The sequence below is a fragment of the Podarcis bocagei genome, assembly GCF_964188305.1.
Source record: "Podarcis bocagei genome assembly, chromosome: 7".
NCBI classification, from domain to species: Eukaryota; Metazoa; Chordata; class Lepidosauria; order Squamata; family Lacertidae; genus Podarcis; species Podarcis bocagei.
Window position 1 is genome coordinate 37,686,244 of NC_138132.1, and position 140,436 is coordinate 37,826,679.

Consider the following 140,436-nt stretch of genomic DNA (forward strand, 5'->3'; position numbering starts at 1 on the left):
AAAATAGGTTTGCCCCTACGAAGCAGCTGTCTTGTGTGAATGTGGCTACAGAAGACAGCAGCATTCTGCTGGAACCTGGCTTCCCAATTCACATTCAAAGGCCCGTCTGGTCAGGCAGAATTAAAAACTCAAAACAAGTAGAAGAATCCCTTTTAATTGCACCTTTTGAAATTATAGACTTCATCCTCTCTCTCTCTCTCTCTCTCTCTCTCTCTCTCTCTCTCTCTCTCTCTCTTTCTCTAAGAAAATGCATTCTTGCCTGATTCCCAAGCTCAGTGCAAGCATCTCCTTTGTGAATTTAGGATCAAAGTATCTCGTGGGTTAAAAGCTGGACCGTTCCAATTTTTTTTTCTCAATTGACTGCACAAGCCACCTTGGATTCTCCTGAATGGTTTAGCCGAGGTGGGGGGGGGAGGAGGGGAGAGGACAGGAAAGAGGGAGGGGGGAAGCGGAGCAAGAGAAAGATGTCACAATCTCTAATCTATCTGTCATTTTTATTTTTCAGCAGCCGGAGAGGAGCTCCCGACTAGAACAATGCTGGAGAGGAAGGGAGGGGAGAGGGCCGGAGTGGCAGCCCAAGTCTGAAAACAGGTGAACAGCAGTGGCAGCAGCAGCAGCAGCGGAGGAAGAGTGGAGGGGAAGGAAGAGATTTGTCACCGCTGCTGCGGGGGAGGCGAGCCAGCCCCACCGGGAAGAGCCTCCTCCTCCTCTCGGCTGCGCGGAGGTGGATCCTGGCTGGGCAGCAGCTGAGCCATGGCTACGAATTTCAACGACATTGTCAAACAGGGATACGTGAAAATGAAGAGCAGGAAATTGGGGGTAAGTGCCGGCAGATGCCGCCTTGTGTTTCCGAGTGGGCTCTGTCTGGCTGGCGTCCTTTGTAGGCATGCGGGCAGGTGCAAATTGCGCAAAAAAACCCCGGTGCTTTTGTGTGGAAGAATTCTGGCTAGAGCAGCATAGCTCTCTCTCTCTCTCTCTCTCTGCCTCTCCTCTAGGCATCCCTCCTGCATGGACCTTCCTCCCCACAGGCTCTGCCTGAGTCCTGGTAACAGAGGTGTCAGTTGCTGGTCATTTCTGGCGTTGCCTTGGTGGACGTGGCGTCCCCAGAGTTGATGGATTGGGTGGGTTTTGCAAGGGCTTGGTGGTGGTCTGTATTTTGTGCCATGGGGATTTCCTTGACAGCTGGTTGCAGATCTTGAAGCCGATAAAAGAAACAGCAACTCTTTGCCTTTGTGTGCGTGTGAATATAGTACGGATTGACTCTGCCTGGCTACAGTGGACAGGTTGTGTTCTCCTGTTTCAGATGCTTCTGTGGCACTCCCTTCCCCAGAGACTCCTCTGAGCCTGTGGCTGAGCAGCTTATGCAAGTGCAGTTAGAATTCTTTTTCTCTCAGCTGGGTTTTGGTCGCTGGGCAAAATCAGCACAATCAGCAGCAGGGCTTCATTATTTATTTTTTGCTTTGATTGTTTTTGGTGTTTGGTGTTTTTTTTAAAAAAGCTGTGTGATTTTAGCTGACATTTTTAACCATTTTGCTCCTGCCTTTGGAAAGAGGAGGGCTAGGATTCAGCAGGGGTGGGGAGAGGGAAATTGTTGGAAAGAGGCACTGAGATTTTCCTCATTCCATCTGGACTGCTTAGCTGCAGAGTCATGTTGTGGATACTTTCTCCGTGAGCACCTCTGGCCCATATGAGGAGGACCAACTCGGATACTGGGTCTGGCTCTTCCTTTGAGCACAGCCACCCCCAGCAAGATTTCTCTCCCCTTCACTCCTGGGTTCTTGATGTAGACCCTTGCTCCAGGCACAGTTGCATCTATGGATCTTGGCTTCTAGGGTGTGTCTTTCCTGGGCCTCTGAGATATCCCTGCTTGCAACAGGGGCATCTCGAACACGGAACAAGCATTGATCGCCCCTTTCTCTTTTCCAGCCGTCTTCTATCGGCAGGGTGACTAAACTCCACGCTAGAGATTTCTGGATTGCACATAAAAGAAATCCACATTTCCTCCTTGGAATGAATATTTTCTGAAGGGGCATTGAACTGATCCTCTGTATGCAACATGAAGGGATTTCTTTACTTGGATTTTGAAATATGGTTATGAGAAGGATTCTTTTGAAGCACCTTTCTTCAGCCTTGGGTCCCCAGATGTTGTGCGCATCCTCTCATCCCTGACCGCTGGCATGATGGGAGTTGGTACCCAACAACATCTGTAGAGACCAAGGCTGGGGAGAAGACTGCAAGGATGCAGAAAGCCTGGGAGTGGATTTCCAAAGGACGGAAGTTGTCGGACAGGAGGCACCTGGGTTTGGTGGCCTTGGGCAAGCCTCTCTGTTTCAAGTTTTCCATCTCTCATTTTGGCAGCCTGCAACTGAAGGTTATTGTGAGGGTTAATAGTAGCTGTTGCCTGCTGTGAGCCTGGGAGGATAATGATCCACTTATGGGTGTGTTTCTGTTTAATGACAGGATTGCTGTGTGGGCCTCCACTGGGTGTCCTGGCCAGTCCCAGCTATTGCATCACAATCTCTCCCAGGGAGCATCTTGGGGCTGAACCTGCGAAACTTTGATGTGCATGTGTGTGTGTAAATGTTTTGCTTCCACAAAGCTTTTAAAACAAGTGGGGTTGGCATGTACCTTCAGATGTTGTAGAACTTGCATCATCGCTAACCCTTGTCCATGCTCACCATGAGAGCCAGTGTGGCGTAGTGGTGCTGGACTATGACCCAGGAGACTGGGGTTCAAATTCTCACTCACCCATGAAGCTCCCCAGCTGTGATCGTGGGCCGGTCATGATCTCCTAGCCTAACCTACCTCACAGGACTGTTGTGAAGATACCACAGTGGTGGTGGAGAACTGTGCATGCCACCTTGAGCTCCTTAGAGGAACGTTGGGATAGAAATGTAAAAATAAATAAAACATGGCTGATGGGAATTGGGAGTCCCTCAGACCTGCTTCTCCATCCTTGCTTTAAAACATGCTGTTGTCATCTCACTGATACCCTCCTCCTCTTCTTCATTTGCCATTATTCTGCATACTGTTGTGGTAAAAGCACCAGGATGGGTGTGTATCCTGAGTCTTATGACTCTGTTCCATTGGAGTAACTGATTCTTGGAATGGACCGGGTCCCTTAAAATAAAGAAGCACCTTTCAGTAAAGGCAGAAAGAACAGATTTGAGACTGAGCTGCTGCTCCATATAGAAGACTCTGCCTAAGGCTAATCATTGCAGAAGCAAAATGAGAGCTCTGTTCTTTTGTAGCACCCTTGGAGAGCCTTGCCCTGAATAAGGTCAGCACTTGCATCATAAGGACACAAGACAAGTCTGCTGGATCAGGCCCATCTCTTCCAGCATCCTCTTCTCACAATGGCCAACCAGATGCCTGTGGGAAGCCTGCAGGCCGGACATGAGCACAACGGTACTCTGCCCTCCTGCAATTCCCAGCGACTGGTATTCACAGGCACAGTGCCTCCAACAGTGGAGGTTGAACATAGACATTGTGGCTCATAGCCATCGATAGCCTTCTCCTACATGTATCTGCCCAATCCTCTTTTAAAGCCATCTAAGTTTGTGGCCATCATTGCTTCTCATGGGGGTGAATTCCATGGTTTAGCTCTGCGCTGTGTGAAGGACTTTCTTTTATGTGCCCTGAATCTTCCAGCATTCAGCTTCATTGGATATCTATCAACGCTAACCTCCCCTGTATTGAGTGGGGAAGGTCTGTTTTGGGCTTTCCTTGAGTTTGCTTGAATGCAAGTAGAACCCTCCATCAGATGGGAGATCCATGATAAAGCTGGGCTGCCAGTCCCATGGCGGAGTCTGCTTGCATTCAGCCACAGTGAGTAAAATGTCCTCTGCAGACCTTCCCTGTGCAACACATGGAAAAGTCTATGACTGATGGGGGGCTGAGGGTGTGAGGGCTGTGCATGTGTCCCTGCCCCTCTCCACACTTGGAACATTTTCATGCATTGCAGGAGAGCTGTGTTTAGAAATTATTTGTTGCCATGTAGGTGCAAGGAGAGCGGGGAAGGTGTTGTGCAAACTGGGCACCAGACTCAAGGAGGCCAACAAAGCCTTCATGTACATTCCCATCTTGGCTTAAGCCCATGTGTGATTCCACACTCAACCCCTTCCCAAATTTAAGATATATTCATAGAATTGTGGAGTTGGAAGGGACCACGAGTGTCATCTAGCCCAACCTCCTGCAAGGCAACCTTCTTTTGTCCAACATGGGGCTCAAACCCACGACCCTGTTTTAAGAGTCTCAAGCTTTACTGACTGAGCTATTCTATATTGCTGCCTCCTGTGTTCTTACTGGCTTTAAAAGAGCCTTAGAAAAAATTGTGACTGCCTGCCATGGTGGCTGCGTTCTAGCTCTGCTGTCAGGGGCAGGATGCTGGGAACAGCAAGTGGGTCCTCAGGGTCTGCTTGTGAGCTTTCCATAAGCATCCGGTTGGCTACTGTGATTATGCTGGTCCAGATAAGCCTTTGGCCAAATCCAACAGGACTCTTCTTGTGTTCTCAGATGGCCCGATAACAGTGGTGGCGAAACTATGGCATGCGTGCCAGAGGGGACACTCAGAGCCCTCTCTGTGGGCTCATGTGCCGTTGCCCCAGCTCAGAGCCAGCAGAAGGCGAGGGCGGCGTGTCGGGTTCTCAGCTTAACTTGGGCAGCCGGAGAGCCATGTGAGTGGCAGGTCGGTGCAGGAAACTGTGAGGCGGGAGCAGGATGCAAGGTTGAGGCTCTACACACCCTCCGGCCAGGGCCAATGAAAGGTGCCAGGCAGGGGAGCATGGCATCGTTGGTTCCAGCGCCAGGTAGCCAGACAGAGCTGCCTCCGCCCCATCCTCGTTGCCCCTCATCCGGCACTGGGGCTCCGGACCCCACCAGCCCCACCGCGCCATGGTCGTCTCCCACTTGCTGAAGTATTTCTTCACCGAACTCAACCACAGCCAAGTGCAGTGGTACACCCTGTGCTAGCACGTGGGGCAGCCCCCAGGGCCTTTTCAGGGGATGGCACGATGGGAGGGGGGGTGCCTCTCTGCATGCGCTCACAGGGCCATGCCAAGAACACTTGCTTGCCCAGGCTGGAGTTTAAAAGCAGGGAATTCCTGTTGACGTGAAGATCTTGTGAAAATCAAAATGAAATCCTTAAAGTGTGGAATTCCTTGCCAAATAATTTTAAAGCAGTGAAAGTGCTTGGGATTGTTTCATTGTATCATTGAAAGCTCTGTTATTCTGTTTTTCTTTTAAGACAAAAGATGTTAATGTATGAGTTGTTTTTTCTAAACTAAAACCTCAGTATTCAGGTTAAATTGCTGTGTTGGCTCTTTGGGTTTGGACACTCGGTCTCTAAAAGGTTCTCCATCACTGCCCTATAAGGACCTTCTCAGTGGCTGCTCCTAGATTATGGAGCAACTTGCCTCGTGTTCTCTTCCCCTCCCTCCCAAGTTTTTTGCTGGCCACAAAGGACACTTTTATTCTGGTAGATTTTTGTAGCATGTCGCACATCAGGTTTTTATGTTCAGGTCCTGATACTGCCTACTTGGCTGCTTTGTTTTATATCAGTGGTAGTGGTGTGTTTGTATGTTTTAATAAAACTGCAACTCAACTGTTGCAAGCTGCCCTGAGTGGTGGCTTTGCCATGAGGAGAGCAGGACAGAAATGTTTTAAGGAAGAAATATAGTAAAATAGCCAGCTCAGTGGAGGGGGGAAGATCTGCTGATGGTTGTATTCAACCTCCAGGTTCAGAAGCCTCTTAGTACCAGCTGCCGTGAACCAGCAAAAGGAGAAGGATGTTTCCTTCAGACCTTGTGTGGGGGCTTCCTGGAGGTGTCTGGCTGGCCACTCTAGGGGAGACTGGCCCATTAGAACACCCCACCAACCACAGCTAGCTCCCACCTGCTTCCTGTCTCATTTTCAACCAGTTTGAGAGGTGGCAGTGCCTGCCAACTTCTTCCTTCTCTTCTGTCTCCATGTTAAACCTTGTTGAACTCAGCAGGAAGGTGAGAAAACTAGAATCAGTTGCCTCCGGCACCACCTACTTTTGGCCTCCCTGCCTTCTGCCCTACCAGACCCACCAATGGACTTAGATGGACCTTTGGGTCTGGTTCCACATGGCTCCTCTTGCCTCCATCTGTTTTCCTGCTTTGGCGAGGCTTTCTGGAGAGCACCTGCTCTGGAAGAGCATTTGCGGACCAGTGTACTGTGCTTGGACATCCCTCCTCTCCCCACCCTTGCTTGAAGGATGCCAAGTTGGCCAGGACTCTGTTTGCCTACCAGCTGGAAGTGGCTATGCTAGGCTCACTTGGCATCGGAGCGCAGCGTTTTCCATCACAGCCCAGCTCCGGTTTGTGCAGCTCCTCTCCGGGGAGCCCGTTGAGCGCGGTGGCATGGCCCAGGGCCCTGTTGCCAAAGCAGCACCCTCCCTCCTCCCTGACTCTTGCATGACTTCTCCGAAAGCCCCGCTCTGCTCCAGCAGCCTCCGTGCCCCCGAGGGCTCTGCTCCAATTTGAGGACATTTAAATTGGAGCTCTGGCTTCAGGCAGAGGACGTGGAAGTTTGTTGGCTGCACAGAGAGGGGAGGAGGTTTCTTTGCCTCTACTTCTGCTGCTGTAGCGGCTTCTTTTTCCTTATTAAGTAGGGAGGTGGGGGCTGTAGGAGAGTTCATAGCCTAGAATTAATGAGTGGGTCAGTGGGGGAATTTCGAATAATGATTGGGTATTGTTGTAGGTCTAGAGTAGCTATCTTTGTCTTGAAGGTGACTAGGAGAAGCCACGGAGACCACATAACACTGGTTCTGAAAGACCTACATTGGCTCCTGGTATGTTTCTGAGCACGATTCAAAGTATTGGTGCTGACCTTGAAAGCCCTAAATGGCTTCAGCCTAGTGTATCTGAAGGAACGTCTCCACCCCCATCGTTCAGCCCGGACACTGAGGTCCAGCACTGTGGGCCTTCTGACGGTTCCCTCACTGTGAGAAGTGAGGTTACAAGCAACCAGGCAGAGGGCCTTATTGGGAGTGGCTCCCTCCCTGCAGAACGCCCTCCCATCAGATGTGAAGGAAATAAACAACTATCTGACTTTTAGAAGACATCTGAAGGCAGCCCTGTTTAGGGAAGCTTTTAGTGTCTAATGTTTTACCACTTTATTGTTATTATTATCATTAATTCTGTTGCGAGCCGCCCAGAGTGGCTGGGTACAGGTAAAGGTAAAGGGACCCCTGATCATTAGGTCCAGTCGTGACTGACTCTGGGGTTGCGGCGCTCATCTCGTTTTATTGGCCGAGGGAGCCGGCGTACAGCTGGTCATGTGGCCAGCATGATTAAGCCGCTTCTGGCGAACCAGAGCAGCACACGGAAACGCTGTTTACCTGGAGCGGTACCTATTTATCTACTTGCACTTTGACATGCTTTTGAACTGCTAGGTTGGCAGGAGTAGGGACTGAGCAACGGGAGCTCACCCCGTCGTGGGGATTTGAACTGCCAACCTTCTGATCGGCAAGTCCTAGCCTCTGTGGTTTAACCCACAGCACCACCGGCATCCATTATTATTATTATTATTATTATTATTATTATTATTATTATTATTATTATTATTATTATTTAAGGCCCTCTGTGTTCATCCCTCTGAGAGCTGCATGCTGCCAGTCTCTCTCTCACACACACATGTACAGTACCCACTTTCCACACATGTAGACAACACACATGTATGCAGGCACACATCAAACAGGCTCTCTCTCCTTCTCAATCTCACCCCACCATCATCATTTGTATGCCGCTTTCCAACGAATTAATAAAGAGCTGTAAATCATATATATAATCAATCCATACAACAGCTGCAGCAAAACATGTCTCTCCCGCATCGGTCTCTACAAGCCACAGCAGGCCATGCACAGCCTTATAACCGCTTGACCTCACCCCCAAAGGCGCACTCCTCTATCATCTCCCGAGACAAGACAGATGCCAACCAACCAACCTAACAACATTGTGTAAAGCCGTACCAAAAAGCTAACCTAATTTATAAGCTTAAAATTAAATAGGAGAGAGAATAATGTCCAACAAAGAAATAAAATGATATTAAAATCACTGTTCATAAATAATCCACATAATCTCACAGCAGTTAGCTTGCACGCATTGCATGGTAGCCACGCACCTTACTGGTGGCAGCCTTCCCGGCACACTTGGCACACACAGAATCATTGAATCGTGGAGTTGGAAGGATCCCAAGGAGTCATCTAGTCCAGTCCTCTGCAGTGCAGGAGTCACAACTAAAGATTCCTTGACAGGAAGCCTTCCAACCTCTTTTTTTTAAAAAAAACCTCCAGTAAAGGAGATTCCACCACCTTCCGAGAGAGCCTGTTCCACTGTCAGTTTATTCTGTCAGAAAGTTATTCTATACAACATGCACACCGGCTACGCATGCAAACCATGTGCACAGGCACACAGCACACACTCACTCATAAATAACACACCCTACACACAGGCATGCGCCACCTCTCCTCTCAGTGCTGTGAAGTGGTGCTTGGCTGTGTGGAGAGGTTTAAATCTTTGCTTTCAGGCCTCCATGATGAGGAGACTCTAGTCTAGTGTAATGGATAGCCTTGCTGGAGCTTCACACACATCCAACAGTATCTGTTGTTGTTGTTGTTGTTGTCTGAGAGTGGAGCCTCTGAAACACACAGAAAAATATATATTAAAACTAAAATAAGTATTTAATAAATTCCTTAAATATTCACCTGTGATGTTACAAGTGCTGACTAGGTGGCCTGACTTCCAACATTGCATTTCTCAGTAACAGTAAAGAGAGAGAGAAATGATTTTCTTAGGAAAAACATTTATATTGGCTGCCAGAACTAAATAAGAATGATGCATTCACTGCATGATAAAAAGATTGTCTGGAAGTCTTCCACTTTGTTGATCACTGAAAAGTTCTTCAGAAACGATGCATGAAAATGTCAAGGCCTGAAACTCACAGCCATATTAGTTCAGGGCTTTCCTTCTTCTCCTCTGCAGACCTGTGAGTTGGCCTGACTTGCCCAAGGCAACCTTCATGGATGAGCAAGTATTTGACCCTGGTGTGCTGATGGGAATTGTAGTTTCAAATAACTAATGGGACCAGGTTGGTGAAGGCTGCACTAGCCCTTAAGATCCACTGCAATATTTACTTTATTTCTTATTACAGCCTTTTGGTTTACCTGACAGAGCCCTGGTGGGTGGAATCCTTGTTGAGGAGCAAATCCAGATGGAAAATGGTGGCTTATGACTTGGAGCCAAATACTTAAGCGCACCTCTTGAACTATACCTTCATATACAAGTACACATCCATATCTGAGTCACTGCAGATCAGGGTTTCTAACATAGAGAGCCAAAACTGGCTAGGTTTGGCCAGAAAGCTGGTCAGCAGCTTCCATTTAACGTTCATGTGAGGAACCCGGGAGACCAAGAGGAAAGCCATTCGTACAAAGCTGGCCATAGCAGAGAATTTATTTTTGTTGCTCTGCTGTTGTCGTCTCTTTTTTCTTGCCATGGCAACTCTAGAGGAAGTTACCACCCCCAGCCCCAACCCCCACATACATACATTAAAAACAAGTGGGGGGAAATATATCAAAAACATACCACCCATTCTAAAAGCCCAATTTTATCCACTAATTTCAAAACTGCACTGGTTTTGGGGGTGGGGGCGTTCTGGGAATCCCTGAGCAACGCCAGCTATGAAGCTGCTAAGGTAGCTCATAAGTTCATTGGTAAAAATGAATGGATACCAGCTGGAAATAGGGTAACAGGCAAACTTTGCAGTCTCAAAGCTTTTAGCTGTGTTTACTAAATACAAGTAAAGCAAAGCAAGCTAAATTAGATTGCTGTCAAGGGCTTCAGAAAGTTTCCCAGCGTAGATTGAAAATTTTCCAATCAGATTGTCATATAAAAATTTCTCAAATTCGCATAGGGAAATTCAATCCCCCCCCCTTAAAAAATCTGCATTACTGCCTTTGAGGGAATGTATGGGGACAGTTGTGCAAATATCTACATAATGTCTTTTGTTGGGGGTTTGAAATCTGGCATCTCCCCCCCAATTCCTCTGTGCAACTTTTTGTCAGGCTGTGGAAAGAAGGCTGGGATTCATTAAAAGAAAATGTGTGCATGTACATAGGGATGGGGTGGGGGGATGGAACAGGCATGCATGGACAGCAAGATAGGAACGGAGGCCCTCGCCATGCCTGCTCTTCATTCTGGTTATTGCAATCCATATCTGTGTAGGCCATAGCTGGCCCCGGGCATTTTTCTGCCTGAGACAAAGGGCATGATGCCTCTCTGCCCCACTTTCCACATACAGAAGCCCACTGGACAGGCTGTTAAATCTTATTTATTTCAATTAAGTTTGTATTAGTTTTCAAAAAGTTCAGTTGCAGCATATTATCAAACAAACAAGCAAACGGTAATAATAAATAATAACCAGATCAGATACTCTGTATCGTGCCAAGGGAAATTTATCACAGCATTCAGCTTACATTCCATCTCTAAATGTATTAGCCACATTTGTTCATAAACAGGAGGAGATTCTTGACCGTATTGCTCCTTACCTGAGAAAGAGATATTAAAAGTCGGACCAAAACCATCTTTCTTACTTAGGCCCTCCTGGTGATTCACATCTCTGGTGGGGGATGTGCTGAAGCACAATTTTGGCCTGTAGATTTTAGGGAACTACAGTGGTACCTCGGGTTACGTACTTAATTCGTTCCGGAGGTCCGTTCTTAACCTGAAACTGTTCTTAACCTGAAGCACTACTTTAGCTAATGGGGCCTCCTGCTGCCGCCGCGCCGCCAGAGCACGATTTCTGTTCTCATCCTGAAGCAAAGTTCTTAACCTGAAGCACTATTTCTGGGTTAGCGGAGTCTATAACCTGAAGCGTATGTAACCTGAAGCATATGTAACCTGAAGCATATGTAACCTGAGGTACCACTGTAAAACAAAATCTTAATGTTGTTCCAACCTCCCAGTTGGCACTTTTTTGATGGAGGCTAACCTAAACTTGATTATACCATTATTATTGATGGCAGCTAGAATGACTTGTGCACTTTAAAATTTAATTCCAGCACTAGTGAAGGGACTTGGATGGTCACACTTAGCAAACATAATTGCACCTGTATGCCTCACTTGTGCATTGGCCAAAAAAGAGGAAATAATTCTCTGCAAAAGAGGGCATAATGGGAATCAGATTTACATAACATTTGCATATGTTGACTTGTATGCACAGATTAATAGCGAATGGCGGATGGTGTGGAGGGGCAGCTTGACCTCGCTTGACCTCTGGGTGGTTGTGTCGCTGCTGCTTCCTGGGAGGTAGAAGGGGGAGGCAAGCGCTACCCTTCCTCTACCTCCTCTCAAGCAGCCGCAACATGGCCACCCAGAGGTCAGGTGACATAGATACACATTTAGGAATAATGTCTACAATTTAAATAGTAATGCAGTACATCTCACTGTAGTGTGGAAGACACTGACTCGGTGACCAATGTGTCTAATGTCCAGGGAATGATTGTATAGTAGGACACATGGCCACCCTCAAAGGGACGGATTCCTCCACTGTACAGGGGGCAGCAGATACAGTGGTCCCTCTGGTTAAGAACTTAATTTGTTCTGGAGGTCCATTCTTAACCTCAAACTGTTCTTAACCTGAGGTACCACTTTAGCTTATGGGGCCTGCTGCGCCACCACTGCACAATTTCTGTTCTCATCCTGAAGCAAAGTTCCTAACCCGAGGTACTATTTCTGGGTTAGCGGAGTCTGTAACCTGAAGCGTATGTAACCTGAAGCGTCTGTAACCCGAGGTACCACTGTATAGCTTAGGAGATACAGTAGGGCAGGCTACGTTGTGCACACAGTTGCGCCCTCCAGGAGAGGAGAACAACAAGGGGGCTCAGGAGGAATGGCCAGTAAGTGGTCGCTCTTCCCCCTGACCCCCTAGCATTGGCTGTCTGAAGTTACCACAGCCGGTGTGGTGTAGTGGTTAAGAGCGGTAGACTTGTAATCTGGGGAACGGGGTTCGCGTCCCCGCTCCTCCACATGCAGCTGCTGGGTGACCTTGGGCTAGTCACACTTCTCTGAAGTCTCTCAGCCCCACACACCTCACAGAGTGTTTGTTGTGGGGGAGGAAGGGAAAGGAGAATGTTAGCCGCTTTGAGACTCCTGAAGGGGAGTGAAAGGCGGGATATCAAATCCAAACTCTTCTTCTTATTATTCTTACCAATGGTAGGGCTGGCCCTGATCTTTCACAAATGAATTCATCAGTGTTTTCTTTTTGTAAGGCATCATTTGGCAGAGATAGCTATTTGCATCCAGCTCTTTTTTTTCCAGGGGGAGGAAACCTAACATGGGGCTCCAGCCCCAAATCATCTTCTTCTGCCCACCTAGCAGACAAGAAAATAGCCCTTGGTCTTCCAAACTTTATCTCTTGCTGCAACCCTCAAAAACTGTATTTCTTTATGAATAGCAGTCCAATCAAGTATTTTTTAAAAAATATTTAATCTCATTGGTTTCAACAAGACAGAGAGCTAAGCATGTGCTGTTTTACAGGAGGGATTCAGCTGCATAATGGGAATTTAGGTTTGCACAATTAAAGGGGATTAAAGCTTCCTGATGGAACAAATCCACTTAAGAAGAAGAAGAAAATGGGCAGGGGAAAACACTAAAAAAAAGCTGCAGGGGGAGATAATTATGGACATGGGAAGACGTCTGATGTCCCTGCAAACAAATCAGAACAAATGCTCCAGAAAGAGTGGGCATCATATTAATAATAATAATAATAATAATAATAATAATAATAATAATAATAATAAATTAAATTTATATACCGCTGTATACCCGCAGGTCTCAGGGCGGTTCACAGGATAAGGATGGTTTTATAATAGTAGGGAAGAGAGAGAGCAGAGTCTGATTGTGGACCACCCTCCGCTTTAGCTTTATTTAGATAACAGGTGAAAAGGAACCACTAGCACCGTGAACACCTCCCTCGTTCTCTTAGAATGGCAAATAGCGCCCACCTGAGAGGTGACGGAACTGAGTTTCCAGTGAGTTCTGGCTGAAAAAAAGCCCTGCTTGCAACATTGTGGTGGGGATTAAGTGAGGAGCAGGGAGAACCGTGTATGCCACCTCGAGTTTCTTGCAGGAAAAGGTGGGTCGGGAATGCGATAAATAAATACTAAATAAATAAATATCAAACTGCGAAAGTCTTGCATTCTGAGGCGAGAAAGACCAGGAAATAGCCAGAGCTGCTCAGCTTCCTGCATGGCCCTGTCCACATCATGCTCCTTTGTGGTGATGACATGTGGGGGGGTAGGGACTTTGCCTGTAGCCCCACCAAGCCTCACAGGTGGCAGGTGCTATAGGCTTTGAAGCCCCTGTCTGGGCCTGCCTCCCTTAGGCCGCTCCGTGGTGGAGACGCTTCCTTTGAAGAGCAGGCCCTCCTTTGAAAGCGCCAGGGATGTGCTGGAGGTGGGCCGCGTGGAACGTGCGTTCAGGAAGCCACGCTGCGTGCCAAGCAGGCGCTGGGCTCCCAGGGGGCTCGTTAGGTATCTGCCAGAACAGCAGAGGAACATTGCTCTCCCCTCTTCAAGGCAGCCCAGCAAATGCAGCCATTTTGCACAGGGCTTCCTCCCTGTGGAAGACAGCGTTGGCTGACATCCGCCATGGTTGCCCCTGCTCCGGAATGTTTTGCATGAGGAACAACGACCCTTGTGTGCTGGGCTAGCTGGTCAGCCAAAATGTCTAGAGCTTCACAGCGGAGAGTAGTTGGGGCGGAGGCATTTTCCTCGTTAAGAATCCAGGCCAGCCAATGTGAGGTGGTGCATAATTAATGTATGGAATTAATTGCCTCAAGTAGTAGCCTCTGCCTGAGGGCCAGTCCAAGCATTGTGAGGCTCCCTCATCTGTACTGCAGAAAGGTAGTTGTCAGGGTACTGCCATCGGAACAGGGTAGGGAAGCAGAGGGGCAGTTGGGTTACAGGGAACCTCCGAAAATTTTGCGAAGCAGTTCCTCTTCCTGTGGTGAGGAAAGCCACACCTCCAGTGGGGAAGAGGGGAAAGGACCAGAGGATGTGCTGGGAAGCACGCCCCTTCCGTCGGCCACCCTGCGCAGAGGTGTAAAACGCAAAGAAGGAAGGGAAAGGCTGGGGGTGACGAAGCTCTTACGTTGGGGGAGGTCCCTGGAAACAACCACTCCCGGATTCTGCTAGCAATTGAGGCAGACTTGAACTTGTGGCTCTGCACTGTAAATAGTTTTGCACCAAAATAAAACCTGTAAAAGACAGGTCGGAGTCCTGACTGGTTACTCATGAGCAACCACCATTGCCATCTGACAGTGTTAATGTTACTTTTCTGGGAGAAAATGCTTCTTCATGAGGCGCATCATTAAACTACGGAACTCCCTCCCGCAGGAGGCAGTGATTGGAGCCAGCCTAGATGGCTTTGAGGATCAGAAGAATTCATGGAGGAGAGGGCTATCGATAGCTACTAGCCACAATGGCTGTGCTCTGCCTCCACAGTCAGAGACGGCAGTGCTTCTGAATGCCAGTTGCTGGAAGCTGCAGGCAGGGGGAGGGCTCTTGTCCTCAGGTCCTGCTTGCAGGTTTCCCACAGGCATCTGTTTGGCCACTGTGAGAGCAGGATGCTGGACTTTGTGGGCCATTGGTCTGATCCAGCAGGCTCTTCTTATGTTCTCAGTGTAGATATCGCCGAGCCTAATGCATTTGCTTGGTATAAAGCAGGGTACGAGCTTCATTCCTGTTCCTCCCCCTCCACCCCCTTTTGCCTGGCGCTGCAGTTGCTGGAGGAGACAGATCCCCATTAGCCTGCCTCTTAAACTGCAGGAGAGCTGGGGCTGTGCACTGTATAAATTCATGCTTATAACACAAGAGAAGGAAGATGGGAGGTGGGAGAAAAGAGGCCAGCACGGAGCAAGGAGGTGGCCAAGGCCAGACTGCCTTTCCCACCCTGCAAATCGTGTGGTGAGCTGAGTCTGGGCAGGATCAGGTGTGCAGCAAAGGGCCCTGGAACCACCCAGGGCAGGTGACCCACTGGATAGAAATGGGAAAGGGGGTGGGTGAGGCCCTCTGAGGTGCCCACACCACTGCTGCAGCCCACCACTGCTCCTTCTGCTGGTAATTAAGTGGCGGCGCTGTAATTAACACTGGCGTTGTGACAGGTAGGGGAGTCCCAAGGGAGGCAGGAGGGCAGGAAGGGAGCTGTTAGGCAGGAGCTGTTTTTCCTTCTCTGCTCCCCCCGCCCCAGCTGCTGGGAAGGACTTGCTCATTTGGAGGCAGCCCCTTCCTCTCTCTCTCTCCCAGAAGAGCAGCAGCATTGCTGTGCTGGTGCAGAGAGAAAATGGGATTCGTCGGTGGCACAGCAGCGATTTCCCCAGATATGCCACTGCAGAGATGGAAAGGGCTTCTTGCTCTGGTTGCATCCCTGGCTCCCATTAGCTGATGGGGATGATGGTGCTGGAGGCCAATTTGGGGGACCTCACCTGCTTGTAGGGCCTCTCAAACATGCTGGATCGTTGGCCGGCCACTCTCCTTCCCTGGCTGCATTCTCTGGGCCACATCACTGCTCTGTGGAATGATATCTGAGGTGTAAAATGCAGTAGAGCCCACAAACGCTCTGCCCAGGAATACTCAGAGTCAGAACAGAAATTTAAAAAGCAGGCAACACACCTTTGAGAGCCTTTCTCTTAACCTTGAGCAACTGTAACCAACCCCACAGCCCCAGGGCTCTGGTTGTTGGTTCACTGGGCAGATGGGCCCCTGGCATCCCTTGTTAGAAATTGACCACTGATCATACTGCTCTCTCCATGGTGTGGACTGGTGAGCAGGCAAAGGCCCTGTCCAGGGCAGAGTTGCTAGTACAGGCTGACATCCTTCCCCTGGAGGGCAGCCATTTACCCAAAGATGGCATCATTTGCTGTTCAGCGTGACTGTGGTCATGCAGGTTAACTTGCTTGACTTCGTGGTGTCGGTTCCAGAAAAATTCATGTGTGAGTAGAGGCCATACAGTGATTCTTGAGCTGCTCCAGAGTCTCTGCCCAGGGCTGTAGGTTTACCTTAGCTTGGCAAAATTGCACATAATAAATGCAGAATGGGATGTTGGCCACTGAATTCCACTATCCAATAATTTCAAGCCACCTCCCACCATTGGAAGTTATTTTGACATTAATTAATTAATGGAGTTATTTTGACATTAATTAATTAATTCTAATAATTACTACCATTATTTAGTCAGTGAGGCAGAGCATTGTACAGAGCAGTGATGTCATGGCATGCTTTTCCCAACCTCAATGCTTCCAGATGTTGTTCTAATACAGGTCCCATCAGCCGCAGCCAGCATCTGAAGGCCACCAGGCTGGGAGAGGCTGAATTAGATGGTCCAAGGAAGACACTGAGGGGAGGAAAGACAGCACTGGGAGGTCTGAACATCTGGTGATGTCTACATCCACACTTAACCAGGAGTCTGATCTTAGAGGGACATTTTTAGTGAATGCTAAGACATGCACTTTACATGGGAGCTGCCTTTGAAGAAAGTGGAAACATATTTGGGAGCAAAGTGTGGCTGCCAGAGGTGCTGGCTATAGCAAGTTGATCGAATCACATTATGATTCCAGTCTTAGTCCTGACCAGCTACATTAAATTGAGCCTGGGAAACAAATTAATAACCAATGTGTTCTTGTTGTTTTGAAAATGCTTTCCCATTTAAAACAAAAAACACACTGAAACACCCCAGGTTGCTTACATCCTATAGGCTTGGCCTTTATTGTATCTCTCCCTCCATGCAAAGTCCACTTCAGGGGCCCCTTTCTAAGTCCCCATCAGATGTGACTTGGGTCTTTCACAGTGGTGGTGTTCATAGTTTGAACAGCTTTCATAGGGTTAGGGTTAGGTGACTCTGTTGTGGCTTTTTGCATTTTGAGAGCAAGCAAATATTATCTGATTTCAGCCTCTGCTGGGCACTGCTTCTGCTTTGTTTAATTTTACAATTTTACTGAATATTCATTTATTGCATGTTTCAAAGGTGACCCTGACTCCGTATTTAAAAGAAGTATAAATGCTATGACTAAATTCACAAAGTCTGCAGCAGTCACCTCAGTGTATCTCTGAGAGGAATCTTTGCAGACGCACACAGTTTTGGTAGGACAGCTCTCCAGAGCTGTGCCTCTCAGTCTTCTCTCTGCTGAGTCCAGCTCCTTGCTGTTGTCTCGTGTGTGGGATGACTGTTCCCTTTATTCCTTCCTCCGGCTCCTAGGCCCCAGTCTAATTAGTCTGCATCTGCCATCTGCTGACTTGGAGACCTGAACCACTGGCAATCTGTATCCAGCCATCATTCACCGGGGTTGTCCTTTGTTGTGAGCTCTGCCTCAGGGTCTGCTGTCCCCCAGGACAAACCTTCAGATCCCCTTCCTGTTGGGAATGAGGCTTCTCCTGGGCTCATGACTTCCTCCAGATCCTTTGTTGTCTTCCCTCTTCTTCCACGCTGGCTGGCCTTCGTCCTTATCTCCACACTCGCCCAGCCTGAGCGTCACCTCTTCCTCCCTCACGCATCAGAGGCTTAGGCCGCATATGCACCAATTAGGTAAAGCACTATGATACCACTTTAAACCATCATCACTCCCCCCCCCCAAAGAATTCTGGGAAGTGTAGTTTGTTAAGCAGCTGAGAGTTCTTGGGAGATCCTTATTCCTCTTCTAGAGCAACAATTCCTAGAGATCCCTGGTAAGAAGACGTATTGATTATTATTGATTATTAAACCATTCTGAGTACTGTAGCTCTGTGGAAAGGAATAGGGGTCTCCTAAGGATTCTTGGAGCTGTCATTTGTTAAGGGTGCTGAAAATTGTTGGGAAACCTTTGTTTCCCTCCCAAAGTTACAATTCTCAAAGTTTCCTAGGAAAACTGTTAAAGCACTCTGAACATTATTTTCAGGAGAGGTTAAATTCCAGAGTCCACTAGAGGATGGTGCAGTGCACTGTGTTATTTTGTTTTTATGGCAGGGTGTATGGAAGATTTGGTGGTATTCATTCTCTGTGCATTGTTACTTCATATATTTGACAGGTTTTGGAAATATTTGACTGATCAGTGAACTAGTTTTAATCTAACAAATGCCAGCACTGATTTTGGGTGCCTTCGGGCTGTCACAATGCCTTCAACAATAAACCAGCTCTGTTCTTTACAGGAACAATCTGCAGCAGAGAGGTGGTCGTTCATAATGTATCACCTGTATCTTCTGCAGTCTGTGACTAGTTCCTCATTATGGAGTTAACTAGTACTAGATGCAATTGCAACAATATTCACTTTATTGGGTATCAATGGATTGCATGGGACCCCCAAAAGCACCTTTTTATTGCACATTCATGATGATTTGTGCTCATGATGCTATCAGGGCAGTCACACGTGACCCCACTTTCAATACTGTTTGCTCCAGCAAATGTTTTGGGGCAAAGATCCTGCTTCATTTAAGTGTGGAGCCAGTGTGGTGTAGTGGTTAAGAGCGGTCGTCTCATAATCTGGGGAACCGGGTTCGCGTCTCCGCTCCTTCACATGCAGCTGTTGGGTGACCTTGGGCCAGTCACACTTCTTTGAAGTCTCTCAGCCTCACTCACCTCACAGAGTGTTTGTTGTGGGGGAGGAAGGGAAAGGAGAATGTTAGCCGCTTTGAGACTCCTGAAGGGGAGTGAAAGGCGGGATATCAAATCCAAACTCTTCTTCTTCTTCTTCATTTCCAATCGGAGCGTATGCTGTATTTTCCTGCTGAAATCCCATAATCGTTTGGACCAGAGAGGTTCTCGGTTTGGGGGTGGGGGTTGTCCTGCTTTTGTTCTGCTGTAGCCCCTCAAGGTGGCAATAATGCAGTGGCAGTGGGAAAGTATTGCAGAACGTCTACAGAGGAGAATAAATGCACCGCATGCCCTATTATTGCGTTGATAATATGTTGCCAAACACAACCACAATAAAACTCTAACGATCCTTTAGAGGTAAAATGGAGGGGAGGCTGATGCATATGCCCTCCCTCCCTATTTTATCCTCACCACAACCCTGTGAGGTAGGTTAGCTTAGGGCTCAGAGTCTGTCATTGGCCCAAGGTCACCCAGTGAGCTTCCTGACCAAGTTGACAACACAGGGAGGGTCGGGCTGATTCACTTATGTTCATGTAGGTGGGTGTTTTATCCTTTGGATGAGCAGGCCCCCTTCCCCTGGTGTTTACTTTCCTTCCTTCCTTCTCCCTCCCAGATTTACCGGCGTTGTTGGCTCGTCTTCCGCAAATCTTCCAGCAAAGGCCCTCAGCGGCTGGAGAAATATCCGGACGAGAAGTCAGTGTGTTTGCGAGGATGTCCAAAGGTTAGCCCCAGTTTCTGATGTGATGGTGCTGTTGCTGCTCCATGGGGGGAAAGGGGCTGGATAGAGCCTTGTGGGCAGAGGGATAGCTAATACCACAGAAGATAGAATCAGGATTCAGGATGGCCTTAATGGATTGAAGAATTGGCCCAAACTAATTTCAATAGGGCAAATGTAAGGTTTTACACTTAGGCAGAAATAATCAGATGCACAAATACAAGATGTGGGACACCTGCTTGCCAGTAGTACATGTGAAAAGGAGCTAGGGGTCTTAGTAGAGCACAAGCTTAACATCAGTCAACAGTATGATGCAGCAGCAAAAAAAAGCTATTCTAGACTGCATCAAGTCTAGTAAGAGTACTGCTCTAGTCTGCCTTGGTTAGACCCCACCTGAAGTTCTGTGTCCAGTTTTGGGCACCACAATTTAAGAAGGATATTGGCAAACTAGAACATGTGCAGAAGAAGGCGACCAGGAGGCTCAAGGGTCTGGAAATCAAGCCTTAGGAGGAGCCTTTGAGGGAGCTGGGGATGTTTAGCCTGCAGAAGTGGAGACTGAGAGATGATAGGATACCCATCACCAAGCATCTAAAGGTCTGTCACATGGAAGATGGAGCAAGCTTGCTTTCTGCTACTCCAGAGGGTAGAACCCAAACCAATGGATTCAAATGACAAGAAAATGAGGTTCTGATTATGCTTTAGGAATAACTTTTTGATGGTAAGAGCTGTTTGACAGTGGGATTGACTGCTTTGGAAGGTGGTGGACTCTCTTTCATTGGAAGTTTGTAAGCAGGGTTTAGGTGGCCTGACAGGGATTCTTGAGCTGTGCTTTCTGCATTGCAGGGAGTTGGACTGGATGACCTTTGGGCTCCCTTCCAACTCTACAATTCTGATTCTTGGTCAGCATCTCGTACTTTCCTCCTTCCCCTTTGGGGAGGCTGGGGGGTGGGCAACCTCCTACGCAGAGCCAGCTTGCAGTTTGCCTGCTCTAGTGATGAAGATTGGCCACCGTTTCCTAGTTCGGCGACATTCTCATTATCCTTAAATGCTTCCCCAGGGCACTCTTGTGGTCTGTGTGACATTGCGTGCTGGAAAAAAACGTCCCTGCCCAAGGGAGTCATTGTGGCAAAAATAAACCTGTTTATGTTCTAGAAGCAGAACACAGTCCTCCTGCTTGAGTTCTCTCGCTGGCCATCCTTTCCACTCTTTCACCCAACCTCCTGGGCCTTCCTCTCCTCACCACCTTAGGCACCCAGTGCAAGACCCAGTTCCACCACTCATACGCCCTGCTGCCCATCTCAATGCTCTAAGGCTCCTGGAAAATGGAGGTGAACAGCCAGGGCACCTGCACAGCTCTCTGGACCAATGAATGCCCCTCCCCTCAACAATGACATCCTTCTCTCTTTACGCAGGGTACCCAAGGAGGTCGAGGCTGCTTGAGACACTTCTGAGTTGCCATATCCCACCTCTTTAAGGGGGATTGCTGTCTCAGAGTCCTCTGTCCAGAGAATCTCTTTCCCATCCACCAGCATAAATGAGTAACTTCTGGAATTGCTGGTGAACGAAGCCACCCTCCCCATTGGCTTCTCCCTACAAAACAGCTTTTGCTCTCCCATCTAAGCTGCTGCACAACTCCCTGTACAGGAGTTGGGAAGTATTCTTTTGAACATCAGGGGTGGGCAACATTTTTCAGGCCAAAGGCAAGCTTTCGGGGTCCCCAAGTCAGTGGTGGGGCCAGAGATTAAAAAAAAAGAGGATGGAGCAAAACTTGCAGTGCTGGGGAAATGCATTGAAAAGTGCACCACGCATTCCAGCATTGCGTTAAGTCAGAGGTCTATATGTGCTTGCACACACCCTCCAGCTAGCTAAGCAAGAGGCATTATCACAGCTCAAGAACAAATTCCCAGCCAAGCGAAATCACTCTAGGAGAGTGTGAAGCAGGAGCAGGGGGCTAGGGAGACTCCTGAAGGCTTTATAAAGAGTCCTGGATGGCCGCATTGAGACCTGGGGCCCAAGTTTCCCCCCTCCTGCTCAGCATGGAGCTGCCCCGGTGTTCTTGGGTAGAGAGCCAGGGATCCCTTTCCTCTTCTCTGCAGACAAAGGTGGGCTGTAGGGAGGTGCTCCCCTTAAGGCGTGTGGCTCTCCTGCAGGTCACTGAGATAAGCAATGTGAAATGCATCACGAGGCTACCAAAGGAGACTAAGCGGCAGGCCGTGGCCATCATCTTCACCGACGACTCGGCTCGGACGTTCACCTGTGAATCTGGTAGGAGCCCCGCTGTGGGATTTATGGGGGTGTTTGTGAGCAGCAGCGTGCGGGCACATTCTACGAGGCTGCAATCCACTGGCAAGTGTATGTGTGTTGTGTTGAACTAAATGGCAATGGGGCTGAATGCTGGACACTAACTGAGGGCGCTTCCCATCTTGCAGAGCTGGAGGCTGAGGAGTGGTACAAAACTCTGTCCATCGAGTGCCTGGGGGCACGGCTCAACGACATCAGCCTGGGAGAGCCAGATCTGCTGGCACCTGGAGTGCAGTGTGAGCAGACAGGTAAGGGGGCAGGCTGTCCTGAATCTGCTATGGTGGTGGGGTGGCCGGGGAATGAGGGTGGTGGAAGGACTGACTGGAGAAACAAATGGCCTGTTATTGATCTTATTAGCCGTTCTTTTTCTCTCTCTCTTTTTCCCCCTCCCAAAAGTAACTTGAAGCAATAAAGACATAACCCATACTTTGAAACCAGCCCAAAATGAAACACAGGAAGATCTAAAACTCATCCACATTTTTTTAAAGGCAGGACTGAAAAATCTCACCTGTCGTAGGAGGCCCCAGATAACCGAAAGCCTGGGGGAAAGTCTGGGGGAAAAGAAATGTATTTACCTAGTGCCTAAAGATATGCAATGGTGCCACCAGGTGAGCCCCTCTAGGGGAGAGCATTCCACAAGCAGGGAGCCAGGCATGGCAGTGCAGAGAGCAGCTTCTTGAGATGGGCATTGCAGGCACTGCTGCCCAGGGCAAGAGCAGCGATACCTGGAGGAAGCCCTGGGCACTGAGCCAGGCCATGGGGATGCAGCAAACAGCAGCCCTGTCGAAGTGTGGGACCTCTGTGCGGTGTTGGGGTTTAAGCTGCAGATTGTGGCCAGGGCGAGGCTACATTTAGGCTTAGGAGGCAGCTAATTGGAGCCACAAACATCGAGCCCAAGAGGTGGCAGACTGGTGAGTTTTGCTGTTGCTCAAGCAAAATCTTGGGAAGGAGACAGATTGGAGGGTGGCAAAGGGGTGGTGTGAAGCAGAGAAGGTGCCAGCAAGCCTGGCTCAGCAGCGCCCCTTTCTCCCCCGCAGATCGCTTCAACGTCTTCCTCCTGCCCTGCCCCAACCTGGACATCTACGGCGAGTGCAAGTTGCAGATCACACACGAGAACATTTATCTCTGGGACATGCACAACCCCCGCGTCAAGCTCGTCTCCTGGCCCCTGTGCTCGCTGCGACGCTACGGGCGAGATGCCACGCGGTTCACCTTTGAGGCTGGCCGGTATGCATGCAGGGACGTGTGACCCAGAGGGCTTGCAGCGCCGTGCTGGTTGTGGGAGTGTGTCTGTTCTGAAACTTGGAAATAATTTAAAGTATCAGTCCAGCTCTGCACAGTGGCCATCACCACTGAGAATTGGCGCTGTGAAGCACATCACATTAGATGACTTAGGGCCATCCACAGTATTTCAGCTTAACCTACCTGTAAGGAAAGATCTCGAGATTATTGTGAAAGAGGCGGGATTTCTTATTTATTTGTTTCTTTTCAAGGTTTGTACCCCATGCTTTAGCAAAAAGAGGCTCCCAGAATTGCTTGCAGATCAACAAAATGGAAGGCTTTTGCAATCTGAAAGGCAGGATACAAAAGGAAAGAGGCCGGGGAGGGAGAAGGGGAAAAGAAAATCCAGGCACCACTCCTTACAAAGTTCTTATAATGACCTGCTGAGACTGAAACCAGTCAGAAATGGATATAAGGTGGTAGCAGTCATAAAAATGAGGCAGACAGCGGATTGTTACTACATGTAGTTCTCTGGAGCTGCTAAGGGCATGCTTATTTCAGTTAGGGTTGTTGCTGGGCTTTGCAACTGGGTGGGAGTGATGAGGCAGATGAGAGATGCAGTCCAAAACATCTGGATTGGGGAAGGCTGCTTTGGGGCCTAAGAAAAACCCAAAGAGCAGTCCTCTTTCCCTTCAAATTGCCTCCACCCACTAGGCCACAGCCACTGGAAAGGGAAGGGAACTGGCCACAGGGAAGGCTGGAGGGCACTGAGGGGCTGGTTGGGCAGCATTGGGAGTGGGCCAGGCCTTCCCATGATTTCAGCTTTCCCCAAGGATTTTCTGAGAGGGAAATCCCCAAAACACTGAATCTATTCCAAAGCCATTTTCCAAGCTGATGTTTTCCACGTGGATATTTTACTGGTATATAATCAAGATCTCCATAAAGCCTCAGGAGAGGCTGGCAGGACTTACTGTACTAAAAGGAAAGCAGGGAAAAAGGGGAAAAGTCAAGTCTGTGTGGATTCCCCCACCCCAAAGTGCACAGTGGAGGCTGGTCCATTTGGATGAATGGGGCATTGCCTCAGCAACCTCCATCTCCCTTCAGCCAGCCCCCACCTGCCTGCCTCCTTACCTACACAGAGCTACAATATCCAGAGTTCCCTGGGAAGAGGGGTTGACCATTAATCCATTCTGAGAACTGTAGCTCTGTGAGGGGAATAGAGGTCCCCTAAAGGATGGACAGATGGACAGCATGTGCACCAGCTCTGTGACCCTGTGTGTGCTGGGCATACCCACTGCAACCATCCACCCTGGACTTCCCACGATGAACAGGAAGATCTGAAGAGAAGTTCTCTGTGGTCTTGGATGAACACACTGAAGTCTGAACCACAACCAGGAAGCCCACCTTGAAAAGCCTTCTAAGCACATTCATCCAAACACACATAGCCCCTTCAGAACTTCCTGATGCTTCAGCTCAGAGGTGCAGTGGGCACATTCCATTCCCCACATTGTGCCTCCCACATGCTTTCTGAATGCATGTAGAGAGGGCTTGTTCTTCCACATCCCCTCTACTCCCTTAGCCATGCCAATTGACTGGATGGTGTGGCAGAAGATCCAGGTTTAAGCCCTGGCTTCTCTAAGTGGGATGGGAAAGATCTGAAACACAAGAGAGTTGTTGCCAGTAAGTGCCAGCAATACTGATCTAGACAGGGCCAATGTGTAAAGCAGATTCCTATGTCCCCAAAGCCCCATATGGACTTTGCTTCCCAGAAGTGCTCTGTGTGCAGCCAGACAGGAATCCATATGGATGGATTTTCGTATGCAGTGATTGTTGGTGGGTGGGGCAGGGGGAACAGCCCTGCAGTCCCCACTACAGCCATTCAATGAAGCCCAGTAATTTGCTCATCTCACTCCATGGCAGGATTTTAAACCCCAAAAAGCCTTTTCCCAGAAACTCTCGGACTTTTCCCTACCTTGTGAACTTTGCAAATTGATTTAGACCATCCCAGTCTGCACCTCTTAGCGACTCCAGCTAATTACCATCTACAAAGGAAAGAAATTTGATCTTTCCCTTTTATCCCAGACCTTCACTGACTCATTATGCCTGGCTTTTATAGAGAGATTAGAGGAACTCTTCCAACGAGCCCCGTCCCACCCTGCTCTGAGGCTGTGGAACAGCCTGTTCTGACAATAAAGCTGTTTGTTTCTTTGGCAGGGTAGTGGGGGAGAAGGGGAATAACCCACCCACTATACTATAAGGATGAAAAACTCCCAAGCCAGGCAGAGGTCCCATTCACCTCTTTCTTTCCCAGTGTGGGAGGATCTCAGATCTTTGCCATAGAGGGATAATTCACAACCCATTCAAAAGATTTATCCAGGTGCAATACTATTGCATCAGAGTGCCTCCAGACTCTTGGGACTTTGCAGCAGAGGCATAGCGTGGGTGGGGGCTGCAGCCCCAGGCACAATTTTTTTTGGGGGGGGCACAAACAGGCTCCCCCACAGCAGGCTCCTTCATTGGAGCCTGGCTCAGAGTGATTCATCAAGAATCACAAAACAGAGAAACCAGTAGGAGAACACTTCAATCTCCCAGGACATTCTATACAAGATCTCAAAGTAGCTGTTTTATACAAAGGAATTTCAGAAATAGACTGGAAAGAGAAGCTGCTGAATTGCAACTCATTACCAAACTTAAAACCATGGAGAGACCTGGTCTGAACAAAGACATTGGATTCTTATCTCATTATACATGACTAAGCCATTTCTCACCTTCTCACCCCTTGCCTTTTCCTGTAAGACCTATTACAGTCGTTAAGAGTTGTCAACAGGCTCATCTCAGCTATCTGCCAATCTCCCATTCCCACCACCCTTCTGAGTAATACCCCTCCCTACCGTCTCACTATATAGAAGGGTCTGGCAACTTCTGTTTCAGTGTATCTGAAGAAGTGTGCATGCACACGAAAGCTCATACCAAGAACTAACTTAGTTGGTCTTTAAGGTGCTACTGGAAGGAATTTTTTTATTTAGGTTTGCATGTTTAAAATAGATTAAAGTGTTCCGTCACCCTAGCACAATAAATCCACTAAAAAAGTGGGGGTGGGGCGAAGAAAATCAATGTAGCCTGCAGGATCAGGCCATTGGCCCATCTAGTCCAGCATCCTGTTCCCACAGTGGCCAACCAGATGCCTGTGAGAAATCCACAAGCAGGATTTGTGTACAAGAGCCCTCTTCCCTCCTAAGTTTCCAGCAGCTGGTATCAGACATGCAGCCATTAACAGTGGAGGAAGTCCACCATTGTGGCTAGTAGCCACTGATAGCCTTTTCCTCCGTGAATTTGTCCAATCCTCTTTTAAAGCCACCCAAATTGGTGGCCATTACTGCCTCCTGCAGGAGTGAGTTCCATAGTTTAACAATGTGCTGCATGAAGACGTAGTTCGTCTTATCTGCTGTGAATCTGGATGTCCACGAATTCTAGTGTTATGAGACAGGAAGGAAAACTTTTCTCTACCCGCTTTCTCCATGCCATACATAATTTTATAAACGTCTGTCTGGTCAAAAACAGTCTTTGCGCTGTTTGGAAAGTGATGGGGAAGTGCCTTGAATGGTGTGGGGAGAGAGGATGACTACTGGAAAGGCGTGTAAAAACCCCACAAGCAAATCAGAATGAATATTCATTTTCATATAACCTCGCCGCAAACAAATCAGAAGGAAAGCTCAAAAAAGGTTCAATATAATCTAATCTCTAAATAAGCTTTGTGCAAGCAAATCGGGATGAGTGCTCAATAAAGAGGTTGTCTGGAGAGGCCTTCAGACTCCCTGGGCACCTTTGGGCAAATGCTAGGCTGCAGTTCTTTGCACATACAGCTCAGTGGAACTGTTTGCCTCAGAGCAAGCCATACTCTGTGCCGATGTCAATGCTAATCATGCTTAGCCCAAGCCACACAGTTTGCAAATCTGCTTCTAATCATATTTGCAAATGGTTGTTTGATGCTGATTATGGTTAGGGAAGATGCTGGGGCAGATGTAGTGCTAACTATAGTTAGCTCCAAAACAGAAGAGGAGCAATGCTTTCACAAGAGGGGGCAGGGTCAAAGGAGCAACTGAGCGAGCCTGCAAGATGCTCCCAGTCTCCCAGCCTTGGTGGAAACAGCACCAGGCTCGAAAAGAGGATGGACTCTGCTATCACCAGTCTATATAAACAATCCCAAATCAACTTCATAAAATAATTTCAGCTGTCCTTGGTTCTTCAAATAGCCTGTGGCCCATTTTGCATGAAACACCAAGTCATGGTTTAGTATGGATGAGCAAAGGTGTGGACTTCTTCAAAGGAGATTGCAGCCAGATTGTTGGTTCCTCCCTGGCCATGTTTGCTGCTGCTGCATTGCACCAAACCATTGTTGGATTAGCCTGAGTTCAAGCTTGTGTTGTCTGAACACACACTTGTGGTTTAGCTCTCTCTGGCCAAACTATGAGCTGTAACCAAAGTGTGTCGTGTGGTTTACAGCTCGTTTGTCAGGGAGAACTGGACCTGAGCCCAGATTCAAACAATATGCTAAGCTAAACCTTGGTTTAGCTTAGTTTAGCTTGGCAGCAGAATGACCAAGGAGGAGCTGAGTAGGTTCAATTTCCTAGCTGAGAGCCTGCCCATTTGTGCAATCTATCGTCTGGCTTCTAAGTCCGAGTTCTAAGAAGTAACAACAAATGAATTGTTTTAGTTACAGTTTCAGAAAGCACTGAGCAGTGTTTGCTATGGGATTGTGTTTGGATTACAGTGGATATAGGGTGGCCTTGTGTCCTAGTTTAGAGGACAGTCCTCTATTTGGAGGCATCCTCTACTTGCATGACTACCTGGTCCAAGTCCAGTTTTATGATGAGAGAACCAGAGAGACCAGTAACCCCCTGGTCTGCAGACTAAGCAGATCACCAGGTCACTGTCTTCCACAGTAGGGTGAGATGAAATGTATTTCTGCTTAATTCTACCTTTGCATGTAAAAGTCAGTATGTGCCATTCCTGTGGCCTCTTTTCTGGGGGTGCATTAGTGGGCACCTTCATTGCAGCCTGTGTGTGTTACACAGGGTCACAACTCCATGCTCCACACACGTCATATGGGTAAGGAATGGATTGTAGCTCTGTCAGAGTTGATGAGCTGGTGGAAGCAGGCAGGCGTGGACCAGTTGCTTGGGCTCAGAAGGCACTTTGTAGGAAGGACCTTTTGGTTGCAGGCACCGAACTTCAGCAGAGCACAGGATAGCTCTGGCAAACTACCACAGTCTCACAAGCCCTTAAAGCGCATCCCTTTGGCTCCTTCCATACTTGAAATCTTTCCATTCCGCCTGGTCATTACAAGAACTCTGTAACTAAGAAATAGCTCCTATGTGTTTTTCCTCCTCCCTCCCAATCCCTCTTCCTTTTGTGCCATGTCTTTTTGATTGCGAGCCTGAAAACAGATCGTCTCTTAGCATTGGAATTTGTAAGCAGCTCCGCAATCCTTTTCCATCTGAAGAGTGGGATTAAAAAAAACATGTAAGCAAACACAAAAACAAAACAAAAAGCAAAATGTATTTGGGGTTTTTTTGTTTTTTTTATATATATATTTTATTCAGGATTTTCTTGTTTTACAGAAGTGTAGTGCCTCGTATTTTTTTTTTCCATGTAACATTTTTACAAATCCATTTCATTTGTTGAGGCATTGGGGGAGAAGAAAAGAAAAAAGAAAAGGGGGGTGGAGAGAGGGAAGATGGATAGGGGTGGGGTCGGGTGGCGGTGTTTCTATTATGTTTAATGTATGTAGAGTTTGGTGTCAGCGTTGCTTGTGTTGTTCACTTGTGTTCCGCAAAATGTATTTGTGAAGCTCTTGTACTGGATTTTCAAGTGGGGCAGAGAGAAAGGGATGTAAGCATACATGTTTGTGAAGTCCATGCAGGAGTGAAGTGTAAACGGCGCAAGGGTGAGTTTGGGAGACGGGAAAACTACAGTATGAACAGCACCAATGGGGTGGAAGCAGCCGGTATGAGGTTTTTGCACCCCTTCACTGGGGTTCCGCTTTTGACCTCTTGCTCTCTGTCGCCGCCCTTTTGCTTAGCAGGATGTGTGATGCCGGTGAAGGCCTGTATACCTTTCAGACCCAGGAGGGTGAGCAGATCTACCAGAGGGTCCACAGCGCCACCTTAGCCATTGCTGAACAGCACAAGCGCGTCCTTCTGGAGATGGAGAAGAATGTGAGGGTGAGCTCATGGCTGGAGGGGAGGTGGATGTGGGATGTCGGGGGCTTTCATCGCCTCTAGCCATCCCTTGGCACTGGGGATATGGAAGCGGGTGTCTCCAAAACAGCTGGTGCTTTGCAAGAACAGACCTGTACACATTCAGCATGCTCCAGCACAGAGGCAAGTGTGAAAGGGAGGTTGGCTGGTTTGTTTATTTTATTTTGGAGCATTTGTGCTTGCCCCTCAGCCACAAAGGCTCCCAGAGCAGTTTCTGTACAATCCCTACCCGTGTGCTTAACAAGCTAAAAGAATGAAGGGAAAGGAAGAGGAAGAGGAAAATCCAAATCAAAACTCAGGCACCAATTTCTAAACAGTTCCAGGAATTGGATGAAAGCTGATGGAACAAGCTGCCTTCTTCCCATCTCTCCCCACTGAGGCAGCTTGGTGGAATGGCTGCCCCCTGGTGACCGTTGAAGGGAGAGGAGGTCTGGTGGGGCTAGCTGCTTCCCAGCTCTCCACTGCAGGAATGGTTGCCCCCAGGTGGCAGTTGAGGGGATGCCTGGAGAGATTCCTTGACTCTTGTGACGCCTTTAAAACACTTAAGTTCACCCACACACTTACGTTCAGTTAGTCCACATTCACCCCATGCATTAAAGCAGTATCCTGCCTCTCTAAACAGCTGCCGTTTGTTGAGGGTGCTGAGAATGGTTAGGAGACCCTTATTCCCCTCTCAGAGCTACAATTCCCAGACAGTTCCTTTGAACAGGGATTGATTGTTAAGCTACTCTGATAATTATAGCTCTGGGAGGGGATCAAGGGTGTCCTAGCAACTCTCTTCTCTTTTTACAAACTACAGCTCTCAGAATTCTGTTTAAAGCTGTCCCGTAGTGCCTTAAATGTACGGTGACTTTGCCAGCCTGATGCCCTCCAGATGTAAAAGGTAAAGGGACCCCTGGACTACAAATCCCATGAGTTGGTGCAAATTGAAGTCCAAAACAACTGGAGGGGCCAGCTTGGCAAGACTGTGCCCCCACCCCTGGGGTCTTGTGAGGCTTTGACAGGGGCGGCACCTTTCCATTTTGCCTCAGGCAGCGAAACGGGATGGGCTGTCCCTGCATAAAACATATGCAAGATAATTGGGTTCTGGACCACCTTCCAGACTCCAGAAATTTGTACCAGCTTCCACCCTCTGCCAGTGTTGGCCCTATTGTTATCTCAACTCTTCCCAGACTGCAGCATTCCTTACCTGCCATTCTATCTCTCCCCTGTTCACAACTCTGATTCCTAAAATCTACAGTCCCCCTCCTCTTTTCCAGCTGTTGAACAAGGGCACAGAACATTACTCCTACCCCTGCACACCAACCACCATGTTGCCACGCAGTGCCTACTGGCACCACATCACCGGCTCACAGAACATCGCCGAATCCTCAAACTACAGTGGTGAGTTTCTGCTCTGCAAGGGGGGTGGAGCGGATCTGAGCTTCCCCCAGAATTCAATTGTCCTGTTGTCTCCCACCCACACCTCCAAAATCTGTAGGCACTTTGTGTTTCTGGCTTTGGGGTGGGGGTGCAGGGAGTCAGCCACTTCTCCTTATCTCTCCCCCATCCATCCCCAAAAGAAAATCTCCCCAAATCCAGCTCCTACATTGGCTCCATCAAGCACCTCGTTGCATTACGTCTCTGTTCTAAAGATTTCCAGGGTGTGCTAACAGAGCTGCAGCTGGTGTTCAGGGTTTGCGATTCAAATTTGGTACAGTTGCTGCTAGGTGGGTGGGTGGGTGGGTGTGTAGAAGAAAATGGATTTGCAGGCCAAATCTAGCCTTTCAGCTGCCAACTGGCGATCCCTGGATTAAAGCTGCCCCTTTAAAAAAAGTTAAGATCTTGTTTTCCTGAAATCTTACAAAATCGCTGGTGGTTGGAGTTTCACTTTTTTGAAAAGGGCTCTGCATGTGTCATGTTGAATCAGAGCCTGCTTCCCTTGCTTTCAAGGAACTTAACTTCTTTCCTCCAGGGCTCTTCATCAGGCAAAACAGCACAATAATTTTGCTTCTGGTGGTGATCTGGAGTAGATCCTGAAATCTGTAACGCTGAGCTTAGACCTTTTTGTAAATAGGTTTTCACGGAAAGGCAGCTTTGCTTTAATCATCCTGCACCTTTTAAAACTTTTAAGGTATTAACTGGTGCCATTTTTAAAATTAGCTCTGATTAACATTTTTAATTTTATATGGGTTATTTTATGTTAATCACTCTGGGCTCTGTTTCGGTGGAAGGGCAGGATATGAAGCTAAGAAAGCAGAGATGTAAAATAAGGCTGCAATCTTGGTTGACCTGTGGCTTTCCAGATGTTCCCAGGATACAACACACATCATCCCTAACTATTGGCCATGGTGGCTTTGGGGGCTGATGGGAGTTCAGCAACCCCAAAAAAGACACAGGCTGGCTACCCACGCCACGCAGGTGTACCTGGGAATAAGTCCTGCCAGACTCTGAGTGGCTCACCTCAGTGGAGACGTGTAGGATTGCACACTAAGCCATGTTTCTTATTTAAGTCATTTATAGCCTGCTTAGTATCGATAGATATGAAAGCAGTTCCAAGTATAAGTATGCCGCAGACACAATTTCAACAATTTAGGAAAAAATGATAACTGAAGAGCATAGATAAATGATACAGCATAGTATCCATTCATTGATCCATTTCATTTGTAGCTCACCACCTTCTCCGAGTTTCTCAAGCTTGGCATACATGGTTCTCTGCCTCCTCATTTCATCTCCCAACAGGTCAGGCTGAGGGAAGACAGTGGCTGGCTCAAGGTCACGTTCATGGTCAAATGAGTGACGTTCATGGTCAAATGAGTTTTTTGTGGATTTAGGATGCCTCTACATATCAGAAAGCTGACAGGGCAACCCTCATTTAATGTCATGTTTTGATGCTGCTCTGCAGTCAATTACGTTAGATATTGTATTGGCATCTTAAAACACCATGGCCACAATCCAAAGAAAGTTAAGCACTTTTAAGCCCTATTGATTTGCACAGGGGGCCTTGAGCTCATCTCTAAATCTCTCTCTTGAAATCAATGGGACTGAAAAAAAGTGCTTCAACTTTGGCAAGATTGTGCCCAGTGGATTTGTGTCTTTATTTGGGATGTTTCTGTGCCGTCCTTCAGCCAAAACGGTGCTCTATCTTGTGGGTCGATTCATCTATGACATAGTGCTTCTCTAGCCCACAATTCCCTGGACAGTTTTACAAGTGTACACCATAATTCTTTTAGAATATCAGAATACACCAACAAAAAGGAATCAAAGATGGCCTGTGTTTAAACCAGGCTTTGCCAACCTGGCTGCCTCCAGCTGCTTTCATAGAATCATAGAGTTGGAAGAGACCACAAGGGCCATCGAGTCCAACCCCCTGCCAAGCAGGAAACACCATCAGAGCACTCCTGACATATGGTTGTCAAGACATATGGTTGCTTTGGACTGCAACTCCCATCAGCCCCACATAGCATGGCTGAAACAGTCGGAGGGCACCAGGTTGACTAAGGCTGGTTAAAATGACAATATAATGAATAATCATAAAAATTGAAAGTTATGTAGCGCATGAAGAAGCATTCTGAATGCCTCAGATCCACTGAAATGAATGAACCTAAGTTAGTCACCCCTGCTAATTTGACTGGGTCTCCTCTGAATAGGACTAACATTATCTGCATCTCAGATACTTTTGCAATGAGCCTGTAAGATAAGTCAATATTCATGGCAGAGCTGAGATTCAAGCCAGGGGTTCTGGGGTCACAGCTTACGCTATGTCAAATAGCCTGACCTGTCAGTCAAATTGAAACCCCTGTGTCAGAACATACATGGGTTTGTTGATCAGATTCACTTCCACCATCATTTGCTGTACAAATCTAGGGCACAACTTGGGCTTGGAATGCTTTGTGCGGGTCTGGTAGCCTCATCTGAAAGAGGATGTTGCAGAGTTTTAGAAAATGAATAGAAAAAGAAGGGCAACTAACATTATGAAGGGAATGGAATGGAGCAACTCATCTATGAGGAAAGTTGACAATATTTGGGGCTTTTTTAGTAAAGACAAAAGATGAGTAGCGAAGGGAGCATGAAAGGAGTGTGTGAAAAAGTGGACAAAGGGAAACTGAATGTTGAGGGGGGGGAATCAGGACATGCAGAAGAAAGAACTTCTTCAAATAGCTCATAGTTAACCTATGGAACTCACTCCCACAGGAGGCAGTGATGGCCACCAACTTAGATGGCTTTAAAGGAGCATTGGGCACATTCATGGAGGAGGAGGCTACTGATGGTACTAGTTGTGATAGCTATGCTCTGCCTCCACAGTCTGAGGCAGCGATGATTCTGCATCCCAGTTGCTGGAAGCCACAGGAGAGGAAAGTGCTCCTGCTTGCTGGCTTCACACAGATCAGCCGCTGTGAGGACAGGATGCTGGACTAGATGGGCCGTGGGCCTGATCCAGCAGGCTCTTCTTGTGTCCTTCTTCTTAACGCCAATGCATTTCTCCAAACAGAGACGAGGTCTGCTCTCTGCCCACAGGTGACTCGTACTCGGGGCCCCAGGCCAGCTCAGAGACTGACCTATTGAACCGTTTCATCTTGTTGAAGCCAAATGCTCCCAAAAGCGGGAAGAACGACAGCAAAGACTCCAGCTCGGCTTCACAGTGATGCAGCCCTGGATGGAGGGAGAGACCCGGGCAGAGGGCCAGCTCAGCCCACAAGTGCTGTTGCTCAGCACCGAAGATTTTGTGGTCCAGTGCCTGCTCCCGCCTTTCCGGAAAGGGTTTGGGGACAGCTTTTCAGCTACGGGGGGAGAGTCCGACGTTTGCACAGAGGCTGCCCCCATGGAGGATGTTCATAGCAGAGGATCTGAGCCCTGTCAGCCTGGAAGGAACTTCAGCCAAGCAGGCAAACTCCTACCAGGCTTGGGATGGAAGGAAGAGCCTGGATGTGAGGGAGAGGACTAGCTATATATTGTTAAAACTATTTTAAATATATAATATTGCTTGTGCATATTCTATATATCAAGAGATTCCCCCACCCCCCACAGGAATGCACATTTCTTCGCCATCCTGGCGAGATTTTTAAACGGACGGCGGGGTGGGTTGGCCTTTCCCTCTCTTCCGTTGGGACCGTGGCTACGAGTCCAAAGGGGAGAACTTTCAGGCGGACGGAAAAAAGTCTTCCCGAATGGTAGCCAAAGCACCAGGTTGTGCAGCAGAGGAAAAAAGCCACATGGGTCTCCTTGTGGCAGGTGGGGCTTGTTGCTGCTGACCCAGGACTTTCTGCAGAACAGCCTGGCAAAATCTTCTCTCGCTGGACTTCGGGAGGCCAGAAAACAACCCTTCCGTGCCACAGCAGTCCTTTTGCTGGCGACAGAAGTGTTTGTCCCTGAAAAAATAATGATTTCATAGAATTGTGGAGTTTGAAGGGACCCCCCCCCCGAGGGTCATCTAGTCCAACCCCCTATGATCTTTGGGAAGATTTGCAGATCTAAGAAAACAGAGCCTAGTTTCCACTTCTTTGAAAGGCTGACCAACACAGTTGACCTTTGTGGCAACGTCTCATGAGAAGGAGCTGCCACTTTCCTTTCCAGGTTGTGACTTCTGCACAAGCGTCCTTCCGAGGGATGCACAGGTGTGCTCTCTCTCTCTCTCTCTCTATCTCAGTGTGGGCTGCTTGCTTGGAGCAGGCAAGGCCCAGAAGGTCTGCACTGGGCAGGCAGTGATGGTGTTTCACTCAGTCTGTGCACATGTCGGCTGTTCCTTGTGGATATTTATTGACAGCTCTTTGCCTGCAAAGGGTGGGCTCACCATCCTTTTCCAACGTGGGTGCTAGATTATAGAACTATACGCACAAGCCTCCCCCAGACAAGGGCAGTTCCCAATGGATGTTTGCGGGTGGTGGGGCTGAAATAATTTGGGGCTGCCTTGTTTACCATTGGCTTGTCTTTGCTACATTCCACCAGGAAAGCTTCTCTCGCCCTTAGTTCCACCCCCAGTGATCTGCCCCAGTCTTCACCAACCCGGTGCCCTCCGGATGATTTGGACTACAACTTCCATCAGGCTGTGCTAACTGGGCCTGATGGAAGTTGTAGTGAAGGCTGGCCTGCCCACAAAGCAAAGTTAAGCTTTCTGGTAGGTTTTACATCCTAAAGGGCCCCACCTTCCACACAACCTGTCCCCCACCAAGTGTTCTCTACAAAATGGAAATCAGTTCAAATCTTCACTTGACTGGCTGCAGACAATCAAATGGTCGTCAAGGCCTTTGCTTTCCCAAGGCTCCCCTCACCCACCCGCTGGGGGAAGCAGCTCCTTTCTCTGTCCTGGAAACAGCAGCAGTAGCATTGAAGGTAGGCAGCCATGGGGTTGCCAACTTTTCGACTAGCCCTTGCTGTTCTGCCCTGGATAGCAACTTGATCTGCAGGCCTTAGCTCGTGATGGTGCTTCCGTCAAGGCTTTAAAGTGCTTCACTTGCTGACATCTCTAGAGTAGGCTGCTGACAGGAGTGCACCAGGTCAGTTGGCAACCCAGTTTCCCGTCCTCCAATCCTGCCGTTCAAAAGGCCCAATGCCAACCTCTGGAACAGAGTTTATTCTTTACCTCCCCACCTCTTTTGTCCCTAGTATTTCCCAACTACCCCAATATCCCTCAAAAAAACCCATCTACCCACCCTGGCCCAGTTAGAATTTTTAAGCGGAATTAGTGAAACACTTTCACAGAGTGGCTGGTTTTATTCCTATGCTGAAATTTTTTAAAGAAGCAATTGATTTTCTAGTTTTACTATTTATTGAATAACTTTGAGAAGGGCTATCTTCTTTTTATTGTAGTACAAACCTTGGTATTGTGTTGTTTTGTGTTGTTGTTGGGTTCCCCTCCCCCCACCCGCCACCCTGTTTAAATAGCACTGGAGTTAACATCTTACAATCTTGTGCTCTGTGTGTGTAAATAACTGTATTTTTGGATCTTGTCTGTACCTGAAAGCGGGAAAGATCTCCCAGGACACCTGCGAATTGGTCCAGCAAATGTCCACTCCCAATTCAAAGTAGGCCAAAGTACCAGTAGGGCGGGGAAGTTGGATGAGAGACCCACAAAACTTGGGATCACTGGAGATATTCGCCCGTAGTATCGATATGTCCTGGAAGCCTTCTAACTGAGAGCTCAGTTTTGTTGGTAACCGCTATTCCCAGTGACTGGCCCATTACATAGGAAACTGCCTTTTACTGAGTCCATCTAGCTCAGTATTGTCAACACTGGTTGGCAGCAGCACTCTAAGCTTTCAGGTGGGAGACATTCCAAGCCTATCAGGTATTTCTGGACTAAAACTCCTTGGTCAAGGCTGATGGGAGAAAGAAGAACAGCAGGAGGCTCCCAGGCTGTAGCTTTTTTCTAAGCATAGTTCTCCCTGAGATTTGCTGGATTCCTAACCTCAGCACAGTTTGGGGTCCTTTCTCTGATGAGAATGCATTTTCATTTGATTCCAGTGGTTTGGGTCCTCCTCTCTGCAGCAGCAGAAAACAAGCTTGTTCTGTCTTCCATGGGACAGCCATTTTGATATTCTGAACCCCAATCCAGAGCCTCTCACTCACCTCCCTGCTTTTATCTGTCTCCTGCTCTCTTTTACATCTGCTCACTTCTTCCAAACCTGCTTCCAAAATAGCATCCCTCTCTTCACGCTGGGAAAATGCTTTGCAAAAAAACATTGCCAGCATAGAGAATGTGTTCCATGTGTGCAGAGGAACTACTGAGTTCAGAGGTGGGGAACCTTTTCTCTCTCTTTTTTTACCGCAAGGGCCACATTCAGTTCTGGGCAACCATCCCAAGGGCCACATGCCCGCATTGGGCAGGACCAGAGGCAAAATAGAGCAACGAATGAAAAAGTTTACCTTAATAAAGAACACTAGTTTCTACACAGTCTGTCTTCCATTCTGGTAAATAAAAGACACCATCAATGTTCAAGGGGACATTCCAGCTAGGCAAAAACACTCAGGGTGAGATACAGAGTCAATGAGGGAAGTGGGCTGGGGAGAGTCCAGAAGGCCAGGTAGAGAGATGTGATGATCATGGAGCTATACAGAACCCAGATCCTAATTATTAGCAAAATACGCACATCACATGTCTTGCAAGTTGAGGAGATGCATGGATGCATGTTTATGAATGGGGGAGAGAGAAAATGTCTGCCCCCAACCAGCCCACTTTTGCCTCTTGTCCTGCCCGCTACCAGTGTGTGTGTCTCCCAATTATTCGCCACAGAAATGAGCCCTTAACCCCAAAAATGTTCCCCACCCATGGCTTAAACTAGCCTTTCCCAAACCTGGAACTCTCCAGTCTTTTTGGACTACAACTCCCATCAGCTCCAGCTTTATAGGACCACACTGGCTGATGGGAATTGCAGTCTAAAGCATACAGGGGGCAGCAGCTTGGCAAAGGCAGGCCTGTTTCATTACTAAGATGTTTGTATCATTAGAGGCACCTTGCAGATACTTAGGAAACAGCCCTGTCCTCCTGCCACAGGCCACATTGGCCCTCTACTGGGCAACTTCTCCCCCATAGAATTTGGGCATGTAAATCTGAAGACCCAACTCTGCTGGCCCTTTTCCTCTTGGAAAAGCCTTGGGAGGGGCAGCCAAAACAGCCTGGCCTTTCCAGCATGAGGAGTCTGGAGTAGCAGGGAGCCAAGGGGGAAGAGTGGCAGAGCCAGGCAGCTCTGTTAATGGACTGTCAGTAGGGGGGCAGGGGGCAGTTATCCCAGAAATTAGTTAGTATCCTATGGAGGAGGATGTGGCGTTAAGGCTGGGACATGCAAATGCTTGGACAGGCTGTGAATAGAGATGAGGTTGGCTCAGGATTATTTGATGCACAGATTGTGGGGTGGGGGGGTGAGGGCGTGGGGGGTTGCCAAACATGTTTTGGTTGTTTTGTTTTTTTAAAATGGAACTGCTTGGTCAATAAACAAACATTACTCCCTATTCCAGTCTCAGATTATTATTATTATCATCATCATACAATTATACCATAGTTACTCAGATGTAATGCACACCTTTTTTGGCCAGATTACGTCGTGAAAATTAGGGTGCACTAGATTCGATGGCGCATTGTATTATACAATAGACGATAACAGTTTAGAGAGAATGATACAATGGGGTGTGAATGAGAGGGTGTTGACCCTTTGAAACCATACAGTTGCTTCAGTTTCTCAAGGACAAAGGGATGCCAATACACTAGCACCTCAGCACCTCTTAAATGTCTGGCTAAGATGATTGACTTGTGTCTCTGTTATGAGTTGGCTATGAAATCACTGTGATGATTTTGCTTGATGAGCTCCATAAGCAACAAAAGGCTTTCATTGTTAATTGTCTAGAATTTCCAGCCTTAAAAATGTGACACCCATTGGAGCTGGGAAGGGACACAGAACCAGAAGCAGTTTTGGTTTGAATCAGAATGCAGGGAGATAGAAGATTTTTTAACCAGGCTTGAAGAAGCCTGTGAGCTCTCTAGGACTCTCGGGATTTTATTTTATTGATTAGATGTATATCCCATCCTTCCTCCAAGGAGCTCAAAGTGGCATTGTTCCCCCACATCCCTATAAAATCCCCCACAACAGCCCTGTGAGGTAGGCTAGGCCAAGAAACAGTGACTGGACAAAGCCCACTCAATGAGCTTCATGACAGAGTAGGGGAAAAAAAGAACTGACTCAAGTAATATTAAGCCTTGAGTCCAACACAACTAGATTAACATAACCGGCAGCTGAATTGCCTCCCTTGATGTTCGAAGCGACTTGAGGCAACATTCTGTGACCGCTCATTCACTCACGCAGGGCATGAAAATGTGTATGCATGTTTCAGTTCTTCCCAAAATAGCAAAACTTGCATTTGTTGTACCATTACTGTGGATCTTCTGAAATCTCAGATGATACTATTTATGCCAAAAGACTAAATGAATATCAGAATGAAGAAGCTGCAAACTCTCACACAGAAGGCAGTTTGAATTTTTATTATTAATTTACAGACATGTCAGTGTCCAGGAACAGAGAAAAGTATACATTTGCAATAGAACTCTGATGGCTATTCGATAGCTGGGCTTTCAAGCTACAGTTGCCATCAGCTTTCATGCAAGTAGTCCTGGAAGAAAACTGAAAGCAGTGACAAAACATCAACAGAAGCCTACAGTGATGATGTGATCCTTCCTGAGCAGAAATGTATTGAGAGTTGGAGCAGAACCACACAATTTGGCACAGTGCTGGCCATGTCTCCCAATGATGCAGCAACCTCTGAGTCAGACACATAGATAGCAAATGCGGGGGTGAATGAAAGCAAGACACTTTTGGTTACCAACTTTCATTCACATCATCTTCTAAAAATGGACCCTAATTTGTTAGTTTTTACTAACTGGGTCAAGTATCAGGAGCGGCATCATCACCAGAAAACCAGGTTGTGACATTTACACAGCCCAGAAAAAAAGTTCTCACGCTAGGCTGACAACCTTTAATGTGTGTTTTAATAGTACTAGAAAAATCGTGGAAACAGTTTAAACTTCTTGCGATGGGATTCCTCCTCTTTTTGGGTCTTGGAACTCCCTCTCCCAACTCTTCCATCTTATCGACGTTGGTTCAGTCCTGTGAGATTCCTTATCTGTTTGGTTCACAAATAATATGCCATTAAATATAAGGCCAATGAGAAAATTACTAGCTGCAAAGAGGCAGCATAGGAATATGTCACTGCTCCTTATGACTGGGAAAGGTAACTCTAGCGTGCTGTGGTTTCCAAATGGTGTTACAGGGAAGGAGTCCCTCAATGAGAATAAGATCAATAAGGTGAGCAAACTTTTCTGGAAAAAAGCTTGCCCCCACCCCTTAACAAAATTTCTCTGAAACATGCACCATGTGTTTCAGGGCATGTTCCCGTTCACTTAGGATGGAAAGTGAGGCCCAAATAGGCCTGGTCAGTACTCTGGAGGACATGAACATGTTGCCCCAAAACATACGCCAGAACCCTGCATAACACACACAGATAGCTTGGCAGGAAAGTGGACTGGGAAGATAAAAATTTGAAGGCAACAGCTTTCAAGGAAGGGCATTGGGCAGCAACAGATTATAGAGAGAATTCCTACACTTCTTGTGGTTGCTCACTAACTAAGCAATTTAACATTTTAAACTGGATTCATTTAACAAAATGTATATGCTGCAGGATTTGTAATAAACCTCTTAAGCGGTTTAACAATATATAAAACAAAACACTGAAATTATCCGTAAAAACAGTTATTTAAAATAGAATTAAAATCAACTATAGCAAAAAATATAAAATACATGTTGATATTCTACATGGGTGAACAGGCTTACCTAAACAAACATGTTTTACGCAGGCACTGAAGGGTATAGGGAAGGTGCCTGCCTAATACAAATAGGCAGGGAATTCCAAAGTTTAGGTGCTGCCACACTAAAAAATCAATTTATTACAAATGCAGCTCAAGTATTATGTGGCCTCTGTAACAGCTCCAGTTCTGCAGATTGAAACAGCTGAGTAGGCATATATGAGTAAGGCGATCCTGCAAGTAATTTGATCCCAAGCTGGCTTTATATACCTCTGCTGTTTGAAGGATTCTTGAGTAATGAAAAACATTGTGTGCAAACGCATCCATGCAGATTAACCTGGGAAATTCTGCAAGTAAGACTACCTCGCAGATCCTCTCTTTTTTTAAAAAAAAAATATCATACAAGCAACCATTTCCCTTTGCATTCCTCCACATCCATTATTGCATGCATAATTTCCCAGGGGGGAAGCTGTTTGGTATGCAACAACCTAAGGAAATCCTGTTTCTGGCATTACTTACAGTGACAGCAGCACCCATCAGTCCCTGGACAAGGGCTTCTCCTGTTGCCTGCACCTAGGAAACAAAACACAGGCACTGAAATCTTCTGCTTTGTGCTGGTTTTGCATTGGTGGACCAGCCCAATATGGAAAGGCGCTAGCTCAGTGGGAGAGCATCTGCTTTGCATGTAGAGTAAGCCATGCTCAGTTTCTGACAGGGCTGAGAAAGAGTCCTGTCTGACTCAGCATAAGGCTGCTTCCTAAGAGTTATTCTACAGTGATAGAGCTGACAGCAAGTACATGCTATTTGGCCGGCAGTATCTGTAGAAACCTGAAACGGCACTACAGTGACATGCAATCTTAGGATCTCAGCAGAATCCAAAGACCTGCACGTATACAGCAAACACCAGGCACAACTGGAACAAACGCAATTGATTAACATCACAGCAGCAGCTCCAACACTAACAAAAGACTTGCTTAGAAATCTCCAGGAAGATTTTCTAAGCAAATTAGTCCGATTTAATTCAGAGACCAATAAAGTGTATCGCACTGAGTGCCACTTCTTCTCCTTAATGTGAATAATTAACTTACATTCTCCACCAGGGCCTGTATGAGAGCGAAGCATTGCAAAGTTATGAGAAGCTGCACAGATGGATTGACTGCAACTATGTGGGTGATAATATAATGGTTCTTTGCAATGCTATCACCACAGCACGTAGGCAGGGCCTAGTATGTGCCACCAGAGCCCTTTTCATATGTTGCACAGATGGGGGTAGTGCTAGACTTTGCCCGGCAATCTGTGTACCTGTCTGAAAAAATGTTCCGACTTTGTCAGCAAAATGCTGCATGTTTTTAATGCAGGGGTTAGAATCTTTGGCCATTTCCCCCCAAACTACACCCACATGCCCCCTCACATCTGATATCCTATGCAATGTCAGGTGCAGGTAGGTAGAGACCTGGCTGCCAATGCACATTAAGGAGTCTTAAAATGCACTCCTAATTGGAAGGCAAAGCAGGTTTCAGCTCAGCCAAAGGGGGACCTACGACCTGGCAGCTGCTTAATTACATGTGACCCTCCAAACACTGCAGGTCTACTCTTGTTCTCTTTGCCATCCCTCTGGGTATCACCTCCCCATATATGTCAGGTGTATGTGTGTGGGAGAGAAACAGAGAGAAAGAGACAGTGTGTGCCCGGGGAAAATACCATAAATGGGACAGAGCCAAAATAGAAAGAGCAATGAAAAGGGTGAGGGAGAAAAAGACTGTGACAAACAATTAGTTCCAACCTGTGTTAATGGAGGGGGTGGGAAACAGAAGAAAGCTGAAACAGAGAGTGATGGAGGAGAGAGGGGGAGACCTATTAAATCCTGTGATGCTGCAAATTCCACTCACTTTGGCTCTGGCCCCTAACAAACTAGCCCTGAGGAAATGCACCCTCAGCAAACAGGATAATGGTTCCCTAACCCTGGACTAAGGGATGGGGAACTGGTGGACTGGGCTTGGTCTGCCAGAGCTTCTTCATCTGTGCATCCCAGACTCCAGGGTCTCTCTTCTCACTTTAAGTCTCTCACATTCCCCTTGCTGCAATATAGTCACAGCCACAAGGTGAACCAGATAGACAGGACAAGAGCCCTGCAGGCAGGCAGGCAGGCAGGCAGGCACACCAACAAAATGAGACACCTGAGAATAATGACTAGACTGGAACATCTTTCCAAAAGGCACTCTAGCTACAGCACTCTGTTGCCATGCCTCTGACCTCACATGCATGCCTACCACTCTCTCTCTCTCCTCCATCTCTCTTGCTCTCACCATGATCAAACTGCAGCCACGAGAAAAAATGAGGGAGATGGAAAGAGAAGGCAGAGAGAGCTGGAGGCAGGCAGATAGGTACACAGGGAATTCTCATAAGATAACAGCATGTGGAGATTGAAGCAGTGCCATCTGAGAAGTGCCTGCCAGCCTCCAGCACTCTCATCTTTCTGATGGATTGTGGAGAGGAGAATGAGAGAGAAACTTCAGGTAGCCTTCGGCCCATCCACTTTAGCTGCCACCATAAGTTTATATACATGAATGGTTGTATCCACCTATGTTTTACTTAGAGCAGAAATTAATGGACTCTAGTTAGTCACTTCCATTAATTTCAATGAGTCTACCCCAACCTGTCATAGGACCTCAGGACTGTGTGCATGTTCTTGTGGAACACCCAGGAAAGTCTGAGGATTCTGGAGGCTAGATTGGTGCACTGGGCAGAGAGGAGTGAGCCAACAGCCAACAAAATGGTTGGTTTGGGGCTATAAAAGGCACAGTTCTCTTCCCCACACCCATCTCCCCAAATCTGAATCAATGAAAACTTGTTTCTAGAATTCCCAGTAGCTCTACACAGAACACTCTGTGACAGCAGCTAAGCATTAAATCTCCTAAATTAGACTAAGAATACAATTTAGCATTCATAAAATGTAACAATCAATTAAAAAGATATTCTGAACCCAAATCCTAATTATTTGCAAAATATGTGTGTCATAAATGTTTAGAGGTATGTGAATGGATGGATGTGTGAATAGTTGTATGTTTGCAAATGGGGGAGATCATAGAATAGAATAGAATCATAGAATCATAGAGTTGGAATAGACCACAAGGGCCATCGAGTCCAACCCCCTGCCAAGCAGGAAACACCATCAGAGCACTCCTGACATATGGTTGTCAAGCCTCTGCTTAAAGACCTCCAAAGTAGGAGACTCCACCACACTCCTTGGCAGCAAATTCCACTGTCAAACAGCTCTTACTGTCAGGAAGTTCTTCCTAATGTTTAGGTGGAATCTTCTTTCTTGTAGTTTGGATCCATTGCTCCGTGTCCGCTTCTCTGGAGCAGCAGAAAACAACCTTTCTCCCTCCTCTATATGACATCCTTTTATATATTTGAACATGGCTATCATATCACCCCTTAACCTCCTCTTCTCCAGGCTAAACTTGCCCAGCTCCCTTAGCCATTCCTCATAAGGCATTGTTTCCAGGCCTTTGACCATTGTGGTTGCCCTCCTCTGGACACGTTCCAGTTTGTCAGTGTCCTTCTTGAACTGTGGTGCCCAGAACTGGACACAGTACTCCAGGTGAGGTCTGACCAGAGCAGAATACAGTGGCACTATTACTTCCCTTGATCTAGATCAGTGTTTCCCAACCACTGTTCCGCGGCACACTAGTGTGCCGCGAGATGTTGCCTGGTGTGCCGCGAGATGTTGCCTGGAGGGAGGCGGGCGAGTCGGGCGGCGAGAGGCGGGGCGGCGAGGAGAGGCCGCCCAGCGCGGGGCTCTCGCCGTCTGCCTGCCTGGCTGCCTGCGAGCTCGGCGGGCAGCGCCTCCGTCCGCAGCGCCCGCCTCGCGGCTCTCATTCCCTGCCCCTGCCAAAGCTCACCCAGCCAAGCCGCGCTCTCTTTCCTGCCTCGCTTTGCTGCCTCCTCCCCCCCACCCCCAAAGCTTGGAGGTTCCCCGGCAAGGGGGAGGGGAAAAAATTGAAACTTACACTTTCGTGCGTCCCTCCCGGCGTGACGCTGCGCGCTGACGTCACGGGGCTGTAATGGTGGTGTGCCTCAAGATTTTTTTCATCAAACAAGTGTGCCTTTGCCCAAAAAAGGTTGGGAAACACTGATCTAGATGCTATACTCCTATTGATGCAGCCCAGAATTGCATTGGCTTTTTTAGCTGCCGCGTCACACTGTTGGCTCATGTCAAGTTTGTGGTCAACCAAGACTCCTAGATCCTTTTCACATGTACTGCTCTCAAGCCAGGTGTCACCCATCTTGTATTTGTGCCTCTCATTTTTTTTGCCCAAGTGCAATACTTTACATTTCTCCCTGTTAAAGTTCATCTTGTTTGTTTTGGCCCAGTTCTCTAATCTGTCAAGGTCGTTTTGAAGTGTGATCCTGTCCTTTGGGGTGTTAGCCACCCCTCCCAGTTTGGTGTCATCTGCAAATTTGTTAGCCCACTTCTGACTCTTGTCCTCCCCACTTTCCCCCCAAGCGAATGAGTCCTTAACCCCATAAAAGTTCCACACCTATGGCTTAAACTGGCCTTTTCCCAACCTGGTGCCCTACAGAAGCTATGGATTACAACTCCCATCAGCTCCAGCATTATATGACCAAGCTGGCTGGGGCTTATGAGCATTGTACAGTGGTACCTCAGGTTAAGTACTTAATTCGTTCCAGAGGTCCGTTCTTAACCTGAAGCACCACTTTAGCTAATGGGGCCTCATGCTGCCGCAGCACTGCTGGAACACGATTTCTGTTCTCATCCTGAAGCAAAGTTCTTAACCTGAGGTACTATTTCTGGGTTAGCGGAGTCTGTAACCTGAAGCATATGTAACCTGAGGTACCACTGTAGTCCAAAAAAATGGAGGACAGCAGTTTACATGTGCCACAGAAGACTGTGCTGTTTATAAATGGATTACCTGCTTAGCTGTGTGTCCCATGTTCATGGCATCAGCTACTCTGTTTTGTAAGAAGGACCAAGTCTCCTCAAAGTCAGGAGAGGAGTCCTGAATCATCACTAGCTCTGTAGTGTTGTAAATGCCAGCAAGCACTGCTCGACGAGTGTACCAGTTTATCTGTAAGGGTAGAAACCAAGAGACAAAGTTACATGAGTACCTGTAAGAAATTAAGACTTCACAGACTATACCAATATGAAACTATCCCATCCATGACCAGTAGTAGCACTTGAACCCTGAATTATTATTTTTAAACCTAGATTTCTGTGACAAGTGAACCCAAATTATTCACCAAGAATTGCTGGATTCTGCAATGAGTTCTTTTGGGAGCTGCCCAGAGTGGCTGGGGCAAAGCTTTCAGATGGGCAGCATATTATTATTATTATTATTATTATTATTATTATTATTATTATTATTATTATTATTATTATTATTAAAATGCAGCAAATGTAGAACTGCGTGATTATTTTGCACTGAAGCATCACTCCTTCCTTGGACTGACAGATGAAAGATTCTAGTATGTAAATGGGACCCAGCAGATTTTCATGGGTCTCTATTGCACAGCCCATTTATTTCTACAGAATACTGGATCACAGCCCAGTGCAAAATCTCTCTATTCACCATCCTAGCTTTAAAAACACCACCAAACACCACTGCTGAGCTGAAAAACAAACTGGCCTTGCTCCATGTTAGCCTAGTAACTAGCCCCAAAGCACAAAGTTCAGTCAAACTACCTGGTAAACCAGCCGCATGAAACCCCACGGACAGTAAATGTTGAAGCTGTCACGATATTCTGTCTTTTTATTGCAACATACAAGGATTGCAATCCTATATCCATTTATATGGAAGCATATTGCATTGAACTTGGTGGTACTTACTTCTGTATACATATGTTCAGGATTTCACTTGAACAATTAAACAACCCTCTGAAAATAATTCAGCACATACCTTCTAGTAGAATAGAAATTTTGCCCAAGAAATCACCCCAGTACCTGTCTATCAAGCATGTAAACCAGGGATTAACACAAAAAATACAAAAAGGACAGTCGGGATCCTCCAGATCAGCAAAGTAGAGATTATTATTGAACCAGCATTTGTTTGGGGCATCTATCAGTTCACAGGTTACATAAAACTATGTTAGGCACACCACAGCTGAGAACCAATTACTATCTCATTCAGCCTGTCGAAACTTCAAAAAACACGTCACTCAAAATCCATTATAACAAACGACATTCTCCTATTTCTTTTTATCATTTCTCGAACTGTCATTAACCAAAGTGGAAAATTGGATTCTTTTGCAACTACCTAATGAACATATCTGGTGCCATTCACAATAGTTGCAATGAAGTCCTGCCAGCAACGCAAAGGCACTATTCCAGTTTCCAAGAAAGCTCAGGGGGAGGGGGAGAGGGAAGAAAATTAAGCACTATTTGTAAGGCTGAATATTTTAACAAGTTCATCCACAATTTGCATACTCCAAAAAGAACCTTACGTTTCCTGGTGTGAGCACTGTCTTTTATTTGGCTTTCTGGTTTATTCCTTTAATTTGTCTGTGTGCTACTTATTTGTCACTGCAGTGGCTGCTATTTTATCCTAACACAAGTTTATTAAAGTCATTCATTAACAAGACCCACTAAGCTTTTCCTACCCCTTGCTTATGTAAATGCAATAGGTCAAGTAATTCATTAATTGCTTTAATTAAGATATAATTTACTTTGCTATTATTTCCTGCCGGAAAGTTGATGGCTCTCATAAGCCCTGGGTATTTTTAGGGAGCTGCTTACGAGTTTTCAAAGAACATCCATCACTTTCTGTTGTCCCTGCTGGAGGTGGGATACTGAGCAGCAGAACTGTGGCAAATGGCCAGTTCAACTCTCTGTGTGTGTCACTTAAATAAATACATTCCACTTTGTTTCTTTCTATAAAAGGAAAACAACTTTATAATTAAAAAACCTTACACAGTACTGTCAGCTAATATTCTGTCAGTTTCAAATATATCCAGTTCTAGAAGTGCTTTCTGCTTTGATTTGGTCGTTTTAGTTTGCATTATTATGTTTCTTTTAATAGTTTTTATAAGGCTTTATTTTCTCACCTTAGGTGTCTTCAAAAAAAGTGATATATAAACATTATAACTTAAGTCTGGTTTTTGTTTTAATTTGCTGACAGCATGACTGGGCACACCACTAAGCAGAGGGCCAGTGAGAGCCCAGTCACCCATTATCCTTACCTGGCCAGACACACTTGGATGAGCTGCATATTTAATTTTAGCTTATGCAGACTGACAATATGTACAAGGTGCTTGCAACTCTATGCCCAACCGCATGGCCTCTTGAGCCCTGCCCTTGTTGCTTTATTAAAACTAGCAGAGGGGATCTGATTAGCTGGGTGTGATTAATGAGCAGCAGCAGTGCAGCCACTTCTAAAGAAGCCAGTTCTCAACCTGCTGGTTTAGTCGGAGCTAACTACCAACCAATAACAAATACCCACTTTTAAGGAAGGTAGTGGAGAGTCGTGGCAGGGCAGCTGCAGGCACTCTTGGCTTATATGGATTATCTAGTCCTGTTTCAATCTGGGTTCAGGTCTGGTCATGGGACTGAACTGGCCTTAGTCACCCTGATGGATGATCTTTATCGAGAACAGAACAAAGGGAGTGCAACTTTGCTCCTTCTCAGTCTTGCTGCAGCTTTTGATACCATTGACCATGGTATCATCCTAGATCAGCTCCATGGTATGAGTATGGGGGGACCCTGTGTTACAACGGTTCTGATCCTACCTACAGGGCTTTTTGGACCCTTGGGACTTAAGAGTTGTATCCTCCTTGTGTCCTCCTTTTTCAGTGACTGTTGCTAATGCAATAAAGAGGGACCATTACACCCACAAGCTCTTTGGAAGACAAAATCCTGAAAGCTTTTTAGCACCGCAAGTGTTTGAACTGCATAATTTTCCCAAGCACAACCCAGAATGTATTTATCATGCAAGGCAGAACATTTGAAGCTTTCCTGTTGCTCCCCAAAGTCCTATCAACATCTGTGTCTTGCTCAGACTTACATCGGTGGACTGGTCTCCTGCATAGTGCCACATGTCATCCACCATGCTCGTCAGGAGGCTTAGGCTGGCTGGGATATTGTGCGGCAGCAACAGCACACTAATAGCCTAGGGAGAAGGAAAAGCCAGATAAATTAATGAGGCAAGGAGAAACACTCTTCACCACACTTTCCTCCCCTCTTTTCTATACACCTTGTTTTCATCTGCAGCAGGAGTAATCCAACATCATGTTTTTGGACGTCTAATCAACCCCAGATAGCATAGCCAATGGTCAGGGGTGAGGGGAGCCGTAATTCAGCAACAACTGGAGGGCACCATGTTTGCTATACTAGTCTTCCCAGTACTGATTCCTTGCCATTTCTGCATACATGATAGCTTCAACTCCACTGCCTCTGCCCATCTTATGGGCCAGAAAACATTGGTAATGCTTTTTATTACCGTAAGAACCTAGCAACGGCAGCCACCAGAGCCCTAAAGCAATTCACAGAGAAATCCAGTTCAAACTTTGATACCAGGGGCAATCTAACTCAAGCTTGAATTTCCTATCATACTTGAATAGGAAAAATAAGTTATGGATGTTTGCTATTTTGTGATTCCAAGAAGATGACTGCTACTAAAGGCCCTTAGGATCTGAAAAAGTGAAAGAAATTGCTTCCCCACCCCACACTCCAGTCAGGTTACCATCTCTCACCCTAATCAACATGACAGCACTGTTGACTGGATAAACAGAGAGAGGTATAAGCAGCTGGGGAAGGAGATGAGGACAGAGGGTGAAGAAAGAGCCATTGAGAGTGGAGGGGGCCCTCTTTCTATCCTCTGGACCCCTTGGGAAGCTCAATAAACCTGCTGTACCTGGAACTGGGTGTGGAGAGTGGAGCTGAATGGGACACAGCTATGGGCAGCCTGAGGAAGTATCATCCACTTTGGACCCACCCGCTGGTCAATTTAATAAAAAAACTCAACAACTTTGGTTGGCTCTCACGCATGTTCATTTCATCAAATCTGGCCCTCTTTGAAAAAAGTTTGGGTGTCCCTGGTGATATCTGCTGTTTCCAGGAACTCTTCTCATAGTGAGACTTGTGGGTAAGCTGAATTTGTTTGGTCCCTAGATGAGAACTGAGGCTGAGAGGGGACAGTGTGTCAGAAAGGAAATGAACTGATACTGATTTTTACATATTAGAACCTTTGTATTAATGTAACATTTTTATATGTAACTGTGTATTTTTTTGAAATATTTTGTTTAAGTTGTCGCTTAAGTTTTCTGTACACCACTTAGAAATATTTTAAATATATTAAATGGTACATAAATTACATAATCAATCACTCTTCCTTTACGGAATTTGGGGTGACAACAGCAAGGGTGATCTGCAACTCAATGTTGTAGCATATCCCTGCCCTCCATAACAAGTACTTCTGTTCAAGGTTCCATCCATCCTAGGATAGCAGCCTAGTAGTGCTACTCATGCCTCCAGAGGGAGAGGGACAGCTGTTCAGGAAGGGAAATAGGGTGGGGAAGACACATTATTTTCCCTCCACTCTTCCAATACCTCCCCAATATGTGGAAATCCCTACTTTAACTTCAACCACCTAGCTTCCCAGGGAATTATAAGCAATATACCAATTCTGCTATACAAAGCAATGAACATAGGTGACACTCTAAGGGATATCCCATGTTTTCAAAAATAATGTTAGGTTTGTACCTGGGGCCATTTTTCAATATATGGAATCAACATTCTCAGCCTGGCCTCCAAAGCATCCTTCAGAAACTGGTCTGTCTTCTTCTTCCTTTAAAAGGAAAAGAGAATTTATTGTGATTTTATTCTTTAATCAAAAATTGGTAGCAAGATGCATCAGGGAAACTACCTCACAAGTGCCCTCCTTGTGACCAGATTCCACGGTTAGGCTTTCTGTGTCAACATACAATTGTCACCTGTTGTGTTTCTGCCTGAAATGGTGGCACAATAACTAACCTCCCACAGCAGCAGGGGTGACCAGTACTCACTCTGCTTGACCGAGCTGCACCAGTTTGTGTTGTTCCTCTAAAAGTTCAGTCAGCTTGGAGTTACACTGTGCTACAAAGTGCAGGATCAGTTCGCTGCCATCATTGTGAAAGAGCCCTGCTGCAGCAACAGAGAGACCCAGTGACTAAAAGGAAGAAGGGAAACAGGTTGAACAGGTAAATTACCCAGGAACCAGAAAGCAGGCAATACTGTTCTACAGCCTGTTTGGTACAAGCATTCCAAGCAAAGCAACAATGCTGTGGCCAACACTGTCATTCTACATTATGGCCCTATCTCATGTGCAGAGTAGCTTTCATGCTGCTGCTAAAACTCAGACAGCTCTGCTCTACACTGTAGGTTTTTGAGGACCCTACAGCTAATCCCTCTGCATTGCAATGATATCATCAAAAAACATCCTCCAAATTACTGTTTTCCATCTGCAGAAAGTAGAAACATAGATTCCTAGAATGTAGGAGCCCTCAAGGCAAGACTTACGTCATGTCTTGCATGTGCTTTGTGGGTAAAGACCCATTGTGGCCAACAAACTTTAAAATGGGTTAATTGCAATGGCTCCCCACCAGGCAACTCTCAGAGTTATAGCTCTGCAAAGTTTTAAGTTCTTTGTCGCAAACCTCTCAGCACCCACATAAAATAAGAATTGTTCTAGGACCACCACAACAGTTAAAAACTTACTAAGGCAGTAACTCTAACGCCTCTTACTTGAGTTTAAGCCCCACTGAATTCAACAGAATTTACTTCTGAGTAGACATGGTTAGCATTGCTGTGTATAGCACCTCATGCAGATGCTCCCTGCACCTCTTAGCACATCAGTCCTCTTGATAGCTACCTTGGCTCCCTCTGCAATAGCATCTGCTGTCCAGCCATGAGTGGGGACAAACTCCAGAGCTGCTGTCAGGATTTGATGCTGCAGCTGTTCCTCACTTTCATAGCCCTCTGATTCTTCACCTCCCTGATCCGTGTAACTAGGAGAATAAAAATACAAAGTTACACCCTCAAATACCAAGGAGTCTCCCATTTTGGTCTTCCATATCGCTTTTCCATTGCCTTCATGATTCCTGCCAACTTAAAAGCTGCCCAGAGTTTCCTGTGCTCAAACTTTTGCTTGCTCAGTGTACACAATGCTGGTCTGTTAACATTTACAAGGGCACTGATGCCTCCTCTGATAAATCCAGGGATCTGCTCATCACAAGATCAGTATGGATTTTGTGGGGGCAGTAAGAGAAGACACACTGCAATGCTGCTCACGTCATCCTGGGATTACAGGCATAGGAAGGAGATGCCAGCTTCAAAAGAACTCACAGTAACATGCCTCCCCAGGGATGCAGAAATATCACACCCTGATTGCAATACAAAGCATTACGCCAGAACTTGTTGTGCGTTTGTGGGAAATGAGATCTCTCAGAGCTTTAAGTGGTGGTGGGAGCATGCAGGTTACCTGGGGTGTAAGTGTGGATGCTCTTGATCATGCTGCTCCCCCACTGGCTCTGACTCCAAATGCTGCTGGGTGGAAGACTGTGGGGGCTGTTGTTTCTGCTCATCTGATGCTCTCCGCAGCACAGCTGCAGACTGAATGGCACGTTGCACTGGGTATAGCTGGCGTCTGAAGACTGAAACAGAAACCAGTTCAGTAAAACAAACTATCGTCTTTATTAACCACATCAACTTCATTTTTGACGTACAGTTATAAAAATTTAGAATCAAAGCAACCCAATGAGACTAGCCATTGAGATAGGAATGCCTGGTACCAAGAGAGAATAGCTTATTCAAGGCTACCTTCTAAATTTGCAAGGATGAGCAGAGATTTGGACCTAAACTAAGCCTGTATATGCTCAGGACTAGGTGAGGTTGGGTTCTGTTTGTACAACACATCACTGATACTTCAAACAAGTATTACCTTTGAAAGCCTCTTTCCTAACATGCCAAAAGAAGTTAGCCAATGCAAGTGGCATGTTAGCCAATAATGCCCTATACCCAGATTACACTGGCAATTATCTATATGTTTGTCAGTCCAGGCAAATATGCTTTTTATTTGATTGTTGCAGAAGGACATATTTCTGTTCAATGAAATTGAACAAGTGAATGTGCTGAGCTGCCTTATGCCACTGCAAAAGTCTGGGTTAAACAAATAATCATTTGATTGTGAGTATGCAAGAAACCTGGTTGATTGGTTAGCTTTGTTGGCATGTCCATCAGGCTCCTTCGGTGTAAGTTCCTGCTCCTTAGTGAACAGATCAGTAGACATTTGGATAATGCATATATGTAGACACAGATATTCATCTGAAGCCATACTCCAAGAAATCAAATTAAAGCTGGTATTTGCATCATAGACCCTTTAGAAACTCAGAATTAAACTTGCCCAGGATGTCAAAATCTTACCCTTCCTCCAAATTCAAGAGGCATGAGGAATGGCTGCAGTAAACTCAGGGAATTGCATCCTGCACACCTTGATGAAGTGGTGTGTTAGACTAGAGCTGTGTTCAAATCCCCACGCAGCTATGAAGCCCACTGGGTGATCTTGGGGGCCAGTCACTACCTCACAGGGCTGTTGTGGGGATTTGAATGAGGAGGGGAAGAAAACCATGCATGCCACCTTAAGCTCCTTTGTGGGGAGGGGAAGGTGGGATATAATTGCAACAAATAAATATGAATAAATGAAACAAATAATAGCGGTAACAATAATAATATTTTATATGGCCGAAGTTTAGCTTTGGCTTAGCGTTCAAACTAGGTGTAAAGAGGCTGAAAGCAAATATATAAATGATTTATCATTTTGATTGTACATGATTAATAATAATAATAAATAATGAGCATCAAACACAAGCCTGACAAGGGTTGACTTTCGGAGGGTTCAGAAATCCCGGTGGCTCTTTCCCTTCCCAGAACGTTATTTAACACAACAGCGTATAATGACTGCATGAACTCCGCAAATGAGCCACAATTAATCGCCTCTCCGGCCCCTCAAGGCGAGTTCAGGGGCGTCCTTGCCCCTTGGGTACCACTTGCCCTTCGCCTCACCTTTCCCCGCCCCGCCCCACAAACCCCGCTCAGGCCCCGGCCGCAGGCTCCGTTTCCCGGGCGCGGAGGGAGTGGGGGGTCGGCAGGCGGCCCCCTCCCTTTCTCGCCCTCACCCGCCGCACGAGCTGCTCCTCACCCGCCTGGCAGCGTAGCAGCCCCCAACCCGCTCGCCTCAGACTCGCCGCGGCCGCCGCCATCTTTACAATGGGCCAGGGAGCAATAAGAAGCGCCTTGGAGTGGGAAGCTCGAAGGGGCAGTCGCCATCTTTGAGGAGGGCAAACAGGCAGTGGGAGGAACCGCCCCCGCTGGCAGGCTTCAAAGAGAGAGAAGCAGGAGCTGTAGTATAGAGTTGTCTTTATAAGCCACACTTCTGAGCTTTACTGGCTTTCCGCTGCAACTCACATTGCAGGCTATAGCTGCGTTGCATCACAGACAGATCATCGCTTTGAGAGGCTTTTTATTTTTACAATCAAGCGGCGTATAAATTTATGAAGTAAATAAATATGCCTAGGAATAGTGTGGCACCACATTGCTCCCTTAGAACACAAGGAGCTACCTGTTACCCCCCCCCCCAGATAATTGTGGGATTCCAGTTCCCAGATCACCCAGCCCAATCAATGGCCAGGGGCGATTAGAAAAACACCCCCCACTCATGACTCAGAGAATCACGGACAATGGCGGCTTTTGGAAAATTCAGACTTGTGTTCCTTTTCCATTCCCCGCCCCCCTCTTCTATCTCTATGTTTCACAAATGTCCGCCCCTTGGCCGCCATCTTTGGAACGGGCGAAAGGGCGTCAGGAGCCGCTCTTTAATTGCTCACCGCCATCTTTGCAAAGGGCAGCTGGAGTGGGGGGCGGGCTTAGCTAAGGGCCGATCGAGAGCTCGTGACGAGTCGGGAAAGGTCCGTCCCGAGCGGCTGGAAAGGGGAGGCGGCCGCTGCTGCTGAGCTCGCGGCTCCGGGAAGGAAAGCGGGAAAGGCGGTACGTAACGAGACGCGGGCGGGGAGGGGCAGCCTGGGCACGTTCTCTTCCCCTCCTGCGCTTGAAATGGGCGAGGGTCTTCCTCGCTGCCCTTGGGTCGCCTCTAGACCTTTGCCTAACGGAAGGTGGGGGTGTCGTTGTCGTCCGTCCCCCCGGCCCACACAGACGCACACGCGAATTGCCCCGAGGCCGCCCATTTCCCCGGCACCTGGGCGGCTCGTGACGTCACTTCGGCCCTGTTTGGTGGAGGAGGAAAGAGAAGCCGGGGGGGGGGGCCTTGAAGGAGCTCGAGGTGCCATGTACATGGTTCTCTCTCCCCCCCCCCATTTAAATCCCCACAACAACCCTGTGAAGTAGGCCAAGCTGAGAGACTGGCCGTGCCAAGGTCAGGTCAGTCTGTGGCAGGGTCAGGATATGAACTTGGGTCATTCAGCTTCTAGTCCAGCCTTTGCCAAGCTGGCCCCCTTCCAGGTGTTTTGTACTCCTGCTGAGGCTGATGGGTGTTATAGTCCCAAATGCCTGGATGGGGCCAGGTTGGCAGACTGCTCCAATACTTTTATCAGCTGTGCTGCTCTTCAGTCGCTGCCACCTCCTCACTAAGTACAGTAACTTCATATATCCCCTTCCTCTTTGGTTCACCAGAGAGCGTCCTTCAGTTTCTTCTTGGGATTATATCTTTTCCCTCCTGCCTACCTAGTCATTGAATTTAATTGCAGCCTTACTCACCATAATAATTGTTGCTTAGCCCAAAGCATACTCGGGTTCAGGCGCCAGGCTACAAAGTTCTTGCAATGGCCAACTGGAATGCAGCCATTTGAGGAAAAGGAACCCAAAGTTGCTGGTCTTTCAGCAGAGGTGATAGAGAAACCTCACAAAGATGGTCTTTCTGCAGCAGCAGTGGAGAGGCCCTACAGTTGCAGCCCTCCCTTGATAGAACTGCAGAGGGAGGTGATAGCTGAGGGAGGAACCTCATGGAGAGGCCCCGCAAGTCTTTTTGAAAAAAGGCATCACCTTCCCAGTTTGCATAAAAGTCTCTTGCTTTTCGAGTTGAGTAGCTTAGTTTCCATGTGGTAAGGATGCTTCGTTTGAAGCTGGCCACAGCTGAAGGTGCAGAACGTGAGCAAAAAGTCTTGAGATGGATCTTAAAGAGATGTGTATGATTGAACTCTTTACCAGGCCCAATTACTTTCAGCAAAAAGGGGAGAACCTTGGTGGAAATGGAAGACCCTGATCAGTTGATGTGCAGACATGGTCTCACTACTTGCTACCCACTGATTCTAGACTTCTTATTACTCCATTTTCATTGGTTGCTTAAGATCTGCTTATCTGTAGTCGAAACAAAATTTAAAAATTCCTTCTGATAGCACCTTAGAGACCAACCAAGTTTGTTATTGGTATGAGCTTTCGTGTACACGCACATGTTTTGAAACTCTTATCTGTACCGTTTGGGGGAGAGTAGTGCCTTCTACAGATCTGTGGTTCAAATGTGTGCAGATGAGATAAGAATAAAGAAATGGCCTCGGTCCAGTATATCTGAAGGAGCGTCTCCACCCCCACCATTCTACCCGGACACTGAGGTCCAGCACCGAGGGCCTTCTGGCGATTCCCTCAATGTGAGAAGCCAAGTTACATTGAACCAGACAGAGGGCCTTCCCGGTAGTGGCGCCCTCCCACCAGATGTCAAAGAGAACAACAACTACCAGACTTTTAGAAGACATCTGAAGGCAGCCCTGTTTAGAGAAGCTTTTAATGTTTGATGCATTACTGTATTTTAATATTTTGTTGGAAGCCTCCCAGAGAGGCTGGGGAAGCCCAGCCAGATGTGTGGGGTATAAATAATAAATGATGATGATGATGCTACTCTTGTATTCTCTTTTTTATATATATATAATTTTTTTATTGGTTTTTCACAATTTTTATAAACACAAACATAACACAATACAAAACAAACAAACACATAAACAAACATGTATAATTTCAGATCCTTTTTCTTAAACCTTACTTCACCGACTTCCCCATACCTCCCCTTTCTGCATCCCAATTCCCAAATTTGTTTCCACAAATCCTACCCCTTGGTTTTATCAAATTTTCCCTTATTCTTTTCTTTTACTTAACCTTTTACAGCTGTAATCCCCTTTTGTCTAAAACTTCAACATTTTAACATTCATTAATTTTACAATGTTTCTTAAGATAAATTCTAAATTTCTTCCAATCTTCATCCGCCGTCTCTTTCCCCTGGTCACGGATTCTGCCAGTCATTTCAGCCAGTCCCATGTAGTCTATCGCCTTCATCTGCCATTCTTCCAGAGTGGGTAGATCTTGTGTCTTCCAATACTTTGTGATGAGTATTCTTGCTGCTGTTGTAGCGTACATAAAAAAATTTCTGTCTTTCTTTGACACCAATTGGCCGACAATGCCCAAGAGAAAGGCCTCTGGTTTCTTAGGGAAAGTACATTTAAGTACCTTTTTCATTTCATTATATATCATTTCCCAAAAAGCCTTAATCTTCGGGCACGTCCACCAAAGGTGGTAGAAAGTACCTTCAGTTTCTCTACATTTCCAACACTTATTATCAGGCAAATGGTAGATTTTTGCTAGCTTGACTGGGGTCATGTACCACCTATAGATCATTTTCATAATATTTTCCTTTAAGGCATTACATGCCGTAAATTTTATACCGGTGGTCCACAACTGTTCCCAGTCAGCAAACATAATGTTATGGCCTATGTCCTGTGCCCACTTAATCATAGCTGATTTTACTGTTTCATCTTGTGTATTCCATTTCAACAGCAAGTTATACATTCTTGACAAATTCTTAGCATTAGGTTCTAGCAGTTCTGTTTCTAATTTTGATTTTTCCACCTGGAAGCCAATTTTCCTGTCCTGTTTGTAAACTTCCATTATTTGATAATAATGGAGCCAGTCTCGCACTTTATCTTTCAATTTCTCAAAACTCTGTAGTTTCAGTTTATCTCCCTCCTGTTCCAAAATTTCCCAATATTTTGGCCAATTGGCCTCCATATTGAGCTTTTTCACAGCTTTTGCCTCCATTTGCGACAACCACCTTGGGGTTTGCTACTCCTGTATTCTCTAGATCTTGGTAACAGTGCTGTAGCTGAAAATAGAAGCAAAGTCCCCTAAACTGAAACCATCTTTTGTAAGGAATCGTACCATTTGGGGAAACTGGCTGACACGTTCTCTTTAGAGAATGCTGTCAATATTAACAACCAGGAAATCTCCAGAAATTCCTGTTGATTTAAGTCTCTGTTCTTTGACGCTTAATGTATTCCACTTTGTTTTGTTTTGTTTTTGTTTCTTTCAGGTTCTGCATTGTTTCAGACATGGCTGCTCATGGGATCTCCATGGGCCAGCAAGTGGCAGTGATTTGGGATAGGCACTCTCCTGCTGAAGCTCTGCAAAGTTTTGTGCAGAACATCCGGGCTGCTGTTGGAGTTGAGGGTCATGTATCCGTAGAAAATATCAACCAGCTGCTCCAATGTAAGTGTTGAAAAAGTATTCGTTGCTGTGTTTGGTTTTAAGGTCTCATCGTAGCACTGAACCAATACATGTTGGACATCATAGAGTGTTGTGTGTAGAGAAGGAAACAGCACTGAGCTCCTTGTTAAGTCACTAACAGCCTGAGAAAAGCCCTTACTGCTCTTGTGCCATGGTGAAGTTGCTAAACAGGGATGGGGCAGTGACTGCTGTCTCTTTGCCTGTCTGTCAGGCTGCTTGTGACACACAGCAATGACATCCTGTACAACATGGGAAGATTTTGTGGCCATGCAAAGGATGTTATACTTTTTTTAGTGTACCTGGGTTTTTGCCATACAATATGTGAATTGCCTAAGTGTCCTGATACTGACTGCAGCATGCAGAGGCAAGGAGACAGCCAGAATAACACATTGCAGCCTTGTGTGTAGCAATCTCAAGAAATCTAGAAGTTCTGTTCAGTGACTGACTCAGTAAGAGTTTTCCAAGATTCCCACTTAAAATGGCTTTGAAAAAATACTGCTGAGGTCATGGTGTAAAACCCCATCAGTTATGACGGCATGCATATGTATGTAGAGGGATAATGTGTGCTCTTCTTTTAACTCTTCAGCATCCCATAAGGAATCCAGTTTTGATGTGGTTCTGTCAGGCCTGTTACCTGGCAGCTTGACTGTGCATAGTGCAGAAGTATTGGCTGAAATAGCTCGGATAGTCAAGCCAGGGGGCCGTGTCCTTCTGAAGGAAGTAGTGACGACAGAAACAGGTAAGGGGATACCTTTTCTTTTACCTCTGGACCGTGGGTGCCAAACATTAATTTGACTGATGGGGCTCTGTTGAGTTTATTTTTATTTTCATTCATTTTTTCTTTTAACTTTTTATTTGGAAATGCTTTTTATTGGTTTTTGTGAATACATATTAATAACAAAATTCTTTATATAATCAATCCATGAGATTCTCTGAAACTCGTGACTTCCCCCATCCCTAACATGGGTCCTAATAACAATTTTTTTTACCAATCTACATAATATATTCTCCATATTTTTCATTACTATAAGTTATGCATAAACCTCATTGCTTTACAAGTGATTCTTAATGTCCAGCTAATGTTTTAATTTGCTTACAATGTTCTCTTAGGTAAATTATTATTTTTCCCCATTCTTTTTTAAAGTCCTTATCCTCTTGATTCCTGAGTCTCCTGGTTAGTTTTGCCCGCGGCTTCGTTGAATTTAAGCTGCCATAGCTTAGAGCTTGTCTACACCTGAGCATGTCAGATGGTCACGGCAGAGTTGATTTAACCAGATGTTGATACAGCATCTGTAACTGAATATTACTGGGTATCAGTGGAAGCCGGGGCCAATATTCCTGCTTGTGGTGCAAGAGAACAAGATATTTAAACAAGTTAATTCAGTGATTGACCTAATAATCACTTCCTTATGCTAATTAAGATCAGCTAGAGGGCTTTAGGGATTCAGTTACTGGGAGATTGCTAGAAATAGCCCATTTATATCAGTGAGGGCCAGAGCCCACTATATTTCCTAATCAATTGAATTGATGTCTGGCAGTTCCTAAAGTGATTCAGGAAATGCAAAGAATGAGGCCTGTGGGACACTCTTCTGTGGGACAGTCATACTTTGAGCACTGCACATAGTTGATTATGGATTCTGTTTCCTCCTTGTCCTACCCCTCCCAGATAACAACAATGGGCTCAAGACAATCCCCAAGCTACCTGCAGCTTTGACACTCTCAGGGCTGGTGGAAATAAAGGAGGTACGTATGTGGATATTGAGACTTCTATAGATCATTTATCCCAGAAAACCTAACTATGCACAATATATTTGGAGACAAGAAAGCTTTGGGTTTCCCTAGGGAGCAAGCAAAAGTAGCCTTGAAAATGATTGCTTTGGGTGGCATTCACTGCTAGTCCTACTCAGAGTATACATAGTAAAATCAATGGGCATGGCTAACTAAGGGTCATTAATTTCAGTGGGTCTATACTTAAGAAGGACTTAGTTGAATACTACCATTAGGTTTCTTTGGATGAGGTTTCTACAAAGGGGAAACATATTGTGTGGGTATCATGGTGCTAATGTGCCATTTCTTCTGGGTACTCTGGGATGGATTTGACACCAGGCTAATACTTTGCTTTGTCTTGTTTTTTAGTTACAGAAAGAGCCCTTAACCTCTGAACAAATCCAATCTCTTCAGGAACGTCTGGGGTTCCAGTGCAATGAAATTTATTCTGTTCAGATGGAAGGCAAGAAACCCAACTTTGAAGTGGGATCTTCAAGTCAACTCAAAATTTCTTTTGTCAAGAAAGAGAGAGGTGAATAGGGATCTCTCCTCTTCACAGCGTAATCTTAGGAAATACATTCACTTGTCCATAGAATGTGAATTCACTCTGTTCTTTAGAAGTCAATATAATAACCAAGGTGGTTACTGACACATGATCTTTGAAAGCAATGCTCTTTATCCTCTAGCTTATAAGCGTAGTGTCTGTTGTTAGTCTTCATTTCAGCCTCCAAAGCAAATTGCTAAACTAATGATGAACATGTTCACATTGCTTTATATTAGGGTGTGGAATCTACATTCCATTGGCCAGAGTGGTTTGTGGCTTAATTTCAGCCAGCCTTCTAGGTCTCTTGCCCATCATTTGTTCAGTGGGGAGCAATTAAGGGAAAAACAAGCCTTTATGTTGAGCACCCCCTTTCTCTGTAAGTGGATCTGCAAGAAAATCAAAGCAGAAAGTACAATATCTCAGCTGTGGCAGCCCTATTTTATCATGACAGCATCTCACAGAACTTCAGAGTGATGTGCTTCAGAGCACAGTATAATGTGTTTTCATTGTCATGCCACCACGTTAGAGGGCCACGTAAAGATTTTATATCTATATTGGGAGCAGACCTTATATTGGATGCATTATAAGAGATTTTCCATAGTTAGATCTGAAAATACGCTGAGGTGCTCTCTAACAAAGTTTGAGCTAAAAGTTCCCAAGAATGGATTAGACAAAATATGTGCTATGACCCCACTGTTGTTCTCTTCTCTATAATTCCTTATTTTGTTCTCCTTAGAAAAGCCGGCTGTGGATCCCATGGCTGCAAAGCTCTGGACTCTTTCTGCCAATGATATGGACGATGATGATGCAGTGAGTATGAAAATCACCTAATGCTAGCAAAGGAATGCCCTTATTTTATACATTTCTCTGTGTTCTGACGGCTATGCCAGTGCCACATTATTTCTGCTGTTTTGTTCTGAGATATCTCTAGGACTGTGCAGAAGCACACCTGGAACAAACATCCCAAAATGGGGACTGTCTTAATGGGGAAGGAAACACCTTAGTTTCATATGGATCATGGTCGTCGTCGTCTTCTTCTTCTTTCCAGGATCTTCTGGATTCAGACGAGCTTTTGGACCCTGAGGATTTGAAAAAGCCAGATCCAGCTTCCCTTAAAGCCCCTTCCTGTAAGGACTCTGGAAAGAAGAAAGCGTGTAAGAACTGGTGAGTACTGAAATACAGTGGTACCTCGGTTTTCGAACATAATCTCTTCTGGAAGACAGTTTGAGTTCTGAAATGTTCGAAAACTGAAACCTCAATAGCCCACAGCTGTGCCTCCGGATCTTTCACGCAGTGGAAGCCGCATAGCATGTTCGACTTCCGAGGCTTGTTCGAAAACCGAAGCATTTACTTCTGAGTTTTTGGCATTTGAAAACTGAAACGTTTCACTTCTGAGACGTTCGAAAACAGAGGTACATGGACATTCTGGCCCTAAGATGAATTTGATTCCATGGTCATAGGCCCAGCACCTTGTTACTCTCAAGAGAAATGACTTTTTTGTGAAATGAACAAATGTTTGTGATGCTGCAAACAAGCTGCTCGAATTGCATGTGGGTTTTTTCAGGTTTAGATGTTCTTTTTGTTTTGTTTTTATAAGATTTGCTTTGTATTAACTAGTAGGGATGTTTTATTTATTTATTTACAAACTTTCTGAACTTTATTGCTTGAGATCAGTTATGCAACTCGTGCATCTGAAATAAGATAGTGGGGCGGGGGGTGGAATCAGCAAAATATAGCCTTTGGGGAAATCTAGGTAAAAAATGAAGAGTGTGAACTGCAAGCTTATGTACATCAACTTGGAAATGAGTCCACATGGAAACCAGGACTTCCAAATAACGGTACATAAGGTCAGTTTGCTGGAAATGTAGTTTCTCCTAGGTTTGAAACCTAGGCCAGGAACTGGAATTCTTCAACTAAATTTTTATTGAATTTATATACAGCCCTATGCCCGGAGGTCCCTAAATGCCGTATTTTTTGCTCCATAACACTCACTTTTTCCTCCTAGAAAGTAAGGGGAAATGTCTGTGCATGTTATGGAGCGAATGCCTACGGATGGCGGGGGGGGGGGATCTGCTGCAGTCGTGAGCAGAGGCTCCATGGTTCCCCTTCCTTCCCTCCTCTGCGGCTTGCTTTGAAACAGCAAAGCGGGAGAAGAGCCACTGAGTGGGGAGAAGAGAGGGACAGAGAGCCTGGTTACAAAGCACGGATCCACATGGATCCTCAGGATTTTTGCACTGGGTCACCCCAAATTCACCATCAGATCACATAGCATGTCCATGGCTACAGCTTGCACCAAAAAAATCACGCACCCACTGTTGCCTGGGGCCGCAGTGGTGCAAAAACGTGGTTACAAAGCATGGATCCACATGGATCCTCAGGATTTTTGCATTGGGCTACCCCAAACTCACCGTCAGATCACATGTCTGTGGCCACAGCATGAACCACAAAAATCATACATCCACTGTTTCGTTTAGAATATTTTTTTCCTTGTTTTCCTCCTCTAAAAACTATGTGCGTGTTATGGTCGGGTGCGTGTTATAGAGCGAAAAATACGGTAATAGGGAAGATCTTGGAATTTGCATTTCTCAGTGTTCTGTCCTGTTTGTAGCAGTTGAGATACTTTCTGCTGCACAGCACCGCTGTGATCTGATTGGAGAGAAATAAGAACTAGCATGTCTAGAGAGCTTTACAGACTCTCTAAGGAAGAATAAGCCACCCACTGCCTGCTTGCAAACTGTTATATAATGATTTCTTTGTTAAATAAATAGATTTATATGTAGATTTATAAAGCCTCTCCCTTCTGCAGTACCTGTGGTCTTGCTGAAGAGCTAGAGCAGAAGAACAACAACATACAGCCCAAATCCGCATGTGGCAATGTAAGGATGTACATTTACTTGCTAATCAAAACACTGGATTTATATCTAGGTTGGGAGTGGGGAACCTTTTCACTCTGCTGTGCTGAATCCTTTGGTCCCCCATCATGGCAGCCCCTTTTCATCCTGGCAGGCTGCCCTTCTCCCAGTCACTTGACAGTCAGCATGGTCAGCTTGGATCGGCTAGGCTAGATTCCCTGACTGCCAGCTCCAGACTGTAGCTGATCCTAGCAGGGTTTGAAGCCACTGCAAGTCAGCTGGTTGCTGCTGTATTTGAAACCCGCATTCAGCAAAGATCAGCTACACTCCGGAGCACTCACATGTGCTTTCCGCCATTTGCAAATGCAGAGCAAAGCACGGTGATTTCTGATAGCTTGTATACATGGCAAATTAGTTAAGTGTGTTCACCATAGGTGTACGTGAAGGGTATATACAGTTTCTAACACAGAAGAGAAAGCCATAGAATAATTTGTCACGTGAAGAAGTGTTGTGCAAGATGAGTGTAAAAATGTAACTCCTATCTTGCCTGTTCCCCAAGCCGTGTGGACTGCTCTCTAAATAGCCTTTGGTTCAGATTTGTTCAACTGCTATGGTTGAGGTGGAATGAGAATTATCCTGGAGGATTATATGCAGCCACTAAAATATTTTTTCCACTTGGGGGTGGGGAGAATGTGGTGCATTGAGCCTCAATACTGACTGACTTTGTCTCGTTAAGGCCAATTCTTCCCCTCGCCCCTTGAGACAAACTTTGAAGTCATATTTAATGCAAGCCCCTTCCCACTTGGAAAATGAACAGGAACTGTGAAATGTTCCCCTTTGGCAGGACACTGACTTGGCCTCTTTTCTCCCTGCAGTGTTACCTGGGGGATGCATTCCGGTGTTCCAGCTGCCCTTACCGTGGCTTGCCAGCCTTCAAACCTGGCGAGAAGATCCTGCTGAATGAGAATAACCTCCATGATGCCTAAGAGAGGGACAGAATCAAGCCTCCTTGTGGGACACATAGACAGCTGTTCTTTGCCTTTTTAGGCTGTGCATTGTTTTGCTGCCATAACTCTCACTCTGGGAAGGTCTCTAATAAAGGGAAAGGGACTTTAGTGGGATCAAGGAAGACAAGCAGATGGGCTGCTGTAAGCTAATGGGAAAGGCCTGCATTCTAGGCTCATCTCTGACTAGCTGACCTATTACTTGTTCCTTGGTGTCCTGTTCATGAACATAGATTAGTGGACATCGGGGTATAAAAAAATGAGTATGATTTAACATCGAGGCACTGGCCATCCTAACATGCTCTATAGACAAAATGGCTATACTGGCAATTGTCATAACATTATCCTGGGAATTCTGAAGCAGTTTCAAGTGCTGGCTTGTCTTACGAAGAATCCTTTTACGTATATTTTTGTGGCCAGATGCAGCACCACAAATTACCTTTTGGGGATGGGAGGAGAGGGATTGATTGTGAAATCCCAGTTGCACAGTTATGTGTTCCAGGGTTTTGTGCAACTGAAATGTATGAGGTTCTGAAATTAAACCTGTGAAACTAGCTATCTCATTTCTTCGGTTCTTCCGGTATATCACTGCCAAGAAAACTTCTCTATTGTGGGTGTTGGAGGACTCAGTTAGGGAGAGGGAGATGCTACCTGAGCAGGGGCAGGGTTTTTCTTTGAGCTGGTGACAGTCTTCTTGAACGGAGGCTTTTAGGAAGCATTCCTGCTTTCCTTCCCCTCTTCGTAATGTTTCCTTCTTTTAGAAAGGGAAAGCAGGAGGAGAGTCAATTATATGGGCTGGTTCACAGCATGCTTGATGGAGAACTATTTGTTTTGGAGTGTTTTGCTGGACTTCCATAGGGGACACTGATATCCTCTAATAATGTCTGTGCAGGCAGCAAATTGAGAATTCCCAGCAATACTCTACCGTTCCTCTGATGATTAAGGTCCTATGTCACGTAAGTTGAAAGGCAGGCTGAACAGAGATGGATTTAGTGCTTTTCAAGGTAACAGTGGTTGCTTCTTGAAAAAGAAATAAGCTTTGACTAAACCAAGAAATGTTTTGTTCTAGACATGCAGATCCATATGATGGCCCAATTGACACACAACACTGAATCAAACCTTATTTTCAGAGAGAAGACTGTGGTTGCTGCACTCCTCCCCAGTGCTGCTGTGCTCCCTAGCACTAAGCCATGTTCTGGCTTAGCATTGCAGGTGAACCTAGGCATGTGCTTTGTCTCACTTCAGACAAACCATTAGTTGTTGCCAAGGTTTGTTCTTGGTTTGCCACTTGTCGTTTGTCTGGAGCAAAACTAACTACAAGGCCATGTTCAACCAGACCAGGTAACTTGTTCATTTACACTAAACCAAGCAAACTGGGCCATTTTGATCTATCGAGATGAGTGCAGGACAGCAGAGGCTAAATTAATCTGTTTCATTCCCTGCCTTGGTTTGACGTAACAGGGGGATCATTGAGACAATTGGAAAGCAGTTCACAAGTGGTATAGGCCCATTGTGTCAGTATAAGTAGGAATCAGCCAGCCTTCACATGTTGCTTACTTTTCAACCATCATCTCACTTTGCTATGGGGTGTTCAACGGTGTCCAAAGCCTCTTGAACCTTCTTCCCCAAAAACAAAAGAATGTGGAAAACTGGTCCCCTTGGAGACCTATTCATTTTAGGAGCCAGATGGAGTAAAACCAGCTACTTGTAGAAGTAGCAATAACTTTAAATGCCTTATGTTTTCAAAGAGCTGGGAACTACCTGCTGTTTCACCTGCTGAGATACTGAATTTTCAAACCCATACTGTATCAACTTCAGTCACTGGTATTGGGAAAGGCTTTAGAGCAGCAGATCATTCCCTCCTACAGAGGTTGCTACCGCGGCACCTATGAGTGCTCATGTATCCACAGAGACCTTCACTAGTTCTCCTACTGGAATTGGAACCTGAGAGGTATTCTATGGTAGCCAGTGGAATAGGTGGCTGTGTGCAGTGCCCACAACAATTTTTCTGGTTTGCAATTGTGCCAAAAAGGTTGGTGACTCTTGCTAACTCATTCCTGCAGGTTTCAGTTCCTATGCTTTGACACTTTAGTGCACAAACTGGTGTCATATAATAGAGGTTAAAATAGGGTGCATTTGACCACTTCCTGCCACTCAGCACTAGATCATCTTACTTCAGATCTCTCACCATGGCAGCACCTCTTGACCCAAGCTGTTGGATTGCTGCTTGTCACCTTCCACAAATATGCTTGCAAGGATGGTGATAAGAGCAGCCTATGTAAGGAGGAGTTGAAGGAATTAATCCAGAACGAGCTGACCATTGGGCCAAAACTGCAGACTGGAGAGATACAGGCATTAATGAAAGATCTGGACCGCAATGGGGACCAAGTGGTGAACTTCCAGGAATACGTCACTTTCCTGGGTGCCTCGGCAATGATTTACAATGAAGCTTTGACTTCGTAAATGTATGCCCCGGTGGCACAAGGTGTTGTGGTTCAGGATTATACCTCTGTAGACGGTTTCATGTCCAATAAAATTTTAAGTGTTGTAAATAAAATAAAAATTAGGGTGCATTTCTTCAGCTTTTCTTCCTTACTAATTGTGTGATGATTCTTAAAACAGTTTTAAAATGAGGTCGAGTAAAGAAATTTTCTAACTCTGAATGAGTTTTTTAAAAGCCACTCTAAATAACACTATTGCTTGTTCGGGGCGGGGGGGGGGTGGCCTGCAAAGAGATTGGTAAAGTTGGGTCCTGGAATTGGGACATGACTGTCTAGGTTCCTATGGAAAACTGTAGTGCAGGCAACCCCAGTGGAAAGCTGGTCTTGAAGTCGGCACTGCTCAATGTGGAGATTGACTGCACTGCAGAGTTCCTGTTGCAGAATTCTGTAATGCAGACAACCTGCTGAAATGAGGGCTTGAAGCCAGGGCCAGCCAGAAGACCAGTTGAACTTCAACCCCTGCTTCAGTTCACTGGGAAGTTCCTCTGCAGCACAGTTTGACCTCAAAGGGGGAAAGGGTTGCCTGACATGGTGACATCAGATGACTGTGAGCGGCGCCACCTACTAGTCAAATTGACTCACTGCAGTCCAGGATCCAGCCTGAATTCCCAACACCTGTTCTAAGATAATGTAGGGATTTCAAGGTAGGCCTGGTCCTTGGTGTTGTTATTTTGATTTAACTGCAGCATATTCTTAGAACTTGGTTCTCTATCCAATCCAAATTGGTGTCTTTATTAATTTAGCTGGTCCCTTGGCGTGGAATCTAGTTACTTCGTGTATTTATAGAAAACATAAGTCTTCTTTTCTGCATAAAATGCATTATTAATAAATAAACTTATGTGTTAATGCACTGTTTCTAAACAGAAAGTTTTAATAGCAGCCAATTAACCGGCTAAGTAGCAGGAAAACAATGTTGGTCTTTAATCATGAAATGCTTGCTTGTTCCTACTCCCCCGTCCTTTACCTCTTAAATTCTTTAAATATTTTATTCTGTTGGCATCACTTCCAAATAGCTGTTGAGATTAAAACATTAATCTGGTTTTAAGAGCCACATGTTGAAAAGGGAAAAGGAATCCCCTGGTATTTTGGGTGTTCGCTACTTTTTCTTCCCATCATTCACCAAATAAGCTGTTTGTAGCTACCCTTCCTGCTTCTCTCCCAAAGTCTAGTTAGGGCTAAGACCCTGCCAGAGTCTTGTGCCTCCTTCCTAAAGCCTGTGCCTCCCTTAGCCAGCTTTGGGAAGGTAGCTTTGAGCTGTGTGTGTGTGTGTGTGTGTGTGTGTGAACTTCTGGCCTCGCAAGCACAGGGTGCTATATTACCAAGGTCCGCCCCTCCTGCAACTGGGTATGGCTTTCGTTTTGTTTATTTTCTTTTATTCCATTTCAGTTCTTTCATCTTAGATCTGCAGAAACCAACATGCCCTCTGGGTCCATTAAGGGTGGGGAGCTGAACATTCATTTATTAAGTGCCTCCTGTCACAATGTGTTCGTTGCGCCCCAGGGGAAAGACTTATTCAGGGAGGCCACCTATAGAAATGGGGCAAGGCCATCTGTACTCACAAGTACTCAGTGTACAAGGTCCTCCGCTTCTTTTGAACTACGACTCCCCATCTGCACGGTACATTTAAAGCACTACTTTAGCCATGGATTTCCCCCAAGGAATCCTGGGAACCGTAGTTTGTTAAGGGTATTGGGAGTTGCTAGGCAAGACCCCTCGTCTCCTCACAGAGCTATAGTTCCCAGAGTGGTTTAACAATCCATCCTTCTTCTTGAAGACTCTGGGAACTATAGCACTGTAATAAACTACTGTTCCCAGGATACTTTGGGGGAAGCCATACTTGTTTAAAGTGGTGCAAAGGGGGCCTTCGGCAGGTTTTTAAATAAATAAAGGTAGGATTATTTGCCAGGCACAAGCATGTATCTTAAAGAGGATTATAAATTTTGTGCCAGTTAACTACCACTCCCAGATTAACCGAGTGGCTTCCATACAAAAGGCTGTAGCTGTTCTGGCAGGCCTGCATTACAATGCTCAGGGTGGTGGTTGTTTTTTTAAAGCACAGTATAGTTGGCAGCTGAATCTTCACCACTCATTTTCCTGAGAGTTGCTTGCATTAGCTGAACGTTGGTTTGCTTGCATTAGCTGAACGTTGAAAGATTCAGGGCACACAACAGAAAGTGCTTTTTCACACAGTGAATAAACTTTGGAACTTGTAACCATAGGAGGCAAAAATGACCACCAAAAGGATTAGACATGGAGGACACGGCTATTGATGGCTACTACGGGTGGCGCTGTGGGTTAAACCACAGAGCCTAGGACTTGCCGATCAGAAGGTCAGCAGTTCGAATCCCCGCGACGGGGTGAGCTCCTGTTGCTCGGTCCCTGCTCCTGCCAACCTAGCAGTTCAAAAGCACGCCAGTGCAAGTAGATAAATAGGTACCGCTCCAGCAGGAAGGTAAACGGCGTTTCCGTGCACTGCTCTGGTTCGCCAGAAGCAACTTAGTCATGCTGGCCACATGACCCGGAAGCTGTATGCCGGCTCCCCAGGCCAATAAAGCAAGATGAGCACCGCAACCCCAGAGTCGGCCACGACTGGACCTAATGGTCAGGGGTTCCTTTACTAGTTACAGTGGCTAACGCCTCTGCATGCCAGTTACCGGAATCATAAATGGAGGATGTGCTGTTGTGTTTTAATAACTATTCTCCTCCTGTGACTTGTAACATTATTTAGAATAAAGGTTCTCTACAGGCCAGATATTTGCATAGACAGATGACACAGAGTGCCTCAGTATTTGTACAAGAAATAAAACCATGCCATTAATGGGGGAAAAAATAGTCATTTGAGCTCTGCCCTTCCCAGGTTCTATATCCCCAGCTCAGCATGACCTGCATTTGATATCCTTATGATAGGTATTACTTGAGTCTGACCAGTGGCTCATCCAAGTCGCATCTCTATGTTAAATGATATTTATTAAACATTTTAGAATTACAGAAAAAACAAAGAAACAAAGAAGAAGAAAAAACCAAGGAAAAAACAAACAGCAATCAAACAATACAAATCGATAAAAAGCAAAAGCAAAAAGCAAAAGCAAAACACATAACACATCCAAATCAAAAAACAAAAATAAACCACAAAAATTTAAAAACAGATCCAATATTCTCAAATCCTTAACTGTCATCACCTTATTTCATCGACCTCCTCACACCTCCCTTTTTTGTATTCTAGTTATTAATTATCACAGCAAATCCTTCCCATTCTTCATAATATTCTGTCATTAAATTACCTTAATCTATTTTAACCTTATCTTACTATAAAAAACCCTAAAACTTAAAACTTAAGTCTTATTTATACCAATTTCTCATAACCATAACATATTCTTGCATAGTTCTTTTTATCATTTCTGCTAAAGCCAAATAATTTCGTTCCAACATTTTTCTAATACTCTCTAATTTTACAAAACAATCCTAAATAAAAAAATTTTAAAACTTTCTTCCAATCTTCATCCAACGTCTCTTCCTCCTGGTCCCGGGTTTTGTCAGTCCTTTCTATCCCATCCATCTAGTTCATTAACCTGGTAATCTTATGTCCGAGGCCCTTAAGTCTCTTCCATGTCCCTTCCGCAGATCTTCTTCATATTTATACCTGTACTTTACTTTGTCTCCTGGTCCTTTCACTCGTGGAAACTCCAACTTGACAGTATTTTTGTCCCTTCTCGACAGATCAGCCCCTTTTCCATAGTCCACACTGAGCTCCATGTGGTATTTAAAAGCATGTTTCAAGGTCCCTCCAGAGTTGAGGACCCCCACAACCCCAAACTCCTCACGGCCCATTGCCAGACTTGAAAAGTCAAGACATCCCTGCATGGGGGGGGGGTCTATCCAGCCCCCCATCTCCAAGCCAAACAAAACTCTATCTCTCCAAATCTGGCTTTTTCCAAGTTCATTTGTCAGATCCAACAACTCATGTTCCTGCTGCCCAAGTCGCATCTCTTCCACACACACACATCCAAACGAATTGATGCTGCAATGGCCTCAAACGTGAGAATGCAAAGATCTATTTTCCAAAGATGGAGCAGTAAACACCTGCAATCTCCACCACCCCCAAATCTCTGGAGGAAGCATTTCTGAATCTGCAGATTTAGGTCAAGACTGCGCAAGATGGCACTTGAGGAGTAACCATGGGCTGGCAAGAGTAGTAGGACTGGAACCTGGATGAGGGGCAAATTGTCCAGGCACTTGTAGGGTTCCAAAAAGAAAGATCTGAGATGGAAAGAAGACAAAATCCCTACTGGAGAGGAATGGCAAACCAAGCCCTTGGGAGTACACCGAAATGGCAAAAGTGACCGGAAAGCTCAGGAACCAAGTAGACAAAGACTCCAATAAAGAAAAAAATATAATTAATTTAGGAGACCTCTGTAAGCAGATGAAAACATTAGCAGAATTTTCATAACATTTGTAGCAATTATCATGGACAATACAGAGAGATATAAAACATGGATTATGAAACAATATGCAGTTGAAAAGGTTGACAAAAAGACCCGTGGAGGGGAGGGTGGGAAGTCTGGAGATCCAGATAAATCTCTAAATATGGATATGTATTTTGTATTTTGTATTGTTATAATTCTACACTTGTAGCATCAAATAAAAATTATTTCAAAAAGCAAAGCAGAAAGAAAGATCCAAGCCCCCACAGCAGGGAGCTGTCTGAAGGACAATTAGTATTCCTATACACATCTAAAATTCCATGGCAGGCTTGCTTTGTGCTGGATCCAAAGCTGGGACTAATGGACAAACAAAATCTGTTGGGCGTTAATGCAGTGAGCCCTACTATCTTATCTGCAGGTTGTTGGTATGTGTAAATAAAACCATATTTCCTAAAGGCACTCCAGTCTCTGTTGACTAAACTCTGGATAAGCACCTGAAAACCCTGGAATCTCTCACCGCTCAGAGATTGGGGTGGCAAATGCAATTTTTCAGCTTTAACTCTCTAATGCTGGCAGAAGAAGATTTATGCAGGAATTTCAGATTTTAATCCATTGGTCTTCTCTCTCTCTTTTTATTATCTCCCAGTGATTTCCCCACATGTGTTTTAAACCTCCTGCCAGTCCTGTGCCCTACTTTTTAGAAACGGTACCTTTTATTGTGCTTTCTGTTTCAAGGATCGTTGCTTCAAGCTACAGTCTTACGGAAACGTGTGCTTGGGTCCCAGGGCAGCCACCCAACATTTTTCTCTTTCGGCTGAGTTTGCCACAAATTGGGGTTGTTTTCCATTCCAGAAACCCTTTAGTCTATAAGGATTTCTGCTGTATTTATGAACTAGGCTGCATAGATTGCCATGCCTAATACATTCAGTACGCTGTGATTTCCTGCAGAGTCTCCTTTCAGCCCAAAACTTCCAGTGTGTGTTTGTTTACCCAGAGATTTCTGCCATGAGTCATAATTACGAAACGTAGCATCAACTCCCTTAACAAATCCCTGAACAAAAGCTGGTCTCCGTAGCAGTAAGTATAAATAGGCAGGGACCAGCAAGGGCAAACAGTGCCAGCTCAAGTTTAAGTGCAGAGAAAAGAGACGGATAGCAAGAGGAGAGGGTCTGCATCCAAGCCAGTGATGTCCGGGGCCCATTTCCACAGCGTCCTGGTCACAGGAGCCAATCGGGGTATCGGGCTGGAAATGGTGAAGCAGCTCCTGGGACTACGAGAACCACCAAAATGGGTCTTCGCCACATGCAGGGATCCACATGGAGGAAGAAGCCAGGTGAGACCGTAGGGATGGGGAAGAGGTTAGTTTCAGTTAAATGCAAACGTACCTGCTTTGCACTTTCCTGAGTAATCCGTGAGCTAAGATGCAGCCACCTTTTTGGAATTCCCACTTAATGAGCATCCCCAGCCACATGCTATGGCAAAGCGTGCATATAATTGCATAGAGCAACGAGAAACAACATACCAAAACACATTCTATTAGGGGAAATTGCTTTGCAGAAATGGTGCATGTTAGAATAAATCCACACTGAAATTATGATGCATTCTCATGAGGACTTTTAAAACAGAAAAATAGCAAACTGGAAATATGGGGCTCCGCTATACAGCTGCAATTAAAAGGTTTGTAAATGTGTGGTAAAGGGAAATATACAATTGTGGTGAGCTATAGCAAATTCAATGCGTTTTTAAAAACAATTTTTTAAAAAGCATATTTATGACATTTTTAACGTGTGTAGATTCCATCATGGAGAACTAAAGATTGGGAAAATGAGCAACTGAAATGGACAGATTCACTCATCCCCAACTTCAGAGCTGACCATCCTTTTAGGAAGTGACAGTTTTTCACGTCCAATTCCAGGCTGAGAGAGAGAAGAGGAGATGTGCAAGAAAGTTAGTCTACTCCGTTCAGAAGTTCCATGGGGCGTTGGCTAAGGGAGAGGGATGTTCTTTGTAGCAGCCCCTGAGGTGTGACATCTCCTCTCCACAGAAATGCATCCAGCACCTTCAGCTCTCATTGTGTGCCGAAGGCGTGCACCTCTCAACCCTGGCTGTTGACCCCTGAGATGTGTGTTTTTAGGACCCACCTTATTCTCTTTATTGTAAATTGTTTTTACCTCATTTTAAAATTATTATCATTATCTTTATAAGCTGCCCTTCCTCCTAAAGAAGCCCAGGGCAACAAGCAGCAAGCTATAATACAATTAAAAAACCCCCACATTTAAAACATCTTAAAAACCATTCAAATACAGGTGCAGGCTGGGAAAGATCTCAGCTTAAAAGGCTTGTTTGACAGATTGTGTTTTTATAAAATAAGATTGTGTTTTTCCATTGCTGCAACCTGCCTTGGAACCATATGGAGACAGGTGGGTAAGAAATGATGATCATGATGATAATTAGCAAGCGTTTACCATCTTTTCAGGCTAAAACTGCCCAGCATTAGTAGCAAAGGGAACGCTCTCCCTTACACCCTGCATGAGAGGCAGGGAAGGGAAGATTTTCCAGGGAGGCAGGCTGGGAGAAGGGAAGCTCCCAGGTGAGAGCTGGGAGGGTCCACCACCTTTTGTGTGGTGCAAGGGTTAAGATGCATCTCTGATAGAGGCCTTTGTGTCTCCACCCTTCCTTTTGTGTGTTTGCCTTGTTTTGTTTTGTTTTCTCCTTTCTTTTCTGTTTTCATTTAGATTAGTTTGGCTTTCACTGTATTGTATCATACATTGAAAAGCTTTGGGTTTTTTGTTTTTAAGAGAAAGCTCTCTATTATTTTATCCTTTGTGTTCCGAATGCTCCATCAGAGAGAGAATCCACATTTTCTGGTTTCCATCACTGGTCACTCTGTTCCTCTTTCTTTTGTTCCTATATTTGCCTTGTTGGGGTTGGCAGGGGTAGGGGACGGAATGCCTTCTTAACATTTTGTTTAGTGCGAGTTTCCATAGTTCTCATTTAGGGTACAATTCCTTCCCCGGGGGCGGGGAGAGAGAGAGAGAGAGAGAGAGAGAGAGAGAGAGAGAGAGAGAATGTACTCTACTATGCTGCCTGTGCGGTATTATGGTTAGAGTGCTGGACTAGGACCTGGGAGACCAGGGTTCAAATCGCCATTTGGCCATGAAGCTCACTGGGTGCCCTTGAGCCAGCCACTCCGTCTCCGCCTAACTGACCTCACACAGTTGTTGTGGGAATTAAATAAGGGGGAGAACAATGTACGTCACCTCAAGCTCCTTAAAGGAAAAAGATGGGCTATAAATGCAATTAATAATAACAGCCATGTATGTCCGTTCACAGGTTACACCAGAAGTCCGTAAGGTCCTTGGGGGCCTGGCACTTATTCAGTATCTGCAGAGTTGTATGTCTGCTGTGATTCTGCAGCAGCAGAAAAAGCTAGCTTATTGAGATTCTCACCTTTCTGACTCCTGTGGCTTTGAAAAAACTGTGAAGCCAGTCAATGTCTGCTAAAATCTCAGAAGCCAGAGGCTGAGTAACAGTGAGCAGTCTAGAGTGCCCCATATAACTCAAACGAAAGCAAAACAATTTGTGTAAAATAAGTGAAATTATGCAAACATGCTCGGGCTTCAGACTTTTCTGGGTCTAGCATTTGACATTTTTACAGCAGCACTGAGGAAGCCTTGAGGGTTTGTTTCGCACATGACCCCCTTTTTCTCCTTTTAGGAACTGAGATCGCTGGCTTCTAAACATCCCTGCCTCGTGATTCTGCAGCTGGGTATGACTTTCGTCTTATTTATTTTCTTCTATTCCATTTCAGTTCTTTAATCTTAGAACTGCAGAAACCAACATGCCCTGTGGCTCCATTTAGGGTGGATAGCTGAACATTCATTTATTAAATGCCTCCTGTCACAATGTGTTAGTTATGCTCCAGGCAGAATCCTCACATCTCTTTGCTCTGTTCATTTTGAAGGGGAAAGGCTTATTCAGGGTGGCCTCCTGCAGAGGTGGGGCAAGGTCATTTCTACTCACTCAGGTACTCAAGGTAGATCAGTCTCCCTCAACCTGGAATCCTCCACTTCTTTTGGACTACGACTCCCATCTGCACGGTACATTTAAAGCACTACTTTAGCCATGGATTTCCCCCAAGGAATCCTGGGAACCGTAGTTTGTTAAGGGTATTGGGAGTTGCTAGGCAAGACCCCTCGTCTCCTCACAGAGCTACAGTTCCCGGTGTGGTTTAACAATCCATCCTTCCTCTAGAGGACTCTGGGCACTGTAGCACTGTAACAAACTACTGTTCCCAGGATACTTTGGGAGAAGCTATGCTTGTTTAAAGTGGTGCAAAGGGGACCTTTCGCAGGTTTTTAAATAAATGGGTAGGATTATTTGGCGGGCCCAGGCATGTATATTGAAGAGGATTATAAACTTTGTGCCAGTTAACTATCACTCCCAGATTAACTGAGTGGCTTCCATACCAAAGGCTGTAGCTGTTCTGGCAGGCCTGCATTACAATACATCTTCCTGAGAGTTATATTAGGTTTGTTTGCATTAGCTGAATTTTGAAAGATTCGGGGCACACAACAGAAAGTGCTTTTTCATGCAGTGCATAAACAGGAGGCAAAGATGGCTACCAATAGGATTAGACAAATTCATGGAGGAATCAGGTATCAATGGCTACTAGTCACAATGGGTAATGCCTCTGCATGCTAGTTGCTGGAATCGCAGGTGGGGGGGGGGAGTGGTGCTGCGTTTTATAAAAATAACAGTATTCTCCTCCTGTGAGTTCCAACATTTTTGAGAATAAAGATTCATTTGCACAGACTGGTAGCACTGATTGTGTAAAAAAATGATACTATGCCATATATGAGAGAAATGTAATTGGAGATCTGCCCTTTAGTTTCTGATGTAGCTTTTCAAGAAAGGTAATTTGCCAAACCCTTGAATACCAACAATTCAGATTATTAAAACTGAAGTTATTCCAGGATCTGACAATACAAGCCCCAGGCTTCACTGAAGAGATGAGAAACAGGTTGTTTTCTTTTCAAAAACCTTCTTTTTAAAAGCTTTTTTTAAGTGGAGTTCTTTAATCTGGTCAGTATCCATGCTGGATTTGAAATAGCTTTTCCACATGGAATTGTTTTTAGTTGTTTATATATATGGAATTCCTTACATATGGAAATGGTTTTATTTCTATTGTCATTGCTTTTATTGTTCATGTTTTTACTATGAAATCACTTTGAGGTTTGTGGCTGTGGTTCCCAGACTCTCCCCACGCCACAAGACTATTTGAAAATCACTGAAGGTGATTGAAAATCACAGACCACTTAACGATATTTCTGCCTCTTGTCCCAATCTTAATGTGCTGGGCTGGATGCACGACTTTTAACTGAATTTTAATTGCTTCCTTTATTTCTTGCATATTGTGTTGTTGTTTTCATTGTGTTACCATCTGGAACAAGATGATGGAGGAAATAGTGGAGATGGACTGGTGTAGATAAATGGCAAGAGGGGCACCTGCCTGATATGCCATGGCACATATATAATAACAACACAAAGAGCCTGCCTGCTAGATGAAGCCAGTGGCCCATCTGGTCCAGCATCCTGTTCTCACAGTGGTCAACCAGATGCCTGTGGGAAACCACAAACAGGACCCAAGCAGAAGATCCCTCTCTCCCAGTGGTGGAGGAAAGGGGGTGTGGCCGGGCCCGGGTGTCATCACTGGGTGTGGATGTGTGACACAATGAGTTTAAAAAAAAATAAATGGGCTCACGAAACTTTTTAGGAGTGGTGCTTAGGTGCCTGCAGGTTCCGCGCTACCTGAAATGGCAGCATGGGACTTGCACCTGCCTACTGCCTCTCCCTCAGTTGCCCTACAGCTGAGGGGGAGATGATGGCTCTCTCCTCCTACGGTTTCCAGCAACTGGTAGAGGCAGAGCATAACCATCATGCCTAGTAGCCATTGATAGCTTTTTCTTCCATGTTCACCTTTGACTTTCCCTCTCTCCAAGGGCCCCCTAATGCCTTTCTCTCCTGTGTTGCTGTTTCCCAGGTTCTATATCCCTGGATTAACATGACCTGTATTTGATACCATCATGCTGGGCATTACTTGAATCTGATCATGGGCTCATCCAACCCAGTATCATCTATTATTATTATTATTGTTATTATTATTATTACCCTGCCCATCTAGATGGGTGGCCCCAGCGCAGCTTCCAACACATATAAAAACATAATAAAACGTCAAACATTTAAAACTTCCCAATACAGGGCTGCCTTCAGATGTCTTCTAAAAAGTCATATAGTTACTTATCTCCTCGACATCCGATGGAAGGGTGTTCCGCAGGGAGGGTGCCTCTACTGAGAAGGCCCTCTGCCTGGTTCCCTGTAGCTTCACTTCTCATAGGGAGTGAACTGCTAGAAGGCCCTTGGAGCTGGATCTCAGTGTCCAGGCTGAATGACAGGAGAGGAGATGCTCCAGGTATACAAGGGATTGTCTGCGGTTGACAGGCAGAGGCTTTTGCCTTGAGCAGAGAACTCTTTCTCAGTCTTGATGGGGACAAGGCTGAGGAGGATGAGGGAAAGAACAAATGTGACCAAACCCATGGAGAACAGCTGTAGCTCTTTGCCATGCAGATGGTTCCAGGTTCAGTTCCCCGGGCCCAGCTTTTCCAGGTTGTCCTGGGAAAGTCTTCTCTCTGAAGCCCTGGGAAGCTATAAAGGAGAGGAAGGAGTTTCCATGACAAATCCTGTGCCCTCTTTCCACAGAGTCCACAGATGAGGCTAGCATCAAGGCTGCTGCGAAGGAAGTTGAGGTCCACCTGGCCGGAAGTGGACTAAATCTGCTGATCAACAACGCGGGCGTCATGCCCCCAAGCACCCTGGAGTCAGTGGACAAAGAAGATATGCTGAGTGTCTACCGTATCAATCTCATTGGCCCAATGCTGGTGACACAGGTAGAGCTTATCCTCATACTTTGCTAGAGGTGGCATCCATTCTTCTGGGCAAAGAAGGGAGCAGCAGGTGAAAGGAGATGTTAAAAGGCTCCCACAACTTTAACGGAAAGCTCTCCATGCGTATTTCCTTACATTGAATTTCCTGAGACAGGGGCTTGTCTTCCTAATACCCTGCCACACTCATAACGTATTGACCAAGAAAGAGAGGGGGGCAAAATATGCAGGAGGGGTCCAGCCAAGGAGAATTTGGGAACCAAGGATGGAAGGCCTTGGAAGGGGACAAAGGGGCTGCCCACGCCTGTCTTCCTTTGCAGGCATTTCTGCCCATGCTGAAGACAGCTGCTAAGAAGAGCAACAGGAAGGGGCTGAGCTGCAGCAGGGCTGCCATCATCAACGTCTCCACCATCGGCAGCTCAATCGGGAGACCCCCTTCTATGGCCACGTTCCCCGTCATTTCTTACCGCTGCAGCAAGGTAACATGGGCAGCACAGCCTCTCCCGCCTGCCTGCATCTTGGCCAATCTGTGCAAGTGGGGCAGGGGCAGCAACAGGGAGTGGGGCCGGGGACAGTTGCCCCTGACATCACTGTGGCCTCCTGGGAGGGGTGAATTTATAGTGCATAATCCAGCACTGACCGCAGCCCTTGTTGCACATAGTTAGGAATTGGCTGCCACAAGGTGCAGTGTGATGGTCACCAAGCAGGAAGGCTTCAAAAGGGGACTGGATGAATGGGTGGAGGAGGGCGGAGCTACACGCGGCTGCTAGCCACAATGGCTATGTATTGCCTCCACTGATGAAGGCAGCATGCCTCTCTTAGCAGCTGACAATCCCAAGGGAGAGAACTGTTGCCCACAGCCCAGCTTCTGGGTTCCACGTTGGAGCATCTGGTTGGCCACTGTGGCAAAGAGGATGCTGGACCAGATGGGCCGCCGGCCTGATCCAGCTGCGTGACTCGCTAGTTTACCCTGTAACCTCTACGCTGCTGCTGCTTCTGTCTTTCTTCAGACGGCGCTGAACATGCTCACGCGGTGCCAGGCGCTGGAGTACAAGGATGACGGGATCCTTTGCGTTGCACTTCACCCAGGATGGGTGAAGACGGAAATGGGAACAGAGAAGGTACGTGGTGGCAAAATCGCAGTTGGTCATTAGATCAGAATGTGGTAAAAGACCGGAGGAGGAGCAAGAAGCACAGCTTGCAAACTAGAGCAGTGGTTCCCAATCGATTTCGGACCACTGCCCTGTTTGTTCCATAAACTCATCCCCAGGGGCCCCTACCCTACCAAAAGCCAGAATAGTGGTTTGCATGACCCACCAAAGAAGATAGTAACACAATAAAACTCATAGCAGTAATAACTAATTGTACATTCATACTGGCTTTTCAGAATCTGATAATTCACACCCCCAGTACTCCCCCTGCCTCTCCTAGGTCAGTGGTTTTCAACCAGTGTGCCGTGGCACCCTGGGGTGCCATGGTCAGGGGTGCTGTGGGCAATACTGGCCTCTTGTCTCTTTCCTTCCCTCCCTCCTCTGATGCCCTCTCACGTCTCTGCCTCCCCAAGGCTTGCATGGCTGTTTGTTGCAGCAGCCCTGGCTACAAGTTCTGCAGGCATATGGTGCCTCTGGGGCTGACCAGGGGGTGCTGGTTGCCAGGAGCTGGGGGAGCCTTGCAGTAAGCAAGCAAGCAAGTGAAGGTGAAGGAGCCCAACCAGCCAGTCCGCCAGCCCTTGCTGCTGGGAATGAACAGACAAGGGGGAAAGGCACTGGCCTTTCTTGTGCTTGCTGTGTGCCATGCCTGCCTGGGAGCTGAGTGCCCAGTGCTGAAGGGGAACCTTTCTGCCAAGCAGGCCCAGTGGTGCCTGCTGCTGCCCCTCAAAGTAAAGTGCTAGCCCCATGTTCACCTCTGGCCAGTCTTGGTTGGGCCACTAAGGCTAGGGGCATCCTCTTCCCAGGCCTGTGGGGCAGTGTGAGGAGGCACCTCTCTTTGGGGCAGTGGGGGGAGTTCAGAGACCAGGGGTGGCAGCAGTGGCTGCTGAGAGGACTCTCAAGGGGAAGAGGCTGAGGAAACACTCCACAAAGGAGGGTGTCCAAAAAGGGTGAGAGGCTGCCAGCTCTGCGGGCAAGGGGTGGCATAACTGGACTCCTGAGCCCTGATCTAGAGGGAATTAGAACCATGGGTTGGGCAGCATAGCTTGAACCAATACCCAGAATCTGGCCATTTTCACCCAAGTTACCAGGAAGGAGGTGGCTGGGGTCTTTTCCCTGCAGAAAAGTCTCCATTCTTGGGACTTTCTCACATTTCCTCCACTTGGCCCTGCTCAGAAGTGAAACTTATCCAGCCCTGTGGAAGGTTGGTTCCTGGCAATCTGAAGCCTTTAGCAGCCATGGCCCCCACCCAGGTCTTCTTGTGATTTCTTTTTTAATTAGTAAACTGTTTCCCCATAACTATGTTCAAAGCAGCAAAGAAACTGCGAGCAGGGCATCCATAAAATAGAAGCTTCTGCAGCTCAAGGTGTCTGGAAACACCTGGTGCCCCCACCTTTCCTTTCCCAAGTGGCCCAAGTCTGGTGTCCTCGTGGCGGGTTTTGGTTTGGATTTTCAATGCAAAAACATGTTTGCACAATGCAGGCAGAACTGACGGTGCAGGAGAGTGTGCAGGGGATCATCCAAGTGCTTTCCAGCATCAACGAAGAGAAAAATAGCCGACTGGTGGACTGGGAGGGGAGGATTGTGCCCTGGTGAAGCCAGCAGCCAAAGAGGGATCTCTCCCGATGGATGTGTCCGTGTGTCCCAACCCAGGTCAGCTACAAGTGATGTGGTTGCATCTAGCTGCCATGACAGCACTTACAAGAAATAAATCACATGGCTTTCATAACCTGTCCTGGTCTTCCATCATTTCTTGCTAGCCATAAAAATGCACCAGAGAAGCAACAGAGATTGAAACGCACTGAATGGCTGTCAGGGCTGGAGTCAGGCGAAGGTTAGCAACAAATCACCCGAGGCCAGTGAACTCTTTATTCAAGGCAACAAACCACATCTCAGGCCTAGTGGTCTCAGAATCTGAAGAAGCGTGCATGCACACAAAAGCTCATACCAAGAACAAACTTACTGGACAATTTTTTAATATATTTCTATTGCGTCAGACCAACATGGCTACCTACCTGAATCTAGTGGTCTCAGCAACTCTTTCCAGGTCTTGCTCCAAGGAAGCAGTTGTGAGGACTGATGGCCCCTGTCTTCCCCCACTCTCTAAGGCTCTTCCCCTGGTTCCTTCTCCCGTAGCTTAAGGCTTCCTTGCCTTCTTGTTTCTCATTTGTGTGTGTGTTCTGGGAGACCAGGGAGAAGGGGTGCTGGACACAGCAGGAGGGGAAGACTTTGTGTCTTCTTTCACAGTCTGCCCACACTCAGTCTTGGAGTCTGCACTGCTCTCTGCCACAGCCTCTTCCTGCTCACTAAACCCTGTTGCCTTGTATGCTCCCAACACCACCTCCTCCCAGTCTGCTCCTTCCCCCATTGACACCACTCATCATTCTCCCACCACCAGTCCCTGGGCTCTGAGCCTTCTTCCCCTGGGGACTCCCTGCCTGGTGCCTCCCACCACTCCTCTGCATCCAGCCAGTCCATGACAATAGGCAAGAGAGTAGGGATAGGAAAAAGGAGTGGCTGTGGGTTGTAGCTCAAAAGTCCCAGGTTCAGTCCCTCCCATCTGAAATCATGGAGAGCCACTGTCATTGAGTGTGATACTGAGCTAGATGGCTTAATGGCCAGGAACACTATAAATACAGTTTCTTAAGTTCCTATGAATCCAGTCCCTTGCAATTAGAATACTTGCAATTGCTTGCTATGCCCAGAAACTAGTGGGAGTCTTCTTTCAATGGGAACCACTACAGAATATTGAGGCACAGACAGCACAAATCTTCATAGGAACTGGGTGCCTCATCTTTGGAAGTACTAGCCAAGAAATGCAGAACCCTGTAAAAGAAGTATTAGCCTATGCTGAATCAGCAACTTCCCAGATGCCCACTGATAACGACCATAAAGAGGTTTGCCAGTCACAAAAGACACAAGGATCAATTGGGATTTTATTAGCTAAAATACCAAACGTGAAAATCAGAAGTGTTGGTAGAAAAATAAAAACTGATATTCACAGTCCTGTTCTCCCTGCCTTATAAAGCTTTGTTCACGTTTGCCGCAGCAGTTAGTGGAACAGTTCAGGGAAAAAGAGCTTTGACGCGGCCTCTCCATCTCCCGCACAAAGTTGGGCTCACGGTTGCAGGCCTTGGAAAGAGCTTGCTGAAGAAAAGGGCATTCCATCGGCCGCAGTCTCGACATACGGTGGGGTTCATGAGAACAGTAAACAGCACTGATGCATTCACAAGAGATCCGCTTTTAGGCTCCACTGGAATTCAACAGGTTTCACATTTGCTAAGCATTTGGTAGACCCTTCCCCTACCCCAAAAAAACTTAACAGGAAGTTAACATATTAAACTGAAGAGAAGAAAGTTAAGAGGAAAAAAGATCAGAATATGATACCAACGTTTTTCAGATCAGGGGAAAGTTAAAGTGACAAATTATAGATCTAAAGTGCTCAACCAGCCTTAAGGCATGGGGAAGCCCCAACCAAGTGGTTGGAAATTCTACAATGTGGTCAGAGAATCTGACTGGCTAATCCTGATTTGTTACCTACAAAAAAGACAGCCATTCCCTAAATACCTGCCACAACCCCCTTCCCCCGGTCAGCCTCTGCAATTGAAGAAGTGAAGGTCTGTCATTGCTTGGCAAAGCCAATCACATGACCCAAGTTCTACAATGGAAGGGTGACATGGGGAACGGGAGAGGGACTGGACAAAAAGATGCATTTCAACAAGAACTTGGATTATATATATTTTAAAAGCCTAACTGATCAGAGCCAATTTAAGCATTCAGGGAAACATCATCTCCTAAAGGATGTAGGGGAAGTTTGTTTCAAAGCATCCCACAACCGTCTCCCTGTAAGAGAGGAGTTGTCTAGATATTGACAAGGGAGGCATTTTTAAACAAGCAATTCCCTGCTTGTATTTTGACACTGTACAGTCTCAGGAGAGGGCTGTACATCTCCTCCCCACCCCAAATACGAATTGATGCTGCAGTGGCCTCAAGAGGACCAGTAAACACGTAGAATCTCCGCCACCCCCAAATCTCTGGAGGAAGCATTTCTGAATCTGCAGATAACAGGTCACGACTGTGCAGAGGATGGCACTTGAGGAGTAACAATGGGCTGGCAACAGTAGTAAGACTGGACCCTGGAGGAGAGGCAAATTGCCCAGGCACTTGTAGGGTTCCAAAAAGAAAGATCCAAGTCCCCACAGCAGGGAGATGTCTGCAGGACAATTACTGTTCCTATATACATACTTCTAAAAATCCAGGCCTATATAACAAGATTTAAGACAACAGATGATCACAATACTCCTCACGTAATACAAGTGTTAAGAAATGTTTCACACGGAATCTGCACAACCTAATCAACAAGGACATTATTAACAAGGGAACAACCCAGCGTTCAGTAACTGATTATCATAGCATTTACTGGATTTCATCCAACTACCATTTGTTTCGCAAACAAGAGACACAGCGAGAACCTTCACGGTTCGGTAAAACTGCACTTCATATCCATGCCACATATTTTGAGGTAGCAACAAAGCATTCTCCCCACCACCACTTTTGTCTCAGTCTTCGCTGCAGTCTAAACACAGCAATGACCAGAATCCAAGAAGATTTTTTGCAGAAGAAGCCCCTCACCCTCTCTCTTACAGCTTCAAATTCACATTCTTCCATAAGAAAAGGTTTAAGTCCATTAAAGTGCATTCTCCCTGTCAGGAATCAGATTTAGTGGTGAAGTTTCTCCAGCGGTACTATCCTAGGATGGATACTTTCAGTTACAGTAAAACAGCTTCACCATCACACATTTGTTTGCTGAATAAAAAAAAAATTACCCCAAAACAGAAAAGCTTGGCACTTAAGGTTACAAAAATGTTTACAAAATATAAACAAAGAATTGGCTGAAAGCTTGTTCAATGGCGGATGCAAACATTTCCAGGCTACATGGCAGTGCTCCAGAAATATTCAGACCGAGGGTGGGGAACCTGAACTCCAACAATATCTGGAGGGGACAGCTCTCACCGTTCCTGGCTGTTGGCCATGCTGGCTGGGGCTGATGGGAGTTGTAGTCTAACAACACCTGGAGGGCCACAGAGTTTTAGACCTTCTATCCATCCCCCACTCACTCACACATTCCTTGTATTGTTTGACAAGAAGAGACTTGATCAAAATATTCTGCACCAATGTCTCATTTTCAGTTAGAAAGCAGCCAGGGTTGTGCCAGAATGTCATCTGGAGACTATAAGATGTGTTTGTAGAAGGATGGTTTCCTCCAGGATCTTCAGCCAGCTGGCCAAGGATGAGATGGGGCTGCTCCAGGCTGCCAGAGATAATTACCGGAGAAAAATTGCACGGATCCACTGAAGTTCTCCCCAGTGAAATGAATGGGGCCTGTGTCAGAACATGGCAAAGCTCTTCTGTGGCTTCCATCCATTTCAGTGGGGCTTGCATAGAGGAACTTCCCCATGGACATGCCTTTTGACCTCTTCACCCTCCGGAATCCTGCATGGTGCTGCTCTGTTTGCAATGGCATCTGATGCGGGATGCTAAAGGGTGGCTAAAATCCGTAAGAAAGAAATCATCACCACACCGAAGGTCTGCCCCACTCCAAAAGTCATGGCCACAAAGGGGATCATGTCCTTTCCAGCAGCTTTGTAAACACCGGCAATCGCAGCACCTGTTCAGGAAGGGGGGAAAGGAACATCATAGGTTGGTTGCTCATGTCCCATCATCCCTTTCTTCTCACTTGATAATACACAGCAAAAGAAATGAAGGACAACTGTCATTCACTTTCCTTGTTCCTCAATCTGGTGTTTTCCATATGTGTTGTATTGCAACTCTCTTCAAGCCCAGTCAGCATGATCTGGACTCATGGGAGTTGTAGTGCAACAGCATCTGGACAGAACCTGGTTTTAGGAATGCTGCTAAGCCAATAGTTAAAAAACACAATATCAGCCTGCTGGGCGAGCAGTTGTTTTCACATTTTAAGCTCTGCTCCTCTTCAGGGAACTCAGAACAGCATATACGATTTCCTCACCCTCCCCTTTTGTCCTCACAATGTCATCCATGGAGCTTCAGCCCTGAGTGGGAAATCCATACCTAAGGCTTCCTAGCCTTAGTAGAAACCACAACACCACTAGTATGAATACCAAAGGGTCGTCCAAAAGCAGGGCACAATAGGGATAGCTTTCTGCTGTTGTTAACATCAAGCATCTTGGAGTCACATACATACACCCTCACTGACAGCCATACTTCTGGCTGTCACAGGCTGGAAAGATGGGTAGCAAAGAGAAGAATGGGAATCCCCAAATGGCCTCTCAGCTTTCAAAAGGTGTCAAACCGTCTCCATGACAGATGTGATTGACAGGTGGCATTGTCCAGCCAGCCAGGACCCACTTGGGTCAGAAACATTTTTAAACAGCCCAAACTCGCTCAGCATTGCTCATCTGACCACCTACACTGCTACATGTGAGGACACGAGAAACCCGCTTGTAAGTAGATTTGATAGGATAGATAGGCTTGAATGAAAGGGCTGTTTTTGTTCTTTGACTATAGCAACATTCTGCCTCTTCCATTTATCCTCCTCCTTTCTTTTTTATTTTTAACAAACCTCACAAAATGTGGCTGTTTAGGTCTTGGGTGTGTTTCTGCGAAAACTCCCAGAATTATTCCAAACTCTCCTGTGCCTAATTGGTCATGTTATGTGGGGGGATGGGGGAGAAAGACAGAGAGAGAGAGAGCGCTATAATGTAAACTCTCCCTCTTCTAGCGAGATTTTATGAGTCTGAGATTGGGAATCCCAGATTTGTTCCCAATATGTCCTGTCATTGGACACAGAAATAAGGAGATTGCTAGGCTGCTGGGGCAAAGGAATGTTTCAAACAGCCAACCTACTTGATAAAATCCCAGCTGCTATTGGCCCCACGAAGCCCATCAGCAGGATGCTCACCGACATGAACCTGCCGTATCTGTGCCGTCGGAGAGTGAAGAGGGCCAGGAGTGCTGCGGGGATGTGGAAAAAGAGAGACGACACCATTGCCCACAGGAAGACGCCATACCACATCTCTGCCATGAGATAGGAGAGAAGAGGGTAGTAAGAGCAGAAGAGCAGCCAGCTGGATCAGGCCAAAGGGCCCATCTGGTCCAACATCCTGTTCTCACAGTGGTCAACCAGGTGCAGTTTGGTAAGCCCAGAAGCAGGACCCCAATGCAGCAGCTCAAAGTAATGATTATGTGCTGTTCTTTTTTGATGCTGCCTTTAGTTTTATTATGGTTTGAGCTTCAGCAGTTGGACCATTGTTGCTTTTTAACTATTTTAAGCAACTCTAAGGAAGGAAAAGCAGGGTATAAGTTTTTTTAAGTAAGAAAGATAGATTAGCTGCTTTGTCTCATGCATTAAAGTATACTGGGGGCAGCCCTGGAGTCAGAAACCCTTGATTAATCTATATGTGGGCCCCAATCCGTAGCTGTCAACGTTTCCCTTTTTTAAAGGGAAATTCCCTTATTCCGAATAGGATTCCTCGCAAGAAAAGGGAAAAGTTGACAGCTATGCCTGTTGCCTACCCTCGGTCAGCCTTCGCCAAAGCGATGGCCTCCCTCTTTGGCTTTGGGCTATGAATTCCGGGCTGGGGCTGATGGGGGAATTTCCAGGGTGGTCTCCACATACTTTTGAGTGGTGAAGCAGCAGCAGCTTTCCCAGGTCTTGCCCACCCCACCTGCAGACTCCAGGGACAGGCGCCTCCTTTTCCTTCAGTGGCACCCACAGTGACTTTGTCCTACCCCTCACAAGTGGGACGGGGGAAGGAGGCGACCCGGGTATGTGCAGAGGGCGCCCAACCCCTTCGCGGGGCCCTGGAAGGCAGGCGTGGCGTGAGTCCCGGAACCTACCTGTGAACTCGCAGAGGGATTCGGCGCACGCGGCTCGCGTGACGTTTCCCGAGCGAGGCACCAGGTGGAGGCTCAGGATCTGGTGCAGGAGGCCCCCCGGGGCGGTAGGGACCGAGTCGTCGCCGCCGCCGCCTCCTCCCTCCATGCCTCCTTCGACATCAACATCCGCTCCGCCAGTGCCACAGAGAGGCAATGCTAGAGCGGCCCCGGCAAGAACTTCCGGTGAACGAAGCGGAAGCCGCCCTTTTATTGCTGTACTGTATTGTAAACCGCTTTAAACGTGCTTTTTTATGACACAGCGGCGTAAACTATTTTAATAAATTAAAAATGAATACAGGGTCCAGGTTTTAATAATATTAAATGAATAAATTTATTGAATTGTCGACGCCTGAGCTCGACTCCACATTCAGGCAGGCTAGGCAGCTTCGTCCCTGGCCTAGCCTCGTTAGGGTAAAGAGAAGGAGGGGCAATGAATATAAGTCATAAATGATAAAAAGGAACTAGAAGTGGAATCTGCCTCAGTGGGAGAAGCCTGTTGTACCCTCAGACTGCAACTCCCGTCGTGGAGTACTGAGTTCATTAAAAATAAGTATAGAGCCATGACCACTCGCTGCGTCCTTTTCTTCTCCATGGGATTTAATAGCGCAGCAAGGCCGAGGGAAGGGCCCTGTCATCGTCACCCACTGGCAACAGTACGATCGCACTTCACTCACAGCCTTTTAGGAAGCCTCAACTTTTTCACAAGCCGCGATTAAAAAAGTAAAATCTAAGCGTTGTGTCACTCTACCCTTCTTTATCTCTAGGGTTCATATAGTGAGGCACTCTTGCTCAGGAAACCGGATGTGCTCTATGGTAGAAGAAGTACTTCCTGCCCTTTACTGAGGGAGCGCTTGAGCTTCGCCGAAGAGCCATGTCGGACTCGGAGGAATATTCGTCGGAGGAGGATGAAGATTACCTACCCTCAGGTGGGCGGCCCGGTCCCCGCGCTCAGGAGAGGACCGGGCCCGGGTGCTCGGTCCCTCCCCCCCAAAAGAGAATGCCTGGGAGGGCTTCGGACTGGGGTTCTTACGCGCAGAACGCCTCTTACATCCGGGCTACACGTTGTGTTCATCACGTGACAGCAGCCCCGGCTCAGCAAGTTGAGCTGTTGAATAAGGTGGACGGAGTTTGAAGGGGGTGGAATGGGCTGGACCACTTCAGGCTACAAATGGAGGAGAGAAATCAACGTTTCAGTGCTCTCTTATTGGTGTCGTTTTTATTTTATTTTTATTTGTTGTTATTATTTTATTGCCTTTATATCCCACCTTTTTCTCCAAGGAGCTCAGGGTGGTGATATTTTCTCCCTCCTCATTTAATCCCCACAACAACTCTGCGAAGTAGTTTAGCCTGAGAGGCAGTGACTGACACAAGGTCGCCACTTGTGAGCCTCATGGTTAAGCGAGGATTTGAATCCTGATCTATCAGGTCCTAAAAGGTAAAGGGACCCCTGACCATTAGGTCCAGCCGTGGCCGACTCTGGGGTTGCGGCGCTCATCTCGCTTTACTGGCCGACGGAGCCGGTGTACAGCTTCCGGGTCATGTGGCCAGCATGACTAAGCCGCTTCTGGCAAACCAGAGCAGCTCACGGAAACGTCGTTTACCTTCCCGCTGGAGCAATACCTATTTATCTACTTGCATTCTGATGTGCTTTCGCTATTCCAACACTAACCACCACACTGGTTTTCCAGTGAGAAAAACCCTTTGTAAGTAGAAAGCTAGGACCACAGAAGTGTTTCTTGCTGATGTGCTGTTTTTCTCCTTGCAGGGAGCTTTCACCATTTAAAAAAAAGTTACCTTTTTTTTGGTAACAGTATTAAAGTGACATCGCACTATAAGGCTAATAACAAAAATGTTTTTGAAGTTCATTTTTGTTAGGTTGCTGTGTGATATTATTATTTAGTTTAGTTTTTCTGAAAAGACAGCTAATAAATATAAATAATAATCATTTTGGTCATGTTTGATTCGAAGGCTTAGAATCCTACTCTGGACTTGATTTATTCCAATCAAACACACTCAACAAATATGCAGGCAGTAGCTTCTCTAAGGGTGACACATAAACCTTTTGATGTGTAAGAGTGCAGTGTACCTCCAATTTTAATTTAGAAAAAGAATATCTAGGATTTTACATTAGGATAATAAGGAATGGTTTCTTTATGAAGTTGACATAAAGGAATGCAAGACCATGGGCAGGAGTGGAATATTGAATGATAAGAGTTGGGTGGCCCAGAAATACCACTGTAGTACAGAATACTGCCCAACTGCAATCCCATAGGACCCTTTCCCCATATAACATGCAATCCCAGCCTAACTATTGCTGCAGGCACAAAATCTGTTGAAATGATTAGTTTTGATAACTAAAGCTGTGTTGGTAACAGGTGAAGAGTACAGTGAAGATGATGTAAATGAATTGGTTAAGGAAGAGGAGGAGGAGGAGAAGCCATCACACAGGGAAAAATGCAAGAAGAATTCCAAGGAGATCACATGTCGGTAGGCACCAGCTTCATTTGATGTCAATGGAAGTGAGTGAGCAGATTAAGAACCCTGTGGCTGGCTCTAGGAATGTATACATATTTGGTTCTGCTTATGAAGAAATAGCTCAGGTCAAGAATCATGCCTTCAGAATAGGTGGATCCTTAGAGAGTGATGACAGTGGAAGAGGGAAACTATCAGTAACACAGCCAGCTCAGCAACAGTTCTCAGCCGGTTCAGCAAGGAGCTGGCTGAGAATCCCCCCAGTTTTCTCTTTCATATCTGCCTAGGTTTTCTTCTTTATCTGAAATAGTAGCCATTAAAATGGCTAATTATACCTTGACTGAGTTTTTCACATTCGTGTCTCCATTCTTGTTTTTTTTCATTGTAGGGGTTGCAGTGGTGCATGGGATACTGACATACTGTCATTTGTCAAGCTTTCAGTCTTAACTCATGATTCCACATTGCAACTACTGGGCTTTTAAAAGATCACTACCGCAAAAGTATAATGTAGGCAGTGGATGTAAATCATTTGCTAACGTGAGTATGGTTTGGTGACATTCATTCCTAGGAAAAGGAACAAAGGATGTGGCCTCTTCTTAGAACCAGGTGGAGGAGAGGCATCAAAGGATGCTGAAAGCGACAGTGAGGATGGCGAGTCGGCAGAAAGCAATCCACACATGAAAGAAAGTGATAAAAGACAAAAAGAGGATGCTTTGTGGGCCAGTTTCCTCAGTGATGTGGGCCAGAAACCAAAAGCACCTCCTGCAGTTCAGGCATCTGGCTGCACACAGAAAGATAAGGTGAGAGGGCATGTGTCATTCAGGCATTGCTGTTTGGAGAGGGCACAATAGGGGTAGTATATTGCCTTTGATAATTAATGTCTGCAAGACATTTGGGTTTTCAACTGATCACTAATCAAAGACGTCCAGAGCAAGGGAGATTCCACACAAATGTCCATTCGGGGTGGTCGTTATTGATTATTTCTGACTATCCTGGTTTGCTCTTCCAAGAAAGTAGATCAGATTGATGATGTTACAGTGGTATCTGGGTTTATGAACTTAATCCATTCCAGATGTCCGTTCTTAAACCGAGGTGTGCTTTCCCGAATGAGGCCTCCCACCGCTGGTACCCTTCCACTGTTTGGATTCCATTCTTAGACCGAGGTAAACTTCGCAAACCGGGACACTACTTCTGGTTTTGCAGAGTTCGTAAACCGAATAGTTCGTAAACAGGCTGTTCTTAAACCCAGGTACATACCACTGTACAGAGATTACTGTAAGAAATGGGAGGAGAGAGAGAGCGATGGAGAAAGGTAGTTAAGGTAGATCAAGTTTTGCCTGGAAAGAAATTTACAAATGGAGCCATGAATGCCATTATTTGCAACTTAGAAAAGTCTTCAGAGTACCCTTGCATAAATGGCATTATATTAATCAGGTCTTTAAAAGTTTCAAATGATAGTTCATTTGAGGTTTGAGATCTTGGGATGAAGAGGCCTGTTGTTCTTTTTCATGACTTTAAGCAGGAAGTAGTTGAACCCATAACATCTAGGCATGAGATTTGTTGATGTCAGGGAATGGCCTGAAGACAAGGACTGGGGAATGCATTCTATGGCAGACCAGCTTCTCTCCGATGGAGAGGGGGAAGAATTCCCCCCCCCCCCCGCTCATCCACAGCATGTTCGTAAGCAGAGAGAGAGAGACAGCTGAACAGTTTAGGGAGGAGTTACCCAGTTATGAGGTAATGACAACAGAACCAGAAGGAAGGGGGAAGCTAGTTGAGACGTCACTTGAGAGTGTGTGAGGAGGACCCCCCTCACCACAGACTTGGAGGTCTGAATGTATCAGAGAGCAAAGGAGTCAGAGGAAAGGAGGAGCTTTCCGTTGGCACCTAAAATGCTGCAGAAGTCAGAAGGAGGATTAGACTAGCCAACTGCCCTCCTTGCAGAGAGCTGTGTATTTGTGCTTACAACATGATGCTATAATAAAAGGACTATAAATCTATCAACTGCTTGTTAATTCTTATCTGTGAAGCTACTGAAGGGAGAGAAGGACTCTCCACACCTGACAGTTGTGTTGCAAAACTTGGGGTTCCAGATCACACTTGTTTTCCTGCTTGAATTACCAGGGAAGTGAATTGTCATTGGAAAATCAAGATTAGATAGGAGTGAAGTTTGAATGGAAGTGGAAGCTGATGGCAGAGAAGCTACTGTTGGTATTGGGCATGGCATTGCAAATCTAGAACATCTGAACTTTAATGAATGTGAAAGAGAATTTGGGCTGGCTCTGATGTTTGACAAATGTGGTTTCTCATAATTTTTTTGGTTAGCCAGCTGAAGAGAAGAATTCATGCAAACCTCAGGAGGTGGTAGAGGGATCTAAGAAGAGCAAAGTTGCCATCACCAAAGTCTTTGACTTTGCAGGTGAAGAGGTGAGGTGAGTTTGGCCTCTTGCCTTTCTAGCCACAATGAGCCATATCCCTGGTCCTTTTTGAGCAATTGCATTTAACTGTTTGCCTCAACTGTGTCTGAAAATATCAACAGTATTTTATTAAAATATGCATATCCTTACTTTCTGTCCCATTATAGGGTCCCCAAAGCATCTTAGCAACATTCACATGAAGATTTAGGTTTCAGTAGAACAGAAAAACTAAAAAAAAAAGGCATCAAAACAGCAACATAATGGGTGGATAAGACAGGACCACTTGACGTCCTCCAAACACAAGGCTGAACAGTGCTGTCCCCAATGGGTTATGAAAGGTTGAGGGGGCAGAGAATTTCACAGTAGGGACACCACTGGCAAAAAGCTCTTGACCCCTGTATGTAGATATTGTGTGTTAGAAGGGATCCTGGGTTGTATTTCTAAACCATCTAACGACTAGAGCAGGGGTCAGCAAACTTTTTCAGCAGGGGGCTGAAACTTTTTCAGCACTGTCCCTCAGACCTTGTGGGGGGCCCGACTATATTTTGAAAAGGAAAAAAAATGAACAAATTCCTATGCCCCACAAATAACCCAGAAATGCATTTTAAATAAGAGCACACATTCTACTCATGTAACAACACCAGGCAGGCCCCACAAATAACCCAGAGATGCATTTTGAATAAAAGGACACATTCTACTCGTGTAAAAACACACTGATTCCTGGACCATCCGCCAGCTGGATTTAGAAGGCGATTGGGCCGGATCCAGCCCCCAGGCCTTAGTTTGCCTGCCCATGGACTAGAGTGTGTTGGCAGGTTCATATAAGAGGAGACAAGTCTTCATATATTCAGGCCCACAACAATTACCTAGTGATATAACATTGACCCAGGGCCAGGAACTGGATAAAAATTAACTCTGCCTTGTCAACAGGAGCTGCTGCACAACAACAGAACCTTGCTTCTGTTTCATGCTTCAAAATTCCCATTGCTTGTCTGGACTTTTTCCTGCATTGATATAAAAGTGGTCTAGACCCCCCCCCCCACATTAACCACTGAAATATCTAAAGAGAAAGTCTTCTCAGCAAAAGCGAACAATAATTTCTCATCCTGACACAGATAGCACTAAATGTGTTATAAGCCCCTGCACTGATGTAAATTGAAAGAGTGTGCAGTAATTGAACCAGTTCTTTTGCATAGGAATTAATCTATCAGACTCTCAACTGTAATTAATGACCAGAAAGAAAATCTGAAAGCAATGAGAGAGTCTCATCAACAGCCAATATTCTAGATGTCTGCTCTGACATGAGAAATTATGGAGGTTCCAAAGTACCTCACCCTTTGCTTAAGCCTGCCTGGAAAATGCCAGAGACTTTCGTATCTCATTAGAGAAAGGAGGTGAGCAGAAGAGTTTTCCAGATCAAACCTAGGGCTCATCCAGTCCAGCATTCTGCTTCCCACAGTGGCCAGCCAAATGCCTTGTGGAAGGGAAAAAGCCGGTTTTAAAGGCAGTAGGTCTTCTCTGATGTTTGTTCCCAGCATGTGATATTCAGAGGCATTGCACCATACAGACATAAAATAACCATATGACACGGTACACACAGGTCCCGCTTTCTGAACACAATATGTAATGGGATGATTAGCTGCTTGTGCGTAAAATCGTGCTCCCTCAGAGTTTGTGCGGCTCCACAAACCTCTGTGTGTGACAGAGCTCCTCAAACATGTCTGCTCTAGTCACTCGTAGAGTCTGACAGTGGCTGTCTGCGGAAGCGCTTCCAGCAAAGAAGCTCCTTAACGGAAACGCGTCTCCTGGACTCACGGCGTGACAGTTTCCGGCGAGGTGTGGGTCTCCCTATGGGAGACTCAGATACCTCCCCACTGTTCTCGCTGGAAGCGTCTCTGAGCCCTCCCTCCTGCTCGCATTCCCTCAGAGATCCACTCCTCCCCCTGCTGGCTCCTGCTTCAGCTGTTGAGTCTCTTTCTTCCTCCCTGAGCCCCTCCACCACCTGTTGCTCCGATGGCAGTTCCCTGACACAATAGGTTCATAGGAAATCGTTCCTTAAGCGTGCGTTTGCATAAGAAGCTGATGATTTCCATTACTTCCTATGGAAACATTTCTAATCTGTGATTTTTCTGTTCTCTTTTGCCCTTCCTCCCCCCATAGTTTGTGCCTGAAGCGGCTTCCAATCTGCAAAAGCCAAACAAAGGAAAAACTGATTAGTCTGATCTCTCCCTCCCTGTGTTTTCTGCCCAAAATGGCTGTCCATGACCAGCAAAACACAAACAAGTATGCAACTGAGCAAACTCCCACTGTCTGGATATCTGAACCAGCCATTAGGGTATAATTCTTTGTGATTGGTTAACTGAGATTTTGAATAACGTGTCCCAATAGCAGGACCTGCATGTACTGGTAATTGTTCATTTTGACTAGTCTTTATCTAGTTTATATGTTCTGTCCTGATTCCACGGGGAAAAATCTTGGACTCCTATCAGGGATGCTGCCAAGTTGCAGTTTATAAATAAGAGTGTTCCTCCTGTTGCAAACCAGAACTCTGCAAATATACCCTATAGTTACTACATATTCCATTTATGAACAATCAAAAACCAAATGCAACCTGTTATTCTTAGCGTACGAGTGCTGATTGGATTTTTATCCAAACCTTGGCCATTCTGCAAGACCTCTATCGTCAGTCCCAAAAAGAAAAAACACAGCTCCCAACTGATCTTAATTTATATTTGCTGTAACAATTACTCCCTTAGACACAGTAAGTGTAATAAATTGGAACTGGAAACAGATGCCATTTAATTGTCAGTGACCTTATAAATGAGCAGCCAGGACTTGGTATTGCTTGTAGTGTTTTGTTGGGATCCTTATTGCACAGTGGTTACCTGTTGGAGGGGTTGGCTAGATGGGGAGTACTTGGTCCCGGGAGGCTTTAGTAAATAGCCAGTTCAGTATGAATCAGTAGCCTGATGCTTTGGTTTAAAGGGCAAATGGAATCTCAGTTTTCTTAAGACACACTGTTTCAGGGCTTGGCAAGTAGCACTGTTACTGATGAGACTTGCATTACGCATAGATTACCTGAGCCTGTAATTCAAGAAAGATATTGACAGACTGAAGAATATTCCGAAGAAGATAAGATACCTTGAAAGCACATTATATTTGGAAGGAACTGTTCATGTTTACCCTAATGAAGAGGCCACAGGGAGGGAGTATGTTTAGGAGGGAGTATGTTCATGTGTTTAGGAAGGAAGGGAATCATTGTTCGCCAGGTCCACTGAGGATACTCCAGGAAGTAACAGGTTTAAATAACAGGAAGGTAGATTTCGGTTAAATGTTGAACAGAACTTCCTAAGTAGATGATCACTTCAGCAACACCACAAAAACCATCGTTCTAGGGATATTGTAGATTCTCCTCCAAACTTTTTGAAGATAGTGTCTGTTGAGGATGCCAAAGCAATAGATTTTAACTGAAGAAACTACACTGTCATGGATGAAGGAAAAAATGACTGCATAAAAATGGGTTAGATAGCATATCTGAGGATGGATTACTTGGCTTGTATTTTTTCCTGGACATTTTTTTTGGTAGGAATTAAATTTATGAATGACTTTTGGAATTAATATGAAAAAGCTGTATATGAATTAGTCTGTTAGCTGTGACAGCTAACGTTGGTATGTTCACTGGCCAGTAACCAGATGCTGTGGATGAACTGGGTGGATATCACAATCGTGCTCTGCTTGTGGGAAAGATTAGCTCCTCGAGGCATCTGACTTGCCACTATTGAAAAGAAAGTGCTAGGCCTTTTGCCTTACTTAGCAGGATAATTCTTTCATTCCTATGGTCTTTTTCACTATGCCTCTAGAAGTTCGATGCTTTGTGGTTGTCTGTTTCTTAGCTGAGAAGAAATGTTTTAAGAGGGCTGTGCATCTTCAAAGCTGAGCTGTTGAGAAGAGTCACCCAGTGAACTTCATGGCTTACCAAGAACTTGAACCCAGGTCTCTGTAGTCATTGTCTGTAACACCACACCGCCTCTCACAACTTTATGGCCACCAGCTGCCTCTATAGTTTCTGCTCTGCACACGTGTTCCAGCTTTAACATATGGCTTTGGTATTCTTCCCTCTCCTTGTGGCAGGGTCACAAAGGAAGTTGATGCTACGTCTGAAGAAGCCCGGTTCTTTCTCAAGCAGCAAGAGCAGAAGACTGTCGTCCCAGCATCCTCGCCTACTGTTTCTGGGTAAGCCCTAGCCGCCTGGTCCTACAGTTCCAAAGCTTCTGTGGACATTATAATTCTGCTGGGAGATTTGCATCTTTGGTGTAGGCAGGTTCTTGGGTCCTCTGTACTCATCAATGAGTTGCTTGGATTCTACTTGTGAGACTTTCCCTTGCTCGAGTCACCCTCGGGGGAAGTAAACGAATGAATGATCTAAGCAGGGTTTCCCAAAGTTGGGTCTGTAGCTGTTTTGGGACTACAATTCTCATCATCCCTGACTACTGGTCCTGCTAGCTAGAGTGATGAGAGTCTAAAAACAGCTGGAGACCCAAGTTTGGGAAGCCCTGAACTAGCGCATTCTTGCCAGGGAGGAAGGAGGTTTCACATTCAAATCACAGTGAGCTCTCATCCATGAAGGAACCTGAGGTTTGCTGCCATTCTCCTTGAGAGGACAAGTGGCCCCTGAAGAGGTTCTATGGCTGCACACAATATTCTGGCTACTTCCCTCTTGAGCTGAAGTGCATTGTTTCTGCCCTTCTCTCTTGTATCCTGTCTTTCAAGCTGAAGTTGCAAGCTTGACAATTTGAGGCCGTTGCAGAAAATGCTTCCTGGTCTTAATAAACAGTAACCATACAAATGGAGTGTGAGTACTTGGCAAGAAGTTGTGCTGGTAGAACCAGACATACAAAAAGCATAAATAGCCATGTTATTCCATTGTGGTGGTGGGGAGTATAAAATCCACAGTAGGACAATTTTATTAGGACCAACCCAAATCACTCAAAATGTCTTCAAGTTCTCTATTGTTTTAATTATTTTGAAATATACTCTCATTGTTCTGGGTTTGTGTGTATTACTGTATTTTGTTTTGGCATGATTAGCTGGTCATGCTCTCTGTATATCAACCATGATAGCTGCAGGGATGAAGGGTGATATAAAAATATTTTAAATGGTAGAATGTTGAGCAAACTTTTGAATTCTGCAGAACTCTCCTTCAAGCTGGATGATAGGCAAGATGGGATGCTCATGCCATTAAAGCAATGTCATTTGCAGGTTGAAGCAGAAATGTAATAATTTATTTAATAACACAATATGCCATTCAGTATAAACATTCTCAACCATAAAACAGTTGTAAAATAAGTGTTATAAAGTTATGCATTGACCCCAAGACTGAAGACAGTGCTTGACACCTAAGGTTATAAGTTTTACTCTGAGCAGACCCTTTGGGATCACTGGACTTTGGCTGTATTCCAAGCACAACTCTACTTCTGAGTAGAGAAGCTTAAGCTTGTGCTGTAATAAGGCCAGGTGACATCAAACAATCAACTTAACTTAGAACAACCTGTAAAGAGCAGATTTGAGAATTGCATGCCACTGGACTCCCATATCAATGAGCATTTACCCCATTTCTAAACCAGCCTTCCATCACTTAAGATCCCAGGGTGGTTTTTGCAACGCAAATATTAACAATACATATAGAACAAGTGAAAGCCATGTAATGTTTGGTTTATGGACGCAGGCATCTGGGCGCCAAATTCCTGTCCTGCTAAAGCCTGCACATCACTCCAGGCAGGGGTCTTGATGGAGCTGATAGCTCTTCAGTTCCATTGCTGCATAATAGTTGAATTACACCTGCACTGTGGACCTGCTGCTACACAGTGTGAAGGATTCCTTGCTAATAGTTAAATGAAATATTCTCAGATGTTGGGTTTTAAGATGAAGGAGTTTGGTTGTGGGTTGGGAAAGTTCCACCTGCCCCCTCTCCCTGCCATGCTGTAATCCTGGCAGGTCTGATTGTTCCCACCATTCAAGCTGCATTAGCCAGCGCACAGTGACTCCACTTTGGGAACAAAGGTTCCATTTTCAGTCTAGATTTCCCTGCTTTTGTAACCCAAATTCAGTGTGCTAATCACAGCAGAGGCTATGAGAAAACAGCTCCGGTAGCAATATTGTTAGAGCCTGGCCTTTCTGTTTGGGCTTATTATAGAGTTGCTTGCTGCTAATAGCAGCCTTGGTCTCTCACTCTCATCTTGGTGTTTTCCAAAATGACAGCCCTGAGTTTGTGACCTCTGTGGCCTCTTGTCACCTCCCAGGTTGCTGTGAATTGTCAGCAGGTGAAATTCAACATTAAAGCAAGTTGGGCAGCTCCCTTTTCCTTAAGCATGGACTGGATTGAAGGGTCAGTCTTACATAAGTTGAATCAGTGCATCAGATCAGTGGCCTGTTACAAGATGCATTCCTTTCTAGCATTTGAGAGGTAAAGACATGCATCTTTGCTTCCAGGAGCTCCCTTGAAGCTTTGGTTTATGTATCTCTTTTGGTCTTCACCCTGCTTTGTGCTGAGAATTCAGGAACCACTCCAAGAGTTATATTGGATCACCTAAAGAGGTCATGGGGTAATCGAAGCCTTCTGCTGTAGCTGGAGAAGCCTCTTGTTTTCTCCTGTATATATGCTGATGCTGCCGTCTGCCTCAGAGCAGAAAGCTCTTCAGGAAACAGCCTGGGCTGGGATTGTATCCTTCAGGGGCTGGGCTGCGTCTGGCTCCATGAAAAGATGGCCACATTTCCTGCTGTCAACATCCACTTTCAATGCCTGTGTTAATTCTGCTGAACTGCTGCTTTCTTTCCTGGTGGCAGGGGGGCAGTAGAAAAGAGGTGCAGAATCTGTGGCTGGGCTGCAGCTTCCATCATCCCTGGGGGTGTCTGCCCCAAAACCTTCTGTCACAGGGATATCATCATGTTTATAGACTTAATTTTGGAGCAATTTGAAATATTATCTTTTGGCACTAAGGCTTGTGGTGAGATCAAAGTGTGGTCCCTGTTTGTTTGCAAGAGAGTCCTCTTCAGCACGCATGGAGCGGGAAGCTTCAGGTTTTTGGTGTGGATAGATATTTTTTTATGGATCACAGCCACCAGGGGGCGCAGAACCACTCTGAGCCATGAAATCAGTTACTGTCCAGGTGATGTCATTTCGTCTACAGATTTAATAGCAATTAGAAAACTCTTTGTCAGGCTAGAAGGGGCCTCATTCCTCTGCATGTCCCTCCAAGAGCTCTAACAGCACTTCAGAGGCCAGCTGCTCCAAAAGTCCCACAGCCAGTTTGAGTAGGCTGCTTTCCAGACAAATCACCTTCTTCTTTGCTCTCTGTGTGCTGTAGTTCCTATTAGCCTGCTGCATCACCCTGAGAGCTCACGTCAAGAGGAGACCTCTTGCTGAGAAGACTGCAGCCCTTTCAAAACACTGCCTGCTAGCAGCTAGAAATGCCATTAAATGGAGTGGAGACCTGGAGTCTCAACCAAAAACCTGAATGCTAGACCTCTGGGCCAGCACTTTGCTCCTGTGTGCGTGGCGCTGCTTGGTCCCATTTGCTGCCCTTCTTTGGAAGGGATATGGCTGGAAGCACACCCCTGTTCCTGAGCGGCCAGCTGTGGAAGCCATTTCCTGTGGTTTGAGACATGGATGCTTCTTTCTGCTGTTTTTGGTGGAAGCAGTGCTCTTTCTCTGGATTAGCACTCCCCCACTCTCCCTGCAATCCCAGGGATTTAGACCCTTCTGCTGTGATGCTGCGTGTCGATTCCACGCCAGACCCGGGCAAGGCGTAGCCATTAGGAGGGAGCTGATTGGGCCAGGCCTGGAGGGGGAGGGGCCAGGCAGGGAGCATCTGTCCTTCATTTAGCTGCTCTGTGCTTTGTGGAGGCTGGGAGGGAGCACAGCTGCAGAGCACCAATTCTGCAGGCACCAGCCAAAAGGGGAGCTTGGAGCGGCTCTGAAAAATGTGCCTTGGAACAAAATATGGCTCCTGTAACGGCAGGCGTTTTGCCCTGAAGCACAGCGGTGCACTTTGAAAAGAGCAACGCTGGCTTGGTTGAGAACTTTGGGGGGGGGGCGTGCAGGGAGAGCGACAAGGGACTTGGATTCGGGAACCAGCCAGTCTCAGTAAAAGTTGGAGCCCTGTGCTGTACGCTAGACCAGAAAAGTGTCCTCTTTCAGCAACCAGGCCCTTCAGATGTTGTTCTAAACTTATTATCTCAGCTGTGAAAGTCCAATGACTAGCCATGGTCTTAAACAGCAGCTGTTTGGCAGAGGATGAGAGTGAGATCCTGATGATAGTCGCTGTGCTGCTCATGAGAAAGGGCTTCTCGTGTTACCTTGGGCAGGTCGCTCATTGGGCTTGTTTTCCAGGCAGGGCACGTTTCCCATCTCGCAAGTGCCAGAGACCTCTTTCTGGGAGACTGGCTGTCCTCGGGCTTCTCATACCTTTTCTCAGCACACCTAATCACACAGGATTGTGCGGAGGATAATAAAGAAAATGGGGAGAGACAGGGGTGCTGATCTGAGGAGCTGGGAGAAGTGGTGAAATTAAAAACGTTGCAAACTAGGGGTGGCTGACCTATGGCCTTTCATATATTTCTGGACTCCTTCTCCCATCATCATCCCTGCCATCTGACTAGGGCTGACTCTGCCCACACCTGAAAGGCCACAGATTACAAGCAAGAAAGGCCACAGGTCAGCCACCCCTGTTACAAGCAAGCATTTAGCCTGGCTGTTGAACTGAACAGAGACATCTGGATTGTGTTTCAAATTTTGCACTAGCTACACAGGCAGCAAGGAGTGCAGAAAGAGTGAGAGTGTATTGTTGTACACCTTGAGGCCCTGAATTTGGACAGAATCTTGAAAACAAAAGGGATGGAAAATGTTTTCCTCTGACTCATTGTTTTCCAGTAAAATATCCTGAATGCTGGCCTTAGCCGTCCATGGTTCTTTCCCCTCGGCCTTAGAATGCAAGTCGTTTCCGCTCTGACTTCTCAGAATGGCCCCTGATTGGCAGAAAGGAAGTTATCCCAGGAATGCAAATAAACTGCAAGCTAGAGACTCTGCTGACGGGGTTCATGGGAGTTTGCAATACCGTTTCCACATCTGCAGTGACAGATCTACAGAGGCCCCATTAAGGCCGCGTGGCGTTTCCTGCACACCCTGGGAGTTGGAGGGCCATGCTGTTTCGTTACTTAAGGGCTAGAATTTCCCACTGGGCAGATGGCTGTGATGTAGACTCTTTTCCAGGACTGGGCCTCATTCATTAGGAGACTTCTGCTGTCCAAAGAACTGGCTTCAGAAACTCCAGTGACATTTGAGAAGCAGTGGAGGATTCTGCTTTGGTGGTGCTCGGAGCAAAGGAAAGGGAGGCCCAATAATCAGTGTTCAGACGTTCTGCATTTTTTGTAAAGCCTTCCCACGGCACTCCAAAGTTGTGTGTTGGCAAGGCAAGCTGACTGTGCACCTGTGGGCACTTAATAACCTCGTGACTCACTTCCTTGTGGAAAGTTGGAGAGGAAAAAGTAAAAAGTTTTGTTAGCTGCAGGCAGACTTTTGACATTGTTATCATAAGTGCATATATGTGGCAATAGTTTTATCAGAATGGACCATGGGAGGCACTTTGGTTCAAGAGCTAGATGGACTTTTGGATGGTGAAGCCTCTTTGTGCTATGGATTATTCTTCTCTCTGTGCTCCATTTGTAAAAGGAAGCAAATGGGAGCCTTGTTTGTGGGGTGGTTGTTGTGGCTACATTTTATTTATGTGCTGTTTTTTGGCCCCAAGCTATGAGCAGCATATTGAAATTAACAGACTATACAGTAGAGTACAGTAAAATGCTGTAAAGAAATCCACAAACAATTGATATAAGACACCAGAGTAGCAACCTAGGAGGGCCAGGGGAAGGCCTTCCCAAGCTCATGGATTAAAGGGTGCTCTCGCCTATCATATATCCCCACACACGTGGGGGCTAGAAACCTGAATAGACAAGACCCTGGGGAGCTGTGGTTGGGTAGAGCTGTAGGTAGCACTGGGCTAGAGACTCCAGTGACCTAACATGTACTCCGACATACACTGGGGTTTCCTAATGCTGTAACTGAGAGGAGGACTTCAGGCTCTATGACCTGAACAAGTCCAGTGTATAATTGTCTGGATGCATCCATCAAGTGGTAGGTTCTCAAGAGATGCTGTGCAGATGCCTTCAGCCATCTTCCTCTTCTCCAAGGGACTTAGAAGTAGTGACCATAGTACTTAAGACTTTATAGTGTACTTTAGCATGTTCAGATGGTTTTGCATATATTCTCCAGTAATCCTTAACCACAGCCAAGTAGACTGGTATTATATCTCCATATTGGGAAGTCACTAGCCTGATTCACTCTTCATGTCTTAGGCTATGACTCCCATCAGCCCCTGCCAGCAGCTCTGATGGGAGGTGTGGTTCAAAACATCTGGAGGACACCAGGTTGTGAAGACTGGTAGAGAGTGTATTGGTGGCAGAAAAGAGAGTTGAACCACAGCTCATTCCCTAAACTGCTGAGCTGCTGCAGATAATGACGGCTTGGGCCCACCTGTAGGAATTTTCACCTGCAAGGGGAAGAGCTGCCAGGTTGCTGGACTCTGGAGGAGCTCTGCATCCCCCACTTGGGCTCGTCTGCCTTGTTTTGCTGAGATTTCCTTGAACCTACCTTGTAACCTGCCTTCTTGTCTCTGCCAGAGTGAAGCGGCCGAGTGGCATGAACAGCCTCCTGGGGAAGATAGGCACCAAAAAGCAGAAGCTCAGCACCCTGGAGAAATCCAAGCTAGACTGGGAGACCTTCAAAGAAGAGGAGGGCATCGGGGAGGAGCTGGCCATCCACAACCGAGGGAAAGATGGGTAAGAGGGCAGCATCCTCCAGCAGGCATAGCAGCATATCTTTTCCAGGGTTTTGACATTTGTGGTTCTTTCCACAAACCTTGAAGCTTCAGATAAATACTTCAAGCAGGGAGCAGATTCCCAGCTGTCCCTTTGGTCTGGCACTGCCTGTCCCTGTGACATCAGGGGTGGGCAGTTTTTAAGCTGGTATCAACTGTGTGTTTTTGCTGGAAGTTTAAGGTCCACCAGGCAGAGTCTGTAAACTGGCCAGTGGAACAACACAAAGTTATATTTTATAGGACTGGAATAGAGAGACCTATAATGCAGTTAAATTGGGAATTAGAAACCCTTGCTGAGCTAATGCAGATCGCCCAGGAATGTACCAATAATAGATCCCGGGGTACCCCAGTGTACTCCACACACATCTCACCACCAGTGTATTTGCAGTGAGCTCCAAGTTTGTGAAACCAGAACACTCTTGTTCTGGCCTGGTCTGGTTTTGCAAGAGATGAGGAGGATCTACACACACACACACACACACACACACACACAGAGAGAGAGAGAGAGAGAGAGAGAGAGAGGGAGAGAGAGAGAGAGAGAGAGAGAGAGAGAGAGAGAGAGAGAGAGAGAGAGATTCTTCAGCTGCTTCTCATTATGGTGTTATGTAGGGCAGGCCCCACAGGAAATGCCCCTTTGGTTTTGATCTGTGTGCCTGGCAGTATGTAGGACAGGCCATGTGAGAGCCCTGGGGTGTTTGCGGGAGGAGAGATAGGTGGCCTTGTGCTGCCCCACTGAGTTATGGCAAGGGGTTGATGAGGCACAACTGAAGGTTCCACAAAAATGTACTTGATTTCATTTGTGCTTGTCTCCAGTGTCATTATTGGAAATTATTTATAGCTTGCAATTAGTTGGACAATTTGGGTTATTTTGTTGGGGAAGGAAAGTCAAGTGAAGGACTTTAGCTCTGCCTGATTCTTAATCTTTCCCACTCTCTTAAATCCATGTGCAAAGTTGTTGCCCAAGACATGTTGCACATGGAATGGGCTGCAAGAACTTACTGGCGACATGGGAGCACCAGTGCCCACCATCTGCCAGGGGAGCCTTGTGCAACAATGACTGCCTGGGGCTGAAAAAGCAAGGTGGGACTTGAGGCAGTGAAGCCCCTGCAAGGGCAGCAGCAACAGGGTCTTTCCGTAGTTTATTTCCTGGCGTCAAACTGGAGGCCAGACTGGCTTGTGTTTTGGTGTCTCTGGAGCTAACCCACTGCCTCCTTCTCTGCAGGTACTTGGAGAGGAAAGCGTTTCTGGAGAGGGTTGACCACCGGCAGTTTGAGCATGAGCGAGACATACGCCTGAGCAACATGAAACCTTGAGACTGCTGCAGAGCCCAGTCCGAATCATGCCTCTGATCTGGCTAGCCTCAGAAGGCAGCAACTCATAGAGTTATGACCTATATGGATTTTCTTTTTCACCACACTAGTGAATAGGTGAATGGAGGTCGCTGTGGCAGGTGATTTGCCTGCCAAAGGGCTGCTGTGTGCAGGAGACACCAGAGTGGTTCTGCTGGGCGCTTGTCAGTAGCTGCGGTGGAGGTTTTCCAGATCTCCCTGCTCCTGGTGGTTAGGAGGGGCAAAGCAATCTTTATGCTGTGGCAGTAGTCTGCTCATGCCTGCTGCCTGGGCACCACTTCCCTGGGGCATCAGCTCCATGGGTCTCCCAAGGGCTGCAGACTCACAGAGCACTTCCGTGCAGCTGGAGGGCTTTTCTTCCCAAGGACACAATGCACTCATGCATTGTGTCTGCATTAGGCCCATTGACCCACTTTCTGAAGACACTTCCTCTTCTCCCTGTGGGATCTCTGCTCTCGTTTTTTCGTAAACCCTTTCACCAGGATTTTTTTTAAAAAGCAAGTCCTCTGTCATGCTCTGCACGAACATCGGAGGAACAGCAGCGTGCATGTGAGGAAAGTCGGCATCCCTTTGTTCCTTTGAATAAAGTGTAAAAACTTTATTGTCGGGTGTGTCATTCTTCATCCATTGGCAGGGAACCTTAAGACAACTCCTTTTATCAAATCAAAGGCTGGCTGCTTGGACAGAGTCCAAACCCGTTCTCACAACCTTGATCCTATGTGCTAGGAAAATGCATGTGGAAAGCTGTAAGCTGTCTTCAACACGAGGAGCAGGACCTGGTGCATCATTTGGTGCTTTTTCTCCCCATAATCCCCTATGGGGATTCACTTGGAGACCACCTGGAACTCAGGTGAACGTTTGATCAGCATTGGGAACTGGCTTCTGTGTGTGTGTGTGTGTGTCTGTGTGTCTGTCTGTCTGTCTGTCTGTCTGTCTGTCTGTCTGTCTGTCTGTCTAAAGTCCACGTTCTTGTAGAGAACATAACCAATAAATAGAGGAAGCAGTTGGGGAAGAGATAAGGAGGCAGCACCATGAACTCAGGATGCATTGTACAATCCTGCAGATGCAAGCATGCCTTGCATTTGACCCATCAACCCCTTTCATGTGGGTGGGGCAGTGGACTGGTCCTAGTCGGACCAACAGAGAGAAATGTAATAGTCTCACAACTTTGGGGGACTTACTTTCTTTACAAGTGAAACTGGAGGCAAAACTTTTTATCTGTAATCTGGTAGCACCATTGAAGGAAATAAAACTGGTGCAGAATTCTGCAGCCCTGCTAGCGTTGGATGTCGGGCTGTGCTGCTCCAGTACCCCTTTGTCTATCTCTGCTTCCTGTTGTTCAAAGGTATTTTTTTATTTCTACCTTTTAAAGCCTTAAAATGATCAGGGACCAGCACAATTGCTGGACTGCCTCCTATTTGAACTTTTACACAATCCAAGAACATCTGTCGGGTTTGTGCTTTGGGGCAGTATCCTGCTTTTTTTATTTAACCCTGTCTTTCTTCGAAGGAACTCCAAAGTGATATTAGTTTCCCCCTCTCTTCCCTGCCCCCAGCTCCATTTTATCCCCACAGCACCCCTGTGAGGTAGGTTAGGCTTACAGATAGTGACTGGCCCGAGATCAGAGAGTGAGCTTTGTGGTTCAATGAAGATATTCTCAGTAGCACCAATAGTGTTAGAGAGGATTCAATAGGCCTCAGTTCTACTTGATTCTAGGCAACGGGTAAATTTTTCATTTATTCTCTCAGGCTTTTAAAAGGTGAATGTTAAAAATCCCCCCCCCCCCGGGCCAAGCTCTTTCTGGATGTTTATCCAAATTGATGCCTTTTTAGTTGGTGTTTTGTTTAACAATTGTCTTAATTGAGGGGTTTTTCTTTACGTCCCAAACTGTTGCATCAGGAGTGCATTTGTGGAAAAGAGTCTGAGGACACAGACAGCTATTTAAAATCCTCCAGGCCTCTGCCTGGGAGAAAGCAGAGCAGACTCCTTTCACCCCCTTGGCTTGCAGGACCTCCTTTCCAGCCAACCCTGGATGCTTTTGCGCTCTCCAGCAGCTGCTGCCACGCTGGCCCTGGCTTGGGGGTGCCTCTGCTTTTCCAGCAGCTTGTCACAAATCCTCACACACACCCCTTCAAGAAGGAGGGCTCTTGTCCTTCTCTGATACAGGGGGAAGGAGTGGCATGAGGAGGCCGTTGGTGGTTGAGGAATGGAACGGTTTCTGTAGAACTTCTCAGCCAATGCAGCCCCAGGGAGCCGTCAAAAAGCAAGCCAGAGAATGACGTTAATGTTCATCCTCAGCGAAAATGTTGTGGGGCTCCCCACCACCACCACATGGTTATTTTTGTCTCGGTGGTTTTATTGCATGGTTACCTATTCTGAGACACAGACACAATATGTGCCATGCCATGAACTAGGGAAGGGGGAGAGAGCCAGGCTCCACAATCCAGTGATTTAATTTTTTCGGGGGCGGGGGAGGAAAGTTGGTATATTTTATAATGCCCCCCCCATCTCCAGCGAAACAAACCTTCCTGTGTATAATGAAATTAGCACAAGGTAGTACTTGGCAAACTAGGTACACCAAACCTCCCTGAAGTTCCTTCGTGACATGCAAGGAACTTTTCAAGAAGGGAGTCTCAGTTGGTGCAGTTGACCATTATTACACTTCCTCCTGCACTCAAGTGTAGAACAACTGCCATGTGGGGAGAGGAAGATGTCTGTGTACACCCCTATTTCAAACCCTCCCTTATCATACATGTAGCATTATCTGGTGTTTTCACAAATTCCTATGCCCCACAAATAACCCAGAGTTGCATTTTAAATAAAAATGACACATTCTAGTCATGTAAAAACACGCTGATTCCTGGACCATCCGCGGGCTGGATTTAGAAGGCAATTGGGCCAGATCCAGCCCCCAGGCCTTTGTTTGCCTACCCATGGGTTAGAAATATGGACCAAATTCATATGCTGGGGACAGAGGCAAGAGAGGTTTTTAATGGAGTTTGTTCCGTACTATGAGATGCTTCTGACGTCTTGGCTCATAAACTGTGTGTGTGTGTGTGTGTGTGTGTGTGTGTGTGTGTGATACACTCCATTGATTTCAAGAGCATCGTCAGCTTTAACAGCTGCCCTTGGTTCTTACTGCCATAAGCAGTTTCACCTTGAAAGATGAGCTATTTCCTCGTGCTGAATAAAGTGGGAAGGTTCTTTTTCATCCCGTTTGGTGGAGGAAAAAGAAGAGAGAGCCAGAACAATGATGGGCCCCCTTCGTAATCCTGACTCCTGCGAGGCTCTGCTTGTTGTCGCTGCTCTCTATTAATCAGGGGAAATATTTTAATCTTGAGATTCAAGCTGCAGTTGATTAACCAAAGCAGTTAATCAGTTCAAGCCTTGCCAGCCCCGTTTTCTTCCATTTTTCTCTCTTCGTTTTTCTAAGCTCGCTCCAGAAATGTGGGGAATCTTGGAAACCGTTTGACAGTCCTGGCAATGCAAATCACAGGACTTGGCTACTTTTGCTCTGGGCTACCTTCCCAGGAGGCAAATTGCTTCCAGCATCCCAAATAGCGATGCTGCATATAGAATGAGGCCTGTCAGCACACTCTGGCTGAAAAGCTGAGAAAGGCCACAGGTGACACGAGCCATGCCAAGATACCATTTCCAACTAATATTAATCTGGTCGGATTCAGTCCAGCTTTGGAAAGAAACTACCTCTAGGATTTGGTTGATTGCAGGGCAAGATGACAGCAGTGGAGACTTAAACTACTAAGCCAGGCATAGGCAAACTCAGCCCTCCAGATGTTTTGGGACTACAATTCCCATCATCCCTGACCACTGGTCCTGTTAGCTAGGGATCATGGGAGTTGTAGGCCAAAAAAACATCTGGAGGGTTGAGTTTGCCTATGCCTGCACTAAGCGATGCAAGGGAACAGGTTGCACAACTAAGTACCCCAGAGGATTTTTTTAAAAAAAGAAATAGCCTTTTTCCATTTTAAAATTTAAGCTTTTCTACACCACTCTTAATCTATCCATGCAGGGAGGTTTACACTAAAAAATTAATTCAAACAATAGTAACATAGGTAAAGGTAAAGGGACCCCTGACCATTAGGTCCAGTCGTGGCCGACTCTGGGGTTGCAGCGCTCATCTTGCTTTACTGGCCGAGGGAGCTGGCGTACAGCTTCCGGGTCATGTGGCCAGCATGACTAAGCCGCTTCTGGCGAACCAGAGCAGCGCATGGAAACGCCATTTACCTTCCTGCCGGAGCGGTACCTATTTATCTACTTGCACTTTGAGGTGCTTTTGAACTGCTAGGTTGGCAGGAGCAGGGACCGAGCAATGGGAGCTCACCCCATTGCGGGGATTCGAACCGCCGACCTTCTGATCGGCAAGCCCTAGGCTCTGTGGTTTAGACCACAGCACCACCCGCGTCCATACAATGGCACAAACAAATAATAAGAATCACATTATTCGAACAGCTAAACAATTCAGTGCAATGGGTGGGGGGTTTTTAATATTTTTTTATTCAAGTAAAACAGCAGATTACAAAGTGGTGTTGTAAAAGAAAAGAAAAAACAGGCCTATACCTTACTTCCGGTCCAAATCTGCAACAGTAAAAAGCAAGGGGTGTCATGGTCTTAAGTGGCAGGGATGACCAGATGGAGCTGGCAAGGAGGTGCAGTTGCGTAAGGATGACCACGCGGAGGGTCCCAGTGGGATGGGGCGTACCCTGCCAGTCTTGGCCTTTTGTGGAGGGTGGGGGGTGGAGGGTCTCAGCCTGTCATGTCTCCCTGCCACTCACCCAGGAGTGACACCTGAGCCTTCTCTGGAGTAACCACAGTCCCTCTCTGACTTGGATACTCTGCTTGTCATGCCAGCTCTGCTCCCAGAGTTGCCAGGCTCAGCCCTGCAGGAGGAGTCTGCTGCCCTGTCTACCTGGTTGGCTCCAGAGGAGTCATCAGTGCATCCTCCATCGTGCAGGCAAAATCAGAGAGGCCAGGCCCAACCTTTCTGGAGGAGTGCCCGTTTGCTGGCTCTGCAAACAGTCCCGTTTGCCACACGTGAGTTGTGCCAGCCCCATTCCCATAATGGGGGAATGTGTGGCTTGTTGGATCAACGTCTTCCCTTGTCCAGCCAAGCATAGCACCTGCTGTGCCTTTTGAATCCTCCTTGGCTTCTGTATCACACTGATCTGAGCATTAAAGGTTTTAGTACAGGCATAAGCAAACTTGGCCCTCCAGACTACAATTCCCATCATCCCTGACCACTGGTCCTGTTAGCTAGGGATGATGGGAGTTGTAGTCCCAAAAAACATCTGGAGGGCCGAGTTTGCCTATCCCTGTTTTAGTAGAAAATGTGCTCTATGTCTGCAAATGCTTTGGGGAGGTGGGCTTGATCCCATCTGCAAAGGTATCCCCAAGGCTGCACCCTGCTGTTCAGGCTCCTGTTCAGTCGTTGTTGCATCTGGCTCCGTCTCCCCAGCCTGTACTGAGACTGTGCAGGGAAGTTGGGTGGGTGGGGGAGATGGGAGATGGAGTCCAACAACATATGAAGGGCAACGGGCTCCCCATTTGCTGCATTGAGCTGTTTCCCTGGTGTCAGGGACTGATAGAATCCCTGGGTGAATTTCTGAACCAAGAGCCACTCCAATCAAGATTTGTGAATTATGAACCTGGACCCTGGAGATGGAAGACAAGCACCTGGAGCACCTTTCTTTAAAAAAATAGGAAAGGAAAGGTCCCGTTAACCTGACTTCTTTATCTGGGAAGATATTAGAATGAATAGGAAAACAATTAATTGCTAAGTGCCTAGAGGGAAATTAAGTGATTAAAGGCTGCCAACGTGCTTTTATTAGGAACTAATCGTGCCAGACCAGCCTAGTTTCATTCTTTGATAAAATAATTGGCTCAGCAGACAAGGGAAAAGCAGCTGCTATAAAGAGCAAGACTTCAACAAAGCTGCTCCCAAGGAATGTCACAAGGAATGCTGGCCAGAAGTGGCGGTGACAGATCAATGAGTACAGCATCGACCGAGAAGCAGCTTTTAAAGGTGAAAAAGGAAAAGAATGGATCCATCTTCACTAAGGCAAGGGGTGTCCTAAAACTTTCCCCTGGGATCAGAGTGTCAGATCAAATGCTGATCAGCACCTTTGCTGTATGCTCTGGTAAGGAAAATAATGTGGTGCCCTTAGGGGCCCTTTCTGTTATTTCATGTGTGATGACAGTTTTGAAATATTTCCATTATTACTCATCAAGGATGGTTCCCGTCCTGCCCTTGCAGCTGAGCACAGATCTGAGTCCAGATCTCTCCAATCCAACACTCAGACTTACTACTAGTGATCTGCAACCCTGGGCCCCCACAATGTTGTTGGTTGAATCATCAGCTAAGCTGACTGGGGATGGTAGGAACTGGCTGCACTAAAATACAGCAGCTCCAATAGGCATGCCAGCAGCCCCCTGTGGCAATGGGGCAAGTGACAGCCAAGAGCTGGCGTTTGCCCGCCTTGCGATTTGTGCTGCTCTGCTTTGTGGCTCTGTTGTGGTGGCTGCAGTCATGGGCTCATTACAAGTAAACTGGTACGATGCTCCCGGCTTCATCAACTGGGCTCAATCAAAATGCCCCAATTAATCTGCCTTGCTTCTTGAGGGTATATCCAGACTTGAGGCAGCACAGCCATACTCTTTGATGAAGTCCACCAGACAGCCTTGATGTTAAAAGGTAACTCAGTGTGGCAGGATGAAGCCAAGGGCACGGAAACAGTGGCGTGGCATGCAAGGAAAGGTTGCCAGAGACATATCCGCCTGGCTTAATTGAGACGTGATGCCCACTGCACATGTCAGCCAGACTGTAGATGAGAGAGCTGGGTGAAAACGTTTCCTCTGGCCTTCGAGACATCAAGTTGTAGGGAGAAGAAGATTATATCCCCTGGCATCCCAACAATGTCACTCATTATACTGAGGGTGGTCTGCTACTTCAGAGGCTATCACATGGCCAGTTAGCCTACTGTTGCAACGATTTAAAATTCAGAATTAAAAAACAGTTAAAACAACGTACGGCAACTGGAATAGGCTGAAAACCTCTCAAGTGTTAAAGGTCAAGGTAAAAAAGGCGCATTTTCAGCATTCACCAAAAGCTGTGATGGTGCCAGATGCTCCTTATGGTAGCTGACTGCACCGGAAACAGCATGTGCTCCTACGATGCTGGGCATGAAAACATCCGTGTTATCATTGATTTACGGTATATTCTGCTTTTTGGTCCAAAGGCCCCCAAAGCAGTGAACAACACAGCGATGCAAAAAAAGTTACAATAGATCAATCACAACACAAAAGCAAAATCACACAACACTGAGAAATTGTTGTGTTCATAAAGGAAATACATGCTCTCACCGAAGACCCTGCTCCCCAGTATTCCACCTCTCACTTGAAAGCAAAGTTAACTAGTATTCCTCTCTCCAGCTGCTCCAATCTCTCACTTAGGAGCAAACCCATCCACAACCAATCACCCACGTAGAGTGCCCTTGTCCTCATCACATGACCTCCCTTTTGTGCCTCCCCACTGGAGGCAATATGCTCAGCGGAGCCCCATATGGAAATATTTCAGAGAAAGCTGTTGTGGTTTGTTGTAGCAAAAAGAGCAATGCATTACTTCTGTGGTCATCACAAACTAGAGCCTCCTTTGGTCTGCCTTCAGACTAAGCACCCACATAGGAATCACATGTGACCATTTTAAAGACCCATGTGGTCCTCCAGAGCCACAAGCAAGTGGCAGGTGGGCTGTAGCCCTGTAGCCATGGCACCAGCAATGCAGCAACGGCTACAGGAAATCCAGGGATTCTTATGAGAAGTTGTGCAAGGTTGTGCTGGTTGCAACACTGGGCTTGTCCACACTTCTGCTTGTCCCGCCACTTTTTCCCCCAGGGAAAACCTGCCCTTTACCTCTGTATCGGAGTGGACGTCTCTTGTGTTTTCCACGGACTGCTACTTGCTCTGATTCAACAATAAAGGGTAGGTTTCCCCAGGGAAAGCAGTGGGGCAAATGGAAAGCCGCTCAGCCTAGTAAGCATGGGACAAGCAAAAAACCTCCTGGACCCGTGCTTTCTAGACAGGGAACATGTGGAAGTGTGGACGAGCCCTGTATGCATGGCAGATATGGGTGAGAGGTGGTGACAGCTTCCAGGTGCTTCCAGGAATGGGTGATTTAGCAGCACCCACTCACTGCCATTCCGATTTAAGCTGCATGTGGAATAGCAACTTTGCTTCCAGATTTCTGGAATCCAAATGACATCCTGTAACCAAGTGGGTAGTTCCCCCTTCCTCAGCCCCAGCTGCCGGGGCAGAAATCTGGTTCAGTTTTCATCTCAGTGCAAAACCACCTACCAGTAATTCACACTTCCCAAAGCAATACGCAAACTGAAGCACACCTACTATTTTCAAGTCACGCTTCTCCAAATCTCGCAGCACAGTTCTCCAACCAAAATATGTGCATGTTGGGGGGAAATTGTACATAACAACATTCCACTAATGCATTACATTAGGGAAAACTGCTAGCACATATAATTTAATATTTATTTAATGACTTATATTTATCTGTTGTTGCTGTTTTTCAGAAAAACAAGGGTGGTCCTAAGCAAACGTTCTTCAGAGCTAGAGCCAGTCACCCAAGATCTGTGAACTTGGATATAATGGACGTGAAAGCACCTGTACAAGAGTTGCTGGGAATAATGGGACATCACAGTGAAGCTACTGGGGGGACCTTTAGCACAATAATAGAGAAATGCAAGAACCTGGTCAATGAAGCGGATATAGAACTTAAAGCACCTAGGCAAGCAACGCAACAGGAAAAAGTTTAACACCTCCCAACCAATCCACAGAAGACATCTACTGGGGGCCCATCTACATTCCCTATCTGAATCCATTTAATACTTCACTGAGGACTTCATCAGTGAAAACCACCCTGCTTGCAGTTTGCTGAAACCACACCCATCTCAGATGTACCATGCTGAAGAAAAAGACTTTTAGCTCATCTCCACGAGTTTCTTAGCACCAGTCGGTAGTGATCTGAGGCATTTGAAATGTTCACCTGATTTGCTGTGTTAAAGTCACAGCACTGACAGAAATGGGTGCTGGCGTGACACACTTTTCTCCAGCATTTATTAGGAAGACAGTGACATTTCTACACAGGGTGAGACAGTCACTCAGCAGCAGCCTGGGGTACTGGAACAACCTTGTTCTGCAGAAAGTAATAATTTTAATTTATAAAGTCAGGAGGGCCCAAAAGATGGTTTACAAATTGAAAACGGCAGTCCAAATAAATAAAACTGTAAAATCCATGGAACATTAAAACAGCTTAATATAACTGATCCACAAGTAGACAGGAATTAAAATAAATCAAATGCCTGATGGAACAAATGCATCTTGCTACCCATTTAAGACCCAAGAATGAGGGGGCCAATCTAACCTTACTTGAAAGGGCACTGTAGCGCCACAAACCAGTGTAAGGGAAGCACTGGGGAAAATTGAAGAATTTGGGTGGTTGAATAAGGGAAAGGTGAAAATGTTGGTGAAAAGAAGGCAAGAAGCCTCGAATAAAATTTAAGATACTAACGGATGCTAAAGAAAGAGGTGGATTTGCCCTGCCAGACCTTAAACTTTATTATGAATCAGCTGCCTTTTGTTGGCTGAGAGAATGGCTGCTTCTTGAAAACACTGATGTGTTGGATTTGGAAGGTTTCAACAATGTATTTGGTTGGCATGCATATCTGTGGTATGATAAGGTTAAAGCACACAAAGCGTTTAAAAACCATATTGTCAGAAAAGCACTGTTTAATGTCTGGATAAGATATAAGGACTTGTTAGAAAATAAAACCCCAAGATGGCTGTCACCAATGGAAGCAAAGGCTCAGAAAAAACTCAATATGGAGGCCAAATGGCGAAGTATTGGGAAATTCTGGAACAAGAGGGAGACAGATTAAAACTGCAGAATTTTGAAAAATTAAAAAATAGAGTGTGAGATTGGCTCCATTATTATCAAATAATGGAGGCATATAATTTGGACAAAAAACTAGGCTTCCAGGTGGAAAAATCAAAATTGGAAACAGAATTGTTAGACCCCAAAGTTAAGAATTTGTCAAGAATGTATAACTTGCTGTTGAAATGGAATACTCAGGATGAAACGGTGAAATCTGCTATGATTAAATGGGCATAAGATGTTGGACATAACATTATGATGGCTGACTGGGAACAGTTATGGACCACAGGTATGAAGTTTACGGCATGTAATGCCTTAAAAGAGAATTTAATGAAAATGATTTACAGGTGGTACATAACACCAGTCAAGCTTGCAAAAATCTACCATTTGCCCAATAATAAATGCTGGAAATGTAATGAGACTGAAGGTACATTCTTTCACCTTTGGTGGACATGCCCAAGGATTAAGAATTTCTGGGAGATGATTTATAATGAAATGAAAAAGGTATTTAAATATACCCTCCTGAAGAAACCAGAGGCCTTTCTCCTGAACATGGTCGGCCAATTGGTGCCAAAGAAGGATAGAACTTTCTTTATGTATGCCACAACAGCAGCAAGAATACTTATTGCAAAGCATTGGAAAACACAAGATCTACCCACCCGGGAAGAGTGGCAGATGAAGCTCATGGACTATATGGAATTGGCGGAAATGACTGGCAGAATCCGAGACCAGGGAGAAGAGTCGGTGGAAGAAGATTGGAAAAAAATCGAAGTATACTTACAGAAATATTGCAAAATTAATGAATGTTAGAAGGATGCTGGAATGAAGTTATATGGCTTTAGCAGAAATGTTATAAAGAATTAAGCAAAAACTGATTGTTAATGGGCCAAAGAGGAAAATTTAAGGTTAGATTGTGTTAAGATAAATTATAGAACAAAAAATTGAGAAAGATGGAAAGGATTTGCTGAAATAGCTAATCGAACTAGAATACAAAAAAGGGAGGTGTGAGGAGGTCGATGAAACAAGTAAATGAAAGGTAAAGATACGGAAATATTGGATGTGTTTTTAAATGTTTTTGTTTTTCTTGTTGTTTTGCTGTATTGTTTTTTGCTTTTCTTTTTATTTCTGATGTATTGTAAGGTATTGTTTTGTTCTGTTAAACTTTTTATTGTTTCTTTCTTCTTTTTTCTGTAACTATTAAACCTCTAATAAATATTATTTTTTAAAAAAAGAAAAGAAAAATATGGTTAAAGGAAAAATAGATGAATTGCAACAGGAGACTGGAATTATGGTGGTCAAGAAAGCAAAATATTTAGGAATTTGGTTAACCCCTAAAAACATTAATTTGTTTAATGACAATTATGTATTAATATGGAGAGAAATCAAAAGAGATTTAGAAATATGGGGTAGATTAAACAAGTCATTGTGGGGCAGAATATCTGCTATAAAAATGAATGGCAAAAAAGGATTGGCAAAAGGTCTTATCGAGATTTATCTGGCAAGGGAAAAAACCAAGGATAAAGTTCAAACTCTTAATAGATAAAAAAGAAAGAGGTGGATTCTCTATGCCAGATCTGAAGCTCTATTATGAGGTGTCCTGTTTGGGCTGGATAAAAGAGAATACAGATCTACTGGATCTGGAAGGTTATGACAATAGATAGCAATAGGGTGGCATTCGTATTTGTGGTATGATAAAGTAAAAGTGCATAAAGGATTTCTGAACCACATGATAAGAAAATCAATTTATGAAGTATGGAACAGATATAAAAATCTACTAGAACAGCTATTGGCTATCCCCAATAGAAGCACTGACTGTTAAAAAATTGAATATGGAAGGGAAATGGGCCACCTATGGGGAGATGTTGATGGAAACAGAGAAAGGACTGAAACTCAAACCATACGAACAAATAGGAGAAATGTTTACTGGTTGGTTACAATATCATCAAACAAATGACGTATTTAGTGCTGATAAAAGGAATTTTGGATTTGAAAGTAAAAATCCAGATTTCAAACCAAGTTGTTGGAAGGTAAAGCTAAATTGTCAAAGATGCATAATTTGTTGTTAGAATGGTACACTAAGGATAAAGAGGTTAAAGAAGTAATGACGAAATGGGCTATTGACTTTGGGTATAATATCCAGTCAAAATTATGGAATCAGAATTTAAAATTTACAGCATGTATGGTTTTAAAAGAAAATGTAATGAAAATGATGTATAGGTGATATTTGACTCCAGTGAAACTGGCTAAAATGTATAGGACGAAAAACAAATCATGCTGGAAGTGAAATGAAAAAGACGGAGATTTTTATTATATCTGGTGGACTTGCGATAAGGTAAAAGCATTTTGGGAATTGATCTACAATGAACTAAAAAAGATGTTAAAATATACTTCCCCCCCAAAACAGGAAACATTTTTGCTTGGGTTGATGGGAGAAGAAATTGCAAAAGTAGATCAAAGACTATTTACGGTATGTATGCCACAACAGCAGCAAGAATTTTGTTAGCCCAAAGGTGGAAGGCACAAGAATTACTAACGATTGAGGGATGGCAGATGAAGATGATGGACTAAGCGGAGTTAGCCAAGCTGACTGTTAGGATACGGAACCAAGGCAACCAGAAATTCCAAAGAGAATGGAGTAAATTTACTGAAAGACTATTGCAAAAATGCTGACGTGGGCACCACAAAATACCCATTTCACAAGAGAAAAACTGTCAGTGCTCTGAGCCCCCCTGCAAGAAACAAACACTGTAAAAACAACAACAGCCACAACAAAACCACGACAAACACCAACAATAAAGTAGGTCTCACATCTCCCCAAAATAGCCAAAACCCATTAAAAAGAAAAAGAAATGCAAAGTTGTAACTGGCAGGGGCCTACGAGTGCAAGGGTACCATGGTGCCTTCAGGTCCCTCCCGAAGCTGCGCGCTCAGTGGAAGAGGACGGCCATCCCAGATAGAAGGAGTGTACCGTTCTTCGGTCAAGGGTTGGAGACCCTGGGTCTGGGGCTTCATAGGAAATAATCAGCATCTTCAATTGGGCTCAGAAAGAAGTTAGCCGGTACACATTAAACAAAACTGATGTGGTGTGGAAAGCCAACACTAGAAATTACTCTGGCCACTGCATTTTGCACCAGCTGTAGCTCCTGGATGCTTTTCAAAGGAAGCTCCACATAAGAGTGTGTTACAGTGCTGCAGCTTGTACTCCCCCCACAAGAAGACTTTGGAAGCTACCCAGCAAGAAAGCCTGCCTTTTCCACTGAGATATCGCAAGTTCTGTATATTTTGGACGAAGTCCTCCACACCTAGAACATCAAGCTTTCACACTTTCCGACAGACAGACTCAACGATTTTCTGGAGGACACCATCAGTGGGCTCCTTTAAATTGTGAGAGGCGGAGGAGACCAGTGGGAAGCATAAGCAAAGGGAACAAGCTGGCTTCTAGCCAGATGGTTTGGGCTGACAAGCCAAGCCACATACTGTTTGTATTATAGGAATAAATCCTTTCAACCAAGGGCAATAATAACCCTAAGTTGCGGCTAAAAGGAACACAGCAAAGACCAAAATATCCAACATGGACATGCCCCCATGTTGTAAGAGTTGCCACAATAACAGACCCAACCTAGTTTCCAGGAACAGTCCCAGATTTACAGAAGCCGTCCCAGTTTCTGATTTGATCCTGGAATGTCCTGCTTTTCCTTAGGACATCCCTTTTTTCATTGGATAAATGTTGGAGGGTATGGAAGCTTTTTGATGTTTAATGTTTTATTATGCTTTTATTTATGCTGGAAGCTGCCCAGAGTGGCTGGGGCAACCCAGTCAGATGAGCAGGTTATACATAGTAAAATTATAGTTATGGAATAGGACATCCCTATTTTCATCAGAGAAATGTTGGAGGGTGTGCATCAATTGTGGTGTCAGGCAGAAAACAAACCAGATATTTTGATCAACGGCGATGGCAGGTGGTTGAGGGTTGAGGGTGCAGGGACCAAAAGCAAGCACCTCAGAGATACCCAGGTGTGTGTGCCATGGACTCAGGCTGGCCTTCCTTGAGTCTGACAAACGGAGCCTTTCAGAGCAAATCAGGTCACAAAAGATGTGCTTACTGAGCCAGAGTTTGCTCAGACAGACATCTCTGTTGGCTGCTCATGGTGACAAAAAGCCTGTCACTGCAAGAGCAGTGAGAAAAGTAGATTCCATGAATGGAGTATTTGCCTAATCTGCTACCTAAAATCCTTTCAACTACAGACGCCCAGGTGGGATTGAACCTGGGAACTTCTATGTGAAGCAAGTGTTATATCAGGAGTTGCTAGAGCCCATTGAGTCCAGTGAGTACATTTAAAATGTTGAGAAAGCACTGTGGTTGCCTGTCATAAAATGGCTGCTGGGTGTGGTTGTGGGTGTGGGACGTACTACAAAATGGCTACCACAGCTAAAAGAGCAGAAAAAAGAGGCAAGCACACAAAATAGTGTGGACATGCTCCTCCCTCTCATGAACTCTGGACTTTTGAGGGGATACATACATACACACACACACACACACACACACACACACACACACACACACACACGCACACACATACATACATAGCTTGCACCGTAAGAGGTACTGGAAGGTGCACTGGCATCCATAGGTTGGCAACTCCTGCATTAGATATATTTCCAGTAGCTGGTTAACGGGATCTGCCATAGGAAAAGACAACTGTGTAGTTCTCAGATAGGCTGCCACGACCACTGGGCGACTGATTCTCTGTGCGTGCTGCACAATGCCCACACTAAAAAAATCCTGCCCAAAGTGCCACAGGCTTTGTTCTGTGCACACTGTCCCTGGTGTTCCCCCACCCTCTCTCTGCTCTTGCAGTGAAAGACTCTTTGCCCACTGCAAGCGAGCAACAGAGGCAAGCATTGTGGCCCAAATAAGCACGTCTTTGTGACCTGATTTGCTCTGAAAGGGCCAACTTGCCAGGCTTAATGACGGCCAGGCCGAGTTGGAGGAACGCAGTAGGGTGTCTCTCTCTCTCTGAGCTGCTGCCTCGTGGGTCCCACACCCTGCCTGCCTGCTTGCCATGGCCACCAGTCAACCCTCTGGCTGGCAGGTTGCGGCCTGCCCGTTGCCATGGCAACCCTTTTTACCACAGGGCCATCTCTCCCTCATGGGATGACTGAGAGCAATGGAGCAGTTTCACCAGAAGGATGCAGAGCCAGGAGGCAAAAGGGGCACCACATTCATCTGAGCCACCCATCCAGCCCTGTTGTGGATTTAATTAGCAAGGCAATTTGGGTTAAGCTATTCCTTCGGTCCCTCCTGACTTCTGCTGGAGATACTTAATGGTCCTTGTGCTAATGGCACCATAGGCACCTTCAGATCTCACTCAGCGAGGCAAAGGAAAGAAAAAGGAGCGAAGAATCGAGAGGAGATTGGAGATGGAGGCAACGGTCTTAACTCCCCTGCAGAGTATAACCAAAGGTTTATTTTGCAGGTGCCAGGCTTAACCAGTCTAGCCAATCCATACCTATCGGTGGGTGGCAGTGGGGAGAACCATGTATGTCAGGTCCTCCTTGGAGGAAAGGGGTGAGTGGGATAAATAAGTAAAATTTAATGTGTCGTTTCTGGAGCAGGGGCACAGTGCTGTCCAACAGAATCAGGTCCTCAGGAGGTTGAGCAAATCTGTAAATTTTTGGTTCTCCCTGTTTCTCATTTATTCAATTTTAAATTAAAATTCCCCCATTTCTAGGGAATTTTTTAAAAAAATCCTTATGAAAATTCGTAAGAACTTTAGTGTTTCTCCTCATAACCACAATTTTGTATGCTTGTATTTGGACACTTTTACAAGCAAATTTCCCCAATGTAATGCATTCCTGCATGCTATTTTCACAAATATATGTATTTATATGCACACTTTACCCTTATATATGCACACTTTACTCTTATACATGGACCTTTGTATACATTGTTTGGTCTCATGAACTGGCGAGGCGACGGAGAGGAGAAAGAGGTGAGGAGTGTAGTTGTGACTGGGACACACCGGGGCAAGCTGGGGATGGGGAAGTCAAAGGTTGATACAGGAAGTACTCAGGGGCAATGGAGAATGGTGAGGGAATGGAGGTCAGTGCACAGGAACCAGAGCAGCAGGACCCATCACCAGGGCCAGAGGGGTCCCTGTCTCCTGAACACGGCGGGCTCTGAGGCAGCTGGAGGCTCTAGGAGGCTGAGGCGGGCAAGGATCCACAACCCAGCTCACTAGCTGGTCTAGTGGGGCTCGCTAGCTCTGGGAGGAGGTGTGTGATTCCTCAGCTGGAGTAGGCTCAGAACAGGTGATGGTCACCTGCCTCATCAATCCCAGATGCTGCAATCAGCTTGAAAAATATAAAAGGGCAGCAGAGCTGAGGTGCTGTGTCTGCTCAGCTTCCCATGTTAGCTGGACCATGGTTTGGATGTTCCAGGGAGCTCTTCGTGACTGTGCTTATGCAGGACTGACTTGCAGGTGTGCTGACCCCCCTGGAACAGCTGCAGAGATGGGAACCTGAACCTGGCCTGACTGGACTTTAGACCTGTTGGGCTGCATGCTAGCATCTGCTGTGGGACTGGAGAACTGCATTGCAAAAATGAGGAAAATGCACATTTGAAGGGTATTTGTGTTTCGATTTGCATGTTGTTTTGGAAGGTATAAATTTGGTAAGTGCACCTTTAATTGTGAACTTTCTCCATCCCTAGCAAATAAGGCAGGTACTTCCCTGTGAAAGATACAGGAATGCAACAACAAACTGCCTCACACTAACAACACAGCAGGCCCACAGTCAAACTGCCAAAGCTAGTTCACTTCTCAGAAAGCTGCCCAGGGGGCTGGACTCCATAAATTTGCCCCTGGGGGAGGCAGGGGGCTAGGAAGGGGCTCAAGGTAGAAGTTTGTACAATTTTGCAGGTTGCAGAAAAAGTGGGCATGGAATTCTGCTCCCTGCCAGTAACAAATAGCAGCCTTTGCCAACTTGATGCAAACCAGACATTCTATACTACATTCCCTATCAGCCTTAGTCAGTATAGCAGTGCTGGTGGGGGCTGATGGGAACTGTAGTCCAAAATGTCTGGAGGGCAGCTTACTCTGTCCTTCAGCTCTACAGTTGGCAACAACCCAATTGTTCATCTGGAGAAAGGCACTTGTGTTATCTTTTTGGCAGGTGAAAGCACTCAAGGTTTCCTAACAGCAGAAACCAATCAGCAGAACACTCCTGGAGCCCACAAGCACCATTGTGAACACGGCAAAGAGCCCCTCTTGTCAACCCCCCAGGTGACAAAGCAGTCCTCTTTAAGTAAACCAGAGGGGAGCAGGAGGCAAGATTCGGCCATTTTTGCACATGTGAAGCAGAGGTTATCTTGGCAAATGCATGTTCCCAAACTCACATATGCCAAAGTAGTTGTTCTGGAGTTTGGGTTCAAAACCACGATGGATGCTCTGGACATTTCTAGTGGGCAGGAGGTCCCCTGAGATCTAAAACTTATCTCTGTCTTTGCTGAACAATTAATCTTTAAACCTGAATGTGGAATATCAAAATACTACTCTTAAATGGAACAATCTACAGGTATTTTGGCAAGAAGCTGCATTATTTGTGTTTGGCCTTAGGGACAGCCGTGCTCATTTAGTTTTCTTCATTTGTTCTTGGGATATTTTTCCAATATATGGAAACTGAAATAGGAGCAAAGGTTATGTGCCCCTGTCCAGTGAGAGACATATGTGGATGCCTGCAGTCTTTTGCTCCCATTGCCAACGCAGATGTGAATCAGGACACACACCTCCTTTACAAGATGAGTATCCAAGCCTATTTTGCTGGTTGGATGCATCTTTTGATTGTGATGGAGATGCCCAACCAAATTCAAAGCCACCAGTTGTTACTCATCACTATTTACCTGAATTGAGTCTATGCTTTTATTCATTTTTAATCCACATGATCCTGTGGCTCTGGAAATTTCATTCCACCAAGTATTTATGAATGGATGGAGGAGCTGTCTTTGCTGGCAATTAGTTTGCATTTCAGAAAAAAAGTGAAATTGGAAATCTGTTATCAAATCTGGCACTTTGTCCTGGATTTTGTTTCTCCTGGATAACATATGTTTCCTCCTGCAATAGTATTTTCTCTCCAGTTCTATTTCTTGATTAGTGTTTTCTGTTTTGAATTTTGGATACATTTTTTGCCATGTTGTAATTGCACAAAATGACCTTCCCTTTGGGTTTTTGCATACTGGCTGTTGCTGCATGGTCTTTGATGACCAATGGCTACAAATTAGAATTCTTCTTTTTTTGGTGATCACTCATAGCCAAGTAAGATTGTCTTCCATAAACAGTTTTAACAGTGAGTCCATAAGTGACTGTGGAGGCCAATTCTGGATCCACACATCCTTCCACACTGGGGACATAGGTGTCTGGGTGGCAGTTGATTATCGTGAGGATCTGCCAAGGGTTCCTTCCTCTTAGCACATTTCTCCCTTTCATCCTGAGTTTGAGTGTCTTCAAAGCCCATGACACGTTTGAAAAAAGCTGTTCTCCAATTGGAGTGCTCTCAGGCCAGTGTTTCCCAATTGTCGGTGTTTATAATATATACCATATTTTTAGATTTGCCTTGAGAGAGTCTTTAAACCTCTTTTGTTGACCACCAGCATTACGCTTTCCATTTTTAAATTTGGAATAGAGTAGTTGCTTTGGAAGACTATAATAAGGCATCCAAACAACATGACCAGTCCAATGAAGTTGATGTTGAAGAATCATTCCTTCGACACTGGTGATCTTTGCTTCTTCCAGTACACTGGCATTAGTTCACCTGTCTTCCCAAGTGATGTGTAAAAATTTTCAGAGACACCATTGATGGAATCTTTTGAGGTGTTGGAGATGGCATTTATAAGTGGTCCATGTTTCACAAGCATAGTAAGGTTGGTAGTAGAATAGCTTTGCAAACAAGCATTTTGGTTTCACTGCGAAAGGATGGGATTTTGAAACTCTGTGCAACCCATACACGTGGGAACCTGGAAGGATAAATTGCAATTAATATAACCTCTCCCACCCATTAAAAACCATCCCATACTAGGAAAATAAGAAGATGCCTTATACCATTGGTCCATTTAGCCGAGCATTGTCAACACTGACTGGCAGTGGCTCTCCAGGGTTTCACAGAGGGGACAATTCCCAGCCCTACCTGAAAATGCCACCAGGGATTGAACTCTGTGTTACAGACCAGCGCTTGCCGCAGAAGATGGTGTAAAGGGTGCATGACCGATGCACTTAAGAATTCGTGGCCATGTTCTGGTGAGTAGTGGACCAACCATGGTTTCCAGAGCAGCACTTAAGGAAGTGTAGCTGAGGCAAGAAGAGCCCTCTCTTGGCTCAATTTAAATAGAAGTAGGCTTAAAATAAGAACATAACTTAGCACTGCTGGACTGGAGGTGGCATTTCAGACAGCCCAATGAAGTGTGAGCAGAGTACACTTGTGACAGTTGAAGGTCATGGGGGGGGGGAAGCTGGCATGAAAGAATTCCCTCCATAGACTTCTCAGGAGGGGAGGGGGAATGATGCAAAAGATTCCAAAATCAGCATTTTACCCAGACTGGCTGCTGGGAGGCTGCCTAATTGCAGGCTTCCCTTCCCAGCTTTGGGCGAGGAGAACTCAGGAAGCAGAAGCATGTCAGATAACATCAGGAGGCCAGTCTGTCAGATGGTCCAGTGCGGGGGTGCCTTGTGGTGCCTGCCCTCTGCTGCCTCCTGGGCATCGTACAGCTTGGGGAGGCTTCCGTTAACGCTTTGTCCGGCTGCTCTGCCCCAGCTTTCCTTCCAGGCCAGGCTTGTGTTCTGCTGACTCCAGCAAGGGCGTCAGGAAACACCTTTTGCCATCTGAGCTGCTGCAGAACAGGATGAACCCAGAGAAGCCCATCCTAAGTGCCCACAGCCAGAGAGGAAACTTGGGGGAGGCCGGCTGGAGGATTCATTGGGAATGAATTGGAATCTGTTCCTCACCCTGTCAGTGTGGCTCAGAGCCACCATGGCTGCAGAAAACAGTCTGTCACCAGCAAACAAAAATGGGGGGAGGAAGGCAACGCCTCTGCCTAGGGGTGCCTTTAGTGTGCCTGGGGGCAGCTAGGCTTTGGCTTCCAAGCCACCTCCTTCTCAGGGGCCCCAATGGAAAGACTAAAATCTCAAAGTTTGGGGCTAAAATCAAGGGGGGGTATAATAAGTTTGGGTTCAGTATCAAGGCATACAGGGGCAGGCCCAGCATCAACTTTACATACTATCTTACCAACAGAGGCCATTTCATAGTGATGGTCAGCTGGGCTGACCATTGATTCAGCCTCCACCGCACCCTGCCCTGTAAAATGGCAATGGGCTGCCATTTTAATTTCCCACAATGCCCATGTCACAGTGGCGTAGCGTGGGGGGTGCAGGGGGGCCGGCCGCACCGGGCGCAACATCTGGGGGGGCACGCTCGCACTCGCAGCTCTCTGCCCCTACCTGGCTCACTCACTCTCTCTCACTGCAGTGCTGGCTGTGCGAATCCGATCCGAGCCACTGGGTCGCCGCCCACTGTGGAGGGGGTGGGTGCCAGGCATGCAGTGCAGAGAGAGAGCGAGGGGCTATCTGGGGGAGGGACAGTGCAGCGGCCGCCCAGCGCAGCACTGAGCGCGGGAGAGAACCACACCAGACCAGACCAGGCAGCAGCAAGAAGCTGGCAGCGGCGGCAGGTTAGGGGTCGCAAATTACTTGCCTTGCCCCGGGTTGGGGGCGCAAATTACTTGCCTTGCCCCGGGTGCTGACAACCCACGCTACGCCGCTGCCATGACATAGCATCACTTCAAGGCATTGTGGGGAATTCAGAAGGCAGCTCCCAAGCCAGTACTGGCACCCATTGGGACATTCAGGCCACCACCCACTGTTGCCATTGGTCATGCCAACACACGAAACTAACCTGTACAGAGTTAGCTCAAAAGTCCATCTAGTTCAGTATTGCCTCTGCTTTAAAAACTACCTTCTGAGGCAGGCTATTCCACTGTTGGACAGCTCTTACCAGCAGAAAGTCCTTCCTAATGTTTTAGTCAGAATCTCCTTTCTTGTCATTTGAACTTCTTGGTTCTGGAGAAGCAGAAAACAAGTTTGCTTGTGTTATGTATCCGCAGATGAAAGGGACTGAGATTTTCTTCCTTTGAAGGAAAATAAACAAGAAACATAGAAAGCTGACAATTTGGGAAATTGCCTGTTAGATAAGGCAGCCAGCCTCCACAGATCATTTCGATCAATAGGAATGGGCAAAATGTTATTCCGGGTAGCTAGGGAGCAGGGCAGCATTACTGATTTTCTCATTAAGTCTTGAAAAGTTTTGGGAAAGTGTGTCTTAATCACTGGAATTATACAAAGGCGAAAGTGCATATTTGGGAAAACCTTTACCAAAAGGACCTAAAAGTGGAAACTTTATAAATATTTCCATTTCTAAAATAATTTCTTTGTTCACTTTTCCAATCCAGTGATGATTACTCTTGTTCATTAATTTTTTTTTAAATCTGTCTGTGATTGAAATTCTAATTCTTCTCCACGAAAAATTCTGCAATCATAATATTTTAGCAAACCAACAGACAGGTGCAAATGCCTAAATTTGCTAATAATCTCAACCCACATGATTTACTCTAAACTTCTGGTTTGAATTTTTGTGGAATCTGGAATACTGTAACAGGAGCAGCAAGTTAAGAGATGTATAGGATTATGCGGGACAGTTAGTACAGTCTTTGAAGGCAAGGAAGCACTGGATGTGATGCAGTTTCATCATATAACACACCCTCCTTTAATCAAGCATTATTTCTGGGGAGATGTAGATGGCAATGGCCATACATTTCTTGTAATATGTATGAGTTTGGGTATCAGAGAGGGACAGGTAAGCTATGCAAGCCATAGAGACACATCTCCATGAATCTTGAAGTCTTTGGCAAATGTTGCATCCATGATTCCAACCGTACACAATGAGAGCTAGAACCTTGTTTTTTTTCCCTTAAAAGAAGAGAATTAAGGTCAGCATTTCCAGGAATCTGGAGTTGCTGCCAAGTGCTGGATGCCACATGGGATTTGGTTTGGTTGCCTGGTTTCCAGCTCTGCCTTAGTTCATAACCTTTCTATCCTCTTAATATGGCCACCTTCCATATCCCTAATCATTATTCTCACTTTTCTCCTACTAGCAGGGACAACCCAAACATGTTGGCACCGGAAGCCAACCACAAAATGGGACTCCCCTCCCGCCAGGGAAAAGGGGTTAATGAAAAGCTCCATCAGGAACAAGGGGGTGGGGGAATAAATATCTACATTAGGATCTGCAGCCCCTGTGGATCAGGTGGATTTTGCCACCTGAGGTGGATGCCTCACCTTGCCTCATGGCTGAGCCGGCCCTGCCTAACATACCGCCTCACTTCTTTTGCTTTCCTCTAGAACCAGATCTTCACCTGCTGCAGGAGATTCATCCACACTCCTCTTGCTTCCAGGTTTCTAGAAGCTTCACTGGTGCCCCTCCAAGTATTTTTGCCCCCAGCCAAGTGCCTGGGTTCCCTATGCAATGGAGTCAGCCCAGTAAGAAACAAGGTCACGTTAGAGATCTGTGTGGGACTCTGCCATTTTGGTCTTCCTTTTTGCTTGTAACTCATCCTGTGCCTTTTATCCTGCATATTTGTACTGCACAAATCTAGGGCAAGACTCGTTGACCTGTTCTTCCTTCCAGTGCCTTTCTGCAAGATTTCTCTTTTGGTTTTTCAGATCATTAAGAGGGCTTCCTCCTAGATTACTGTAGGTATGGCCTGGAGGCTGCTAGAGAGCTGCAGAGCTAAGTCATCAAATACATTTCATTTCTCTTCACTGATGGGGTCATAGTGAGACAGACTGACAGAGAGAAGCATTTGTGCTCTTCTTCATAATTTCTGCCCTGTCTACCTCATTTTTACCTTCAAATTCAGGGAAAAGAGAGAATGTTTCTCCATCAGAAAAAAAAATCTGCATAGAAAACTAAAGGTTCCTCTATTTTTCAGAAGAGCTTCAAACACATATGGAAATTTAGGTTTGCACAATTTAAAATAATCAAAGCTTTCTCTGGTCCCAGCACAACAAATCCACTACACACACACACACACACACACACACACACACACACACACACACACTGAAGTTTTGTGGTTTGGACAGTGAGGATGGAATGCATTGAAAAGTGTGGGATGAATAAATGATTAATCGAAAGACTTGTAAAGCAAATCACGATGAATGTAGCATGAATGCTCATTGGAATATAACTCTGTAAACAAATCAGAATGAGAGCTCAATGAAGACTAACCACCGCATAATCTTTGTGCAAGCAAATCAGGGTGAATGCTGAATAAACAGGTTGTCTAGAAGAGCCCTAGGTGTCAGAGAAACGTATTCTAGCCTTGCCTTCTCTGTGATATACAGTGACTGGGATTTTTTTCCTATTGGATAGAAGAGCATTCAGTCATGTGAGCCTCCAACTGCTGTCTGAAGTGGTACAGACCAGCCACCTGTGCCTTAGACCCAACATGTTATCCGGGTGTGCTGGGAAGGCAGATAAGCGTATTTATTTCTATTTGGATCCCGAACGCCTTGCGAGTCGAATGTTTTATAATAATAATAATAATAATAATAATAATAATAATAATAATAATAATAATAATAATAATATCTTTATTGTCATTGCCCCCTCTCGGGGACAACGAAATTACTTTTTGGCTCCTGAATGCCGCAAACCTGGAGGTGAGTGTTTCAGCGTGCGAACGTTCTTTGGAACCTGAACATTCGACACGGCTTCTGCGGTTTCCAACTGGAAGCAGGAGCTTCCTGCAGCCAATTGGAAGCCACACCTTGGTTTCCAAACGTTTTGGAAGTCAAACAGACTTCCGGGATGGATTCCATTTGACTTCCTTTTTTTTAAAAAAAAAGTTTTTTTATTCAAAATTAAAACAAGACATATTATCCAAAAACATATCATCCTTATCCCCCCCCATTTTTCCTCCCTCCCCCCACCCTCCCACCCAAACCCCCCACCCCCTGATTTCCCTCAGTTCCAGTCTTTGGTTTCTCTGAGACTGCTGTTTTCTGCATGTTACAAAGTTGTATAGATTCTCAGACTATTTAGCTGATTATTATCAATAAAAAGTTTGTGAATGTTTATTCAAAACCTGCCAAGGAGTCCAGTTCACTTTGTTGCATCTTCAGATACTTTGTAAAGGGTTCCCATTCATCTTTAAAGTCACAGTTATCCTTGTCCCGTAGCTTATATGTCGGTTTTGCCAGTTCTGCATAGTCCGTCAATTTTTCTTCCCTTGATTCTTTAGTTGGGGTTTCTTCAGTCTTCCATCCTTTTGCTACCAGAACTCTCACGGCCGTTGTCGCTAACATGAAGATGTTTTTCAGCTTTTGGGGCAGGTCTTTCCCTACAATCCCCAACAAAAATGCCTTGGTTTTTTTTTAAACAAATGTTAAATGGAACATTTTCTTCAATTCATTGTATATCATTTCCCAAAATTTTTTAATTACATTCCAATCCCACCACATATGATAAAATGTCCTTTTCCTTAAACTTCCAACATATATTTGAACTAGTTTTGTACATTTTCCCTAACTGCACTGGTGTTGTGTACCATCTATACATCATCTTCATGTAATTCTCCTTCAATAGGGAACAATCTGTAAATTTTTATTCCATTTGACTTCCGACGTGCAAACCTTGTGAGTCTGCATCACTACCATGAGTAGCTGTCCTGAGGACAAAATTGGCTGTGCAGAGGAATACAAAGGAATATGTTCTCCAAGATAACCTGGTCCCAAGTAGCTTAGGGCTTTATATGGCAAAAGGAGCTAGTGTAACTCTTTCGGTACAGGTGTTGTGTGCTGGCACCTGTCAGTGGTTAGGCAGCTGCTTCAGTAGCCTTGATACTGCATTTGGCACTAGTTGCAGCTTCCAGACCAACCTGTAGGGGAAGCCCGAGGTCAACCACATTGCAGTAACCCAATCTGGAGTTTCCCAGTGCCTAGACTACAGCACCTAAGCTATCCTAGAAGTCACAAAATCATAGAGTTGGAAGGGTCATCTACTCCAACCTCCTGCAGTGCAAGAATCCTGCCCACAGCTGTCCAGGAATAGCTGGAGCTGTTGTGTCAGCTGAAGCTGGCAGAAGGCTTTTGTAGATCCAGAAGCCACTTGGGTCTCCAGTGATGGATGTTTCCAGGAGCACCCTCAAACTCATAGAATTATAGGACTGTAGAGTTGGAAGGGATGCCAAAGGTCATTTTGTCCAAACCCCTGTCGTGCAGGAATCGCAGCTAAAGCATCCCTGACAGATGACCATCCAACCTCTGTATAAAAACCTGCAATGTGTCTACTCCTTCAGAAGAAACACAACCCCACCCAGAACAAACAACTGATGTCTTTAACAGACCTGGGAAGAACTGTTAGATCAGGGGTAGGCAACATAAGGTCCGTGGGCCGGATGTGGCCCAATTGCCTTCTCAATCCAGCCTGTGGAAGGTTCGGGAATCAGCATGTTTTTACATGAGTAGAATGTGTCCTTTTATTTAAAATGCATCTCTGGATTATTTGTGGGGCATAGGAATTTGTTCATATTTTCCCCCAAAATATAGTCCGGCCCACCACATGGTCTGAGAGACAGTGGACCAGCCCCCTGCTGAAAAAGGTTGCTGACCCCTGTGCTAGATCCTATCCACAAGTTGCATAGAAAAGAGGATTTTGATAGGTGCAACTTCTTCCTGTATATCCTGCTGAAACTATCCTTTTTGCTGAGCCTCTGTTAGATCAAGGCAGCGACCTAATTGCAGAGAGAGTCCCTTAAGACAGACCCATAAAACATCTCCTTCCAAGAGACAAAGGCTCTCTCGGAGGACAACAGTGGACTCATCACTGTGATTGTCAACTTCACCATGGGATGCCTTCTATGGCAACAGTTGCCAGGGCAACCTATAGGCAGAGCTTCGCTCCCTGAAACAGTCCACCTATATAGATGCTGACAGAGGGCCAAATGGCTGTAGCCTTTCTGCAGTGTAGATGTGGCTTCAAATGAAACAGAGAAAGGACTAGCAGTGACTTTGTGAGCTCCTTCCCTGTCCCTTGGGGCTGCTGCTCGCAGACTGCCATGGCAGTTTGTGTGTTTGCAAGATACTTGCAGAGCAAAGGCGATATTCAGGGATGCATTTATTCCTCATGCCTGTGATGGCCTACTAAACAAGCACAGAATAAAGAACTGGGTGCAGAACCTATCTGATAGATTCTTAAGGCAAGCTTCTATCTGTGGTGCTAAATATAACCTCAAACATTTCCTGGTAAAACATCAGAAACCACAGTGGAGTTGGGAGGTCCAATAGTGGTCAGGGTGGGGAGGGTGTTCACTACTCAGAGCTAATGTGGTCTAGTAGTTAAAGTGTTCAATTCCCCACTCAGTCACAGTGCTCCTTCCATGACCTTGGGCCAGTCACCGTCTCTTAGCCTCACCTACCTAGCCTGCATCCTTAAAGAGGGTCTTAAAAAATATATATGGTATATCTTCATTTTCAAAAATATTACAAAAGCACAAATACTTCTAATGTAACTCCCCCATATATGCTATGTGTGTACATTTTTAGATTGAGAGTGGAGAAATACATCAGACTTTCACCTTAACATGTCATTTAATAAGGCCCTGCATAATGCAATTTAATAAAAATTGACCTATATGATATGTGTTTCACAAGGCATCACTAAGCCAATTGATTATCCCCCTATGTGGGGGATGTTTTTGATGTCTATTAAAAAAACAAGCTCATGGCTGACACCTTCCCACCAAATTTGATCTTATTTGGTACTGATTACATGAGAATACTTATTACCAAGCTCTTTTTTGCCTTCACAAAATTTATATTTTCATTGTCTTGATTGATCTTGGTTGGCCTGGACCTTTCTGTGATTAACCTTTCTATTCCTGCACTGCAGGGGGCTGGACTAGATGAACCTTGGGGTTCCTTCCAACTCTACAATTCTATGATTCTCGGTTTCGAAGTAATGTCTAAGTATGCATCATGGATCTGTAATGGTATGTTGCCTCTTAGCTCTTTGCTTTGTTGCATTGTATTAGGTTTTGATTACTCAATAAAGTCTTTTTAAAAAAAGAAAAGAGAAAAGGTAAGCAATAGCGAGGTTCATGTGTTGGATTTTGGATAGTTGTGATGGTTGAGCATTGTTGTCTATTCCTATCTTAACAAGTTGCTCCAGAGAGATCTCCGAGTTGCTGGTGGTTTTGTCACTGTACTGCCCCTTCTCATGTACTGAATAAACATATCCCATATTCCGCCAAAAATCATATTTGTCTCTCATGCTTTGTAGAGCTCATGTAGGTAAGTAGCAATATATGTCCCTGCACATGTCATAAGAACTTAAGGAGAGCCTGCTGGATCAGGCCAATGGCCCATCTCGCCAGCATCCTGTTCTCAACAGTGGCCGACCAGATGCCAGTGGGCAACCCATCAGCAGGACCCAAGTGCCCGAGCACTCACCCCTCCCCCTTGTGGCTCCCCACAACTGGTATTCAGAAGCATTGCTTCCTCTGACCAGGCAAAAAATCCCTTGATTTATGCTGCGCTCAAGTGGCACAATGGCCAGGCCATCTGGGTCAAACTGTTTCCTTTTGTGCAGCGAGTGCATGCCCTCCCTTTCAGCTCTCCATAGGGCAAATCTCTCTCCCATTAAGCTTTGCCAACCATGACTGATCTTCTCATTCAGGAACCTCCTAGCCGGCCTCTGACAAATGTTCCGTCACCCTCTGTGCGTGGATGGGCACATGTGACCATGCATGCTTGCTCCAGGGTCCAGGGTGTGGGTGCAGCAGGAGGCTGGGAGGATCAGGGCTGGGGCAGACTTGGCCTCGGTTGCCTGCATATGCTGCGACCCAGCAGAAGCCACTTGCCGGTGACAGCAGCCTCTGTGAGCAATGATTGGTGGGCAACAGATGGTCCATGAAACCATCCTCTGATTGTCCACAAATGAGGCTGGTTGCCATGTGGGAAGGGGTGGAGGAAAGGAAAGGCGAACAGATGGCTGAGCCAAGGGAGAGAGGGGGCAGAAGGCCATGTCCATCATTCCATCAGTGTCGTGGCTTTCAGTGTGCTGCCCCCCCCATTCCAGGGGAGAGGGCAGGAGAGGGAAGCAGGAATACTTTTGCTTGCAGGCAGATGGGCTGCGGTGGTCATGTGCCCTACTTTTCAGAGGACAATTCTCTACATGAGGAGGAAGGCAGTTCTGTCTGGGCTGCCTGGTTCAGCTCATAGATTTAAAGCATCATCAGACCACTTTAAACTGTCATGGCTTCCCCCAAAGAATTCTGGGAGCTGTCATTTGTTAAGGGTGCTACAAGTTGCTAGGAGACCCATATTCCTCTCAGTCGCAGACCATATCCTAGAATTCTATGATGAACATAGTGGCAGAGGAACAGGGTCAGAGGGGAAGGTGACAACTTTTTTCTGAAGTAATAGCTTCCAATGATGAGTGCAGCTTGACCTCATAATTGATTAAAAACCATGTTCACTGCCTAGACAGTGGCAAGCCCATCTACTGCATCCTCCAACATTGCTTGTGGCCTTCTTGAAAAGACCAAGCCATAACTCATAGTTTGTTTGGGAGACAATTCCCATCAGCCCCAGCCAGCGCAGCTAGAGGGAACCAGGCTGGGGATGTCTGATCTACTCTTTTTCAGTTTAACAGGCACGCATGTACACGCGCATGCACACCCACCCTGCTTCCCGTCCTGGTCTATTGCTCATTTCCTTTCAACATTCTTTACTGCTGGAATGAGGCTGACCAATGCCTAGTAGTGAAATAATGTGATTTCCCAAATCTCGGACACACGCGCTCCTGTTAGGACAACCTAAAATGGCCTTGGCTGTTTGTGCTACGCTGTCATGCTCCAGGCTCATGTTCTGCTTGTTGGCCTCGTTAAGCCTTAAATCCTGTTCAGGAATGCTACTGCCTAGTCATACATTTCCTGCATCATTGTACTGCCTGCAACACTATTTACAGCTGCATTTTTGGGGGTGAATCTAATTTGATGAATGTTATTTTTGTCATTGTTTGTTGGCGATACTGATGCGGTTGGAAACAACCATGATCACAACCACACCATACAATTAAAGCACCCTAATGCTACTTAAACCACAGGTGCTATGGCACCTGCAAAGACCTTACTCGGCGCACACAGGCAAAGGCTCCACATTCTTTCTTCCCTTTTTTAAAAGTAAATCTCTAGCCCTCCTGAAAAAAAGTTATGAAGCAAATGTGTGGATAACTGACCTGACTGCTCCTGCCCATCATGTGTGTTTAGCCAATGAGTGAAGTCTGAGCTATGATTGATAAGTGAGTTGTTTGGACACCAGACAATCCCTGGGATCTTCAAGACTTATGTTTTCCTCTTCCTTTTAGTGCACTTTTCCTGCTTCTGTCGTATTTTCTAGTTTTTTGATCCACCCATTTGCCACTTCATTTTGTTTTGTTTTGTTGCCTGCCTGCTAACTGGGGCAGTTGGCAGCCAGCTACTTGAGATTAAAAAAATATGTGGGCTGGAGTAGTCATGGCTTCCTCCAAATAAACTTGGGAGTTGTAGTTTGTTAAGGGTGCTGAGACTTGTTTGGGAGGCCCCCTATTCCCCTCCCAGAGCTATAATTTCCAGAGTTATCTAATAGTCAATCCCTCTTTCCAAGGAACTATGGGAATTGTAGCTCTGTGAAGAGTAATAGGGATAGCCTAAGAAGTCTCAGCACCCTTAACAAACTAAAGCGCCCAGGATTCTTTGGGGGAAGCCACAACTGTGTAAAGTGGTGTGATACTGCTTTAAATTGATAGTTCAAGATGGAGTTTGTGGGTATCTGGGGCAGGGTTCCTGTGGTGGTCCTCCCCTGCTCCAAGATATTCTACCACCCTCTCCACAAGTGGCAAAATGTAGCCAGCCAGCCAGCCCTGCCACTACCACTATCTTCTGGCAAATCCATTGTCTAGATGTGCAGGACAAGTTTCCTGCATGCTTTTCCACAGTACTTGGTCTAGGCCTGCAAAGGGCATCTTTCGGGCCAGAAATGCTGAGAATATCTAAGGGAGAAAAGTGACCTTTGCTCTGTGAGGCAGCTCCTGCTAGAAAATGTCAGGGCTGCGCTTGTGAGCCAACAGTTCCCGCTCTGTCCTCGTACACGGGAAAACCAGAGGCCTGTTGACAGCTGTTCTCTATTAGAGCAGCAGAAGAGAAGTCAAAGGGATGGCAAACCTAGCCTGGCCCCAGAGAGGAATCCCCCCTGCCTGATGGTCAAGGGGTAGGAAGGTCAAGAGAGCCTCACCTCCCTCAATCCGGCACAAGTGACCAGTATTACAGTTACAGTTTCTGGACACTCTTCAAATGCAGCTCCACATACAATGTGTCACAGCAGTCTAACCTCTAAGAGCATGGATCGTCGTGGCAAAGCTGTAGCTCTCTGAATGAGCTTTGTGCAAAATGTGTGGGTTGGGGCAGGTCCAGTAAGCTGGATCCTGAACCCCTCCTCTCAGTGTGTTCATTCTACACAACATGTTTGCAGAGGGCTTCTGATTCTCCTGACAGAAAGCCAAGCTGGATGTGGCATTAGAGACATGTCTTTGGGTTGCCCCACCTTCTGAGACAAGGTGGGAACACCTCAACTGTGGAAATCCCTCCCTATGGCTATTCCTTTGGCACCTACTCTGCTAACCTTAGATACCAGGTAAAGCCCCTTCTTCTGTTCCAGACTTTGAGCAGGTTTTAATGTGACCAGCCTGGTCTTATATTTGATTGCCATCTTCAAAAGCCGCCTTGTGAATTGCATTTGAAATGTGGGATAGAAATATTTCAAAGTAAACAAACAGCTGGTGTGAGCATATATGCACAGGGGCACCATGTATTTTGGAGGAGAAAAATCCATCAGAGGCTGCTGCAAGGACACACACACCCCACCCGCTATATTTCACAGCTGAAGCAGACTTTTCTTCAGGGTTGCTTTCCACCACTCACAAATTCAAGGACTGAAATTTTGAAAGTGGATGATGGAAAAATGCAACCCTATTTTATAACTTCAGGACTGGCTGCACAGTGTGCAGGCACGAGTGTGGAGGGCTGTAGAGAGCATCCACTGCTGAGGAGCTGATTTTGGCATTCAACATTGCAGAGCATTGGACTAGATGACCCTCAGAATCCTTTCCAACTCTACAATTCTATGATTATTGAACTTAATTTAAATAATTAGAATTGTAATCATAATTGCCAGTGCTTTATTTCCAAAATCCTGGCTACATTATGACTTCATCCTATTCAATGAGACAACAGTTGAGATGGTATTTGAACTGATTTCTCCCAGGTTCAATATGCTCTCAAAATGATGACTTTTGAGTCATAATCCATTTTGTGCGTGTGCTTGCATGCTCTATCAATCTATCTCTTTTTATGAATCCTGTCCAAGCTGGGCCAACTATGCTGACCATACCTCTTGTCAGGCATATTGCTTGCTAATGGCCCAGGATGTTCAAAGAATGTCTCTTCATGGGAACTAATTGTCTGAAGATTCTTTGGAATGTGAAAACTTCCTCCCAGATGAAGGGAGGAGGAGGAGGCGGGGTGAGGAACAAGCTGCGTGTGTAAAAAGCAGCAATGGGGGAAACTGGCAGGACACAGAAAGAGAAGCAGACACAGAGAGAGAGCGAGAGCGCTGAGGTGGGAACCTTTATGCTAAAACAGACCTCACCAATGTGTTGTCTTGTGGGTGTCTGCAACTCCAACTCCCATCACCACAAGCCAGGAGTTGTAGTTCAAAACATCTGGAAGGCACCAGGTTGACAAAGGCTGCACCAAGTGCATCTGAGCTGTGAATGTGCTGCCTTTGGAAGTGTTTAAACTTCTCAAATTGTAAATAAATCCAGCTCCTAATAAGCACCACCCCTGAAGCTTCAGACTGCTCAAGGAAGTGGGGATTGCACATGGCAACACACAAGCCTGCCCCCGCTCCAATGCTAATTTCCTGTGTTGAAACTCAGCATACGCTAGCCAAGTTCTTGAACCAGCTTTCCTTGACCTGTTGCCCTCAGAGATCTTGGACCTGCCTTACCCAGCAGGACCCCGTGGACAGGGATGAAGGGTGCTGAACATTCCACATTCTGGGACTGACAAAAGAAAAAGCTGTCCCATGTCTCTCTTCCAAGTGGTGAGATCCTCAAAGAACTTCTCTTGCAGACCTTTGACAGTTGGAGAATTTACAGCAGGGGTTTGAAAAGCTATTCCAGCCTGGCGGTCACATTCCCATCAGGGCAACCTTCTGTGGGCCACATGTCGGCTGGCTGGGGTAGGTGGGATATCGGGAGGCCATCAGGCTGGGAAAGGCTGGTTTGTGCACAGTACATGCGGAATGCGTACATGTCTTGCAACATCATCACCCATTCCACATAAGCTGGCAATGTCTACCCAACCTAAGTCTCTGGGGAACTAGGCAAACAGCCAACTAGATGAATGCCAATGAGGACAGCAGCCTTCTCCATGTAGGGGACCCTCCTAATGTTTTGGACTACAAATCCCAGCAGCCCCGGTGCTGGTTGAGGCTGATGGGAATTGTAGTCCAAAGAACATGGAGGGCACCCCACATGGAGAGGCCTGCTGCAGAGAGACTGTTTAGCCTCCAGAGGAAGCCTTTCCTCTCAAGGAGGTAAGAAATGTCACACCAGGGTGGCAGGGACCAGCCTCAGTGGCGAGACTGTGTGGCTCGCTCTGCGCAGAAGTCTTTTGCTGAGGGAGAAAACAATACAGGGTTTGTTAGGGCCTGGGGCACTGCTGGAATTTTCTTGCTCCTCCCTCACAAGGATGGGGCTCAGGAAACTGTGCAGGCCTGTATGTGCCATTGGGTTCCACTGAAGAGGCATTGTGCTCTCTGGAGAGGCGACGAAGGGGCAACGCTTTAGAGGGACTGAGAGACTTTGCTGACAGTTGATGTAGCAACAGCAGACAAGCTACAGTAGATCAAAGCGGGGTGAGGCGAGAGCAGGACTCCCGGAAGAAGAGCTGGCGCAGGTGGCTGGAGCCCGGTCCCTTCCCAGTTTGCTCTCCACACCTGCTCCAGCCTCACCTGGGAAAAGTGCTGCAGCTGATTCAAATATATACTCCATCCCAAATCAAGGGCAGACACAGCTGTAATGTTTTAAACATGATGACAGCGCAAAAAGCGCCATTGTAGCCCTAAACGCAAACATATATTTTTTAAAAATTCTGGAGAAAGCTGCAGAACATGCCTTGAAATTATACATTATTGTCTGAGCAGGATTGGTCCTGTGTTTTCAGCTTGCCAGAAGAAATTCAGCTGAAGCCTATTGGCTAGTACCTGTGCTATCAAGAACACCCGCTCCCCTTGAAGGCTGGAACAGTTTCGCAACAATCTGTAAGCGCTCATTGGTTTTAAAAAAGGCAAAGGATGAATGTATGCTCATCTAAGCCAGGGGTTGGGAACCTCAGGCTTGGGTCCAGATGTAGGCCTCCGGACCAAGCTGGCTGTCCAGGCCATATGCCTAACTGGCCTTGTTTCATACCCTCCCTGAGTGTTTCTGCCTGGCTGGGATATGCCCTTGAACTCCGATTGTGCCTCCTGCTTGTCTGGCTGGAGGATGTATGTATGTATGTATGTGTAGAAATTATCCCAATGTACAAAGGTGAAACTCACATGCATTGCTCTGCCCACTTTTGCCTCTGGCCCTGCCTCCCACTGGCATGTGGCCCTCGGAACACTGCCCAGAAAGGATTGCGGCCCTTGGGCTTAAAAGCCCTGCTCTAAGACCTATGTTGTAGCTATTTTGAAATGTAATTGAAGCAAGATGGACAGCCTGCCTGAAACACAAAAAGGAGGGAGATTCAGCTTTGTAGGGAAAAGGGCAAGACTTCCTGGTGAAAAACCCATCACGGCCACTGTTACGAATATGACATTTGTCTTCCCTCTGACTGAAAGTGGATCCAGCCTCACTGTTGGGGAGGAGAAGTTATCATGGTTTGTTGGTTGATTTGTTGTGGTGATCATGAATGTGATGCAGTTGTGGCTGAGCACCTGCTGGTTCAAGCCAGGGTTCATCCTTTCTCTATCTCTAAATCTCTCCATCTGGCCCTCAGGAGTCTCCCCATGTCATACGCCGCCCCAGCCATGCCCATTCTTCCCAGGACCATGCCATTTACCAATCCTACTTTGCATCTTTCTTGAGTGTTTTTGCCTCTCTTGAATTCTGATCATGCCTTATGCTTGCCTGGAGGACTAAGAATAGATAGAAACTAGCCTACCGTACAAAGGTAGAATTTGCATTAAATGCTCCGCCTAGTTTTGCATTTAGCTCCGCCTACCACTGCCATGTGCTCCTCCCCCCAGGCTTCCCAGAATGCAATGCAGCCCTTGGGTTGAAAAAGGGCTCCCTGCATCTGGTGCAGAATGCAATGTCAACAGAAATTGTGATGAACAGTCAGCAGACCTTGATGTAAGGGGCATGAGAGGAGCTCAGAGAGGCTATTTAAGTCTCATGTGCGGAAACAACCTGCTCTGTGTGCCATTATCAGTTGCGGAGAAGTCAAGAATGTCCTGCCCTTCCTGAGTGGAGGCAGATATGCCCACGTTTTCTAGGCATCTGGGTTTACGAGACAAGGAAATGGCCGTGGCAGAACTGGGAGGACCTTCTGAGGTGCAGATGATAAAATGAGAGATGCTCACCCTGATGATGCTGGTACTGGAAAATGAAATCATGGAGCAAAATAAGCATAGGGACTTTTAAGAGGAAAGAAAAGGAAACCACCCTAACGGCGTTTCTACATGTGACATTAGGAGGGATTTCCCCCCCTCCCCATTTTCCAGGCCTGTAATTGCAATATAAATCTTAGACTGGCTAAAATGTACAATCGAATTAGATGTGATACTCTTTCCACCTTTCTGTCCTGCATTGCCAGCATTCATGTCTGAACAAGTGTAAAAGATGCCCATGTCAGGGGATCAAATGCCGCTAAAGTCAAGAAGCTGAGGAGCTTTAAGCCAGGAGAGCTACTGGCCACACTGGCTGAGGCTGCTGGGAAAAGCAGTTTTAGAGCTTTGGTCCGTTATTGCTGGAAAAAACAATGTGTGGTATGAGAGGTGTTTGTGCCTGATGGGTTTTGGGCCGATTCCTCTCATGCACAACCTTCAACTACAGGTCCCAGAAGATGTTGGGAAGGGTCTCTAGGTGGGCTCCATAATCCTATACAGTGGTGCCCCGCAAGAAGAATGCCTCGCAAGACGAAAAACTCGCTAGACGAAAGGGTTTTTCGTTTTTGAGCTGCTTCACAAGACGATTTTCCCTATGGGCTTGCTTTGCAAGACGGAAACGTCTTGCAAGTTTGTTTCCTTTTTCTTAACACTGTTAATACAGTTGCAACTTGACTTCGAGGAGCAACTCATAGAACGTGGTGTGGTAGCATTTTTTGAGGTTTTTAAAGACTTTGGTGATTTTTGAAGCTTTTCCAAAACTTTCCCGACACCGTGCTTCGCAAGACGAAAAAAATCGCAAGACGACAAAACTCGCGGAACGAATTAATTTCGTCTTGCGAGGCACCACTGTATTAGGAACGGGGAACCTGTGGCCTTTCAGATCTTGCTGGACTCCTATTCCTATCAGCACCAACCAACCTGGCCAATGGGCAGCGACGATGGGACCTGCAGGCCACAGAATCCCAATCCCGCTGCTATAATGCATTGCGTCTGTCTGTCTTGAATTTCACATACTCCATGATGCCAACATTCACTGCCCAGTGACACTGCGTTAATACATATAATTGATAACACAGAGTACACATGCTTAAGACTACACCATTTCACAGAAATGGGGAAATGCAAGCTCAGTCACCAGATCATGTGTCAAACTACCAGGGTTGGAATCCTAATGGACATATTACCAGCTTAAAACACAGGAAGTGTCTCCCCAGCCCCAGCCCTCAGTACACTTCACATCACATTTGCACCTCATGCAATTGGATGTCTTTCCAGGTCGCCACTGTTTGTCTTCTGAGGGTGGGAGTTGAAATTTTTTAATGGTTTTGTTTTCAATGCTATTTTTAATAGGGTTAACCATTTAATTGAATTTTAAACATATTTATATTTTTTTAAGTGTGTATTTTTAGTTGTATTTGTTTTAATATATGCTGTGGGAGCCCTTGGGTCCTGCACTGGG

General features: G+C 46.0%; 6 protein-coding genes, 1 long non-coding RNA gene and 1 pseudogene across 12 annotated transcripts; 5 read left to right on the plus strand and 3 right to left on the minus strand.

Annotated features, from left to right (window-relative positions):
• Positions 1 to 425: 425 nt before the first annotated feature.
• DOK4 (docking protein 4) lies at positions 426 to 36,215 on the plus strand. Of its 3 annotated transcripts, none has more exons than XM_081203707.1 (8): positions 426 to 819; positions 19,258 to 19,365; positions 21,510 to 21,624; positions 21,789 to 21,908; positions 22,698 to 22,887; positions 28,964 to 29,105; positions 30,401 to 30,524; positions 33,613 to 36,215. In XM_081203707.1, the coding sequence occupies exons 1-8, from the start codon at positions 754 to 756 to the stop codon at positions 33,684 to 33,686; spliced, it is 939 nt and encodes a 312-aa protein (XP_081059833.1). In that variant the 5' UTR covers positions 426 to 753; the 3' UTR covers positions 33,687 to 36,215. The 3 variants fall into 3 exon arrangements, with proteins under 3 accessions (XP_081059833.1, XP_081059831.1, XP_081059832.1); XM_081203705.1 differs by having other exon boundaries at positions 427 to 819; positions 33,639 to 36,215; XM_081203706.1 differs by having other exon boundaries at positions 427 to 819; positions 28,967 to 29,105; positions 33,639 to 36,215.
• Positions 36,216 to 39,075: 2,860 nt separating this feature from the next.
• Positions 39,076 to 53,756, minus strand: COQ9 (coenzyme Q9). Its single transcript, XM_081203708.1, has 9 exons — positions 53,598 to 53,756; positions 51,882 to 52,053; positions 51,273 to 51,408; positions 50,428 to 50,570; positions 50,126 to 50,210; positions 48,429 to 48,533; positions 45,345 to 45,500; positions 40,927 to 40,980; positions 39,076 to 39,728 (listed from the first exon to the last, which is right to left on the minus strand). Exons 1-9 carry the CDS (start codon positions 53,656 to 53,658, stop codon positions 39,693 to 39,695), a joined length of 948 nt encoding a protein of 315 aa, XP_081059834.1. The 5' UTR covers positions 53,659 to 53,756; the 3' UTR covers positions 39,076 to 39,692.
• Positions 53,757 to 54,284: 528 nt separating this feature from the next.
• On the plus strand, positions 54,285 to 64,679 carry CIAPIN1 (cytokine induced apoptosis inhibitor 1). Its single transcript, XM_081203710.1, has 9 exons — positions 54,285 to 54,442; positions 57,765 to 57,940; positions 58,545 to 58,697; positions 59,625 to 59,701; positions 60,095 to 60,257; positions 61,006 to 61,079; positions 61,318 to 61,433; positions 63,076 to 63,145; positions 63,997 to 64,679. Exons 2-9 carry the CDS (start codon positions 57,784 to 57,786, stop codon positions 64,105 to 64,107), a joined length of 921 nt encoding a protein of 306 aa, XP_081059836.1. The 5' UTR covers positions 54,285 to 54,442; positions 57,765 to 57,783; the 3' UTR covers positions 64,108 to 64,679.
• LOC308592359 lies at positions 60,478 to 61,341 on the minus strand. The gene is made up of 2 exons (XR_014010487.1): positions 61,269 to 61,341; positions 60,478 to 60,655 (listed from the first exon to the last, which is right to left on the minus strand). It is a non-coding gene; the product is annotated as an uncharacterized lncRNA (long non-coding RNA).
• Positions 64,680 to 64,823: 144 nt separating the features above from the next.
• On the plus strand, positions 64,824 to 66,720 carry LOC308592348 (protein S100-A6 pseudogene; annotated as a pseudogene). The gene has a single exon. The product of its transcript is annotated as a protein S100-A6 pseudogene (transcript).
• Positions 66,721 to 72,068: 5,348 nt separating this feature from the next.
• On the plus strand, positions 72,069 to 80,865 carry LOC308592336 (C-signal-like). Of its 2 annotated transcripts, XM_081203723.1 has the most exons (6): positions 72,087 to 72,380; positions 74,765 to 74,816; positions 77,807 to 77,994; positions 78,309 to 78,467; positions 78,999 to 79,109; positions 80,619 to 80,865. In XM_081203723.1, exons 1-6 carry the CDS (start codon positions 72,234 to 72,236, stop codon positions 80,730 to 80,732), a joined length of 771 nt encoding a protein of 256 aa, XP_081059849.1. In that variant the 5' UTR covers positions 72,087 to 72,233; the 3' UTR covers positions 80,733 to 80,865. The 2 variants fall into 2 exon arrangements, with proteins under 2 accessions (XP_081059850.1, XP_081059849.1); XM_081203724.1 differs by lacking the exons at positions 78,999 to 79,109; positions 80,619 to 80,865 and adding an exon at positions 78,596 to 78,668 and having other exon boundaries at positions 72,069 to 72,380; positions 78,309 to 78,562.
• Positions 80,866 to 83,528: 2,663 nt separating this feature from the next.
• Positions 83,529 to 87,231, minus strand: TMEM170A (transmembrane protein 170A). Of its 2 annotated transcripts, none has more exons than XM_081203740.1 (3): positions 87,015 to 87,231; positions 86,022 to 86,129; positions 83,529 to 84,804 (listed from the first exon to the last, which is right to left on the minus strand). In XM_081203740.1, exons 1-3 carry the CDS (start codon positions 87,157 to 87,159, stop codon positions 84,674 to 84,676), a joined length of 384 nt encoding a protein of 127 aa, XP_081059866.1. In that variant the 5' UTR covers positions 87,160 to 87,231; the 3' UTR covers positions 83,529 to 84,673. The 2 variants fall into 2 exon arrangements, with proteins under 2 accessions (XP_081059866.1, XP_081059865.1); XM_081203739.1 differs by having other exon boundaries at positions 86,022 to 86,192; positions 87,015 to 87,219.
• Positions 87,232 to 87,827: 596 nt separating this feature from the next.
• CFDP1 (craniofacial development protein 1) lies at positions 87,828 to 104,820 on the plus strand. The gene is made up of 7 exons (XM_081203713.1): positions 87,828 to 87,979; positions 89,429 to 89,540; positions 90,094 to 90,325; positions 91,851 to 91,957; positions 96,074 to 96,175; positions 102,674 to 102,832; positions 104,093 to 104,820. The coding sequence occupies exons 1-7, from the start codon at positions 87,925 to 87,927 to the stop codon at positions 104,181 to 104,183; spliced, it is 858 nt and encodes a 285-aa protein (XP_081059839.1). The 5' UTR covers positions 87,828 to 87,924; the 3' UTR covers positions 104,184 to 104,820.
• Positions 104,821 to 140,436: the final 35,616 nt, after the last annotated feature.

Excerpts from the sequence above, each read along its gene's own strand:
- DOK4 (XM_081203705.1), top strand. The coding sequence starts at position 754 with ATGGCTACGAATTTCAACGACATTGTCAAACAGGGATACGTGAAAATG. Across the intron at positions 820-19,257 it reads TGAAGAGCAGGAAATTGGGG|ATTTACCGGCGTTGTTGGCT; the intron begins GTAAGTGCCGGC and ends TCTCCCTCCCAG. Across the intron at positions 19,366-21,509 it reads GTTTGCGAGGATGTCCAAAG|GTCACTGAGATAAGCAATGT; the intron begins GTTAGCCCCAGT and ends GCTCTCCTGCAG.
- COQ9 (XM_081203708.1), bottom strand. The coding sequence starts at position 53,658 with ATGGCGGCGGCCGCGGCGAGTCTGAGGCGAGCGGGTTGGGGGCTGCTA. Across the intron at positions 50,571-51,272 it reads CTATTGCAGAGGGAGCCAAG|TCACTGGGTCTCTCTGTTGC; the intron begins GTAGCTATCAAG and ends TCTTCCTTTTAG. Across the intron at positions 40,981-45,344 it reads TGGGACACACAGCTAAGCAG|GTGCAGGCAACAGGAGAAGC; the intron begins GTAATCCATTTA and ends TTTGTTTCCTAG.
- CIAPIN1 (XM_081203710.1), top strand. The coding sequence starts at position 57,784 with ATGGCTGCTCATGGGATCTCCATGGGCCAGCAAGTGGCAGTGATTTGG. Across the intron at positions 58,698-59,624 it reads AGTAGTGACGACAGAAACAG|ATAACAACAATGGGCTCAAG; the intron begins GTAAGGGGATAC and ends TACCCCTCCCAG. Across the intron at positions 63,146-63,996 it reads CCAAATCCGCATGTGGCAAT|TGTTACCTGGGGGATGCATT; the intron begins GTAAGGATGTAC and ends TTCTCCCTGCAG.
- LOC308592336 (XM_081203723.1), top strand. The coding sequence starts at position 72,234 with ATGTCCGGGGCCCATTTCCACAGCGTCCTGGTCACAGGAGCCAATCGG. Across the intron at positions 74,817-77,806 it reads CCTCGTGATTCTGCAGCTGG|AGTCCACAGATGAGGCTAGC; the intron begins GTATGACTTTCG and ends CTCTTTCCACAG. Across the intron at positions 79,110-80,618 it reads CGGAAATGGGAACAGAGAAG|GCAGAACTGACGGTGCAGGA; the intron begins GTACGTGGTGGC and ends TGCACAATGCAG.
- TMEM170A (XM_081203739.1), bottom strand. The coding sequence starts at position 87,159 with ATGGAGGGAGGAGGCGGCGGCGGCGACGACTCGGTCCCTACCGCCCCG. Across the intron at positions 86,193-87,014 it reads ATCCCTCTGCGAGTTCACAG|AGATGTGGTATGGCGTCTTC; the intron begins GTAGGTTCCGGG and ends ATCTCATGGCAG. Across the intron at positions 84,805-86,021 it reads AGCAGCTGGGATTTTATCAA|GTGCTGCGATTGCCGGTGTT; the intron begins GTAGGTTGGCTG and ends CTTCCTGAACAG.
- CFDP1 (XM_081203713.1), top strand. The coding sequence starts at position 87,925 with ATGTCGGACTCGGAGGAATATTCGTCGGAGGAGGATGAAGATTACCTA. Across the intron at positions 87,980-89,428 it reads TGAAGATTACCTACCCTCAG|GTGAAGAGTACAGTGAAGAT; the intron begins GTGGGCGGCCCG and ends TGTTGGTAACAG. Across the intron at positions 89,541-90,093 it reads TCCAAGGAGATCACATGTCG|GAAAAGGAACAAAGGATGTG; the intron begins GTAGGCACCAGC and ends ATTCATTCCTAG.